Source organism: Anomalospiza imberbis, chromosome 26 (genome assembly GCF_031753505.1).
Source record: "Anomalospiza imberbis isolate Cuckoo-Finch-1a 21T00152 chromosome 26, ASM3175350v1, whole genome shotgun sequence".
Lineage (NCBI taxonomy): Eukaryota > Metazoa > Chordata > Aves > Passeriformes > Viduidae > Anomalospiza > Anomalospiza imberbis.
The window spans coordinates 4,455,934-4,572,406 of record NC_089706.1 but is presented as its reverse complement, the minus strand read 5'-3'; the positions used below and the strand labels follow the sequence as shown (position 1 = coordinate 4,572,406).

The following is a 116,473-nucleotide window of genomic DNA, read 5'->3' as shown; positions in this document are numbered from 1 at the left end:
ATGCCAGCTGTGGGTTGGGAGCAGCATTAAGGTATTCATCCCATCTCAGTCTGGAAACCACAACTTACCCTGAAGATTCACTTCCTGTAGAAATGCAGCATGGCTGGAAGGCAGGTGGAGCTGCCCCACTGCCCAAGGGCTCCCTTGCACCTGAATCCCAGATGGCTCCATTGGTTCAGTTGTGTGGTTTAGATTAAATCCCTCATGACCAACACGAGTGGTGGAGTTTCCTTTGCTTAATGGTTTCCAGGCAGGGACAAGGAGGTGGTGAAGCTGGAAGGACTGTGGGAAGGAGGGATGTGCTAGTGCTGCTGAGCTCAGTGTCTGGATTGATTTATTTTATTAACGACTTGGTGTTGGTTGGGCTGGGTCTTGAAGGTCTCTTCCAACCCCTCTGAGGTTCTGTTGATGAGTGCATGTTGCTGTGTCTCCCACCTCGCATCATAGAAATGCAGGGTGGCCGCAGGTGCTGTGAGAACCCGAACTGCCCCTGGAGCGGGACTCAGCGGTGAGCTGGGAATGCCCAGGCCCGTCCCCGGCTTTTGCGGGGCCCCGTTTCACCTGCAGAGGGTGAGGGAGCAGCGGGTGGAGCCGGCTCGGGCCCTGCAGTGCCGCCGGTACCCGGCAGAGGTCAGCGCGGCTCCTCCGGGCCGGGGCCGCTTTGCTCTCCAGACCTCCGGGCCGGGCGGTGGGGCCCGGGGGCTGCCCGGAGCCCCAGCCCGGATCCGGGCCGGGCGGCGGGGCCCGGGGCTGCCCGGAGCCCCAGCCCGGCTCCGGGCCAGGCAGCGGGGCCCGGGGGCTGCCCGGAGCCTCGCTTGGTTCCGTTCCTTTTCCCTACGTGCCTCTGGCAGTGTCAGATGTGCGTAAGGGTCACAGCTTGTGGTGACTCTGCCGGCACAGACGTTCTTCCTGTGGTTACCTGGGGGAACAAGGAGCCTGCAGTAGTTCAGCTACTGCAGAGAGAAAAATCTGAAGTGCCAGAGACACTGGGAAGCTGGTTGTGGTTTTCATACGCAGTAGTCTTGCAGAACTGGAAGCATTTCAGTTTCAGGTTTCTGACTCTTTTATTCACAGCTGAATGAAGAAGTTGCCCCTCAGATCAGAAGTAATCTGGTTTTATATAATCATGTTGAGGTTTGAAGGGGAACACAACGAACAGCTTCTAGAGAAAGATGGGAAATGTATAAATATGCATAAACACTGACTGGACAGCCCTTCCCACAGGGTATAGGTAATGAGCTATTTTTGATGTACCAGCACATTTGTGGATTTCAGGCATCTCCTTCCTGTCTGAGGGAGTGACCGGCCTGGGAGTATTGTGTTTACAGAGTTTGCTCTCAAATGAAACGTGCAAGGAAGTGTTGGTTTTCTAAGGCCAGGGACATCCCTTGCCTCTCCCCAAGATTCTCCTCTCCCCCAAGACAGCAGGAAGAGTCACTGAGCAGTTTGTCTCTGCCAAGGTAGGACAGAGGGACACTATCCAAGGCTCCTTGGCCCACAGCCCTGCTCTGGAGACCCCTGGAGTGATGGAGCAATTGCTGCTGCCTGACACCTTCCAAATTGTTTCAGGGCCTGGTTTCATGGTGCTGACAGTAATGATTTACACGGTGTTTCTAATCTGGGGAGGGGTTTAACTGCCCCTGCTTCAGGCAGAAGCATCCTGGGGTTAATCCTCAGAGGTCCTCAGCAGTGTCTGAGCACATCCCAGTTATTTTGTACAGTCTCCCTGGGGAGAGCATTGTGTGCAAATGGGTTTGCAAAAAAGAGGATCTTGGTTTTTTTGTTTTTTTTTTTTTTTTTTTTTCTTTTTGTGTACATGCTGGTCTTTGTTTATGACCAAAGATCATGTTAAGAATGTGCCTTGCACTTAGAAAGTGGAGAGGTTAAGGATGTCCTTGCTTTTGTTGGGATTTGTTTCACTGGCCTTCAGACAGGGTCATGCTTGGGTGAGGAGTTGTGATCATCCCAAGCACTGACAGTGCTTCTGGTTAGTCTGCTCCATGTGCAGGATGACATGTCCATATGCATATGCTAGTTAGGAAAACAACTAGAGAAAACGAAGGTTGACAGATAATGTTAGAAAAACAAGGAAAAAATCCCTTGAAAAACAGTTTTTGTCTGTTTCACTCAAATTCACCAGGTTTTAGGGTACCTTATCCTGTCAGAGCTGACCCTGTTCAGAAAGCTGAAGGGAGCCAGTATGGCTCATACCCAGTGTTGATTTCAAAGCTGAGCCTTGGGAAGGATTGCTGCTTCCCTATGCCAAATCCCTGTCCAGAGGTGTAGCCTGGCAGTTCCTGCTTTCTCCTCTATTAAACTGATTTGCTCCCCCTCCAAGAGCAGAAAAGAGCTGCAGAAGTCCAGAGCCAAACGCTGCTCTGTGAAAGAAGAGCTTTTTTACTCTTGGACAAACAGGTGTGCTGTGCTACCCCCCCATCATCCAAACCCAGTCTGATTCTGGAGCTTTGCTCTTCTATCCTCCAGCCACAGCTGGAACTGCAACGTGTTACTGATGGAAGGGCCTTGCATTTCATCCTCTGCCTTTGCATTTCCTTCTTTTTGAAACCAGAGAGACACCACACAATGCCCATGGATCTTCTGCAGCAGCCTTGGGCAGGTTATACCTTGCCCAGGAACCTCTCCTGCTTTGGTGGGGCTCTATCAGCAGAACCCACTGCTGGAAGGATTTTTTGCCCTATAGATGTTTTCAGGGTTTTGTGTTTATTAATAAAATCATGCAATCACTAAGGTTGGAAAAGCCCTCTAACTAATATTGAGTTCAGCCATTCCCCCAGCAGTGCCTGCGCACTTATGCATTTTTTTACTGCTGTTACCACCTCTTTTCAATTTCCAGTTTTACTTTCATTTGCCATGATCTCATCACCATGAGCTGTCTCAATGTCTCCTGATACACAGGTCCTCAAAGTGGCTGAATGTTGGACAAACGTATTTCTGCTGGATTTAATCCCTGTCCCTGTACCCCTGTTCAAATCCTGCCCCACAAATACTATCCCAAAGCCTGAGCTATAGTCCCCCCCACAGGTCTACCTGCTCTGGTGCTGTTGTAGTGCAGAAGCTCTTGGCTGAAAAAGAAAAAATACAAGTGGAAAAACTGGAGCATCAGCCCCTTTTGCAAACAAAAGGCTGGAGGGCAGGAGGGAAATTCCAGTTGCTCCGGTTGGACCTTAGCTCCTGCACGGGGCGATGGCACCGTGCCGTACCTGCCAGAAAGAGGCAGCTCTCCACTGCCCTGCTGCTGGAACGCAGCACAGCCTCAACCTGCCAGAAAGAGGCAGAATAAAGCCAATTTTTGTTTGGCCATGCTTTGCAGTCGGTCAGTCAGGGGCTTGCTGGAGCTGAAGCCTTATCCCAGGCTCTCACATGAGAAGCATTCTGGCTTCCTCCAAACGCCATCAGCTGTCTGGGGTTGGTCTTTCGTTTCTGCAGTTTCACTGGGGACGGCCACGAGTTCCTCTGTTAATGCTTTTCAAACAAACACGGCTGGGGACTAAAATAAACACGGGATCCAGACAAATATAAAAGAGACATGCAAGAGGAACGCTATGTTCGTTCCTAAGTGATTCATGTGGCTATTATTTAATAATTTAGTGGCTGACATAACTTGGAGTTGAACAAATCTTCACATTGATTTGGGTGGTGTTTCTGCTTGCTCCTCTAAGTCATTTTAGCCGTCAGATTTTCTGTGGGAGTGATCCCAGTCGGAAAAGGGAAGCACATGTCCTTCCCATCTGGATCCTGTCACCATGTCCAGCGCTGTCGCTCCACAACCTCCCTGACTGAGGAGTTTCCTCCTGCTACAGTCACATTGTTGTTCTTGGGTGTTTTGCTGGGTAACACAGAAGTTGTCATGTGCCTGATGCCACCCCCAAAACAGTCTGGGGTGTGTGACGGGCCCTGGGCAGCCCCAGCGCTCCGCCGGGACCGCGCTATCGGGGTGCAGCAGCGGTATCAGGGTGGGGCACTGTGTCACTTGGGCTGTCACTTGGGAAGATCGCCCCTGCCAGCTGTGAGAGAGGCATTATCTCCTCGTGGGCAGAGGCTGCTTAGAACATGAATATTCAAAAATATTCAGCAGGAAGTCCCGGCGCTGTCCCAGCCCTCCCTGCTGATGGAGGGTTTGCTGTCAGTGTTTTATACAAAGTGTTTGCAGTCAGTGTTTCACTGAGTCCCAGAATGGTTTGGGTTGGGAGGGACCTTAAAATTCATTTTGTTCCACCCCCTGCCATGGGCAGGAACACCTTCCACTAGTCCAGGTTGCTCCAAACCCCATCCAACCTGGCCTTGGACACTTCCAAGGCTGGGGCAGCCTCAGCTTCTCTGAGCAACCTGTGCCAGGGCCTCAGCCTCATTTCAGGGAAGGATTTCTGCCCAACACCAGTGTTATTACACTTTGTGCACTGGGTGCTGCTCTTCCTGGTGCTGGATTGATCAGCTTTTCATGCTCTTGTACTATAAACTTTGTGGGAGGAGGTTGCCCCAGCTGGGGAGATAAGCTCCAGGTGTGGTTTGCTGCCACTCCTGCCAAGTTGTCCTTGCAGCTGCCTGGCTGACACGTGCCGCTCAGAAACTCGTGGATGAAACTCCACCAGATTTGGAGTCAGGAGTTCCCCTGTGCAGGGAATGTTTGACAGGGATCCGTGGGGTATTTTTTGATCTACAGATATTTTCAGTGTTTCCTGTTTCATAGAATCATGAAATCATTTAGGTTGGAAAAGCCCTCTAAGATCATCAAGTCTAACTGTTCCCCCAAGCACTGCCAGGTCCAGCACTAACCCATCCACACTTTTTTTGAAATATGTCCAGGGATGGTGACTCTGCCACTGCTCTGGACAGCCTTGACAAGTGCTTGACAACCCTTCTGGTGAAGGAATTTTTGCTAATATCCAACCTAAACTTCTGGTGCAGCTTGAGGCTGTTTCCTCTCATTCTGTCCCTGTTCCCTGGCAGCAGAGCCCGATCCCTCTGTCTGTCCCCTCCTGTCTGGGAATTGTGCAGAGCCAGAAGGTCCCCCCTGAGCCTTCTTTTCTCCAGGCTGAGCCCCCACAGCTCCCTCAGCCACTCCTGGTGCTCCAGACCCTTCCCCAGCTCTGTTACATTCTTTGGACACGCTCCAGCCCCTCAATGTCTTTTTTGCTGTGAGGGGCCCAAAACTGACCCCAGGACTCAAGTTGTGGCCTTAGCAGTGCTCAGCACAGGGGCAGGGGCACTTCCCAGCTTTACAACATCCCTCTCTCTCCCTTTGCCTCCCTCCTGCTCCCGTTGTGGATTTACAATTGATAATCTATAAATCTCTCAGTGTTCTGCAAAGCCAAGGTTTGTGCAGAGGTGGGAAGGGCTCTGGTGCAGCATCGCTATGGTGGGTGAAGTACAGAACATTTTAAACCCTGTTTCCATCCTCTGTGGCACTGCTGACCACAGCTCCAAGTTCCAGCAATTTTTCTTTCTTTTCCTGAAACTGAAAGAGAAATTTTTATTTTGGCACCTGGAACTCCCCTACTTTAATCTCTGTGGAACTGGGCAGAGCCCCTCTAGTGTGTGAAGCATGTCCACCCCCATGGCCCAGCTCGAGGGGCCAGCGGGGTGAAATCCGCTCCTCCATCCCCATTCCTGGATATCCTGCTCTGCCTGACTGACATGTAGGAGGAAAAGTGCAATTGACCCTTACCCCGTGTCAGGGTGGTGGCTGCCATATCGTCACCCCTGCCTTTATTGCCATCTCAGCTGTCCCCTCCCATTACCTCTGCTCTGCTCTGGGCTGTGCACGAGTCACCGCGCAAGGCAGAGCTCTGTCTGTCTGTCTGTCTGTCTGGGTCCTGGTCCTGCCCTCCTACAGATCCCATTTCACAACATGTTCAGGGTCTGCCTGCCCCTGGCTGTGCCCCTTCCCTCCCTCTGCCCACGCCCAGCCTCACTCCTCGCCCCCCAGCACAAAGTGAATCACGAGGCAGTGCTGGACTGGGGCATTCCCGAAAGGTGTGACTGGAGATCCCAGGAGACGGTGACACACGCTGAGCCAGCGGGTGCTGGGATGGGCAAATGGGCCAGCGTGCACGTCCCAGAGCCCAGGTTTGTGTGGGACAACCCAAACTCCCAGCATTTGAGAGTGGAGACGCCCCATCCTGGTGTCTGGGTGCTCCAGGCAGAGGGTGCCCCATGGAATCGGGGTTGTTTCAGAGGTGACATCGTGAGCAAGTGCTTAGTCAGAGCTCCCCATCCTCACCTCCTTCTCGTGGCTATAAAGGGCCAGATCGAGCTGCCAGCGGATTTTGAACCATCCATGGCTTGGAGAGTAGCAAACTCCTCAGCAGCAGCACGGTGCCACACGTGCTGTGCATTGGGAAGAAGTTACACCCACTGACAGCTTCCAGGGGCTGGGCTGCACCGAGGGCTGGGCACCTGTGAGCTGCATGGACAGGAGCAGTCCTGCCCCACGCTCCCTCCACTTGCTTATCCTGCTGGGTAAGGTCCTGCTGTTCCTCCCCCTGCCCTCACTGAGATGCCCCTGAGGAACTGCTGGCTGTAAAATAGCCCCCAGTGAGCATTTTGGATGGACCTTATTCCCTGCAGGAAGCACTGCAAGAGGCTGGAGCCGCTCGCCCTGGTTCCCAGTGGGTGTCTGTGTCCCCTCCGGTGTCTGCCCCGTCCTGCCGTGCTCCGGGGCCGTGGGCAATGAGGTGGAGCAGCAAGGGAATAAAGGGGCAGCCGGGTGCAGGGTTTGGAGCCAGGTACTGCGGCCGCCCGGCCGTACTCCGAACAATGAGGCCTTTGCTGCCAGCAAAAAAAACCCCACAAAGCTTCCAAGCTGCTCATGGAAAGTCAGTGAAGCAATTACGTTAATGACTATGAATGGGGCTAAAAACAATCTTGGATGAAAATGAGTGAGGGGCCGAATGAAGCAACCGATTCATAGCCTGGCTCCCGCATCCAGGAATATTTCCAGTAAGCAAAGGCCTTGTTTTAGGACTGTCTCATCCCCTATTTGTGCTTGGTGGGACTCTATTTCCACTCTGCTGGGTCTGGTGTCTCATCAAAATGCCTTCATAAATGGGGCAAACAAGGGCTGGATATGGCAGGGGAACAGTCAATTAACACGATCCGAGTTCTTTTAGGGGCAGAGTTAATCAAGCATTCAGCGTTTTGTCATTCTTGTCTTTCTTTCCTGGGAAAATCCTATTAGTATAAAATCACTTAATAGGGCACTTCAAAGAGCTGATGGGAAAACAGGCTTCGCTGGGATATAAACGCCCTCCAGCTGAACACTGGGTTCATTTAGACTTCTGCTGGAGCGTGAGGGTTTCATTAAGAGCCTTCACTTTTCCCACTTAAAAGAAAAAAGCTTGTTAGCAGAGATAATAAAATAATAAAAAAAAAAAAAACAGAGAAAAAACTCTTGGTGATTTAAATCTTGCTGAAGAGGCTTTTTAGTGTCGGAATACTCGGGACTTTGTCACTGGCAATCTGCTGTCCTGAGTTGAGTAATTTCCACCTGCCTGAGATGTTCTGGCAAATAAAAGCTGTTTAAGGAGCGGAAAAAAATCACCCCTGTGCCCCATGGAGTGGGACACAGCCCTGGCTGGACATTTGGGGTGTAGGATGGTGCGTTCTGCAGGACTGAACCCCGGCCCCGTGTGCTTACCTCCCCTCTCTCTGTGCTGGGGCAGAGGTCCTGTATTAGTTCCCCCCATTTTCAGGGTGTTTCCCTGGGTAGAAATTCACCTTTTTGCAGAGTTTATGTTTATCTCACCTTGAGAAACGTGTGCCCTGATCTCTGCCATCTCCATTCCAAAAGACCTGAGGGATACTCATCTGCCCAAATCTTTGCTGTTTTCCCCTCTATGCTGGTTGATCTAACAGGAATATTACTTCCCCGCCCCAAAAAGTCCTCTTCACGTAGACCTTTGACCACTAAATCTCAAAACCGTGTCAAATCCCTACACGTGGGCATCTGTGTGCTTTTAAAACAGTCCTGATGAGCACGGGGTGGCCCTCAGAGTGTTATTCCTGTAAACACAGTTCCACGTTTCCCCGTTCTCCATCCTATCCAAGGCTGGAGCATTCCAACCCTGATTCCTCCAGCAGACCCAAGGCGTTCCCTGCTCCACGCTGGAACTGCCCCCCGTGTCCCCGTGGCTTTTGGGGGTGCTGCTTCCCGAGTGAGAGGAGGACACGGGACGGGGACGAGCCTCAGTGAGAAGCGATGTGCCCGGGCACGTTCCCTGACGGATCCCAGGCTGTGCGCGGATGGGCTGAGTCACACTCCGGCTCTGCCTGCCCTGAGTGATGCGTTTGCTTCCGTGTCTGCTCAGGCTTCCACCCCCTTCGGCTTCTGCAGGACCCACCTGGGGAGATCCCCTGGGAATGAAATGCTCCCGAGGGCTCCCTGGCTGAGGTAGCAGCTGCTGCTCAGTATTTGAGTGCCCCCGGTGCTGGGAAGGGGGTTCCTTTGAAGGCTGTGAAATATGCAGTCGTTTAATATATTCCTTTTGCTTCCAGGCATCGGGACGGGTTATTCAAGGAAATGATAAACATGGATTCTCCCACGACCGCACTCCTCCCCGGTGGGGGTTTGGGAGCCCTGGGGAGAGTGAGCCCGGGACAGGGGAGGTGACAGATCCCACACTGTGGCTATAAATGGTGAGAAGGAAATAGCCCATCAGCCCTCGGCGCTGATCCTGGTCCCCAGTCCTGTGTCTGCCCTCCTCCTCCTTCTCTTCCTCCTCCTCGGTGTTGTGGGATCAAACACCATGAATTACCTTTGGGATTTTCTATTTTTTTTTTTTTAAGTTCCTGTATTGCCTTCTTAATCACTCTTCCCCCGCCCCAACTCCCCTTTTTTTTTTCTCTGGTAATGCCACTGCAGACATGCCCATGGACTTCCTGACCCAGACCCTGACACCATCCCTCTCCCCACTTCCCATTTCCAATAACCCACTTGGCTGAGGTCTCCTCGGAAGCCGGCGTGGCTGGAGCTCCCCTCTCCCGGAGGAAGGGAAGTGAGAGTGGAGTTTGCAAGAGCCAGAAACCTGCCCATACCCCCATCCCGGGGTGTGGGGAGTGAACCCTCACCCCACCAAAAAATCACTGAGACTTACTTTCCTAAGGGAACATCTGTATTTGATTGATTTTCTCGCTGGTTTAGTCCTGGGATGAACCCCTGGTGTAACTCGGATGTTCCCAGCAGCCAGGCTGGTCGGCTTATCTCACTTTTTGAATCCCTCAGTCTTGCACCAATGGTTCTGGGGCCACTCTGGGTTGCACAAGCTCCTTCCTCTGCCACTTCAAAAAGCTGCTGGTTTGATGTTCCCATTTCCTTTTGTGCACTGCGGGGCAGGAGGGAGGGGGCCTTTTATGGAGAAAAAGGGATGTGTTTTAAGCAGAGAGCATCCTCTGGTAAATGCTGCTTCATCCCAGAGTCCCAGGTGGCACTGGAGCTGCACTGACCCGGGGGATGCCTGGGCTGGGGCGGTGCCAATTGCATCCCTCACATCCAGAGGGAGCAAACCCACACCTGCAGCTGGAGCAGAGCTGGAGCTTGGCAAGGAAATGATCCGCAAGCACCCAGCACCTCTGCATGAGGCTCTGAACGCTGTTCCTTGCACCCAGGAGCAGAAATCATTCCTAGGTGGAAAAACTAGTGACAACTTCCCTGTCCCAACTTGCCCCCTCCTCTCCCTGCCTATTGCAAACAGAAAGGATGAATTTTGGAGCCTTTAAGTCCAGACTGCATCTTTACAGGATGGGTTTTCAGCAGTGTAGCATGAATTTAAGATGATATCCCATTCCCCATCCTCCTTTCACCTTTCCTGTCCATCCAACTGTGCCTCTCTGGGGGATTGGACAGCCACCACTGAACCAAATTCCAGCACCTTGGCACAGCTCCACGGAGTGGGGACGAGTAATTGTGAAATCCTCCTGCAGCTTGTGGCAGCCTCCAGTCAAACATGCCCAGACATATTTTCCAGCTGCCCTGGCCAGTGGGAATCTGCTAGTCCAGCTGGAAAAAGCAGGAGTGGTCTGCACACCAAGGGTCCTCCTCAGCACCCCGGTACCTGCTGCCTGCAGGGGCTTTCGAGGAGACCTGGCATTCCCAAGGGATCACTTTAACATAGTCTTTGTCACTTGGAACTGTGCTGTCACCTCCTTGTGCCCACGGGAGCAGGGTGTGTTTGTCTCCATGTGCCCGAGCCGTGAGGTCTGGGCTGGCAGGACACAGCCCCTGTGCCCCGCGGGGCTGGCTCCGAGGGCATCCCTTCCCTTCTCGGGCTGCCAGGCAGGGATGGAGCCACCGGCCAGGTTCAGGGCAGCTCCCTCCAGGCCCGCAGAGTAACCCCAGCAGAAGCTGACCTGTCTTCACACCTTTCCTTGGATGCATTTTCCAGCTAAGCCCCAGATCCCCTCAAATCCTTGCCACAGGATCCTGCAGGACATGCACAGACTTGTTCCTCCTCCTCATCCCTGCCTGGACATCTGCAGGACTCAGAGCAGCAGATTCTACTCCAAACAATTTTTTCCACCCACAGCGGGTGCTGGGGTTCAGCTGGTGGAGCAGAGCCAGGCCTGGGGGAGACAATTCAGTTGGAGAGACTGGGGGCGGCCCGGGGATGGGTTGCGCAGTGCCTGGGGGCCAGGGGAGAATCATCACCGTGTGATTCTCAGGTTGGCACCCCCGAGGGGCTGAGCCACCCTTCCTTGATCCATTAATCTCCTTCCTACAGTGGCCCGGTGGGTGGGACAGCCTGGGTAGGACGGGACCCCTTCGAGCTGGCTGAACTCCTGCATCTCCCGGCTGGAATGTGGCACCCTGGCTGCATTGCCGGGGGCTCCTTGTACCCTCTGACAAGGAGGTCTCTGCATCCCTCACAGAGACATCTCCCTGTCTCCTGGCCCCTCTAGGAAGGGAGTCTGCATTTCCTCGTGTTGGGGGGGGGGTCCCTGTATTCCCTGATGGGAATACACCTCCCTGCACCTCCCAGGGAGGAGGGCCCTTATGTCCTGGCTGAGGTTTCCCTCTGATCCCTGATGCCGGGTCCCTGCACCCACCTAGGAAGGGGTTCCCCCTTCCCCCTGATGGGGGTCCCTCCATCTCCTGCTATAGGGGTGTCCCTGCACTCCCCAAGGAGGGGGGTCCCTGTATCCCCTGACACTGGTCCCCGCCGTCCCTAGCAAGGGTGTCCCGGTGCCCACGGTCCTGGTATGCCCGGGTCTCCCCTGGCACCGCGCACATTCCCGGGAACCGGGACGGGAGAGGAAGGAGCGGTGGGGGTGAGAGGGCACACGCAGGACGGGGGTGGCTGCCGTGGGGCCGGTCCGGGGCGGGGCGGGAGGGAAATCCCGGGCGACGCCGGGACCGGCTCCCGGCTCCGCCCCGCCCTCCCTATAAAGGCCGGGGACGCGCCGGGCACCGGCAGACGCGGGGAGACGGCGGTGAGTGCGGGCGGGACCGGGCGCGGCCGTGACTGGCGACTCCGGTCTTTCGCTGGCCAGGGAGGGAGGGCGAGCGCCGGTTTCCCCGGGAAGCGCCGGTTTCCCCGGGAAGCGCCGGTTTCCCCGGGAAGCGCCGGTGCCTGGAGCGGGGCAGACGCCGTAGCGGGGGTGGCTCCGCCTGGGGCCGCGTCCCCGGCGCTGGGAGAGAGCGGGGCCGCGCCCGGTGCCGGGGTGGCGGTGCCGGGGTGGCGGTGCCGGGGTGGCGGTGCGGAGCCCCCGGAGCCCCCCGGGGGATGCAGAGCCCCCGGGCCGGGCTGGGTCGCTCTCGCCCCGTGGTGCTGCGCGCTGCTGCGCGGTGCCGTGCGGGGCGCGGTGCTGTGCTGCGCGGTGCCGTGCGGTGCCGTGCGGTGCCGTGCGGAGCGCGGTGCGGGCGCGGTCCCGCCACCGAGCATCCTGCGGGTCCGGGCGGGGACCGGCCACCCCCGTGCCAGCCCCCCCGGGCCCATCGGTGTCATGAGCCGGGCGTTCTCTGCGCGCGATCAGCGGCTTCAGCCACTCCCGGACGCGGGTGCCCCCCGCCCCTCCTGCTCGCCCAGCCTTCCCCAAACTGGTGTGACTGGTCCTGGGTGTCGCAGGTGTCCGTGGAGCCCCGCTGGGTGTCCCCCAGGGGTGCTCTCATCACCCAGCTCGGCTGGAAGAGGTTTTAATGGGGCCGTGCACCTGCCGCTTCCTCGCCCAAATCTTGGGGTTCCTGCCGGCTGCCGGGAGCCTCGGGGCTCTTGCTGGGCAGAGGTCGCTGGAAGCGGCACCAGCCCCATGGGAGGGGACGATGACCCGGCCCCGGTCCCTCCCTCGTTGGTGGCTTTGGCAATCTGCAGACGTGAGTCAGGGCGAGGGTGTTATCTTGAGGCTCCAGGGTGGCACCTGAGTCGCGTCGCTGACCTGAGAATGGGGACATCGGCTCGTGACGCAGGCGGGGAGGGCTGGGGGGTGTGTGGCCAGGGTGACGGAACGTGTCCCCCTCCCACTACCTGCCCGGGCTTGCCTGGACATGCTGGGACTTGCCTGGCAGTGAGGTCACCCTTGTCTGTGTGCTCAGACTGCCCGGAGATAGGAAGCTGGATTTCTATTTTTACTCGGGGTGCTGAGTCTGAGCACAGGGTGCCCACGGAGGTGGCCACAGGGACTGAATGTGGCCCCCAGCCCCTGGGCTGGGCACTCCCCTGCTGCCCACTGGCACACTGGCTTGGTGACATGCCTGGTAATAGAATCACTGGATCATTAAGGCTGGAAAAGACCTCCAAGATCCTCGAGTCCAAAATCTGACCGATCCACACCTTGTCAAGTAAACCACAGTTCTGAGTGCCACATTCAGTCACTTCTTGCACACTTCAAGGGGTGGAATGTGGGGAAGACACTGTGGCACAGGCAATCCAGAGGGGCTGCAGGTACTGAGTTTGGGGAGAAATCTTCCCTGCAGGAGGCTGAGAACTCACTTCTTGGGGACGTTTGGGGCTGGGGAGGATCTTTTGTGGCCTGGCTTTGAGAGTCCCAGATTAGGTGGGAAATGGGTGCTATGAATCTCCCCTTTTAAAGCTGATTTAGTGAGTGTGGCTGTCAAAGCAGGGGCAAGCCTTAGCTCTGAAAACTCAAATCCCAGAGCAGTGCTGACTCTTATCAGCTGGACTCGATATTTTAGGTGTTTTCCAACCTTAACAATTCTGATTCTATGTCGAGGTTCCTCATAAGTGGGGTGTAGTGAGGGGTCCATTATCCCCACATGTGTGTCAGGGGGAGGACTGCTCGGATGGAAAGGCTTTGTCACTTACTAGGAAGGTCAAGGCTTTTGGCACCGATTTGAAAAAAAACAAACAAGGTCTTGTTTCTGGTTACCCAACAGCTCCTTGCAGATAAGGAGGGTGGTTAACAAAGTGGTCAAGCTTGTGGCATGTTCTTGCAGTTGCTTGAAGGTTTCCTTACCACCGGGTCTGAGTTCTTGAGATGAAGAAACTGGCCAGAAAAACATCCTGTTGCTTCACTGGCCCGTGTGCCAACTTGCCCTTGCCTGTATGGAAGTGGGAATGAGCAGGTTGGGCAGTGTCTGGGGACCAGGGGAGCATCATCCTGGTGTGGCTCTCAGGCTGGTGCCCCAAGGGGTGTTCTGGGTGGAGTCTGTGGCAGCAAGGTGCTGGATGCTCCAACCTGGCAGGGCTTTGCCTGCTGGAGGAGGAGTAGGGAATGTTGACACCTTCCCCACCCTCCTGTCTCGCACTGGGCTGTGTCTGACCTCAGCCGTGCTCAAGTCTTTGCTAAAATCTCCGAAGTCAGAGTCCAGATGTGTCAGTCCCCTCTGAACTGCCTCACTGCAGACCCAGCCCAGCTTGTCCCACCTTGGCTACCATGTGCTTTGCCCTGGTGGCCAGCACTCCCCTGTGTTTGCTCCCGTCATCCCAACCCCTGTAACTCGCTCTGGTTTCCCCGCAGCCGCCACGATGCCGCTGTCCCAGAGCAGGGCTGGGCAGACCCCATGCAGCAGCAAGGCCTGCAGGAACCTCTTTGGCCCCGTGGACCACGAGCAGCTCCAGCACGACTTTGAGGACAAGATGAAACAACAGCTGGAAGAAGCTCAGCAGCGCTGGAACTTCAACTTTGAGACAGAGACTCCCTTGGAAGGGCCGTTCAAGTGGGAGAGGATCCTGGTGGCTGAGCAGACGCCCCAGGAGGTTCACAGCCTGGTCAGGGCTGTCATCAGCAGTGACAGCAGGAGCTCCTTGGCCCACAGGGTCCCCCCCAAGGACCGTGTTGGCAGGATTTGCCCTGAGGAGGCTCAGCAGAGCTCGAAGGTTTACAAGGCTGGTTCCCTGCAGAGCTTGAAACGTGGGCAGACCACGATCAAAGGTGAGTCTGGGGGTAGGTGTCACTCCTTGGGGGCTTGGTGGCATTGATGTCATGGCAGGGACAGAGAGAGGGGACTTGGGTGCCAGAGCCCTGCCTGGCTCTTGGGTTTGGGGAGGGGTCCCACCCTCCCTGGATCTCTCCTAGGGAAGCAGAGCCCATCTTCCAAAGGGAAAAAGGCCACCAGCTTGGTGCCTTTTGGCTGCTGGGTTTGTGCAGGGGACTGGCATTGGGCCTGTGGGTTTTGTAGCTGAAGATGCCCCCAAATTCATCACCTTCATTTCCAATGGCCTGACCCAGTCATAGAATCACAGAATTTTAAGGGGTTGGAATAGACCTTAAAAATCATCTTTAAGGTCCCATGGGCGGGAACACCTCCCACTATGGTTGCTCAAGCCTTTATCCAACCTGGCTTTGAACACTTTCAGGGTTGGGGCACCCAGAACTGGGCAACCTGAGCCAGTGTCTCACCTCCCTCACAGTGAAAATGTCTTCCTATCCTCCATGGTCAGGGCCTGGAGTAGAACTGCAGATGAGACAAACAGCAGAGATGATGCAGACTCACAGCTCTGCTCTCCAGCAGCTTTGCATGGGGGCTTTAGGGTGAAAACCACCTGGCCTGGTTTTGGGGAGCCTCCCTGGGGACACCTCCCTCTTCCTGCTCTGCTGCTCCCAGCGGGCTGGAGACACTTTCCAACCCTTTCCTTCTTCCTTCCAGACTTCTACAGTGCCAAGCGGAGGATCGTCCCTGCCCGGCCCCGGCCGTGACTCGCTGGGGCAGCTGCCACCACCGGAGCGAGCGTGGCTCCCCCGCCCTGTGCTGTGCTCACCTGTAGCAATGTAGAGTCTGTAGTTCCCTATTTATGAGTAACTCTGGGGTCCTGAGGGACCTTCACTGTGTGCAATGTAGAGGAGGAGCCCCACGGTGGGGCTGGAGGAGGACTGAGATGGACCTGGTGGATCTAAGGCACTGCCCTGCCTGCAGAACAGCGTCCTCTGCCCTGTGCCTGTGCCTCCAAACAGCGTCCTTGTGCCATCCTGCTGTCCAGCCGTGGTCTGTCCCCTGCCCAGGGGCTGGTCCTTTGGGACACTTGTGTCCCAACCACCTGGTGGCACCAGATATCTTTAAGAAAAGTCATTGGTGTGGACTGTAGAGCCCCGGGACACCCCTGCTGCTGGCACATGGGGGTGGCCCTCTGTCCCAACAGGATGGACCCGAACACTTCTCTGTGTGTGGGAGCAGAGTGATGTGGAGGTTGCTCCTTCCCACGGCTCTGGGCAGAGGAAGCTGTTCCCTGGACAAACCTTCCTTGGGGTGACTCCCCGGAGCAGCCACCGGGGCACCAACACTGCCCCCGGGAGGCTTTGGGATCCCCTGCACTCTGCTGGCCCCACATCCCACTTTCTTACCTTGTTGTTGGCTTGTTGAGTGGTGCTGCTTGCCCCTGTGTCCCTGCCTCCCTCAACACTGACACCAGGCTGGGGAGCCCCTGCTCTGGCTCTGCTGGGCTCCTCTAGGAAGAAGTCCTGCTCGGCAGCAGGAATGATGCTGAAATAAGGAATTGTAGCTTGTTTTCCTGGACTTTTTCTCCTTTGGGGCTGGCAGGGAGAGGACCCTTACCTGGCTCTGCTCTGGGACCAAGGGGTGGCCTGGAGCAGAGGCTGCTCAGTTCCAGCACTGAAGGATGAGTCCCTGAGGGACTCGACACTGTCAAGTCTCAGCACTTTCATGGAGTTCATCTCCTGCTCTGCTGGATTTGGACTCTGGAAACTGGTGCAAGATGGTCCCAGGAAGAAAAGGGACAGGGTTGATCTCCCACCTTGCACCACGATGCACTTTGCTGTCGGTGAAGCTGCCAAGCTCCCAGCATTAAATGTTTATTTATATTTAAAATAATGCTATTAAGTGATGTGGGGAGAGGGGAAATACCTGTTTGTCTGTAAGTGTTAACTCTGAATAAACACCTGTGCAAAGGCATTCTGGGTTAATGTGGGCGACTGGGAGCAGGGCCTGGCTGGGGGAGGGGGGTGTTCCAAAGGCTGGGGATCCCTCAGGGGGTGCAGCCCTGAGCTGGGATCTGCCTTTGTGAGGGCTAAGAGGGATAAAACCTTGCCACATCCTCTGTGCTTGACCCCCTTCCCTGGGGACAGTGGTCTGGTGCTACCACCCTGTCCCCAGCAGAAGCCAGTGCTGTCTGTGTGGGATGTCCCTGGAGGCCCTTGTGGCTCCTCTGTTGCCCCCATCATTCCCCCTTCCCCACTGTGACCCTGTTCCCCCTTGCCCTCAGGACCCAGTCCCGTGGTGCAAGTGGCCATTAGCCACGGGCAAGCTGCTCCCCTCCCTTACCCCTTTAGAGGGATGCTGGCTGCCCAGGCCACAAGGGTGACCCACGCTGTGCGATGGGGACACAAGAGCATATGGTGGCACTGCTGGTGGAAATGTGCAGTGGCATTTCCCGGGTGACACCGAGATCCCAGGGGAGTCAGGGATGTCTCTACCACTGGCTGCTTCCTTGGAGGACTGAGCAAGGCTTGGATGCAGACTCAGGTTCTGGTTAATGTGAGAAATCACCTGATTTGCAGAGGATCCAGATGAAAAGAAAGCTGATGGCAAGGAACAGCCTCGTGTCATTGTTCAGCTGAGGATCCCTAAAGCCTCTGCCTGTCCCTGGAGTGAGGGGTGACATCCGTGCGGGCCCATGGCCCTTGACACACACGCAGCCTTTGAGCTGCTGCTCAGTCAAACCCTACAGATTTAGCCCCTGTAATCTTTCCCCTTATGTCAGTCCTTCCAAAGCCCCCTGGCTGCTGCCAGGAGCTCCCCCCTGCTGTCACCTCCCATTTACCAGGAGCAGTAGCAATGAAGGAAATGAGAAATAAATCAGTGAAACCCCCTTGTCCATGTTTGTGGCTCTGAGAAGAGCCAGGTTCTGGCTTTGCTGGGCACCAGGGATTGAGCTCTCAGTCCCCAGGACACTCCAGGACTGTGTCCCCCAGCTTTGGGACACAAAAGAGTGATGGGCTCCCAGCAGCTCCCACTTTCAGCCCAGGCTGTGTTTTACTGCTCCCACCCCAGCCTGGCCTCAGCACAAAGTAGGGTCAAACCCCCACAGGGGGAGGGGCAGGTGCTTCCCTTCCCTTGTCCACATTCAATCCTGTTTCACTGGCACCTTCCAGCATCTCCTCGGGGTTGGATCGTGCCCTCCCTCCCGGGCTGTGCCCTCTGGTGACCACTGCTAATCCACTGGAAACACAATGCCAGAGTCTTGCTGGGCAGAGGGCACAAATTAAGCTCTCCCACGGATATTTAGGGTTTTCCCTTCAAAAGGGAAAATCTTCTCCTCAAATCCTTGGGGAAAGCCAAAATCCAGCCTTCTCTGTGCAGCAACAAACATTGCAGAGGGTTGGAGGGTGAGGGGATGCGCTGAGCTCCCCAGCCTGACCGAGGGGATGCTTCAGTTTGGGGTAAGCAGCACCAGCTTTGCCCAGAGTGTGGAGAAGATCCAGCTGAGCTTTCGTTGGCCCTGATGGAGCGGATGGACCTGAGCTGGCTGCTGCTCCCTTAGGTTAAACAGCAAATGAGCAGGCTGTGGCTGGTTCCCAGTGAGGGATTTCACCTGTTTAGATGGGCAGAGAGAGCTGGGGCATCAGCTTCCACCCCACAGCTCCGGCCCTGGGAGCCTGGGCTCACATCTGCCGTGGGCCGGGGGATGTTTGTTTGAGTAATGCCCTAGAGATAACAGTGTTTCCTCCTGCCTGAGTTCTCTTCACGTTTTGCAGTTAAAGAGCAGGAAAAATGCTTGTGGTCCATCTGATCCCCCTGTCCCTCATGAAGCAGAGTGGCTGCAGCAGCCGGTGGGTTTGGTGCTCAGTTTAAAGCCAAGTTTATAATTCAGCCAGGAGCCTTAAAAAAAAAACATTAGAGAACAGCACAGGGGGGACATCTTCAAATGCTGGGGCCAAAGAGCCTCCACAGGGGGGATTTTCAGGTTGTTCTGTCTTTGGTAGGACGTTATAATATGTGGGCTATAGATAATCTTGTATTTTGGGTTATTTGGAGCTCTAAAATAACATTTGCTGTTTGTCTGCTGTTCTTCCCCCCACTCCAAACACCCCCCAGCCCCAGACCATTGCAAACCAGGAAGGGACAGGGACTTTGCTGCCCTTCCTGATGGCACTGGCAGTGCCTTTGCAGAGGTGCCTTGGGATGTGGGGACTTTGGGGACACCGTGAGCCTCTGGATGGGTCCTTCCTGCACCCCACTTGCGACGCAGAAAACAGGAAATGTGTGAGCACCGGCAGTTGGTGTCACCCCAGAACGGAAAGTGCCTTGAGTAAGAGAGATGAGAGCGGGGTGGGACCAGCATCCCTCTGACCTGGGGAGCCCCTCGGCCCCGTGTGCCCCACACTGAGCGTCCCTCGTGGGGAGGGTAAGTCCTGCTGCTCTGGGGATGGCTTGGGCACCACCTTAAGAAATAGAAAAGTGAGGGAAATAAGGGTTTTTTCTCGCTGTTGGTGATCCAAGGGGGCTTTTTCCTGCTGCCTGTGAGGGACTATGGCTGGGGACTCCTTTCTGAGGGCTGGGAGCAGCACAGGGTGCTGTGGAGAGAGGCAGGACACTGGGAGCTGGTGATGCCATGGCAGGACCTGCATGGCTGGGGGGGAGGGGCACAATTCCCATCCCATCCCATCCCATCCCGTCCCGTCCCGTCCCGTCCCGTCCCATCCCATCCCATCCCCCTGTCGTTCAGCTCCTCCATCATGCTGTGGGCTCAGCCCAGCTCAGCTGCCCTGGAGCTGGAACGGGAACCAGGGGCTTCTCCATGCCTTGAGCAACCCCCCTGCCCCCCAGAGCTCCCACTTCTGCTGGCTTTGAGCCTCAGACCACCACAAGGGTGTTTCTGGTCCTGTGGGAATCCAGCAACTCCACAAGACCCTCCTGCTTTAAGGGGTTGGGGCTGGTTTTGGGCCCTGTTCCCATTTCTGATGTACACTGGGGTGTAGCAGGATCTGTTTCTCATGGCAAAAGGAGGGGGCAGAGGGCTGGAGGAGCTGCTGTCCCCCCAGGCTGGGAGTGGAGAGCCGGGCTCAGCCAGACCGAGCACGGCCCTGGCTCTGCGTCACCGCTCCCCACGGCTGTGGTTTCCTTCCCTCGGAGTTTCGGCTTTGCCATGCAAAGAACAGCCCCTCTTGGGGATGGCGTGGTGGCTGTCGGTGACACGGCCACCCAGCCAGGCTGGGGACAGGGCACTGGGGGTCCCCAGCTCAGGCCGCACAAGCCCGGGCGAGCAGCAGCGTGACGGAAAGCCCCCGAGGCCTCCTGCCCTCTGCCCGGAGGTGACTCACAGCTGTGAAAACTGGGGGAGGAATTTTAAAACGTGCTGCTGAGCTCTGAGAAGGCAGGTGGAACCAGCACGTCCTGCTCAGACCTCCAGCATCACCTCGGCTGCTCCTTTGCTGGTGTCACCTCCTGGGTGGCCTGTGCTGGTGCTGGTGCCCTGTGCATCCTCCACAGCCAGGGAAGAGCGTGGGGAGATTTGGGATGGGTGCTTGGCTGGTGGCAGGAGGAGTGTTCAGCAGGTGGGAGCTGGGCTGGGAGCCCCTGGGATGGCTGGCAGGAGCAGCCGTGTCTGCTGCAGTTCCAAGGCTCCATTGGCGCCGTGCAATCAGAGATAAGGGCTTGTCTTCCCTTCCTGTTGCCAAACTCTTCTCAGCAATCAGGGTTTGGGCCCTTGAGAGCAGCAAAATGAACTTCCAGCTTGCTCCCTTTCTGCTGTCTCCTACCAGGCTGGAGCAAAGGTGTCCAGCGAGGGCAGGGCTGGCCGAGTGTCCCCACCAGGCCAGGCCAGGCCATGTCCGAGCGCCGGGCGGGCGCCAAGGGCCGGCGCTTGGGCTCCAGCCGGCGCAAGCAGCTGCAGGAGGGCCCCGGTGAGGAGCCACCATGGGCATCTGAAATCGTGCAGAGGGTGCAGCACCTGCTCAGCGACAGGGACACAGAGCAGGCAGGAGTTGTCACCCGCTCGGACATGCAGGTGAGGATGGGGCTGTCCCCTGGGCTCCAGCCCTGCTGGGGTCGCTGGAGATGGTGTGATGGGGGGGGTTTACCCTGATTTGCTTTGGTTTTAGAAGTTGCAGGAGGAAGGCTTGCCGTGCAGCAGGGAGGAGCTGGAGCTTGTGTTCGATGGGCTGGATGCCGCTGGCACCGGGCGCTTGGGCACAGAGGAGTTCACGGCTGGGCTCCGTAAGTGCAGCCTGGGCTGGTCCTGGACACGATCCCGGGACTCTCCTGGGGGATGTGAAGTGCTGCCTTTGCTGTGTGGCACAGGATGAATTGTCCCCATGACCAGCTCTCAGCCCTTGGCTCACCTGGTGCAGGGTCCTGCTGTGCTGAACCGCTTTGTTGAAGATGTGGAGGGGGGAGTGTTGGGCTTCGGGCTTTGCTGTTGCCCTGCCTGGGCACCGAGGATTTGGGGTATCTGTCAGCAGGGCAGTTCCTGAGCTCCCAAAAAGCTGCCAGGGAGCACCGACGGAGGAAGACGGCGTCCCGGAGGGTGCAGCTGGTGCTCCCCGCCCCGGCGCTGGAAGTGGGGGACAGCGAGGAGCGCAGACACTTCGCTGCCTTTATGGAGCAGCTGGGCACAGACAACCTCTCTGAAGAGTAAGTGCCCTGCTTGGCACCCATGGGTGTCCTGCAGGACGGATAGAGGGGGAAAGGCTTGGGGCAGGAGATCCCCACACAGGCAGGGAGCCCAGAAATGCCCTGGAGGTGCCTTTGGCCTGAGCACAGGAGTGGGGTCACAGCGACCCCAGAGCTCATCTGCCCTCACACACCTCAAAAAGTGTGAGTGAAGTGCCTCAGCCGGCCTGGCTTTGGGGCTTTGGGGCTTCTGGGGGAATGCTCACCCCAAAACACCCCTCTCCCTGCAGACAGGAGATCTGGCAGCTCTGGGTGAAGCTCCGGCAGGATGAGCCCCAGCTGCTGGACAACCTGGAGGACTTCCTGGCCAAGATGAGGCACCGCATCCAAGAAGCCAGGAGCGAGAAGGAGGCTTTGGAGCTGACTCTGAACAAGTGAGTCACCCCAGGACAGCGCACAGGGATGGGACAGGACGGATGGGGACAGGGACGGGGCCCTGGAGGGCCACCCCAGCCGTGCGGAGGAACCTGCGTGCCTTCAGCATATCCCCCAGCGGCCGGAGCAGAGGTTTTGCCAATGTTTGGGGTCGGGCTCCCTCTACAGTCACGAAGGGATGGCAAAAGGGCCGGACTCGGACTGCCGGACGCGTCCGTGCTGGGTGCCCTCCGGGCAAACCCAGCCGCAGCCTGAGGCTCCCGAGGGCAGTGTGGGGTCCCCGGGCCTGCACCCCCTGGAGCGGGGTCTCACCCCCCTGCCCGGGCCTGCTGTCGCCACAGGCGTGTGGCTGAGCACGACAAGGACGTGCGGCAGCTCTGCGAGCTCCTGGAGCAGCAGATCCAGCAGGAGCAGCTGCGGCTGCGGCAGCAGGTGGGTCCCCGGCTCCTCCTGCCCCCCTTGCTGTCCCTGCCGGGGGGACCCAGCACCCCAAACCCCCTCGGCAGCTGCCGATGGGTGAGAGGGTGCCAGTGTCCTTGCGCCACCCCAGAGCATGGCCCGGAGCCGCCAGCAGGGCGAGGAGCTGCAGCGAGTGCTGGACGCCAGCGAGAGGGAGGTGCAGCGCTTGGTCACGGCGCAGATGGAGGTGGGCTGGCCCCAAGCCCCCTTTGTGAGTCAGGGGTCTCTGGGCTGTGCTGTAACAACCCCGCGGTGCTGCACAGCCGATCCCGGTGTGTCCCCAGCAGCCCTTGCTGCAGGCTGCCACACAGGACCCTCTACACCACATTTGCCACCCCCATCCCCGCACTCCCCTCCATCCCTCGAGGACACAAGTTGAGTTTCCCACCCACGGGGGGGAGGTGTGTGAAATTCAGCCCCGGGTCTTGAGGAGGTGATTATGAATTATTTAGCGTGGGGATTTTTGGCTCTGAGTGTCCTGGTTGCCATCCCGCAGCTGGAGCGGCGCTGCCGCAGCCTCCACAGCTCCCAGCAAGTCACCAGCACGGAGAACCAGCAGCTGGAGGAGAGCAACCGGGCACTGCAGCAGCACCTGCAGCACCTGCACCAGCAGCTGCAGCAGACCCAGGGCCACCTGAGGACAATGAGGGCTACAGTGGCTTGGGAGCGCATGGGGGAGCCCGGGTGAGTAGCTGGGTGACGGTGTGGCATTGTGTGTCCCCACACTCGTCATTTCCTCCTGGATGGGGAAGGATTTGGATGGGCCTCAGCCATCACGGTGCTCCAGTGATGCCCATGGTGCAGGTTAATCGTGGTTTGACGTGCAAAGCATCAGAGGAAAAAGCAGGACTATCAGCACCAGGCACTGAATGTGTCCCTGGAGGGCAGTGCCGGAGAGATGAGGGTGTCCTTCACCCAGGAGGGCTCAATAGACCGATCCAAGGATCGTGGGTTTTGCTGACCTGCCCTATCACTACCCTGGCAGCTCTGGGGCTGGGGTGGATGTGGTGGAGAGGATGGAGCTCCCGTTTTGACCCTTGTGCTCTGTGTTTGCAGGGACAGAGTGGTGGCAGAGTTACCCATCGAGGTGCCAATGTCCCCACAGGTACTTCAGCTGGGTGTGTGGGGACAGGACAGGGGGCCCTGGGCCTTGTGCTGTTCCATTTGGGACTGCTGAGGAGCTCAAGAGCACAGGGTGCTCCTGCAGCACTGCCTCCCCTAAAATCTCTCTCAAACGGGGCTGGCACAGATGTTTGGGAAGGGAGGGGGTTGCACCACCTTACTTCTGGTACCCCCAAGATTTTGGGTGGGTACAGCTGGATACCTGCTGGAGAACTCCACATCATTTCAGGTGGATATTCTCCCTCACCAAGCATTTTTCTCTTTCCTCTTCCCACTGTTTCCTGCAGCTGAGTCCTGGGAAGAGCGAGAAGTTCCGCTCCGAGATGCGGATCAGGCTGGGATCCCAGAGCAGCGAGAGCAAAGCCAAGAGCACCCACCAAGTGTAAGGGGTCCTGCTGCTCCTGTGTGTGCCCCTGGGGTCTGCGAGCTGGGGCTGAGCCCCAGGCCCTCCCTCCACCCTCCCCAGGCAAACAATGATATTTGTCCTTTTAGCACTCCTCTCCCACCCACTCATCTCTCACCCTGGAGCTCACATCTCTTATCCCAGCTCATCACCCTCTTGGCTCAGGAACTGGCTGTAGGTGGCTGAGAGCTGTCTTTTCCTGTCTGACAATGTTAAGATGGGTACTGGGCAGAGGCCAGGGTGCAGCCCCGAGTCTGGCTGCCTGCATGTGCATTCCCCTTTCCCTTGCCCCCATTGCTGCCTGTGTGAACTCCAAGTGCAGTGAGGGGAAATAAAATCAGGTTTGGAGAGGGATGGGGTGAGGCTGTAGATCAGAAACCCTCTGGGCCTGACTGGGGATGGGAGGGAGCTGAAGCCTGACCTGGGAGCTGGTTCATTGCCCCCATTTTCTGCCCTTTCCAGGGTTTGGGAAATGCTGCCAGCAGAAATAAACCTTTCAGGAGCCCCGCGGAAAGCAAGTTCTGCAGAAGAGGACCCCTTCCCAGAAACTTTAAAAGAGGAAGGTGTCTATTTCCAAAGCTCTTTGCTAAGAGAGATGAATGATGCAATAGCAGATCTGAGCAAACATCTGAAGGCACAGGCACTGGGTGCACCCCTGGCAGACACTCCCTGTCACCCCTGGGACCATGCTGAGCCCCAAACGGGGCCAGAGGCAGCAACCGCCCATGAAACCACCCCTGGGGTCCTGCAGGAGACCCTCCCTGGCCACATCCATCATGAGCTGCTGGAAGGAGACCTGCAAGAGGGGCCAGCCTCAGCTGAGCTTCACGCTCCGGATGTGACACAGGCTGGTGCGTCCGCAGGAGCTGGGCACTGCACGGCTCAGGAGCCAGGGGCAGAGCAGGGAGAGAGCCCAGAGGAGGCAGAGAGGATGCTGTTCCTGCAAGGAAAGGGTGCTGGTGTGGAGGAGATGGTGCTGAATGTGGCTGAGCATCAGGGAGAGAGCATGGAGGCAGGAGAGCAGGTGCAGATGGAGGTGGAGAGAGCAGAGTGGCTGCAGGAAACAACAGCTTGGACAAAACCACAACTCCTGGGAGAAGCTGAGGAAGTGGAGATAAGCCAGAGAGAAAATTTGGAGGCAGGTCTGGGGCCACCTGAGGCTGGGCAGGAAGGCGTAGCAGTGGGACAGGGCCTTGCCATGGATGAGCAGCAGTCAGGCAGGGCTCTGGGTAAACGTGTGCAGGCCTCGGGCACAGCGCTGCAGGAACGGGCTGAGCCAGCACTGGGGCTCCCTGGGAAACTGGACACTGAGCTGGGAGAGCATTTGGAGCCAGAGCCACCATCCTGCGGTGATGCACAAGTGGGAGCAGCCCATGGGAGTGGTGTCCCTGAGGTGACGGTGGCTCCTGGCCCAGGAGCGCTGGACGAGGAGCGTGCCAGGACGGAGGTGCAGCCCTGGGGAGAGACCACAGACTCCAAAGTGCTGGAGGTGCTGCCAGCCCGAGCTGAGCGTGCAGGGAGCAGCAGAGCCAGGGGCGAGGAAGAGGAGGTGCAGGAAGCAGAGCCCAGGGAGACAGAGCAGCAGCTGCAGGGTGAGTGTGCCAGGGGAGGCGCAGGGTGGAGAGGAAGTGTGGGCACTCTGGAACCACTGGCAGTGGCTGTGCCACCCACCCACGAGCAGGGAGGAGTGGGAACAGATGTGGAACTGATGGAGGCCCAGAGCAGCACCAACATGGAACTGCTGGCAGAGGTGGAGGCAGATCTGCAGGTCTGGAATGAGGCTGGATCCCCAGGGACACAGCAGGGAGGGGGCATGGATCCAGGTGTGCAGCTGGAGAAGGGTGAACCAGAGGAAGGGCTGGGAGAAGAAATGGGGGCTGCTGCAGTGCACAGTGAGGGTCCTTCCCCTGCAGAAACACCTGTGGGCAGCCCAGGCTTGTGTGGGCTGTTCCCAGGTAAGTCTCAGGCACTGGAACTGGTGGAGGCAGATCTGCAGCTCTCTGGGGGTCTCAGCCCAGAAAACCCCCAGGGAGGGAAGGGGGAAAGAGCTGTTCAGCTCCAAGAGAATGACAAAGAGGATGGGGCAGAAGGACAGGGTGAGCACAGACTGCCACACGAGCCTGTGCCTCATCCCAGTGCAGTGACCTTGGGTCAGGGGGAGGGGGCTGGTGCAGGGCTACAACTAAGGGAGAATCCTGAAAGCCTGGACATTACTGAGGACCAGAGCACTGGTGCCAACGTGCAGCTGATTGCAGAGGGGGATGAGCTCAAATTAGCCTCAGGAGAAAGGCCAGAGGCTGATCTGCAGCCCTGGGGTGAGGCTGCATCCTCAGGGGCAGAGCAGGGAGGGAGTGTGGATCCTGAGGTGCAGCCCCTGGATCAGGGGGATAAAGAAGAGGTTTTGGAAAGGAAGGCAGAGGATGCCCAGGAAGATAGGATGTTCCATGAAGGTCCCAGCCCAGGGGCTCCATGGGGAGGGGAGGGTGAAAGAGCTGTTCAGCTGGAGGAGGTGGAGGAGGAGGATGGGGCACAAGGACAGAGAGAGCGTGGGCTGCCACACGAGCCTGTGCTTGATCTGCACGGATCAGCAACTGAGCACAGTGAAGGAGCTGGTGAAGACATGCAAGCACAGGAAGAGGCTGAAAGCCTGGACATTACTGAGGACCAGAGCACTGGTGCCAATGTGCCTCTGATTACAGAGGGGGATGAGCTCAAATTAGCCTCAGGAGAAAGGCCAGAGGCTGATCTGCAGCCCTGGGGTGAGGCTGCATCCTCAGGGGCAGAGCAGGGAGGGAGTGTGGATCCCGAGGTGCAGCCCCTGGATCAGGGGGATAAAGCAGAGTTAGTGGAAGGGGAGGCAGAGGATGCCCAGGCAGATCTGCAGCTGTCAGAGGGTCTCAGCTCAGGAGTCCCACGGGGAGGAGAAATTGGAACAAATGTTCAGATGGGGGAGAAGGATGATGAGGCACAAGGACAGAGAGAGCGTGGGCTGCCACACGAGCCTGTGCTTGATCTGCACGGATCAGCAACTGAGCACGGTGAAGGAGCTGGTGAAGACAGGCAAGCACAGGAAGAGGCTGAAAGCCTGGACACTACTGAGGACCAGAGCACTGGTGCCAATGTGCAGCTGATTGCAGAGGGGGATGAGCTCAAATTAGCCTCAGGAGAAAGACCAGAGGCTGATCTGCAGCCCTTAATCCAGACTGACTCCATGGGGACAGAGCAGGGAGGGAATGTGGCTCCAGATGTGCATCCCCTGGATCAGGAGGATAGAGCAGAGTTAGTGAAAATGGAGGCAGAGGACTCCTGGGCAGACACTCAGCTGAGTGTGGCTGCCAGCACAGAAACCCCCCAGGGAGGGGTGCACGGTGCACTTGTGCAGCCCAGGGATGGGGCTGGGGACTGGGGACAGGGACAGGGTGGGCGTGGGCAGATGCAGGAGCTGGTGCCTGACCTGTCTGGAGTGACCATCAGACAGAGAAGGGGGACAGATGCAGGTGTGCAGCCAGTGGAGGAGGCTCTAATCCTGGACACAGTGGAAGATCAAAGCACTGGTGCCAACGTGCAGCTGATTGCAGAGGGGGATGAGCTCAAATTAGCCTCAGGAGAAAGGCCAGAGGCTGATCTGCAGCCCTGGGGTGAGGCTGCATCCTCAGGGGCAGAGCAGGGAGGGAGTGTGGATCCTGAGGTGCAGCCCCTGGATCAGGGGGATAAAGCAGAGTTAGTGGAAGGGGAGGCAGAGGATGCCCAGGCAGATCTGCAGCTGTCAGAGGGTCTCAGCTCAGGGGCTCCATGGGGAAGGCTCTGGGGAAGAGCCCTTCACAATAAGGAGGATGAGGAAGGTGGGGCACAAGTGCAAGGTGAGAATGGGCTGCCTCAGGAGTCTGTGCTTTCTCCAGAAGGGGCAGGAGGCCGACAGGGAGAGGCGGCTGGTGCAGGAGCACAGCCACAGGAGGAGGCTGAAAGCCTGCACACACTGGAGACCCAGAGTGCTGATGCTGATGTGCAGCTGTTCACAGATCAGCAGATGCCCAAATCAGGCTCAGGAGGGAGCACAGAGGTAGATCTGACACCTCTGGGTGTAGCTGGGATGTGGGAAGGGGAGCAGGGCCTGACTCTAGGTTTGGAGGCAGTTCTGGGTCCATCTCCCACTGCAAACCCATGGGAAGGAGCTGCTGCTGCAGATGTGCCCCCTCCAACTGAGGCTGCTTTGTGTCCTGAGCCTGCCACTCCTGCAGAGGGCCCTGGTCTGGAAGCAAAACTGGGAGCATGCATTGGTCCTGAGGGGCAGAATCAGGAGGCACAGGAATTACTGCAGGGAGAGAGGGCTCCTGCAGAGGAGAAGCCTCTGGATGGAGCTCACGGTCTGGAAGTGTCACAGGGAGAGAGGCTAGAGGCAGAGGTGAGGAACGGAGTGAAAACTCAGAGTCTAGGACTAAACCAGGGCCATGATGATGCTGCGTTGGCCTCCCTGGTCTCTGAGGTGCTGTCACATCTCAGCCCCCTAAAGCTGGAAACGATGATGCAAGAGGATGTTCTCATTCCAGATGTGTGGCGGCTTTGTGCTCCGGGACAGGCAGCCCAAAGGGAGCTTCAGGAGCAGGTTTCAGCACAGGGACATGAGGGGAGGCTTCACACGGTGGCCCAACAGCCAGAGGGGGAGACACCACCCGCGATGGAAGCAGAGCACATGGCTGCTGGACCTGCTGAGCATGCGAAGCAGGAGGTGCCACCAGCATCAACACTGCACACAGCAGTGCGACCAGGAGATGCTGGGAGTGGTCAGCTGGGGGTGGTCCTCAGAGAAAACTCACTGGGGCAAAGGCAGCTCTTGGGAGAGCAGAGCAAAGACCTCAGTGTTGGTCAACGAGAGAAGATGCAAGAGTTTGGTCAGAAAATGAGCCAGGAAGGTGAGCCCAGCTCAGGAGAGCCAGGGGCTGTGACTGCAGGCGGGGCAGGAGCTGCCCCAAGGGGTTGTCCTAAAGCTGCCCTGGACCCAGACCACCTCTACAACGTGCTGTTCATTGGGGACTCCCACGTGGGCAAAACGTCGTTCCTGTACCGTTTGCACGCCGACGCCTTCAACCCCCACCTCACCGCCACAGTGGGTAGGTCTCCTCCAGCCCCTCTCCAAGCACTCGCTTGGATCACGGCTGCAATTCCCCTTCCTCCACCCCACAAGCTGCTGGAGGTCCCCACATGCCTGTTACAGCTCATGCCAAGCGTGTTGTACAACCAGTCCCCAGGGGCCAAGCAGAACCACCAAGTCCCCACGCCTGGGTGCTCATGGGCAGGAAATGCTGCTTCTCCTTGTCCTTAGCAACAGCGGCCCAGTGCTTTCCTCCCTGCTTTGCCTTTCAGCTCCATTCTCCTTTCTTCACCAGCCTGGTTTTATTCATCATGAGATGAGAGACCTTCCCAAAATCCAGTGATTAGACATCTAAAAGCCAGAGGTTCACTTGGGACCAGCCACTGGAGCTGCAGCTTCCGACCACCCGGCACCATGTTTCTTCTCTATCCAACTTCTGCTGCAGGGCAGAACTCTACAGTATCAAAATATCCTCTTTTGTGTCTTCCAGGACTGGATTACCAGATCAAAACCCTGGTTGTGGATAATGAGCGCTTTGCTCTCCGCCTGTGGGACTCAGCTGGTCAGGAAAGGTGAGGTGCTGTGCTGCTTAAGGACACAACCTGGGGTTTTTTTCCCTGCAGTTTAGGGGCAACTGATGTCCTTTGCTTTGCTAAGCAAAGGTGAGATTGCTCAAGGAGGGACTCTGTACAGTATGTGATCTGATAAAGCATAATAAAGGAAGTAATTAAGATAAAACTGGCACTCAGGCTGTTCTATGGCCCCTGCCATCAGGACAAGAGCCAAATCTGGGGGTTGCCTGTATTGTAGACCTGCATTCCCGCCTTGTCCGCTAGGATTTCACATCACTCCTAGGCAGAACCTCCTTAGACCATCCTGGTGATCACCCAAAATGCCCGCAGGTACCGCAGCATGACCAAGCAGTTCTTCCGGAAGGCGGACGGGGTGGTGCTGATGTACGACATCACCTCCGAGTACTCCTTCTCCGACGTGCGCTACTGGCTCAGCTGCATCCAGGTGGGGGCCGTCCCGAGCTCTTGGGACTCATAGAAAGCCCTTTGGAAAGGGTATTCTGCATTGCGTTCATTATAAAATAACTTTCTCCGTGGAGGATTTAAGTCAGATATAGATGATTTTCACACACTGGCAGTGTTTCCCGGGGTAATTCGTTGATAAAACCAGTAGGGTAATAATCAACTCTTAAACAATTAAAAACTAGTGCAAAGGAATGGAAAATGTTGCTTTTACATCAAGAATTGTCCACTTTGAGTCCTAGAGAATGGGAGGTTATTCAAGGCCTATTAAAAACTTATTTTCAGAGATTTCCACTTGATACAAAGCCAGTGTTTTAAAATGCTGAAACAAAATAGGATATTGCCTCGCTTGGTGTCTGTAAATCCCAGCCACAGCACCTTCAGACAGTGCTGCAGTTGAGCACAAAGTGAATTCATTACAAGTGTAACTCATCCAGTGCTCTGTCATGTTAACAGACACAGGCAGATGATTTAAGGGGAAAACAAATCTTAAATGCTGTTGAACTTATTCAATAATTTAAAGTTTTGTTATTAGCCCAAATCCATGGGTGTCAGTCATAGTGTTCCCGGGTATGTGTAGACAGTGTGGCCAGCTGGGATTCAAGGAAGATTTTGAAGCGGTTCTGATCTTCCCTTCTTTCTCACTCAGGAAGGAGCAGAGGATGGGGTTGCTGTTCTGCTCCTTGGGAACAAAACCGACTGTGCTGCCCAGAGACAGGTCCCTACAAAGGAGGGTGAATGCCTGGCCAAGGTAGGTGGTGAAGCACAGCCACCCAAGCGAGGCAGGGACAGCTCAAGGTCAACACCACCAACCTGAAGAGCTGGAGAAAGGGGAAAGCCTTTAATTTACCCCTCATGCGTCAGTGGTTGACAAAATGTTCTCTGAACCCATCTCTCACCCTTCCCGGCCTTGCTTTCCCTTTGCTACTTCAATTTTGCCTCAGCACCATCCCAGTAAATTGGTTTATGGAACTGGATTTGTAAATTAAAACATTTTAAGCTCTGCCTATCTTTGCTGTGAAGTGTTAAGTATCTTCCCAGCATTATAAAAATAATAAACCCACTGAGCACTATCCTGGTTTAAAGATACTGAAATGATCAAAGTTTGATTAATCTCTTCACATACAGATGGCTAAAAAAATTAGATGAGGAGAATGAGAAGAATCTCACCTTTACTGACTTAATTTTAAAGCTTATGGGATTTGGGCCAGAATCCATGGACCAGTTTTGCTAATGGTGATGAGGGATAGATGCTTATTTTCCCAAACTGGTAGGGAGCAAACGAGTTGGGAACATCTAGTTATGCCTGTCTCTGTGTTGCTCCCATAACCAGAAGGAATCACAAATTCTTCTGTCTACACAGTCATCCTTTTCCTTGGTATTAAAAGCTGGTGTCGTAGCAACCAGAAAATCTGGATTTCACCCTCATGTTCCAGTAAATAAGTTATTGAGTTATTTGTTTCCTTGATCCCCTCCTGTTTCCCCTTGACTGGGACTGTCCCATGGCTATTTATTCCCACATTGAACTATTCCAGTGCAGGAACATTACATTTCTACTTGGGGTCTGTGTCTTCCAGGAGCACCAGCTCATGTTTTACGAGTGCAGCGCTGCCTCGGGCCACAACGTCTTCGAGTCCATGGTCAGCTTCACAAGGTGAGCCATGTTCTTGGATTTTTCCAGCTGTCCTCAATTAAATGGGCTCCCTCCTTGCTTTTTTAAACTCCAAATACTGGATGTCACCATCACCAGAGACTCCATGCCCAAACGTCAGGGAAAACTCAGGGAAGCACCTGCTGGGATGAACATTTAGCACTGCCCTAACTTGTCTCCTGAACAACCAGCATTGCAAGGAGGTGAACTAAACCTTTTTGGGGATGCTGCTGATTTCTCCTCGGCTTGACTGAAGCAAATTCTCTCTGTGATTTGATTTAGGTTGGAATTTTTAGCAGCATCCACAGCTCTTGGATCACATGGAACTGGAAGGATCCTGACTCCTTTCAGCTGTGCTGAGCCTCTTGTACCAAGGCTTGTCAAAACAAACAGCACAGCAATACAAAACGGGGGAACTACCCAGCTAATTTGATTCCTTTTCTCCCAGGTTGCTCAAAGTTCGTGAAGATGAATTGAAAAATAAGGCAGAAGAGGTACCAAAGGCACCCCAGAAGAAAAAGGGCTGCTGCTGGTGATGGACAGACACCCCACACACTGATCTGAAACTGCACCAACAGCCAGAAAAGCATAAAAATAGTTCTTGGACACCTTCTCTTTTCCTGTGTGTCTTCCTTGCTTGATCTTCCTTGGATGCTGAGAGCAAAAGCTGCTGTGTGAGACCCCCTGCCATTCCCACAGAGCACACCAGCCCTCCAAAATACTTCTCAGGGAACTTTGCAGCTTTCTTTTGGAGACCAAAAACAGGCCAAGAAAAGGAACCCAGCTGAGTCTGAGATACTGCAATGATACTGGAAGCAGCAGGGAGTAAACCCAAGCCTTGGGACAGAAGAAATGAAAACCTGAAGCCATCCAAGTGTATAAAACAAGGGGGTTTAGTGCTGTTGGTGGTCTGGGCTGTGGGGACTTCTGCTCTGGCTTTGCAATCTGATTGGATTTGATCAGGAACAATGAGATATTCAATACATTCTAAATGCACTTAAATCTCCAATGACACAAGGTAAAGCTAATTTTTCCCTTCCGTGGTTTATCCCGTCAGTGAGCAGTGATGGGGCTTGTCAGAAACTAGTAAATATTTTGCATAAAATAAATTCAAAAGCCCCAAGAGCATATCCAAAATAAGAAGAAGATAAATGCTCGCAAGAGGTTTCTTTCATTGTGTTGTCCCCAGAGCAGAATTCTGAATTATTGCAGCAAATTTCAGGCTGGGCAGAGAAGAATGAGCTGCTGCATCCTGCCCTTCTGCTCTTTGTGAAGTACTGAATTGGTTTTAAATCCAGCTTGAAAAATCTAAATAAGCACATCACAATTTCGAGGGTTTTAAAATAATCTTTTTACAGCTTGATTGAACTATATTTTTGCAGAAAAAAAAGACATACAGACTAAATAAATAAGAATACAAGTGCTGTATTTTAGTATTTTATATGTTCCATGTAAATTCCCAGCAGTTCAACAGGTGTATTTAAAGACTCTGCTTATGTGCAGAGTTTGCAGAAATAATTCTGCCTAGTTGGGTTTACTTTTTGTTGCCATTATTATTTATATGTACATAATGGCAAAGCATTATAGTAGCCAGTTTGTGCTTTAGAAAAATAAAGTGACAACAGGAGTTGTGCTTCTAGCAACACTATATATTTTCATATATAATTATATATATTTTATATATATCAGCGTCACCAGCCAGGGTCCAACTTTGCAGTGACTCTGGAATTTCTGAGTCTTTTAGGGATGATTTATTTTTCCTTCACACCCTGATTTATCCCTACAGTACCTCTGTACCCTAAGTCTCCATCCCCTGTATCTCCCTCCAGCCTACCTCAAGTCATTCTCCTTCGGCCCCATCATTAAAACACTTAATTTTCTTAATGTAATATATTTAATGCTCCCATTCCCTGGCCATCGCTCTTTACCGTATTTCTTTATACAATATTTTTTGTGATGGAGCAGCTTCTCAGGAAGGATTTATGTGGTTCAGCTCAGAGCTGTGCCTGGGGGGTTTGATATTTGGGATATCTGGAATTGCTTTTTCTTATTGTTTGGGATCCTCTTCACTATTTCTTCTTTTATTTAAAAATAATATAAATCCAAATGTTCTTTGCAAATTTGATCCGTAATAAGAGAAACACCATTTCAGCCTGATCAACCCAAAAACTTTCTACTGGGTCTGTGTGGAGACCAGGTCTGTAACACTTCCCCATGTAAAGCCACCCGTCAGATCAGCTTTTCCTTTTGCCTAAATATGCTGGGAATGCATATGGAAGATGCTGCTTGGCCAAGTGGCAGCAGGATTGTGCAAGAAACGGTTTTATTTGATTCCAAAATGAAGAGTTGAGGCCGCGGAGGCTGAATTTTCCCATTAGATGGCAGCAGTTGCAGCAATTACTCTCCACTGCAATATTGCTGCTGCAGGGAAGGACCAGGGAGCTTGAACAGGGCCCAAAGTGGGAGCTGGAAAAAAAAAAAAAAGCCTTCCCAGAACAGCAGGCAGAAAGAAATGTCTATCTTATTCCCCTGGAAATCACCTCTAGGAAAAAGGATGGAGTTTGTGCCCAAAGCATGAGTTACTACACTCCAAACCTCCCTGTCAAACTTGGAAATGAATTTTTCATTGACAGGCTGGGAGAAACACCAGGCAGGCAATAAATCACATTGGAAAACATGGGCAGCGTGTTGCACTTGAAAGCACCTTTAATAATTCACATTCCAGCAAACATTCCCACTCCGGGATCAAAGGCACCGCTCCTTTGCAAGCCATTAAACGCCTGCACAGTATTTGGAGGAGGATCAAGGCCTGGGATATTAATAGCAAGAGGGAAATGCATACTTGTTTGGACCACAGGATGGTTTTTTTTTTAATCAGGTGGTTTCCTTTAAAGCTGTTTGAAATTCCTCAAGGCGCTCCACAAGAATTAGAGGAGCTGCCTCAGCCAAGCCAAGATTGGGAAGATCTCGGATCCCAGCCCAGAGTCAGCGGGTATTTACCATCATCCTGCTTGGATGAATCCACCTTGGAAGCTGAGAATCCACATGAGTTTCTGACAAGTTGGAACAAATCTTCAACCACAGCTTTCAGTGCCCCAGCCATGGGATTTGGGTTTCGCCCAGGAGTGTCTCCCAGAATTTCACCCCATTCCCATGGAAAGGCAGGAAAATCAAGATGAGGAGACAATCCCACTCCCTGGGCTGGGATTGACAGGGCAGGAAATCCAAACCTGAGTAGAGGAAGTCCTTTTTCTTGCAATGTTTAAGTCATCTGCAGAACTCAGTGCTGCAGGAAGTTGTTGAGGCCGAGAACTTAAACAAGGCTGAAATTTAAACAAGGTTGCTCTAAAGGGAGCTGGTCTACTGGAACAGGGGGAGTGGAATGAGATGATCTCTAAGGTTCTTCCAACACAAACCATTCCAGGATTCTATGAAAATGCATCAGAGAGATACCAAAACCACCCATCACACCCACAATCAAGAGCTGACTGAAAATATGTTTAATTGCAGTTAAGGACTGAAGCTCTTCTCTGACAGTAGGGTGAGGCTGAGACCCCTCGCTCCTGCATTCTCCCAAGCTTTTCATGCCAGGGGTGCCTCTAGGGACCTTCTCTTGCCCCATCTCCAGCCCTTTACCCCTCGAAGCCCTTCCCACAATTTTTAGGGCTTTCCCACATTTTTTAGAGGGTGTTAACCGTGTCCTCAGTGCTTATCAATTGACCTGTGGCAATGAGCATGTGTCCCCCATGGGGCTGGGGATAAGTGGGGGTCAAGGGGGCATTGTGAGGGTCTCCCAGCGGGTGCTGGAGGATCTGGGGGGGCTGCAGGGTGATACTGAGGACTAATGGGGTGCTGGGGGGTGGAGTGAGGTGTTAGGGATGCTGTGAGATGTGGCTGTGAAAGATTTTGGGGGTTCTGGACAGTGTTGGGTGTGCTGTGGGCTCAGGAAGATGCTGAGGGTTCATGTGGGTGCTGTGGGGGATGTCTCAAGGTGTTGGTGGGGGCCTGGGGGCTCGGACATTTCTTGGGGGGTCTGCGAATGACGGGGGATCAGGCAGGTGCTGGAGTGTGGTCTCAAGGTGTTTATGGGCTCAGGTAGATACTGGTGGGGTGTCTGTGTGTGATGACAGGGTCAGGTAGTTGTTGGGGGTGGTCTCAATGTATTTATGGGTTCAGATGGGTGCTGGGAAGGGTCTTAGGGGTCCTTAGAAGCTCTGATGATCCAGGGAAGGCTCAGGCTGGTCTGGGTTTGGGATAATCATGGACTGAGATAATCATGGGGATAATCATGGGTGCTGGAAAAGGGGGTCTCCATATTCTGGACTGAAACGTGTGCAGGGAGTCTCAGGGGGACATTGGGGGTGCCAGCAGGGAGGGATGTGGGTGCTGGGGGCTGTTGGGAGGTACTGGGGTGATTGAGGGTCCTGAGGGATGTTTGTGGCACTGCGAGGCCCTGGGGCCAGTGCAGGCGTTGGGGGTCACAGGACAGTGTTGGTGGTCCCAGGGCGGTGTTGGGGGGACCTGAGGGGTGCTTGGGACAGCAGAGAGACAGGTGTTGGTGAGGTCCTGGGGAATGTTGAGGCTTTGGGCCAAGCAGGGTGTTGAGGGCCCCGGGTGGTGTGGGGGGTCCAGGGCAGGGCTGGGTTCCCCGGGGCGGTGTTGTTTCCCCGGGCAGTGTTGGGAGACCCGAGGAGTGTTGGTGTTCCCCGGGCGGTGTTCCCTGGGCGATGTGGCGGTCCCGGGGCAGTGTTGGTTCCCCGGGGCAGTGCTGGTTCCCCGGGCAGTGCTGGCGTTCCCCGGGCAGTGCTGGTTCCCCGGGGCAGTGCTGTTTCCCCGGGCAGTGTTGGGGCTCCCCGGGGCAGTGTTGGGGCTCCCCGGGGCAGTGTTGGGGCTCCCCGGGGCAGTGCTGTTTCCCCGGGCAGTGCTGGTTCCCCGGGCAGTGTTGGGGCTCCCCAGGCAGTGCTGGTTCCCCGGGGCGGTGCTGGTTCCCCGGGCAGTGCTGTTTCCCCGGGGCAGTGCTGGCTCCCCGGGCAGTGCTGGCGTTCCCCGGGGCAGTGCTGGCTCCCCGGGCAGTGCTGTTTCCCCGGGGCAGTGTTGGGGCTCCCGGGGCAGTGCTGGTTCCCCGGGGCAGTGTTGGGGCTCCCCGGGCAGTGCTGGTTCCCCGGGCAGTGTTGGGGCTCCCCGGGCGGTGCTGGTTCCCCGGGCGGTGCCGGTTCCCCTGGCGGTGCTGGTTCCCCGAGCGGTGCGCAGGCCCCGAGCCGTGCCGTGCCTTGCCGGGCCGGGCCGTGCCGGAAGCCGGAAGCGGGGCCGCGCCCGCCCCGCCGCGGGAGGAGCCGGGGCCGGGGCTGGAGCCGGAGCCGGAGCGGAGCGGAGCGGAGCGGGGCGGGCGGGGCCGCAGCCGGAGCGGGAGGAGCCGCCGGGCGGGACGCGAGCGGGGTGAGGCCGCGGGCGCGGGCGGGGGTCGCGGGGGGGGGCTGGGATTGCGGCCTCTCGCTGCGGGCTCGGCCTGGGGGGCTCCCCGGTTTGTGGAGGCTGGAGCCGGGTGTGGGGGTGTCCTGCTTGCTTTATTGATTTATTTTTAAGAATACCCCCTGGCCGGGGCTCCCCTGCCTCAGAGGAGCACGGGCGAGGCCGTGGGGCTGTGGCCGGGTGAGGGTCCCTCCGGAGGGGCTTCAGCGCGAGGCTGGGACCTGATCCCCTGGCAGGGCCAGGGAGGCGGCATCAAGCAGATGGGAATATATTTTTATATCTGTATCTCTATATATGTACAGCATTGTAGGTTCACCCGCAAGGTGAGCGAGCTTTCCCTTTTAAAGACTCCCCCAGCACCGTTTCTGTCTAAAGCTTTTCATTCTAAAGCCTTGGACTCACCACCCTGGGGTCTGCGGGCAGAACTGGGCGCTGGGGTGCAAACCCTGCAAGCTAAGTGCCATCACTGTTTCTGTTCGTGGAGAGAGCTCCTGATTCCTCCCAGGGTGGTGGAGTTCATAAAAAACCAGAATAACATATGGGTTCCTCGTTCAAAGGCCTCTCTCTAAAGGGTTTGCAAGGGATGAGCGCTGCTCAGTGTGTGTGCTGGCAAAGAGGGTACAGTAGCCTGTTGTTATTATTTTGTCGGTTGTATCGTAGGGATAGGAAGGGAAATAATGGGTTCTTATTTGTTTTTTAAGGCTTCATCTGTTCTCCCAACAATGTGGTAGCATAATGCCTTATTTCCTAGCTTGAGGATTGAGTTTGTCAAGGAGCTGGATTGGGTTTTTAGTGTCTGTGATTTACAGGGGTTGTCTACAAAGGTGTTTGTTCAAGAGTGGAATGTAAATGGAGAGGGGTGGGAACTGGGATATAGCTCAGTGTTGTATTTTAGCACGATTTTTCTGTTTGGAAAAGGGGTAACCGCAGTGTTTGACAGCATTTCTGTGGGGATGTTTGTTGTAAGTGGTTCCAGGCAGATCCTGCAAGCAGGAGAAGCTTGTTGAATCTGCTGGAATTCTGCACGGGGCAACTTCAGTGGGGAAAGCTTTGGCACTCGAGAGCCAGAGGACACTAGATAATCTTTTAGACCACTTAGCACACCACTTACAGTGTCCAGGCAACTGGAGTAACCAGAAAAGCTGGAGGAAAAAAAAAAAAAAAGGCCTTTAATATCCTGCAGATGTGCTGGCTTCTGCTTGTTCCATGAATCAGGGTATTGCATGAATGAAAGAGTTGGTAAAGCAATGGCTTGTTTTTATTGTCACGTGTGTGGCAGGTGCTTTACAGATGAGGAAAAAAGTCCTTGTCTTGGAGAGGTTAATATGAGATATTATTGACCCAACCTGCTTTGCTTGCCCATGGGGCTGCTCAGGTGGCAAGATCTGGGACAAATATTTGCATAGAATGCAGGGAATTTCAGTAGAAGAGGAGCTAATTAACCTGGCAATGCAGTGCAGTATGTTCTCGGGCTTGGGTTTTAATTTGGCATTTTTATCTTTTTGGTGTTTCTGTGGCTGTGGCTAGAAATTTGACACTGATGTCAATATAACATCTGACATTAACTGCTGGAGTTGAATGCTTAGGCAGCTGCTGACCAAACAAACTGGGGTTATTTTTCAGCCAGATAATTTTCCTGATCTGATGCTCCACATGACCACATAAACAAATGTGCAAGGGCAGAACAGGGGTGATCTTGTGGGGAGAGGAGCAATCGCTGAAGCTGTGAAACCTGGGGGGTTTGAAAATACATCCCAGTGTTGCATTAAAAAGAAGATATTAACATCACCCTTGCTTGAGTTGTGACTTTTAGGTGGTTAGGGGGAGAGCTGTCAGCCAGTTCTTTAAAGGCAAATCCGAGTTCAAATCTGAACTTTATCATGTCTCTAGTTCTATCCATACATAAAATTATGGTTGCTTTGTACTGTGGGAGCAGCCAGAACAAATTACAGCTGAGCAAATCTAAGTTTTGGTGGCTTGTTACTCAGGGCTGGTCAGTGTGTGCTCAGGTGAGCAGAGCAGGTCTGTGCTTTCCCAGGCAGGCTGTGCTGGCAGCTGTGTGCAGAGCCCTGTGAATAGTTACAGTTCTCACAGTGCAGGGACAGAATTTGGGGAGCAGGGTGGTGAGTTGGGTGAGGTAGATTCATGAGCTGTTTCCTGGGGCCAGGAAACTGTAGAGCAAAACGGGGACAGGGGCATGATTTCAGTTTTCAGCTGTGATTATCCATCGTGCTTCTTGTGTTTTTATGTGATGATCCTCAGGCTGTGCTCTCAGGGCAGAGCATTGCTCAACTCTCTCTCAGCTGGCCCAGTTTGATCAGGTTAGTGTTACCCACATCAGAAACAAGAGGCAAAACAAAACTCTGCAGATGCTGCCTTTCCCCCAGGCAGTGCCAGTGTTTATCCCAGGCAATGGGAAAAATTTTTACAGTGTGATTCTCACATTGGCAGCTTGTACCTTGTCCAGCAATTTCTTTACCTCTTTTCTTGAGCCAATCAGCTGCTCTCAAAGAGGCCTTTGTGGCAGAGTGCAAGTGGTAGAGGAATATACTTTTTTTTTTTGCAACTTAATGTTGATCTCTCATGGGTGTGTTCCTGTAAGTGAGAAATAATTTGCTGTCAAATGCCATTTTGTCACCCAGCACAATGGAGTTCTTGCTGAGATAGTTCTGTGGCATCTCTGACCTGCAGGCAAACTTGGAGAGGAAGGTGGGGGGCTTTGTTGCCTGCAGAGTAGCTGCTCTCACTTGCTGTTACTCAATAATCAGTTGGCTTTGACATTAGGTTGCGAAAATTTAAACAAATTGTAAACTGCCAAACTTTGCCCGACACATTGTGCTTGTTTCTCTGTCCTGTCCCATTGCTGACGGGGGATTTAATGAAAACAAATCTGGGTTAAAATAAGCGACTGAAATTGTAGCGCGGGAGGGCTTAGCAGGGCTGCTGCCTGCGATGATCAGCTTTGTATTGTTGGCTTTTGTACTTGGTGAGCAATTGCTTTATGGGATGGATTCATTTGGAGGAGATGAATAAATGGAGTTTCATGGATTTCTGGGAAGCTTTGTTCATTTACATAAGCTGCGAATCTCGGCCGGTTCTGCTCTTGTCAGGAAATTTCACGGCTTCTTTGAGTCGGTGGGAGATCTTGAAGCAGCAGAGACTATTAGGAGAGCAGCTCAGTGTTGTGCTGTTGGCTGGGAGCAGGTTTGCTCCAGAGGAGCCTTCCTTCTTTCCTGGGCACTGCCACATTCCTGGGATGGCTGTGCACGCGCTGCTGTTGGGTTGTGTGGCTGCAGTCGATTCCTGTTAACGCACCCCATCTCTCCTCAGGGATTTCTCCTCAGAAGCCATGGAGCTTTCAGCCAACGAGCTCAGCATCTATGACAAGCTCTCTGAGACCATTGATCTGGTGAGGCAGACTGGCCACCAGTGTGGCATGTCCGAAAAAGCCATTGAGAAGTTCATCAAGCAACTCTTGGAGAGAAACGAACCCCAGAGGGGCCCTCCACGGTACCCTGTCTTAGCGGCTCTCTACAAGGTAAGACAACTTTTGTGCATGAACACAGCATTTGAGGGTCAGGGTTCTCCTTTGCACCCGAGCTTTTTATTTCCCGTTGCATTTTCTTGATGAATTTCCCAGGATCTTTATTTAAAAAGCTGTGAAGTGTAGCTTCCTTCCTTCATGCCATGAGCTGCTTTGGGGACAGGAGATAGCTGCCCAAGATTTGGAATTGCTCATGTGTGCTGTAAATTTACGTGGTCCACATCTTCCTCTCCCATAAATTATTAAATAATGAGATTTGGATTGATTTTTCAGACTAAGATTCCTAGTGTTGGCATCCTGAATGGAAATGTGAGGAAGGAAAGAGATTCTTGAAGTTCAGGGTTGAGTAATGAAGTAAACATGGCTCTGTTTCTGACCCTGCCACAAACTTCTACATGTCTTTATTCTCCTTCTGGTCTATGAAATAAAGCTATTATCATCATGCTTGATGGTAGAAAAATGCTTTAAAAGCCTTAGCTAAAAGATTCTATAAAAACTCTTGCAAAGTGATGCTACTGTTAATAGGTTTAAGACCATTCAATCCCAGACTGGTTTGAGTAGGAAGAGATCTTAAAGATCATTTAGTTCCAAGTCCCTTCAATGGGCAGGACAGCTTCCACTAGACCAGATGTTTGCCTCGAGTCTGAAAAGCTTCCCACTGACATAATATTCAGTAATACTTTAGTGTCATCTCTACAAATCCATTGCAATGGATTTTATTTGGAAAAAAATTCAAGCTCTCTTCCTCGTGTCCTATAAAAAGCTGTAAAATGAGGCAGGAGAACAGGAAACTGCAAATTTGAACTTTCAGCTTCTGTTCTTGTTTTTGCTGTTAATTCAGTTTGACTTTGGCCAGGGGGAGAAATGCGTCATGTCATCTCTTTAAGGCTTATTTGGGATTCTGGTATGGAGGAGGGAGCTGGTGCCAACTCTGCCAAAGTGTTTCGAGGCTTGACGGATGTTTGCAAGAGCCACGGGGTTTTCCTTGTGTAAGAGGCATGGCAGGAGTGCAAGTTTTTATTTGATTAGGTAGGGAGGAAAAGGAACTATCTGTAGATAATCCTGATTGATCTCATGCTGGATTATTTGCAGTGCTAAAATACAGGAACAAAGCTGTTTGTGTGGCTTGGGTTTGATGGCTGCTTAATTTCATCCGTGGACAGCCCTAATAATAAAACTGGCTGACAACTCTGTGTACATAAATAGCATTGCAGCTGAACAAGGAGACACAGCAAAAATAAGAGTCTTTGTGTTGTGGTGCACAGCCACAGCCCTTTGATACCAGCAGAAGGTGTGTCCTGGTGTGAGGACCCCTCAGCTCCCTGCAGTGTCATTAACTCCGTGCCTGTTTTCCCCTTGCAGGGACTGCTCACCCTGGGCTTGGTGTTGCTGACTGTTTACTTGGTGATCCAGCCCTACAACCCGCTGCCACCCGAAGCGCCGCTCTCCAGAGCCCAGGCCTGGGGCTCTCTCGTCGGGCACATCCGGCTGCTGTCCCTGCCCATTGCCAAGAAGTACATGTTGGAGAGTAAGGAAATGTTTTCCCTGCTGTAACATAAGCCTAGCAAGAAATACCAACTTAAATACCAGCCACAAGAGTCACTCGAACATCTCCAGGGCACCACAAATGTGTTGCTGGCTTGGCATCATGGTTTTCTCTTTTCCTACCACTGTACTTAAAAATAGCATCCTGAGTTCTAGCTTCACTGGGACTGAAGCATATTTTATCTCTAACTTGATAATTTTCTTCTTGCACATTCTCTTTTCCTTGCTTTTAACACCTCGGGTCTTTCTTCCACAAGAGTTCCGTTTTCTCTAGAAATCTCTGCACTTCTGAGAACCAGAACTGAGATAGCTCAGTTAGGCAAATGTCACCTTTTCTTGTTTTTTCTGAGTAAGGTAAAACCAGTTTCTCAACCAAATCTTGATATCTTTGAGCAAAGGGTAAAAACCTCAACTTGTGGCTTCGTTTAAGGAAAAGGAGTTTTTGCCAAGTGATATATTGGGAAAGGCCTGGGGGATTGAGTGCTGTCATGTTTACGTGACATTAAGGGCAGTGTGTGTGTATGAGGAAGTCAGATAAGGGTTCCCTGTGAGGTGATCCCATCACAGGAGAGCAACGTCCTAGATTTTCCTAGAATGCCATAATAGAAATGGAAAAGTTTGGCTAGTTCTCATTTTGGTTAATCGTTTCACTGACTTAGCCTGGCAGGTGGGTGCAAGCCTGGACTCTGCCTCTGCTGGAACACAAAGACTGTCAGAGATGATAAAGCTGTGAATTATTTTAAGCAGGGATGTGGCACAATGTTGATGGTCTGGTGGCTCACTGTAAAAACCAACTCCTGTAGCTGTGCCCTTGTCAGGTTTATATTTAGCTTGGGCACCTCATTGTGTTGGAGTTGTCTGTGTTGGCTCTGACCTTCCTGCCAGAGCTAAAAAGAGCTCCCTGAAATGCCAGCACCATTCTGCATTCTCTCCCTCCCTCTTTTCCGATGACGCTAACGTGGGATTTCTGTTGATTCCAATTCATATGGGTGGGACAGGGTATCCCCCATTGTTCCTCTTATTCCTTATAGATTGGGATATCTCTGGGAGTGAAAAACAAAGGTGAGAAGATGGCTCTGATAAGCACTTGACATTAAGAGCCTGCTTATCTACTGTATTCCAGCTTTTCCATGGGTGAACACTCCCCTGCTCCTGTATTGAGATGGAATCCAGTGGGAATTTTAATGCTCATTTCACTTTTCATAAGGGCCAGGAGTGACAGGACAAGGGGGATGGCCTAAATTTGAAGGCAGGTTGGATGTTAGGAAGAAATTCTTTCCTATGAGGGTGGGGAGGCCCTGGCACAGGTTGCTCAGAGAAGCTGTGACTGCCCCATCTCTGGAAGCTTTCAAGGCCAGCTTGGACAGGGCTTGGAGCAACCTGGGATAGTGGAAGGTGTCTCTGCCCATGGCACAGGGGGAAGCAAGGTGAATTTTAAGGCCCCTTCCAACTCAAACCATTCTGTGGTTCTATTGTGTTTGTTCAATCAGTTTTTGTTCAGAAAGTTGACAGGTTCTTCCTTCAGCTACCACACGGTCCCTTTGGATGAGAAGAGCCCAAGGAGGTTTCTTGGCAGACCTAAAGGCTTGTAGGACAAGGGCTGCCTGAAACCATGAGGATCTCCTTGTAAAGATAAAGAAGAGCAGGAGCAGTTCTGGCCTACCTTTGGAAAAACCAGCTGAATGATGAGGAGATGGAGAAACATCCATAGGAACAGAGGAAAAGGGAGGGAAGGATGGATGGAGAGGAAGGATGCAGTGTTGTTATTTAAATGCACATAAAATCCCTCATGCCTCTGTGAATCCTGTAAGTCTTCAGAAGCGATGAGCAATAGGGTGAGCAGCAATACAGTTCTGGGAAAAAGAGGAGAGGGGAGAGGCAGTTCCTGCTCTCTTTTCCACTGAATTAGATTGTGGTAGAAGCCACAGCATGTCCCAATTAACAGATTGACTGGGGTTGGCTGGAGTGACTTTGATCCTGCCTCGGCAAAAGGAACCAGACAAGACCCTGGCTATTTAAATGGGAGAGTGCAGCACCCAGCCTGAACCTTGGCTGGGTTCCTGTGGGAATCCCTCATGTCCTGGCTTCCCAGCAGGCAGCTGCAGCCACTGACACTGTCCCAGTGACACTGGTGTCACCATCACAGCTTGCTGCCCAGAGGACACTGGTGAAACCATCCAGCAGGGATCTGGAAGAGGGAGTTCCATGGCTTGGGGCTGAGTGCTCTCCCAAGCTCTTTCAGCCCTGCTTTGTGTGTGTTGTACTATTTTGCCCCTAATTTTGGCCTTGTGGTCTGCTGAAGGGAAGGGCTAAAGCTGCATTTTGTGTCTTGTTTGTTGATGAGAGTTTAAGTCCAGGAGGTCTTACAGGCAGGTCTGGTGTTCTCTCATCACAGAATGCCAGAATAGTTTGGGTTGGAAGGGACCTTTGAAGGTCACCCAGTCCAACCCCACTGCCAAGGCAGGGTCACCTGGAACGGGTGGGTTTGGAATGGGTACAGAGAGGGGGACATGACCTCTCTGGCAGCTGTTCCAGTGCTCTGCCACTCTCCATGGAAAGAAGTTCTTCCTCTGGTTGAGGTGGAGCTTCTTGTGTTTTAGTTTGTGGCCATTACTACTTGTCCTCTTGCTGGGCACCATGGATAGGTCTGGCACATCCTCTTGGCATCCCTTGGAGATATTTATATGTCTTAATGACATCCCCTCTGAGTCTCTAGAAGGGAGATGTTTGCACTGTGCCCGAGCAGCAGAGAAAGCCACTAATGAAGGGACTTGACGTACAGACTCCTCTTCCTTTCCCTACGTAGGTTCTGGGAAGAAAATTTTGAGGGGGCTGAGGATGGAGCTTGGAGCTTTCTGTGCTTGGGCACCAGTTCAAAGCCAGCTCGGGCTGTTCCTGTTGAAAGCCACCTGTTGTCAGCTGGAGGCTGCCGTGGCCCACCGGCAGTGCTGGCACACGTTACCGTGGTGTGGATACGGGTGGTCTGGCTCCTTCCTCTGTGCCTGGGCAGGCAGGGGCAGCCTGGGCTGTGCTGTCCCCCCTGAGCTTTGGGGCAGCTTTCCTGTGTCCGGGGTTGAGGTTGGAGCCCGGTCTGCTGGGAGGTGTGGGCTGAGCAGCCAGGTTTGTGTTGCAGAACAAGGGCAGCTCAGTTGCTGGGCTTCCCCTGAGAGCCAAGAGCTCCAGTCAGAAGAGTGGTGAGGCTTTGGGAGGTGCAGGATGTGCTCCCCTCTCCCTCCTGCTCATGGTGACCTGCCCTCAATCCTTGTCCCTTCCACCCAAGAGCTGTGCTGTGGGTGACAAGGGATGCCTGTCTGTCAGTGGCTGTGGGTGGACCTTTGAGCAGCCGAGGTGAGGAGCAGCATCCACAAAACTCTCTTGCACTGTTTATAGGATTGAGTCCAAAGTAAATTTCCTTTTTTCCTGTCTTTGTGCTCTCTTTCTTGCTGACTTTTTCCCCCAGATCAATTCCCATATTAAACCTTATGTTCCCACCCTTTGTTCCTTGATAGCTGACTCTTAGACCCTTGGGTCTGTGCCTCTCTTCCAGCTGTTTTCCCAGGGCAAGGTCCCTGTGGCTGGGGAAAGGGTCTGTGGAAATGTGGTTTGCATTTACTCTTCCTGAGCTGGTGTTTATGCAGAGCTTGTGAAAGCCCTGGTGCTGGGTCACGTTGGCTGCTCTGGGCCTGCAGCTCTTGGCACATCAGCTGTTCATTTATAGCCCCAGAGAGGCAGTGGGCTGTCAGACCTCTGGGTCTGCCTGCCATAAGGAACACGGTGTATTTTGATGGGCACATGGGTTAACTCATGGCTATCTAATGCTATTCCAGGAAAATGTAGGACCTATGCATTCTGGATTAATTTCTCACATAGGCTGGGATGGACAATTTCCTCTGTTTTCAGTTCTCTGGTGCAAAATAGGGGTACAAGTGCTCCTCTCTCCCCTGCAAGCATTAGGAATACATAAGCTCTCAAAGTCTGCAGTAAAGCCAAATGAAAAGGGGTTTTCTATTCTTTTAACAGAAGTTTTAAAACTGCACTGGTGGTCACTCTACCTGATTTTTCTTTCCTTCACAACTGTCATCCCTATAGCTTTGTTAATATCTAAATATGATTTTTGATGTGAGCTGGATCTAACTGTTCTCTGCCAGCCATGCAATGATGTGATAAGCAGAGCATTAAGCTGCTCCCACATTAACTTGTGTGTCTGCCCATGCTAAGTTCAGTCCCTGCAGCTCAAAAACTTCAGCAGAGCAGGTCTCTCAGTAGGGAACAGGCTGTGGTCCAACGTGACAATTTGCACTGGTTGCAGAGGTTGTACTGGTTGTACTGGTAGCAGAGGTTGTAATGACCTCAAGGAAAATTCAGCTTTGCTTTTAATAATGACTTGGTCCTGGGCACACTCATCCTGCACAGCCCAGAGTCAGCTGGGTCAGTAACTGCTCAGCACACCTAAAATCAGACAAAAGCACACATGGATCTCAGTGCTGGAAAAGAGATCCTGTGCAAGTTATCCCCAGCTTGGAGAAGAAGTGTTAAATACCCCTTTCTGCCTAGACCAGTAGGGCTAAAATCATGTTTACGGCTTTGTGTGTAATTATTGTAGAGAAAGGAGCCCAGCTGGAGGAGCAGTGTTTAGCAACACCTTGTAAATGGCCTGTCAGTGTGTTACTAAAGCCTGCTGGGTGCCAGAGCTATTTGTGGGGATGGGTCACAGCAGGCTGGGTTACTGGGGGAGGGCAGCAGCTGGTTACTGGGAGAGGGCAGCGGCCTCTGCTTCTTGGCTGGCCCACCTTGGGTTTAGCTGGAGACTTGCCTTGGCACTTGGCCAGCCCCTGTCTCTTCCCTGATCTTAACCCTTTGCAGGCAAAACACTTTTCCCTATGCTTCTCTCACTCCAGCCTTGAAGTGTTTTTTTATCTTTGGCACAGCTTTGTGCAGAAGGGGAGCATCCAGCATGCCTGCCTTGCATGGAGACTTGCTGCTTCTTGAGAGCAGCGTGGGCACCCAGGTGTTCATCCAGCCTTTACCTGTGAGCTGAGCACCCAGGTGTTCATCCAGCTTTTCCCTGTGAGCTGAGCACCCCGATGTTCATCCAGCTTTTCCCTGTCAGCTGAGCACCCCGATGTTCATCCAGCTTTTCCCTGTCAGCTGAGCACCCAGGTGTTCATCCAGCCTTTCCCTGTGAGCTGAGCACCCAGGGGTTCATCCAGCCTTTCCCTGTCAGCTGAGCACCCAGGTGTTCATCCAGCCTTTCCCTGTGAGCTGAGCACCCAGGGGTTCATCCAGCCTTTCCCTGTCAGCTGAGCACCCAGGTGTTCATCCAGCTTTTCCCTGTGAGCTGAGCACCCCGATGTTCATCCAGCTTTTCCCTGTCAGCTGAGCACCCAGGTGTTCATCCAGCTTTTCCCTGTCAGCTGAGCACCCAGGTGTTCATCCAGCCTTTCCCTGTGAGCTGAGCACCCCGATGTTCATCCAGCTTTTCCCTGTGAGCTGAGCACCCAGGTGTTCATCCAGCTTTTCCCTGTGAGCTGAGCACCCCAATGTTCATCCAGCCTTTCCCTGTCAGCTGAGCACCCAGGTGTTCATCCAGCTTTTCCCTGTGAGCTGAGCACCCAGGTGTTCATCCAGCTTTTCCCTGTGAGCTGAGCACCCAGGTGTTCATCCAGCTTTTCCCTGTCAGCTGAGCACCCCGATGTTCATCCACCTTTGCCCATGGGCTTTGCAGCCCATGCTCTGTCTCAGGGATTCCTGAGCCCAAGGAGCATAGGCCTGCTCTGAATGAAGGGTTGAGCAATAATGCTGCTTGGGAGGTAAGTCAGGATCTGATTTCTAACTTGTTGCCTCTCCTCTTGCTCTCAAAGGATGTTATTTTTTTTTTCCTCAGCAAAGTTGAGCTGGTTTTTGCTCTTGTTTTCGTGCGTGCTTTCATGCACCCGCTTTGTGGGCTGAAGCATTTGGAGGTGGTTGTGGGTCACAGCATGTGCAGGGCTCCCTCTCATCACTGCACAGCTGCCAGTTTATCTGATCTTTTGTGTGTGTAAACAACCCTTTTATGATATAACCTGAGAGCAACCAGCAGACGTGTGTTGGCTCGTTCAAAGGGGGAAAAAAACGGCTGACTTTGCAGGGCAGAGTGGTGCCAAGCTGTTCATACTCTGTTACTTTGGCCTTTGTTCAGCCAGTGAGCTGTTTATTTGGGTTTGCTGGCAGTAAACTAAGCCCAAACCATTGTGGTGCTGTGGAACACTAAATACTCTTCCTTTTACTTCTGTGTTGTGAAGCCTCCAAAATTTCTTGTTTCCTCATTTGTGGAGTGAATCCTTACTTTGGATTCACTTCCCTGTGATGAGCGTTTGCCATAGGTGTCCTCTTGCAGAGGCATTTAGCAGCCTGGCAGAGCCCTCTGTGCACTTGTGACACAGACACGTCAAACCTTTTACAGGCTGAGGCCACCATCAGGCAGGTGACAGCAGCTGGGAGGGATTTGTTTCCAAAGCTGTTCCTCTGAGGCAGATTACTCATCAGCACAAGCTGTCGCTGGGGCAGGTAACCAGAGGTGCAGCTGGAGTGGACTTTGGATGCTTTCCTGACAGCTTGGCCCCTGCCTTCCATTCTTGAGACTGGTAGGTGCAGATTTCTCCTGGAAATAATGCTCTTTTGCCCCAGTGGGCTGTGAATTCCTCTTGGGCCCGGCTCAGCAGACTTGATTTCACAATGTCTGGTTGGATCAAAATCATTTTCGTGCTTTGCTCAAGGTTGACTAATGATCCCTGTGCTGGTGGAGCAGCCGTTACCCATTAGTGAGCTGAACGAGCAGTTCTTCAAGCTGTTGACTTCTACCCAGAACAACAATAAAGGGGTTCTTGATAATGGGGTTTTTTTAGTTGTTATTTTGTTCCTAGCTGTTCCTAAAAATGTTGTGAACCAAACTGGGAGGTACTTTCTTCTCATGGCATAAATATGTTCAGTATACCCAGAGCTACAATAAAAGTTCAATATGAGGGAGGGGTGAGGATCTTGTGCTGAACAGGGACACTCTTTGTAGTATATATTTAAAACCCCACTTTGATGCAGTTCTTAATCAGGACTTGCAGGCTGTAATTAATAATCCTTGTTTCCTGCCTGACTTACTTAAGAGCCCATTAGTTTAGCCTGACTTTGACATGACATTATAAATGATCAAATTAATTTTTAGCCTAGTTAAGAATTTGCAGCAAGATGGAAACATTGCTTGTGCAACAAGGTGTTCTAAATGCCTCTTCCAAACTGTGCCACCTGGTAACTGCAGAGCTTGGAATTCCTACATCTGTAAAGTAAGAATGAGGGATTTACCTGTGTCATGGATTGTGATCATGAATTGGTGCCTAAATTGTTCCACTATCCCAGGTTGCTCCAAGCCCTGTCAAGCCTGGCCTTGAACACTGCCAGAGATGGGGCAGCCACAGTTTCCCTGGGCACCCTGTGCCAGGGCCTCCCCACCCTCATAGGAAGAATTTCTTTCCAATATCCCATCTATCCCTGCCCTCTGGCAGTGGAAGCCATCGCCCTCATCCTGACGCTCCAGGCCTTGTCCCAGGTCTCCCTCCAGCTCTCTGGGATCTCCTTTAGGCACTGGAACAGGATCTAAGGTTTCCCCAGAGCCTTTTCCTCTCCAGATGGACAGCCCCAGCTCTTCCAGCCTGGTTCCAGAGCAGAGGGGCTCCAGCCCTCAGAGCATTTCTGTGGATTCCTTGAGACTCCAGCAGCTCCACGTGTTGTTTTGGGGTCCCAGAGTGGAGGCAGCTCTGCAGGTGGGGTCTCACCTGAGCGGGGCAGAGGGGCAGAATCCCCTTTTAATGAAACACCCAGGTTTGTACAATGGTCCTACAAGAAAGGACAGAGAAATGTCTGGGGAATATTCAGTGCACAGCCATTCTTGGGAGCCCTGAGTTCATCTAATGCTTGCTGAAGTTACTTGAATATTCCAAGGATTGGCCCCGCTGAAGTATGTGTTTGGTCTGGGGAATGAATAGTCTCATCCTCAGAAAGCGGACTCTGGGATTTGGAACCAGCCTTTGCAGGTTGTGGAGCTGCTCAGTACATCAGCCAGTCCTCTGGGGAGCTTCCTTTCAGTTACTGTGGGTGATGGCAGCAACAGCCCCTATGGGCACAACACCTGGGGGGGCTGTGAGGTCCTGGGGGGTCTTCTCTGGGACCAGACTTCTCTGTGCAGACCTGGCTGGTGCTTGCCTGGTGGAGATTGCTTCAGCCTTGCAGCCCTGAGTGCTAGGGAGCAAACCAGCTTGGTGGGGAGGCAGCAAACTGCCTTAACACCTGCAGTGCTACAAGCAGGAGGTTTTGTGTTTTGAACACTTTGTTAGGGTCAGGAGCAGCCCTTGGCTCTGTATCCTGCAGGAACAAAAGTTCTCCCTGGTAGAGACTTCCCTTTGAACCTTCTGCACTGGCAGAATTATCCTGCGGCCTCTATATGGTCCCTAAAGAGAGCAGGGCTTGCTGAGATCCTGCTCTCACAACCGTGTGGGCAAGTTCCATGAGTTAATTTGCTTTGCTGCACCAGGCAGAAGCAGGGCCAGGTCTTCTCAGGAGCCTTGAGTTTACAATCTGTTCATCCACACCCAGCATCTCTGGAGCTGTGCACACACACCCCTCTCTTGCTGTGGGCAGCCAAAAATTTGGGAGATCCTCTGTGAAAACAGCCAAGAAGGGCGGGGTACTCATTTTAAATTGAGGGTGACTTGAAAATTATTTTTCTGCATAGTGGAAAGTAGAGTCATAAACTCCTTGAAGTATTAATCATAGATGTGTTTTAAGGGAAGATTGTTATCTCTTGGTCTGTGCTGTGTTAGCAGCTGAAAGTCACAGCCCTGGCTCTGCTAGGAGCTCTCCTGACATGGGGGAGAAGGCAGCTCTTGTTCTGGAGAAATAATAACACATAAAAGGAAATATTAGGTGGTTATGGCCGATGGGGAACTGAAGCTCTGTTGAACAAACTGAAGGCTGCCCCTCAAAAAGGGGTGAGAAAGCCGAGAGACGCTGGCCACACTTCTGTCGTGTAATGGATAGTTGGATGTGTCACTGCTACAGCTGCTCTCCTGCACTCCAGCTCCACAGGGATAATTGCCCACACCCAGCACTTCAGCGAGTGGATGGGACCATGGTGTGAGGGTTGTGCTGGGATGAAAAGAGCAACTTCCATTTGCATCCCCGAGCAGGAGCAGCCGTGTGTGTGCACAGACAGTGCGCTCCACCAGAACAATCCCCAGGGTGTCTGGGCAGGCAGGGTGATAATGTAAAAGGAATGCAGGGAGGGTAAGGAGAGAAAATCAGCATCCTGGGTAAAATCCTGCCCTGGTCCCCAGTGGCAGTTGGCTCCTCTGTGCATCATCTCCTCCCGCCCTCCCTGGGAAGGGCAGGCGCTGCCTGTACTTGTCATGCCAGTCACACACGTGCTGGTGCACAGACTAACACCCTCCACAATAAATCAAAAAGATTAATTACTAGGAAAAAAAAAAATCCCACAACCCCACTTGCAGCATTTGAAATGCGTCTCAACCAGTGCTCTGCTCTAGTTATTCATGGGGAAAAGAAATCACCTCCTGAATCGAGCAATTGAGAATGCAAATATCCCAGCCTGGCTCAAAAGAGGAATCAAGCTCTGTACTGTCAAGCTGATTAGCATCCTGTTCCGTGGGGTACTGCCCTGAGCCTAGAGGGAAAATTTAGGGACAACTGTGCTTAATGCTTAGGGATGAGGTTTCTGAGTTTTGCCCGGAGAGGAATTACAGTCTTGCTACGCCCCGTCTGATGACAGACCATAGAGATGTTTTCGTGTTCTCTTCACAGCGACTGCCCTTTCTCTGCTGAGATCTTTCAGCCTTTTGTTTCCTGTCACTGACCAGCTGTTTTTTGTGATTAGAGTTTTTTTGTTGTTGTAAAACTGAAGCTTTCTACAGGCAGGGGAACAAAGATTTTCTTTTTTCTCTTGTGAGCAGGGAGGGAAAGTACTTTGGAGCAGTTTCTCATGGGACTGGGACTTCTGCTTGCAAGAAGGATTTTACACTTTGTTTTGCCTTTTTCCCCTTTCCCTGAAAGCAGTGTAGATGTGTCTTCCAGAAAGACTAGGAATTATATCCTGATCCCTTTCAGTCCATATCCCAGCAGTAGGGTGGGAAATGCAGCATTTGGGAGGTGAAAATACTCAGCAAGAAAGAAGTAAAATGAATCCCAGTCTGCTTCTTGTTGTTATGTCCCAATGAACGTAAATCCTCTGTAGCATTCCTCGTGGTCTGTTGCAGATGTCAGAGAGGAAAATAAAACAAGAGCTTCCCTATGAAGTGCTGTTCATCCCTTCTTAACCCTGTGCAGAAGCATGAGTGTGGCTGGAAATTGTAGTGGCAGTGACAGGCAGCTTGTGCATGGTCTTTTCTGCCCCAAAAAGCTGCTGTGCATCCTTGTTTCCCAACTTGATTTTTCAGCCAGGCTCCACTCCTCTTTCTTTCTCCCTTTGCCATCCCCTCTGTTTTCCGAGTTTGCCTGCAGCAATGTCCAGGAGACTTTGGAGCAGTTTTGACATGTGCTGGCAGGGTGGGCCTGTTGGTGAGGACAGATCCCTGGATATTTCACGTGAGATGCGTCCCAGGCCTTGGGTTTTTCCTGACCCACCCTGACAGATCAGGCCTGGGATGGGTTTGCTGCCACTGCCCAAGTTAAGCCTCTCCCGTTGGATTAAGGCTGCAGAACAAGGGCTGTCACTGCCATAAAATCTGTGTTTGAAGTGGAATTTCCATTAAGCTCTCCCATTTCTCAGAACCTGCTGCTGTATCTCCAAATATAAAACTTATGTTGAGGGCCTTTAGACTGGATATCAGGGAAAGGTTCTTCCCCCAGAGGGTGCTGGGCACTGCCCAGGTTCTCCAAGGAATGGGCACAGCCCTGAGGCTGCCAGAGCTCCAGGAGTGTTTGGACAGTGCTCTCAGACACAGGGAGGGATTTTGGGATGTCTCTGTGCAGGGCCAGGAGCTGGAATTTGATCTTCTTGTGGTTCTGTAAATTAGAGCCACACCCTTTCAGAGTGGTGGCTGCTCTGCACATCTTTTACATAGAAATGCATGGGGTGTTCAGCATTGTCCTGCTCATTCCCTGCTGCAACAAGTCCCTTCTCTTAAGTTTTCTTTGATTTTTTGGGAGAGCTTTTAATTAGAGGAGGGAGGCTGGATATAGGCATCAAGTTGTGTTTTCATGTACAAATTAAATTTTTGAAGATGTAAACATATGCAGTATTCACTGTAGGCCAGTTCAGCTGACTGTGGTGTAACAACAATTTTTGGAATTTAAAATGAATGTGGCTGTGGTCCAGTGGTTGCTGGGACTTTTATTCCAATTTCATCTTCAAGTCAATGCACGGGATGAATGAAACAGCAGCAGCATGTCTTGGTGAAATCTGACATTTCCCCAGCATCTTCTGCACATCAGAGATTGGGCAACCATTGCTTGGGACAAAGTATTTCTAAGTTAACACAGTGGTAAAGGGGAGGGTGATGATTTCAGGTGTGTCCTAACAGGGTTCATGACACCAGTGCTAACGATGTGGGAGTTACTCTTTCCACCCTGAATCTTTTTTTGTTTACTGGGCCTTATCTCCTTGATAACACTTTTCTTTTTTGCTTATGGACTTGTTTCAGATTAATTACACTACATATGATGGTTGCCATCCCTCTGTTGCTCATGGTAGGGTAGCTGAGCCTGTGTGTATCATGTACAGACAAGTGGAATTTCCATAAGCTCTCCCATTGCTCACAACCTTCAGCTGTGTCTCCAAAATGTGCTGGAAACATTCTCTCCAGTTCCCTGCCTGGTGAAGCTGCTTCTTTTTGAGTTACAGCCACCAAAAACTATAAGAAATCTCAGTGTTTCATGTTAGAGATAATGAGTTTATCATCGAATTTGTCTCCTTTCCCTTCCATTTTTGGTCTTGCTAAAGAGGTTTTCCTTGTTTCCTCCCCAGAATGCCAAGACTGGTGGGCAGCAGGTTGCAGACAGAACACTTCTGCACTTCCTGCAAACTGCACAGTCTGTTCTGCTGTGAAAAGCCTGCACATAGTGACAGACTTCAGAGAGCTATCAGAAAAGCTCCAGAGGCACCAGCCTTTTCTAATCAAGGTAATGCAGGGATTTGTGAGGCTGGGTGATGAGTCCCAACTCTTGAACAGCACGAGCCCAGAACCCCTGCCAGTATTTTCACCCATGAACTCAAACTGCTCATTCTGCTCATTCAGGACATGTGTCTAAGAAGACATCTCACACCAGTGTAAAGATGTGGGAGGAGAGAGCTCCCTGCATTGTTCCTCTGACTAATGATCATTGTATTTGGACACTTAGCAATCCACGTGGCTGTTGCTCTTGGATGTTTTCTAGTGGGAGGGACTGTGGGCACAGCTTTTATCTTTTTTTCATGTTCTTTAAGACAGGGCAGCATCTCTCCTATGAAGAACTGAAGCATTTTCAGTCCCAGGATCCAGAACTGGCAGAGGTTATAATAGAAGAAAATTCAGCTGAATTATGGAGCTGCCCATTTTTCTTTCCCTGGTGAGTCAGACAAAACATGTGATGGATGGACACATCCTTTCTGTAGGGGTGCTCAGGCTCTGCCTGTTTGAACCACCAGTGCCTGCAAGTTGCAGTTTAACTGGAGGGAATGTGTACAGGAGCGGGTTACAGGCTGCTTCTGCTTGCTGGCACTGATTTGTTCTGAGGACGAGACTACTGCACTAAAAATGGAGAGTTGGTGCTTGGTCTCCAGCTATTGCTCCCCTTATAAGATAAAATTGTCCAGGGACTGCCTGGTCCTGTTCTTCAGGCTGTAAATCATCTGGGCTGTGATCTCATCACCTGAGGCAACTGGTTCACATTTCTATCACCTCTGTCTACTCAGAGGAAATCCTCCACCCCTGGTGCTGACTGAGAAGAGATGCCATGACTTCTGCAAACGCTGAGAAGTAGTGGAATGTCAAAGAATCCTGCAATTAGTGTTTGGTCTTGTGCAGAAAATATGACCAACTCTAATCCTGCCCCTGTTAACCAAAAGCTCTTTGCCCCATAAAGGCCAAAGCCTTTAATGTGAACAAGACATTTGAGAAACTCGTAACTCTCTTGAGGTGTCAGAGTAAGCATTGGTAGAGGGATGGTCAGGGTACAGAAGAATTAATCATATCAGTCCCCTAGACAGGGATGTAAAGATAACAAGCCCCACCTGGCCTTTTCCAGTTACATTTCCTGGTCTAGAGAACAGCCTTGGATTCCCCCTGCCTCACCATGTGGGTTCAGTTATGGTTGTGTATGATGCCACCTCTCTGCATCTTTTGTAATTAATGGATCTGGTCAGTGACTTGGATGATTTTAAGGGAAAAGGAGAGGGAAATGAAGTTCAGGTATCCATAAGGATCTGTTTGTTCCCTCTTTACTTGGTCCCAGTGCAGGAGCCCAGAGGAAAGTGGGAAGGAGCACAGGTTTGGAGGCTGAGGTTGAATTGTGCTCCTGACTCCCAGGGCTAGTCTGTCATGCTGTTTATCAAGCATGAATGTTTGGCAATAATTTTATCTGGAAAGTAGCTTGTAAATGCAAACCTTATAATTGTATGATGATTCTTTAATATGGGCTGGTTTGTTTAGGAACAAGTCTGTGAATAGATCCCGGATTCTCCAGGAATTTTTCCCTGCTTCCTCTTTGCTGTCCTTCCCCAAGACAGTGTCCCTGGAGAGCTGCTTCCTCATCCGTCACCCAGATTTGGGGAATAAGGTGAGAAATTAATTCCAAAGGCATTCTCCTCCTGTCTGTGAGTTGTCTCCCAGCAGCTCTGAGTTTTTGTGGGATTTGCAGGATATTTTTAGCTGATACAGTCCTGAAAAGGAGCATTTGGGGTTGTATCAGTTCTGTCCATCCCTGTGTAAAGTGGCATATCAAGGTGGCTTTGCCTCCAAGCACTTGTGTCTAGTTTGGGGCAGGAGATACCTTGTGCCCATCTCCCTTGGCAGCTGGAAATGTCACAGAAACAGAGGAACTTTAAAGATCATCTTGTTCCAACACCCCTTGCCTGCTCCGTTCATGTGTGTGGCCTTGCTCTATAGCTGGGTGAGGTCTTTCTGTGCACAGTTGGGCAGGATTGTTTTAAGAGTTGCATTTTGGGAACTCTTCCTGGCAGTGAGTCTCACTCATTCTGAGACACTTCAGGCTTCTGGCCTGATCTCCTCCTCTGTGTTTTCCTGAGTTGTGGGGATGTGCAGGCCCTGCCTTGCCTTGGAGGAGAGGAGAACCCTTGCATGCAGCTGACCTCAGCTAAGATTCTGTGATCCACTGGTAACTGGTGGAGCAGCAAACGTGTTGTTTGCTCCGTCTCACCTGCCTGCAGGACAGTGACTTGTCCCTGCTTTGGGCAGACAGAGCCAAGGAAAGCTGTCCAGGCTTTTGAAATCCTCTCCTCCTGTCCTAGAGCTACAGTCTGCACAGCCTCTTCGCTGTTGGGAGTGGGCAGCTCACCCTGACTGTTGCACCTCTGGACACGTGCAGAGGACACTGTGAGGTGTTCAAGGTGGAGCTGGAAGCTGGGGATTTAGGTGAGTACCAGAGCTGTGGCGTGCAGGGACTGGGAGTGGAATCAGGAGACTGCTTCCAGCTGGGTCTTTTCTGACACCTGGGATAGTGTTTTGTGCCATTGTCACCTCCAGACTGGTGTGTGCCAGCTTGTCACTGCACAGGGAGTGATCCCTCCTGGACTGGGAGTTTGTGGCCTGGAACATCAACACTGGAGATGCTCAAAGCTGAGCAGTGTGGGTACACAATGAGTATTACAAGCCCAGTGCCCACTGAGGGAAGTGTCTTTCCAAAGAGCTCCAGCAGGACCACATCCCTTCGTGGGAAATGGGAGCCCTCATTAAGGATGGGCTCATCTAACAGAGCCTCTCCATTGCCTCTTCCCAAGGTTATGCCAGCACAGATCACTGGACAATGAGCTTCATGGCCAGAGGGACAGAGCCAGTGGTGATTTGTGATGGAGCTGCCAGCTAAGGATGCTGGGGTGGGAAAACAGAACTGTTCCCAGAACAAGGAGACTTTCAGCTTTGAAGCCAAGGCAACGTCTTGAGAGGAGCGAGCCGGGGCAACTGGGGCAGGCAGCTTTGCCACCCTGCATGTTTACAGTGTTTAAAAAGGACTATTTTCCTGACCCTTGAGGTAATCCTTTGCCTTTCCTCAAATGTATTTTGGGAGAAACTCAAGCTATTTATGACCCTCCCTGTCCCCTCAGGTAAGCCCTGGGTTTGCAAAGGGTTTTTTTTTCCAGGAGCAGCAGATGGATTTCTCAGGATGAGATTCACCTTATGTTCTTTGTGGATTATGGCACTTCTGAAACTTCCTGGGGGGTTTGGGAGTGGATGGGGTGTGTGACATTTCTGTGTACATTCCTCCTGAGGAGGAAGCTTTGAGCCTGTGTAGTCAGGCCAGTTCTATAAAGGGAATGAATTGGTGATGTGTCCCAGCTCCCTCACATCTGCAGCTGTGTGAGCCCTGCAGAGCTGATCTTGGCTCAAGCTCCCAGGCTGGGGAGAGCCTTCAGCCTGAGGGCAGAAACTCTCACTCACTGCGTCCTTCTTGTACCAAAAGAATCCCTTCAGGCCTCTCTGTGTTGTGATCACCCTTCTGCAGCTCTCTGTCAGCAGGTTGTGAGTGAGTCAAATGGTAATTGTGCTTTTCTTCACCTCCACTTCCTTTCCTGCAAAAACACCGACACACGACACACACACGTGTTAGTGGTGCTGGCAGTGCAGGAGTTCTGGATGGAGCTGGGGCTGGGAGAAAGCAGCTCTGTCCAGCTTTCACCTCAGACACCAAGGGCTGCACAGCCGTTCTCAGCTGCTCCTTGTTTTTGGAGGCACTGCCTGCGTTCCCAGCCCACGGTACCTCTGGGAGCACCTGAAACCTCCCTCTTCCCTGGCATATTTTTGCATTGACTCCTTCCAGACCTGGAACTCTGTCTTCAGAATGAACGTTGGTTTTTCCTGGGTCCTTTCCAAGCTGCCTTTGTGTGTTTCCTGCTGCTGGAGCAGTGCTGTCTCCAGTGCCCTGAGAGAGGCTCGGGTTTGGTGTTTGCAGACTGCGGATGCTCCGGTCCCTTCCAAGTCTGATCCTTTGGGTCTGATCCCGCTGCTGAAGATCATTTACAGATGTGTAAGGCTGAACTCATAGGCCAGGGCTGGAGTTCAGGACATACTCTCACACTTGTTAATATGGAGTTGGGAGGGGTTTTGGTTGACAGCTAATTAACTCTGTTCTCAGGAGCAAGAGCCTTTTTCTCTGTAAATGTTTTAGGTATATGTAAAATGACAGATTGGGAAAATGTCTGTCCAGCCTTTGTTTTTGAGGAGAATGGGAGCAAACATTGTGCTAATCTGATTAGGAGCTGACAAAAGCTGCCAAGTGGGATGACCATGTCTGGCTCCTGTACAAGAATAAGGCAGAGGACAGTTCCTGCTCCAAAGAATTTAGTCTGAGGCCTTGACACTACAAACATTTCTATGCATAACCCTTGTTTTTCTCCTGTCAAAACAATGAGAACAAGCCCAGCACCTGTGTCAGTCCTTGCGTGGCCCTTGGTGCTGGACACACACCAGATCTAGTAGAACCAAAAGGGGAGAGTCTGGCTCTCTCAGGTTAGAAAAGGACTAATATAATTTGTAACCAAGTATTAAAGGGAATTGGACTAATATAAGTCCCATTAGTATTCTCATTGCTTGGAGTCTATTTCACACTCATGACACTACATTCAATCTTGTACATGCCAAGACACACACACACACACACCACCCCTCTCCCTCCTCTTAAAGCCTGGGTCTTAGTTAATGGAAATTTGGGAGTTCAGTGATGGCAGAATTAGGGCCTCATTAGTGACTGTTGCTATTTACACTTTGGCAGCTTCTCAAATCAAATTCGAAGGCTGACCAGGTTACTTCACCTCTTAACTGGTTTTGTATCTGACCCATTTTTGTAAAGCATTTGCTCAAAGATGCTGCTGGAGCCATTCTTGCTGAGATTGCTGCGGTTTGGTGACACTGTCACTGCTAAGTGTCCTTGACTGTAACTTGTAAAAGAGCTGCAGAGACAATTCCCAAGTGTCTGTGAAATGCCTGGATTTTGAGAGTCACACTTAAGCCGTTGTGGCTGTCTGGCTCTGTCGGGAAGAAGCAGAGAAAATGGATCTATTTACAGTTGCTGTTTGGACTGGGGGGAGGAGGGGGAGGAAGGGGCAGGTTTGTGCCTATTTAGCAGAAATGTTCTCACTTAGTGCTTCTCCCTTCCTTGAAGAGTTGCAGCCTTCCTCGAAGAGTTGCAGCTGGTTGGACAGGAGCTGGTGAGTCTGGCCTGTTTGCAGAGCAGCCTTCCAAGTGCACTTTATGGGCTCTGCATAAGTTTCCAGCTCTGTCTCAGCGATACATTGCATATGTCCCAACCTCGCTCCCTTCGGAGCTTACATCATTTGTTTTTAAACTCTCTGGTATATTTTCTCTTCCTCTTCCAAAAGCTGTAAGGAATTAGCTGCTAAACTAAAACAGGAGGGCAGTTCTCCTGCTGATAAAGAGTCGATTTTGGCCGAAGTGCAGAGCCCCAGTCTGCAGCACAGCTTCCAGAGCAGCTCCTGTCTCCAGCTGCCAGAGGAGTGGTGCTCACACCTTCCACATCCCAGGGCAGGCAAGCAGCCATGGTGGGAAACCTGGAGGTGAGGCCACAATGGCAGAACTGGGATGGCCAAAGGGAGGTTTTGATGCCTTTATTGCAAGTAAGCCCTGGTTGTCTTCCACATCCAGAGCTCCAGCTTCACAGAGTCCCTGGAAAAGCTGCAGGACTTCCCTAGAGAGGCTGGTGGTCCTGGTGGCCTGCTGAGGTGGAACTGGGGGGAACAGGGCTGTTCCTGCAGCTATTGAGGTTTCACAGCCATGATCACATGAGTCACAGAGGGGGTGTCCCACCATGGTCTCCCTCACCTCAGCTCCCCTTTTGCACTCTCTGTGCTGGTTTGGACAATCTCCCATTCTCCCTCTCCCCAGCTCACACAAGTTCCCAGTTAACACATTTTAAAATCCCTTTGTGTGCTTCAAAACTGGTCACCTGTGAGCTGAGAGATGGATTCCTCCTCACCCCACATCCCAAAGGCTGCAAAGCTGCTCTGAAATCACACCAGAAATTGGTACTACCCACGAGCCCCGTGGGCAGAGGTGAGGAGGGGTCACCTCTGCATTTGCCAGGCTGGAAGGACAGGCTGTCCCCATCAGCTGGGCAGGGGGATCGTGGTTTAAAGCTGCTCCCCAAAGCAGGGGTCACTGACCGGTGCTGTCAGTCAGTCCTGAACTCAGGGTAACTGAAAGGAGGAGAAAGGATTATTATGATTTACTTCAGTACCAGGAATCAGCGGCCCCCACGGGAGCCAACCTGGCAGTTTCTATTGATTCGGTTTTTTTTGCTTTCTTTGTTCTGTTTCATTTTTTCCCTGCCCACTGTTTTTGCACACATTGATTCCCCCGAGGGGTCTCTTTGCAAGGCCCTGGAGAGCTTTGAGTCAGATTTCCCATGAGTCTCCAGACTGCAGCTCTCCCACCAAGCCTGTTTTTGCAATGTTCTGGAGGAGAAGCTGGTTTGTCTGGGCTGGATCAAAGCACCTCCCTTCCCTCATGGCCTCCTGGGCTCCAGCAGCAGCAGGAGGAGGTGGGGAGCAGGAGAGCATCTCATGGTAGAGATGTGAGCTATATAAACACCAGTGTCTCAGAAAAGGGGATCCTTCTGCCTTGAAACCCTCTTGTTCCCTCCCTCCAGGAGGGAAGTTTCCACACGCCCCAATCCCAGGTCCTCGTTCAGCCCCGTGGCCCCCAGGAGAATTGAACACTTCCTGGGGTGAGGCCATTTCAGTGGGTGCACAAAGAGCTTCCTGGAAACCAAACTTTCTCCTCTTGGTAAATTTTATAGGTAGAACTCGATATCCTCCTCTTCAGGAACCTCCTTGTAAAGGGCAGATTTAGTGTCCTGCTGAGTTAGACAAAGGAGATGCTGGACTTCCCTTTGCTTTGGAGATTCAAACAAATGGCAGGTGATTTATTTTTAACATTATCTCCTTGTCTTGGGGAGGGGAGCCACATTCTAAAGGCTCAGAGGTGCTGGGAAGTAAAGCTATATATGCATAAAGACTGTTTCAATGCTGAACACTAAGCTTAGTGATGGATTAAAAAAAAAAAAAAGAATGTGAATATGCACTTAATGCAGAATTTTATGGATGGTCCTAATTTAATATATTGCAAACTTTGTAAATACTTGGGAAAAGCCTGTAAAGTATGTAAATAAATGAGATTTGTATGTAAGAAGAATAAAAAAGTTTTTAATTTTTGCAATTAAATACAAGTGTTAATGACCCCTTTCCCTTTTCCTGATTTTTATTTTCGTGTTGCATGTCAGCTATTGAGGGGTTATTTAACCTTTTTTGGGGCACTTTTTCTAAGGGAAGTGTAATTTTAAATGAAAAGTCAGAACACTTTTGTTAGGAAAATGTCATAAGAAATACTTTGTGAAAAAGCAGCAGTTTGGGAAATGTTCTGTGGGTTTTAGCCTGATTCTCTGAACAAAGCTGATGCCAAAGCTCTGCCTGTCTCTCCTTTCTTTTCTTCCCAGTAACAATCTCCATCTTTCCTTCACAATTCAGTTTGTTTTAGCCAAACTTTGAGGCGTGGAAGACGATAAACTCCTCCAGAGCTCATAAATCCGGGCGAGTAGGGAGAAAAGAGATCCTGTTACTCCCACACCCGTGCAGGAGCCCTGTTAGACACCAGCCAGCCCCGCTGGAGACCCTCGAGACGTGAGTCAGAAGAAGCCCAGGCTTGGTCACTCCTGTGCTGCAGAGTGGGGCCTCTCTGGAGCCAGCAGGCTGGAGCAGAGCCTGTCAGGTGTCGGTGTGTGGCTCCTGTCCCCGTGCAGTGGCTGCTGCTCCCCGGGGTGTGGGGATGGGCTATTCCTTGGGCAAGCAGAAGGAAAGCTGCCATCCACATATCCTGTCCAAGCAGAGCCAATGGTTTGGTTATTGCAGCCAGCCCTGAGGGCAGCCACAGACTCCCAACTCTCCTGTTGGGGGCAATTTCAGCTCTGTACCCTGTTCTTCCTCCCCTGCTCCCCCCTCTCCTGATGGTTCAGGGAAGAGGCATCAGCCCTCTGCTTGCCCCTGTTCCCAGCAGGCTGGGCAGCCCAGGGGCTGTTCCTCAGCTGCCAAATGCTGTCCCCCCAGCACCGACACGGGGCTGGCCGAGGTGGCCCTGACTCTGGGGAGTTGCTGTGCTGCAAACTGCTCTCAGCAATTGCATCTTGCTGCCTTTGTTTCTAACGCAGCTGCATTCCAGGCACAGGGGAAGACCCGTGTGAAAACAGGGCTGTGTCAATTGCTGTGGGATTATTGTTACAGATTGTGGGTGACACTGTGGTGGGGATTTACTACAGGGCACCTGTGAGGAGGAGGAACCTGATGAGGTTTTCTGTGGGCAGCTGGAAGTAGCCTCGTGGTCAAAGGTCCTGATTCTCCTGGAGAACTTCAGTCATTGTGATATTTATTGGAGAGACAGCACAGCTCTGCACAGACTGGAAGTCCAGGAAGTTCCTGCAGGTCATTGAAAACAACTTTTTGATACAAGTGGTGGAGGAGCCAAGGAGGAGAAGTGTGTTTCTGTTTTGTACTACCAAACCAGGAGGGACTGGTTGAGGATGGGAAGGTTGGGGAAAGCCTTGCGTGTAGTGACCCATGTTATGGTGAAACTCAGGATCCTGTGTGGGAAGCAAAGCAGTAGCAGGGCTAGAACTCTGATTTTCCAGAGAGCCAGTTCAACCTTTCCAAAGACCTACTTACGGGAATCCCATGGAATAGGGCTCTAGAAGGGAAGGGGGCCCAGGAAAGCTGGTCAATATTCAAGCATCCAAACTCAAGACCAGTGTATCCCCCTGATCCAGAAATCAAGCAAAAATGGCAGGAGACCTGCATGGAAGAGCAGTGAGGTTCTAGCAATTCTCAAATGGAAGAAAGAAATTTATGGGATGTTGAAAAAGGGACAGGCACATGAGAGATCTATAGGAACATCTTTGGGACATGCGGGGATGCAACGAGGAAGGGCGCAGTCCACTTGGAATTGAGTCTGGCAAGGGATATCAAGAACAAGAAGGACTTCTCCAAGTGCATAAGCAGCAAAAGGAAGATTAGGGAAAATGTGGGACTGCTGCTGAATCCAGTAGGTGTCCTGGGCACAAAAGACACAGAGAAGGTGAAATTACTCAACATCTTCTTTTGCCTCAGGCTGTATTGCTGAGAGCAGCCCTCAGGCATCCCAGACATTGGAAGTAAAAGATGAAGGATGGAGAAAGGAAAACTTCCCCTTGGTCACAGAAAGTTGAGAGAGATCAGCGAGGCAGGCTTGACACCCATAAATCCTTGGTGGGATGCACCCACAGGTGCTGAGGGAGCTGGCAGAGGTTGTTGCTTAGCCACTCTTCATCATCTTTAAAAAACCTTGGAGAATGAGAGAGGTGCCCAATGATTGGAGAAAAGTAAGAGTTAAGTCCAGTCTTCAGAAAGGGCCAGAAGGAGGATCTGGGAAACTCCCAGCCAGTCAGCCTTCATCTCTGGAAATGTGATGGAACAGCTCATTGTGAAGATCATCACCAAGCACCTGAAAGTAAAGAAGGTTATTGGGAGTGGTCAGCATGGATTCACCAAGAGGAAATCCTGCTTGACCAATCTGGTGCCCTCTGTGATGGCACAGCAGGATGGGTTGATGAGAGGAGAGCAGTGGGTGGTGTCTACCTTGACTTCAGCAAGGTTTTTGACACTGTGTCCTGTAACATCTTCATGGATAAGCTCAGGAAATGTGAGTTGGATGAATGGACAATGAGGTGGATCAAGAACTGGCTGAATGGCTGAGCTCAGAGGGTCATGAGCAGAGCAGAATGTAGCTGGAGGCCTGTAGTTGGTGGCATTCCCCAGTGATCAGTACTGGGTCCAGTCTTATCCAAGTTCTTTATTAACAGCCTGGATGAAGGGATGGGATGGACCCTGAGCAGGTTTGGTGATGATACAGAACTGGGGGAGTGGCTGATCCACCTGAAGGCTGTGCTGCCATTCAGAGGGACCTGGACAGGCTGCAGAGTTGGATGGAGAGAAACCTAATGAGGTTCAACAGGAGCAAGTGCAGGTCCTGCACCTGGGGAGGGATAACCCCAGGTACCAGGACAGGCTGGGGGTGATCTACTGGAGAGCAGCTCTGCAGAGAAGGACCAGGGGGTCCATGAGTTGACCACGAGCCAGTAGTGTGCCCTGGGGCCAGGAGGGACAACAGAATCCTGGGGAGCATTGGGAAGAGTGTGGTGAGCAGGTCAGGGAGGTGATCCTTACCCTCTGCTCTGCCCTGGGGAGGCCTAATCTGTGTTCAGTTCTGGTCTCCAAGTTCAAGAAAGACAGGAGTTACTGGAGAGAGTCCAATGGAGGCCATAAGATTAAGGGACTGGAGCATCCCTCTGATGAGAAGAGACTGCTGGAGCTGGGCCTGGTTGGTCTGGAGAGGAGAAGACTGAGAGGGGATCTCATCAATCCATATAAATATATCCAGGAGGTGTCACACTCTTTAGTGGTGCTCAGCAACAGGACAAGGAGCAATGGTCATAAGCTCAAAATAAAAGAAGTTCCACTTCAAGACAAGAAAAAAAACTTCATTCCATGGAGGGTGGCAGAGCACTGGAAGAGGTGCCCAGGGATTTATGGAGTCTGTCACTCTATGACATCCCAAACCCACCATGATGTGCTCCTGTGTCACCTGTTCCAGGTAATCTTGCAGAGGGGTTGGTCTGGATGATTTCCAGAGGGCACTTCCAACCCCAGCTATTCTGGGATTCTGTGATTTTGAGAAAAGGGACAGGAGGTAAGCGAGGGGACCATAACTGAGGGCTCAGGGGATGGCTGAGGTTTCACACAGCAGAGGCTTGGGTGAAGAGTGCCAATCCAGGGATGGGGATTTAGGCATGGGGAGTGACCATGCATGTTTGTTGGCACCAGCCCCAGTGCAGCCTCTCCATCAAGGCCGATATGTGACATGGGTGTGTTCCACGTGGCTTCAAAACTCTAATAAATATATTTCCTCCCCAGTCTTCAAGCTGTTGGGTGTTCCTGGCTCTTGGGAGGTGCTTTAAATCTGACTGCCAGAGCCGTGGGCTGCTGAGAGCAGAAGCTGCCTGCACGATGCTGAGCTCAGGTCTTCCTGCCGTTCTCCTGGTGCTCTCAGTGCTGGAGCTGAGCTGGTCCCTGAGTGATGAAGAAAAGAAGATCATCTTGGATGAGCATAATAAATATCGCTCCCAGGTCTCTCCTCCTGCCAAGGCTATGGTGAAGATGGTAAGTGGCTTTTATTACAGATGAATATTGGGGTGTTTGTGTGGTCCAAGGCTCGATCTTAATGTGAGGAGGGGTCAGGGTGTTCCTTAGGGGAGGCAGAGCAATTCTCCTGTAGGGTTACAAGTAGGTGTTAATGGAGGGGTTCCCTAAACTGCCTCTCAAGAGAAGAGTTTCCTTTACCTTTGGAGTTGTCTTTGATCATGTTCTAGAAGTTCCTAAGTGTGATGTGAGTCCCCAGATGCTCTTCCATGAGACTGATGCAGCTCTCACTCACATGAGTGCCTGCTGGAGCTCCCTGTGATGCAGGAAGGGCAGGTGAGACCCTGCCATGAGCAGGTGCCATGACCTGGAGACTTTGCCATGGTCACTGCCAAGAGGTGGTGGGGGAATCTCGCTGTGTGGGACATCACACAGTGCTCTGTACGTGCTTCAACCTCAAACGTGTCGGCCACGTCTGTCAGTTATTTGGGCCCATCACGCTCCTACTCCTCCTCATGCTTTGTGCAGGGCTGCCTTGGATGTGAGGGATCCCCTGTTTTGCTTGAGGAAATCAAGCCAGGTCCCACACCTTATGTGGCTGCAGCAGGAGCAAAACTGAGCTCTAGAGCTGGTGCTTTTTGTCCTGCTCAGACTCTTGATTTGATTAGAACTTGGCTATGAAGTTTTATTTTGCACCACATGTGATTTTTCCTCATTGTTTGCAAATTATGGGGAGGAGGAGAACAACTGTTTATCCTGGAAAGTTGGAGCCCTTTCCTTCTTGGGTCACAGTGTGCATGGAGGATACCTCCCTGCCTGGCCCAGAAGTTGCCCAGAATGAGTAAAACCTTTTTGAGCTGGTAAATGGGAGCTTAACAATTAGAGGAAGCAAAAAGTTAAACTCAGGGAGAGAAGGCCTGACCAGTGACTGCAGAATCAAAGGGGATAGAGCCAGAACCCTCAGCACTGTGATGGTTTCTCCACGCTGAGTTGAGGATGCTCCATGATGGTGTTAGATGAGCTCCAGGAGAGGTTGTGAGAGTTGAGCTGGTGCCCTGATCTTCCCCTGTTTGACCCCCAAACCAAGGCTTGTGCTGGGTTGGACCATGGAGCTCCCCTCTCCTGAGGACCATGTTGGGTAGGGGTTTGAATTTTCCTCATGAATGGGGAAACTGCAGCCAGACAGTGCAGGGGTCCTTGGTGAGTGCCTTGTTGCTGTTGGAGAGCCCAGTGTCCCTCTCTGTGCGCTGACTCCGAGCTCCTTTCAGACCTGGGACTTGGACCTGGGGGTTGATGCTCAAGAGCATGCAGAGAAGTGCAGCTGGACCCAGAACGGGGAACTAGGCAGGTTAAACCTCTTTGCTACAGCTTCAACCCTGGATGTAGAACTGGCCATTGAAGAATGGAACGGGGAGAGGAAATTCTACAACTTGACAACATCCACGTGTGTCCCCAGGCAGACGTGTGACAACTACACCCAGGTACCGGCTGCTGGGGTGGAGGGGCTGTTGGGACAGGAGCTGTACCACTGCCCCAGTTCCTCCCAAAATCTTTGCAAAAGGACAGGGAACCAGGTGGGATTCACAATGATAGAGGCAGACCTGGGCATGGTGTCAGTCATGAACGGCCTTTTGGGGAAGACCTTTTTTGAAACAAGCTCTGCAGCCCTTTTTTTGGCTGCTCAGCAGTGCCAGCTCAGTGCCAGCTTGTCTTGTGTAGAAGGATGAGGTCTGAGTGTTCCTTCACAGCTTGGGTGGGAGCAAGGAGGAGAAGCAAGGATGGTGATAAGTGGGTGGATGGATGGATGGATGGATGGATGGATGGATGGATGGATGGATGGATGGATGGATGGTTCAAGACCAAAGCAGAGGTGCTCTGCCTGGGTAGACTATATGGTAGGAAAGCTGTGGCACTGGAATATATGACCTTGGGAAGTTGGTCCAGACGGGGGCAAAGGAGAAGATCCTGAATGCCAAAGCAACATGGGGATGGGGATCTGGGGTACATGCTGGAAAATGAGGAAGATACTGGATCAGCCTTTAAGGCCAGGCAAGAGACTGCCTTCACCCAGTCCCCTCACCTTCAACCCTGGTCTTTGCATTAGGTGGTTTGGGCAGAAACAACTCACATTGGCTGTGGGAGCAGTTTTTGTAAGAAGATCCATGGAATTGAAACAGAGAACGCACATCTGCTTGTTTGCAGCTATTATCCTCTGTAAGTTCCAGGCCCCAGTATCCATCCCCTGCTCTGTTCTGAGAAAGGTAACTCTGCTCCACAGAGTTAGCTACCTTGGGGTCAGGCTGGTGAGTAAATGGCCCTGACAGGCTGTGGCAGGAGACCAAGACCTGTTTTCTACATTAATCCCAAGTTCTGCCTTGGCTGGGATATGCCAGCTGAATCAGCCCCCTCTCTGGGATGGGTGTTTCCCCTTTCCTCACGCCTTCTTTATCTTGGCCTTTTCTGCTTCCAGGGGTAACATGAAAGGCAAAAAGCCCTACCAGGAAGGACCCTCATGTGAAATGTGCCCCATGGACACAGTCTGTGTGAACAACCTGTGTGGTGAGTGAGCAGAGCCACAGAGCCCCTGGCAAGGCTGTTGGGACTGAGACCTCGGGCTGGGTCTGAGCTCTGAACCCTCATGGAGCTGTCAGGAAGCCCTTGAACTGCAGTTCCAGGGCTGGACCATGAGACATCAGGAGCAATTGCTGCTCCTAACAGAGGTCAACTGGCTCAAGATGAGGAGGATTGGACAAGGGCCTTGTACCCCATTAGACAGTGTTACTTGCCCCTTGTGGGGCAGGAGGTTGTGAGGGACATGAGATGTCTCCAGGTTGGGAGCCCCAGAGTGGGGGATGGCCCAGAGTGACCTGAGAGGGGTTGGCTGCTGTTTCAGCCCCTTGTTGGTTTCTGCTGGTCCTGCTCAGTGCAAGGATCTGCTGAGATGAGCCAGCCCTAACCCATGGCACTTTTCATCTCTGCATCTCTTTCATTCACCATAACAGCCCTGCCGAAACACACAGCCACAGCCAAACCAGAACGCACAGCATCAGAGGCCATCATAACCACAGCCAAGCCACCATCCAAAAACTCACTTCCAAGCAGAATCTCAGCCAAGCCACCACCCACAGCCACACTGCCAAGCACAGCCAAGCCCAAACCCCCAACACTCTCACCCATCACAAGAGCCAAACCAAAACCTGCCACCAATCTCGCAACAACAACCCCAGCCAGGCCAAAACCCACAACACCAAAGCTCATCACAGCTCTGGCTAAGCCAAAACCCACTGCAACTCTGGCTAAGCCAGTATCTGCTGCTGCAACACCAGCATCTGCCACAACAACAAAGACACGACTGAAAACTGCCACAACCACCAAGCCAGAGCACAAAGACCTGACCCTGTTGAGGCAACCGGGATCACTCTTTCCTTTGAGCTCATGTTAGACTCATGTCCAGAGGTTGAGGCAGGCAATGGAGAGTCTCTTAGCTCCTTCACTAAAGAGGATCTTCTACTCTAACTTCATCTTTTCTTCTTTTCCTTCCATATCTGCCCTGGACATGGAAGAACTGGAGACAAACTCGGACCAGACAAGCGTGGATCCACCCAAAGGAGGAGTCCCCAGTACCTGCTTGGGCCTTTCGCTCTTCCTCCTCCCCAGTGCCATCCTGGTGGTCCTTCTGCTCTGAAGGGTCTTCCTCAGCTGTCCCTGCACCCCTCACCAAGGCTTTTGTCAGTGCTGGTTGTTCCACAGCCCTGGTAGGCTCAGGAGACTCCTTGGACAATTCACACGCTCCCTCCTTATGCTGCCTTCTCTGCTGCAGCCCCGGCGAGCCAAGGGCAGCCAACAGTGCTGGGGGAACTTTGTCCCCTTCCTGAGGAGACCTGAGGGCAGGAGGGTGTTTGCCATAATGCTGGTGACCTTGGACGCTTCTCCTTTTTCCCGGCTTCTGTTCCATTTCCAGGCTGGAAGTGTTGAGCTCTCCCACCCATCTGCCCATGTGGCCAGCAGGCCCCACCACAGCCTGACCTCGGGGACAGCAGGGTGACTTGGGGACAGTGAGACATGGTGGTTGGCTTTGGTGTTTGTAGATGGGACATGGTGGTTGGCTTTGGTGTTTGCCAGGAGGAGTTTCCCACAGAAATGCTCTTTTCCCTACAAATGTGTTTCTTTCAGTTTTGGACATATTTATCTCTTTCCCTTCTTGTCCAAATAGAGTGGGTATTTGGGGATTTCTGTTTCCTCCTGGTTCTGGTGGAGCTCTGGCCAGTACTGCCCAGCTGTTCACCCCTCTCCTCCTCACAGTCTGCAGCGCTTGCTGCCTCCCTCTCTCCTCCTCCCTCTCTTTTGCTGGCACATGCCTCATTCCTCAGTCACTCCAATGCCACAGATTTATTTTATGCATGTGCCTGCACCTGTGTGCACGCACAGAAACGAAACCTTCAGAGCTGAGAGAAGCCACGAGTCCATTTATGTAGCTTTTCCCTGCATGGTTCCATTCTTTGCATAATTTCAGTGTATCTGAGTTTAAATACAGATCCTGCTTGATGTGTAACTTGTGTGTGTGTGGTCAGAGAGGGCAAATCCCCATATGTGTTGGTGGAATCTGAGCACCAGAGATACAGGTGATGCTGTTACAGGTCACTCTGATGCCCAGCAGCACCAGCTGTCCTGCAGGAGCCCAGCTGCGTGCGGGCTGCTCTGAGGTCCCTGGCCAGTCCAGCCCAGCCAGGAGGTGACCAGCAGATGGCACTGGGAGAGGCACCGCTGAGAACTGGGCAGCTCAGCCCTGCCCGCAGTTCTGAGCTTTATTTCATTGCCAGCTTCAGATGTAGTTAAGAATCAGATTTAAAATCACCTCGCGCCCAGGTGCTGTGGCTGCTGCACGCTCTGGGAGCAGGCTGAGCTCCTGCTGCCGAGCTGCCTTTGGGGGAGAAATCCCTCCCTGCCTTACGGACAGATGAAAAAAATACAGCCCCAGAGGCTGCTCCTCAGCCGTGTGAGGGGAGAGGGCTCGGAGCTGGGAGAGCATTTCAGGACCTCATCTGCTTTTGCATCTGTGTGAAGGACAGTGAGGCATCCCCTAAAAGTTCCCTAGAAACACTACCAAGAGCAGAAAAACGTTTCTCCTCCCAGCAAGATCATGGCACTCAGGCAAACGCTGATTTTTTGCAGTGGGATCCCCCACCCTGCAGAGAGCCATCGAGGCACAGCGGTGCTGCTGATTATCAGCCACCAACAGAATTCCAGGACTGAAGTGTTTTATCACTGGTGTGGGGCTGTGACCCTTGTGAAAACTCTTGGGTTTTGTTTTCCTGAAGGTTTTGACTTGTGGGGACAGGCTGTTGTGCAAGGACCTATTTATAGAGATCCTTGCAGCAGAAAACTCCAACCCAGAAGGAAATCCGCTTTCCTCTTGCCCTGCTCCCGGGGACAGCGGGGCTGAGCCTGCCCCCACAGCCATTTGGGGGGCTTGGCTTAATCCTGACTTTGGGGCTTTAGGCAAGGGCAGGGTTTGGTGTGGTGCACAGGGGAGTGCACACAAACATTCCAGGCAGACTTTTGCAGCATTTCCACTCCCTTTGGGGCCTGGCATAAAGGGGGCTCTGGCACTGGGGTGACCCTGGCAATGATTCTGCCAGGTTCTTACAGCCCCGTGGCCCTGTGTGCTGGGAGGAGGAGAAGGCACTACCCATCAGCTGGGCTGACTTGGGTCAAATGCTGGGATTTGGGGTGTTTATGAGGCCTGGCTTCTTTATGAACCTCACCTGCTGGGTTCCCTCCATCCCTGGGCCTGTTCCCAGCGGGGACAGGGAGGTGTTTGCTGCTGGTTGAGTGAGAGAAGGTTCCTTTGCTTCAGCTCCTGAATCTCCCGTGGATGCAGTGGGTCAGAAAGGTTGGGGTGAGCACCTACACCCTGCTGGGTATTTGCATTTGGGGTTATGCTGCTGGCAGTTCCATCCAGCTTCCAAATATTCCCTCAGAGTGTTTGGGCTGAAAGTGATCTTGTCCCTCAGTGTATTGAGGGGGTCTGGGGAGGACCCACCTTTCTTGATCTTGCTTCCTGGCTGCTTTTTGCTAAAAGGTGTTGCCCTTCAAGGCCATTGAAACCATCTGCAAAACTAAAACAGGAGCACAGTTCTTCTGGTGGTAAGGAATCTATTTTGGCCAAATCTGCCAAGCCCCAGTCTGCAACACAGCTTCCAGAGTAGCTCCTGTCTTCAGCTGCCAGAGGGAAGTGGTGCTCACACCTTCTGCATTGTCAGGGTGGGAAACCCACAATGGCAGAACTGGGATGACCAAGGGGAGGTTTCGATACCTTGTCCAATGAACTGCAAGTAAGCCCTGGTCATTTTCCTCATCTTGAGCTCCAGTTTCACAGATCCTCGGAAAGGCTACAGGAGGCTGGGACCTCCCTAGAGAGTCTGGTGTTCCTAGTGACCTGCTGAAGTGGCATTGGGTGGGAATGGGGCTGTTCCTGCAGCTGTTGAGGCATTGTGGTGACAGGCACAATCAGATGAGTCACAGGTAGGGTGTCTAACTGTGGCCTCCCTCGCCTCAGCTCTCCTTGGCACTCACTGTACTGGTTTGGACAATACCCCACTCTCACCCTGCCCAGCTCAGAGGGATTCCCAGTCAACACTTGTGTCCCAGCATTTTTAAATAATAGAATGGATAAATGAATAGTGTGGAAGACAATAAACTCCTCCAGAGCTCATAAATCCGGATGGGCAGGGAGAAAAGAGATCCTGTTACTCCCACACCCGTGCAGGAGCCCTGTTAGACACCAGCCAGCCCCGCTGGAGACCCTCGAGACGTGAGTCAGAAGAAGCCCAGGCTTGGTCACTCCTGTGCTGCAGAGTGGGGCCTCTCTGGAGCCAGCAGGCTGGAGCAGAGCCTGTCAGGTGTCGGTGTGTGGCTCCTGTCCCCGTGCAGTGGCTGCTGCTCCCCGGGGTGTGGGGATGGGCTATTCCTTGAGAGAGCAGAAGAAAAGCTGCATTCCACACACGCTTACCTAATGCCGGCTGGACACGAGTGTCAGCTCCAGGGTGGGGCTTGGACCTTGCACTGCTAATCTTGATGCTTTAGACATTGGCTCCAGAAGGAGCCGTCAGAGCAGGTTGGGAGTTGAGAAATGGCCCTGCACCCCTTTGGCAGCCACCCTGCACTTGCCAAAGGCATCAGCTCTTACTCACATTTCCCCATCAGCTACATGCCCTGGTGATGACTCCTCCAGGGATGTTTGCTCTTCCCCACAAGCTCTGTGCATCCCATTTTCCTTCATCATTGCTGCCACACTATCTCCTGCAGGGCTCAGCCAGGGTGCTGTAGTGCCAGGGGCTATGGGGAGCTTGGCCCTTCATCTGTACATCACCTTTGGAGAGACCAGCACCTGTACTGGTCTAGTGGAAGGTGTCCCTGCTCATGGCAGAGGGGTTGGAATGAGATGAGCTCTCAAGTTCTTCCCAACCCAAACCATTCCATGGTTCTAAAATTCTCAGCACTGCCTTGTTCCATGTAAGCCAGGCCATGGTGAGCTGGCCTGTAGGAGCTGGAGCCCGCGTTGATGTTTTCTAGATGTTTCTCCAGGTCTCCAGAGATCCAACAGCACATGTGTTGAGGTGTCTCCATCAAAAGATAGATTTACCTTAGCAATACGTGGGAATCTCTGGTTTGACCATCTGAGTTGAAGACCTGGTGAGATCTTGGCCTCAGACCCCACCTGCAAGAATTGTTGGACAATTGAGGGCATGGCTGACCCCAGAGCTAGTGAAGGACAAGGTAATACACAGAGCTAAGAGATCTGGGGGGCAGTAGGAGAGCTGTTGTGGTGAGAGAAGTGATCCGTGTGGTCCAAGACCAAAGGAAAACCGACAAAGCATTGCCTGGGGAGTGGGGAAGGAAAGGGGGGAGGCAAAGCCGGCAGCGTGTGATTAACTTGGCTCCGCTCTCCAGAGCTGCCCACCCGCTGATCCTCTCTAACAGGCTGCGATCCCAGCGGAGCTCCTGGAGCCGGGCCGGGCGGTTGCACAATCGCAGATGGGGAGCCGAGGCTGGAGCAGCCCGGGGGGCTCGGCCAGACCGGCTCCGGCGCGGGGGCTGCGGGATACGGCTGTTGAGCCCTCCAGGTGTCTGCGGGGAGGGAGCACAGCCTGTCCAAGCAGAGCCGATGGTTTGGTTATTGCAGCCAGCCCTGAGGGCAGCCACAGACTCCCAACTCTCCTGTTGGGGGCAATTTCAGCTCTGTACCCTGTTCTTCCTCCCCTGCTCCCCCCTCTCCTGATGGTTCAGGGAAGAGGCATCAGCCCTCTGCTTGCCCCTGTTCCCAGCAGGCTGGGCAGCCCAGGGGCTGTTCCTCAGCTGCCAAATGCTGTCCCCCCAGCACCGACACGGGGCTGGCCGAGGTGGCCCTGACTCTGGGGAGTTGCTGTGCTGCAAACTGCTCTCAGCAATTGCATCTTGCTGCCTTTGTTTCTAACGCAGCTGCATTCCAGGCACAGGGGAAGACCCGTGTGAAAACACGGCTGTGTCAATTGCTGTGGGATTATTGTTATAGATTAGAAGAAATGGAACAGGAGGTAGAAGAGAGGACCGGTAACTGAGGGCTCAGGGGATGGCTGAGGTTTGGAGCAGCAGAGGCGTGGATGAAGAATGCCAATCCAGGGATTGGGATTCGGGCACAGGGTCTGTCCCAGGGAGAGGACCCTGCGTGTTTGTTGGCACTGCTGCCTCTCCATCAAGGCCGATATGTGAGATGGGTGTGTTCTGCATGGCTTCAAAACTCTAATAAATATATTTCCTCCCCAGTCTTCAAGCTGTTGGGTGTTCCTTGCTTTTGGGAGGTGCTTTAAATCTGACTGCCAGAGCCGTGGGCTGCTGAGAGCAGAAGCTGCCTGCACGATGCTGAGCTCAGGTCTTCCTGCCGTTCTCCTGGTGCTCTCAGTGCTGGAGCTGAGCTGGTCCCTGAGTGATGAAGAAAAGAAGATCATCTTGGATGAGCATAATAAATATCGCTCCCAGGTCTCTCCTCCTGCCAAGGCTATGATGAAGATGGTAAGTGGCTTTTATTACAGATGAATATTGGGGTGTTTGTGTGGTCCAAGGCTCGATCTTAATGTGAGGAGGGGTCAGGGTGTTCCTTAGGGGAGGCAGAGCAATTCTCGTGTAGGGTTACAAGTAGGTGTTAATGGAGGGGTTCCCAAAACTGCCTCTCAAGAGAAGAGTTTCCTTTACCTTTGGAGTTGTCTTTGATCATGTTCTAGAAGTTCCTAAGTGTGATGTGAGTCCCCAGATGCTCTTCCATGAGACTGATGCAGCTCTCATTCACATGAGTGCCTGCTGGAGCTCCCTGTGATGCAGGAAGGGCAGGTGAGACCCTGCCATGAGCAGGTGCCATGACCTGGAGACTTTGCCGTGGTCACTGCCAAGAGGTGGTGGGGGAATCTCGCTGTGTGGGACATCACACAGTGCTCTGTACCTGCTTCAACCTCAAACGTGTCGGCCACGTCTGTCAGTTATTTGGGCCCATCACGCTCCTACTCCTCCTCATGCTTTGTGCAGGGCTGCCTTGGATGTGAGGGATCCTCTGTTTTGCTTGAGGGAATCAAACCAGGTCCCACACCTTATGTGGCTGCAGCAGGAGCAAAACTGAGCTCTAGAGCTGGTACTTTTTGTCCTGCTCAGACTCTTGATTTGATTAGAACTTGGCTATGAAGTTTTATTTTGCACCACATGTGATTTTTCCTCATTGTTTGCAAATTTTGGGGAGGAGGAGAACAACTGTTTATCCTGGAAAGCTTGAGCCCTTTCCTTCTTGGGTCAGTGTGCATGGAGGATACCTCCCTGCCTGGCCCAGAAGTTGCCCAGAATGAGTAAAACCTTTTTGGGCTGGTAAATGGGAGCTTAACAATTAGAGGAAGCAAAAAGTTAAACTCAGGGAGAGAAGGCCTGACCAGTGACTGCAGAATCAAAGGGGACAGAGCCAGAACCCTCAGCACCATGATCCCATCAATCCCATCAAGTCCCAGCAAACTCAGAGTATCAGGGCTTTGGAGCCAAGGTCTTAAGAGAAAGCCTGAGGGAAATGATCTCTCAGGGTACTTAAGTCCATTCCAAACCTGTGGGGGCTGCTCCTGGCTGAATCTTTGATTGCAGCCCCTGTGCTTTGAGATGCTCCTTCTGCAGCTTCTGTTCCTGCTTGAACACACAGGACCAGCTCGTGGTCTGGGGACAAAGGCTTTTTCAATTTGTAGCCCAGCAAATGTTTAGCTCACAGCAGCCCTGACAATTCCTCAGTAGAGGTTTTCCATGAGAACACCGTCCTCGTCTCCCTCCTGGGACCTTTGCTTGGGCTGAGTTTGCCTCTGGGTTCACCTGCTGCCGTGGCACTGTGCCTGGCTGAGGTCACTCTGTGCTTCCTTTTGGGACATGGGGCTGGTTGCTTTGGAAATATTTAGTTGAAGGGGAGGAATCTGTATCCTAAAGCCACTTTACTAATGAGGCAAATCTGCAGGTGTTAGTCCCCCATTTATGGAGCCCAGCTCCGTGTCAGAGGGAGAGGGGTGTGTGCTCCCCAAATTAGGTCTCCAGCCATCTCTGTCAGCGTGGCTTGGGGCCATGGTGGGAGGTGAACCAACACCCTGTGTCCCGTCCAGGTGGGTCCTCCCCACAGTGCCTTCAGGCCTGTCCTCATCCCCTCAACACCCCAATGGTGACATGCCCTCCTGTCTGTCACCTTTTGGATCCAGCCCTGGCTCTGTCCAGGAAGGTCCCTGGACAGAGGGACTGTCCTGGACTGTCCTGGACTGTCCTTCCAGAGCCAAGCTGCTGTCTCCATCAAGGATGGTCCAAACAGCTGCAGTGCAGAATATGCATGCCTGCGAGAAAAGCTCTCCACCTTCTCCTCTTCCTCCTCCTCCTCGTTCTCCTCCTGCACATCCCTGTGGCCGGGGGCTCAGCTGGTGGCGGGGCCACTGCCGCTCCAGAAGGGGCTCCTGGCTGGCAGCCAGGCGGCCACGTCTCGGTTCCAGGCGAACAGATGATGTTTCCCAGGAGCCTGTGCTCCCAGGCTTTGTTCAGCTGCCAGGAGAGATTTGTCCCATTCCCCTCCTATCCCCACCCTGGGTGAGGAGGGATGGCCCCAGAACCTTCTGGCGTGACCCACAGTGGGTTTCTTTCTTCCTCCATGACTTCATGGTTTCTCCACGCTGAGTTGAGGATGCTCCATGATGGTGTTAGATGAGCTCCAGGAGAGGTTGTGAGAGTTGAGCTGGTGCCCTGACCTTCCCCTGTTTGACCCATAAACCAAGGTTTGTGCTGGGACTGACCATGGAGCTCCCCTCTCCTGAGGACCATGTTGGGTAGGGGTTTGAATTTTCCTCATGAATGTGGAAACTGCAGCCAGGCAGTGCAGGGGTCCTTGGTGAGTGCCTTGTTGCTGTTGGAGAGCCCAGTGTCCCTCTCTGTGCGCTGACTCCGAGCTCCTTTCAGACCTGGGACAAGGAGCTGGAGGCCCTTGCTCAATCCTATGCAGAGAAGTGCATCTGGGACCACAACAAGGAGAGGGGCCGACGGGGAGAAAACCTCTTTGCCATGGCCCCAACCCTGGAACTAGAATTCGCCGTGGAAGACTGGAATGGGGAGGAGAAATTCTACAACTTGACAACATCCACGTGTGTCCCCGGGCAGATGTGTGGCCACTACACCCAGGTACCAGCTGCTGGGGTGGAGGGGTGGCTGCTCAGCAGAGCTGGATGCCAGTTTTTCTCAGACAGAGAGATGAAATCTGAGTGTTTCTTCGCAGCTTGGGTAGGAGCAGAGATGGTGGTGGATGCCAAAGCAACATGGGGATGTGGGATTTGGGGCACATTCTGTGGGATGAGGATGTCTTTGGAGCAGCCTTTAAGGCCAGGGGACAAGTTGCTTTCACTCAATCCCCTCACCTCCACCCTGGTTTTTTGCCTTAGGTGGTCTGGTCAAGCACATATCAGATTGGCTGCGGGGCACATTTTTGTGAGAAGATTGATGGAATCGAAACAGAGAACATGCACCTGCTTGTTTGCAACTATTATCCCCCGTAAGTCCCAGGCCCTGCATGGATTGGTGCATCTCAGTGGGGTTTCTGTGCTGGAAATACCCTGGCTTCAGCCCTTATGTCACAGCAGGGTTTGTCCTTGGTCAGAAATAGAAGTTCCAAATAATGCTTCTGTTATCTTGGGTTGGTCCCAGACTAAGGAAGGGTTGTCTGGAGATCCTGGCCTATGATTGTGACTGCTGAGTGCTGGTTCAGCTCCTGGAACACAGCCAGGGAGGGACCTTCTTCCCCGAGAGCTGCTCAAGGCTGAGGTGGCAGTAGCTGAGGGTACAAACACCTCCCTGCCCTGGGCCTTGTTCTTCCCTGATGGCAGCAGCTATCGCCTGGGGTGGAGAAGCCATTTTGAGCGGCAGGAAGGGTTGGATGTGGGAGGAGAGCTGGGTACTTCCTTCCCAGCCCTGGGACCAGCCTTGGCACCACTTGCTTGGAGCTGCTGAGAGCACCAAGAGCGGCCAGTGGCTGCAGACCTTCCTGGGGTCTGGAGCAGAAGTGAGACAGACAAGTATTCCCCATCCCAATATCCATCCCCTGCTGTGCTCTGAGGGAGGTGAGGGATCGACTCCATGGAGTTGTCTGCCCTGGCTTTAGCTACCTTGGGGTCAGGCTGGTGAGTAAATGGCCCTGACAGGCTATGGCAGGAGACCAAGACCTGTTTTCTACATTAATCCCAAGTTCTGCCTTGGCTGGGATATGCCAGCTGAATCAGCCCCCTCTCTGGGATGGGTGTTTCCCCTTTCCTCACGCCTTCTTTATCTTGGCCTTTTCTGCTTCCAGGGGTAACATGAAAGGCAAAAAGCCCTACCAGGAAGGACCCTCATGTGAAATGTGCCCCATGGACACAGTCTGTGTGAACAACCTGTGTGGTGAGTGAGCAGAGCCACAGAGCCCCTGGCAAGGCTGTTGGGACTGAGACCTCGGGCTGGGTCTGAGCTCTGAACCCTCATGGAGCTGTCAGGAAGCCCTTGAACTGCAGTTCCAGGGCTGGACCATGAGACAGGACAACTGCCTTAAGATAAGGAGGGTCTTGTACCCCATTAGACAGTGTTACTTGCCCCTTGTGGGGCAGGAGGTTGTGAGGGACATGAGATGTCTCCAGGTTGGGAGCCCCAGAGTGGGGGATGGCCCAGAGTGACCTGAGAGGGGTTGGCTGCTGTTTCAGCCCCTTGTTGGTTTCTGCTGGTCCTGCTCAGTGCAGGGGATCCACTGAGGTCAGCTGAGCCAGCCCTAACCCACGGCACTTTTCATCTCTCACCAGAACTCGTTGTAGAAGAGACCACTCCGGCCTCTGTGACAACAAAGGCAAGGCCATCCACCCCAGCCACAGCCAAACCAGAGCCCACAGCCAAACCAGAGCCCACAGCCAAACCTGAACCCACAGCCAAACCTGAACCCACAGCCAAACCAGAGCCCACAGTCACAGCCAAACCAGAACCCATACCACCAGTGTCCACCACAGCTGAACCAGAGCCCACACCAGTGTCCACCAGAGCCAAACCAGCACCAACAACACCAGTACATACAGCAAAACCTGAACCCACACCAGCGTCTACCACAGGCAAATCTGAGCCCACAAAACCAGTGTCTACCACAGCCAAGCCAAAACCTACAACCACACTTCCAACCACAACCACAGCCAAGCCACCACTCACAGCCACACTCCCAACCACAGCCAAGCCCAAAGCCCCAGCACAGGCACCCTTCAGCACAGCCAAGCCAAAACCTGCCAGCACGCTCCCAACAACCCCAGCCAGGCCAAAACCCACAACACCAGCAGCCACCACAGCCATGGCCAAGCCAAAACCCACCATGCCAGCAGCCACCAGCACTGCAGCCAAGCCAAAGCCCACCACAACTGTGGCCAAGCCAACACCCACCACAACAAAACCCACCCTAACAACCACCACCACTAAGCCAACAACCAGCACTACCACCAAGACAACACCCAGCCCCCTGAAACCCAACACAGCCACCACCACCACCAAACCAACAGCCTCCACACCAGACCCCACCACAACCACCACCACCACCAAACCAACACCCACCACACCAAAACCCATCACATCCACCACCAAACCAAACCCCACCACAGCCACCACCACCACCAAACCAAGCCCTACTACAACCACCACCACCACCAAACCAACACCCACCACACCAAACCCCACCACAACCACCTCTACAGCCAAACCAAAGCCAACCACAACTATGGCCAAGCCAACACCCACCACACCAAAATCCACCCCAACTGTAGCTAAGCCAAAACTTGCTACAGCCACAGCCAAACCAACACCCACCACACCAACATCTACCACCACTACAGCCAAGCCAACACCTGCTGCTACAACACTAGCACCTGCCACAACAGCAAAGACACAACTGAAAACTGCCACAACCACAAAGCCAGAACCAGAAAGACCTGATCCTACTGAGGCAACCAGGATCACTCTTTCCTTTGAACCCACCTTAGACCCAGATTATAAAGTATCTCCAGAGGCAGACACTGGAGAGCCTCTTAGCTCCTTCACTACAGAGGATCCAGCTCTATTAGAAAGCATGGGCACAGCCTTCAGCCCCAGATCAGTCCCAGAAATAAAGAAAGGTGTCAAAGAGCATGGGAAAGAGAAATCAGCCTTTCCCAGTCTGTCTCCATCCCTCAGCCAAGCTGTTCCAGAGATGAAGCTAGGTTTCAATAGAGCTGAGCTCATAACCCCCTCCAAGTCAGTGGTCCTCAGCCCTGAAGAGCCCACGTTCTTGCACTTAACATCATCCTCCAAAGACAAAAAAGGGCCGAGCCCCCATTTCCAGACCTCCCTCTCAGGTAAGGCAACCGTGGAGTTTGTCCTGGCATGGACACTTGCACATTCAGGGATCCCCAAGCAGCATGGAGAGGGCTTGGGAGGAGCAGTGTCAGACTGGTCCTTTGGATCCTCCTCTTGTATGTGGCACCAAGCCTTTTCCTCACTCTTTGCTCTAACCCTGAGGGGCTGGTTGGATGTCTCATCTCTGAAGCATGGTCCTGTTCACAGCCTGCTCCCACTAACGCACAGCTTCCCTGGACCAGAGCTCTGCTGCCTCACGGAGCCTCGGGGCACGTCATCGCACACCTGCATGAGTGGGAGCTTCTCTTCTGCCAGATCTTCCCCTCTAATTCCATATTTTCCTCTCTTATTCCAGCAGGTGCCCTGGACACGGAAGAACTGGAGACAAACTCGGACCAGACAAGCGTGGATCCACCCAAAGGAGGAACCCCCAGTACCTGCTTGGGCCTTTCGCTCTTCCTCCTCCCCAGTGCCATCCTGGTGGTCCTTCTGCTCTGAAGGGTCTTCCTCAGCTGTCCCTGCACCCCTCACCAAGGCTTTTGTCAGTGCTGGTTGTTCCACAGCCCTGGTAGGCTCAGGAGACTCCTTGGACAATTCACACGCTCCCTCCTTACGCTGCCTTCTCTGCTGCAGCCCCGGCGAGCCAAGGGCAGCCAACAGTGCTGGGGGAACTTTGTCCCCTTCCTGAGGAGACCTGAGGGCAGGAGGGTGTTTGCCATAATGCTGGTGACCTTGGACGCTTCTCCTTTTTCCCGGCTTCTGTTCCATTTCCAGGCTGGAAGTGTTGAGCTCTCCCACCCATCTGCCCATGTGGCCAGCAGGCCCCACCACAGCCTGACCTCGGGGACAGCAGGGTGACTTGGGGACAGTGAGACATGGTGGTTGGCTTTGGTGTTTGTAGATGAGACATAGTGACTGGCTTTGGTGGTTTTTTCCAGCAGAAATGCTCTTTTTCTTCCCAATGTGTCCGTCTTAATTTTGGACAAGTTTTACCTCTTTCCCTTCTTGTCCAAACAGAGTGGCTGTTTTGAGGATTTTGGTTTCCTCCTGGTTCTGGTGGAGCTCTGGCCAGTTCTGCCCAGATGTACTGCCCCTCTCCTCCTCACACTCTGGAGCCCTTGCCTCCTCCCAAGCGACAGATTTTACGCGTGTGCCTGCACCTGTGTGCACGCACAGAAGAGAAACCTTCAGAGCTGAGAGAGGCCACCAGCTCCTCCATGTAGCTTTTCTCTGCATGGCTTCATTCTTTGCATAATTTCAGTGTATTTGAATTTAGATACAGATTCCTCTTGACGTGTAACTTGTGTATGTGTGGTCAAGGAGAACAAGTCCCCACATGTGTTGGTACAATCTGAGCTCCAGGGATACAAGTGACATTGTTAGAGGTTTTTGGTGGCTCCTGGGCCTGTTGCAGGACCACTGGCATTGTCTGGGCCACAGTGTTTTGTTACCCCTCATCTCTCCTCCCTTCACCCGAGGATTCCCAGTCAGGTGTGTTAAATATGTGACAAGCTTTGCAAACAGTTGGAAGGAAGATAACAGGGAGATACAGCCCCTTCTGTGGTCATTGCAACCTTTTATTTCTACAGATGAGGTGGAGGATGACCTGAAGGCCATTATTCAGATCCTCCACTGCTGCTCTGTCCTGTGCATCCCCAGAGCATGCACGGAACAAATCCTATTGTGAAAGTATGTTCACTCTCTCTGGGGGATCTGGACACCTGGGAGCTACTTATTATACCTGTAAAATGCTCTTAATTATGTGCTTACATAGAATTGCTAACAGACAACATGACTTCTGTGGGTCCTGAAGGGGTTTTTTGTCTTTCCAAAAGCATGCATGTGCTGCTATTTGTAAGGGTGTAACTTAATGTTTTTAAACCTGTGTAAAAGCAACAGGAGGCCATGGGGATTGAGGATGACGCAGGGAATTTTTCTTGAGCATCCAGCTGAGTGTAAAGTAAAAATGTGTCCCCACCAGGAATTCTTGGACAAGTAAAGCAAGGGAAAAAGAGCTCAGAGCAAAAAAAAAGAAGAAATAAAAACTATGGCTGGAGCACATCTGGTTCTCTGTTTTAGGAAGCCCAGCACAGGCCTATCACACACAAATTCATCTCTGCGGCACAGAAAAAAGTTAAATACAAGTATATGTCCCCAGATTCTGGTTTTTTGCAGCACTTTCGCCTCAGAACATCCATCTGGGAGCAGCATCAGGGGAAAGGGCCTCAAGAGGCAGAATCAGCACTGGAGTGATTCTGATACCTGACTTTGCCTTTTGCTTTTCTCCATCCTCCTGCCCCTGCTTTTCCAAGTAAAGCTGCCCTGCAGCTCCACATTCCCCTTCTCCCGAGCCATTGCTGCAGGAGCCCGGCAGCACCAGCTGTCCTGCAGGAGCCCAGCTGCGTGCGGGCTGCTCTGAGGTCCCTGGCCAGTCCAGCCCAGCCAGGAGGTGACCAGCAGATGGCACTGGGAGAGGCACCGCTGAGAACTGGGCAGCTCAGCCCTGCCCGCAGTTCTGAGCTTTATTTCATTGCCAGCTTCAGATGTAGTTAAGAATCAGATTTAAAATCACCTCGTGCCCAGGTGCTGTGGCTGCTGCACGCTCTGGGAGCAGGCTGAGCTCCTGCTGCCGAGCTGCCTTTGGGGGAGAAATCCCTCCCTGCCTTACGGACAGATGAAAAAAATACAGCCCCAGAGGCTGCTCCTCAGCCGTGTGAGGGGAGAGGGCTCGGAGCTGGGAGAGCATTTCAGGACCTCGTCTGCTTTTGCATCTGTGTGAAGGACAGTGAGGCATCCCCTAAAAGTTCCCTAGAAACACTACCAAGAGCAGAAAAACATTTCTCCTCCCAGCAAGATCATGGCACTCAGGCAAACGCTGATTTTTTGCAGTGGGATCCCCCACCCTGCTGAGAGCCATCGAGGCACAGCGGTGCTGCTGATTATCAGCCACCAACAGAATTCCAGGACTGAAGTGTTTTATCACTGGTGTGGGGCTGTGACCCTTGTGAAAACTCTTGGGTTTTGTTTTCCTGAAGGTTTTGACTTGTGGGGACAGGCTGTTGTGCAAGGACCTATTTATAGAGATTCTCGCAGCAGAAAACTCCAACCCAGAAGGAAATCCGCTTTCCTCTTGCCCTGCTCCCGGGGACAGCGGGGCTGAGCCTGCCCCCACAGCCATTTGGGGGGCTTGGCTTAATCCTGACTTTGGGGCTTTAGGCAAGGGCAGGGTTTGGTGTGGTGCACAGGGGAGTGCACACAAACATTCCAGGCAGACTTTTGCAGCATTTCCACTCCCTTTGGGGGCTGGCATAAAGGGGGCTCTGGCACTGGGGTGACCCTGGCAATGATTCTGCCAGGTTCTTACAGCCCCGTGGCCCTGTGTGCTGGGAGGAGGAGAAGGCATTACCCATCAGCTGGGCTGACTTGGGTCAAATGCTGGGATTTGGGGTGTTTATGAGGCCTGGCTTCTTTATGAACCTCACCTGCTGGGTTCCCTCCATCCCTGGGCCTGTTCCCAGCGGGGACAGGGAGGTGTTTGCTGCTGGTTGAGTGAGAGAAGGTTCCTTTGCTTCAGCTCCTGAATCTCCCGTGAATGCAGTGGGTCAGAAAGGTTGGGGTGAGCACCTACACCCTGCTGGGTATTTGCATTTGGGGTTATGCTGCTGGCAGTTCCATCCAGCTTCCAAATATTCCCTCAGAGTGTTTGGGCTGAAAATGCTCTCGTTCCACGATGTCCTGTGAGGGTCTGGGGAGGAGCCACCTTTCTTGATCTTGCTTCCTGACTGCTTTTTGCTAAAAGGAAGTGCCTATTCCTCCCTGCCATTGTGGTCAGGGATGATGTGGCTGCCCCAGTGCCATGTGCTGTGGATCCTGGCCGGTGAGTCAGGTGGGTGTCCCACATATCCATTGGTGGAAGCTCAGCCAGGTTGGTCACCCTCCTCCTGGGCAAAGCTGCCCTTTCCTTTGTGCCAGGATCCATTGGAGCAATTCAATGTTACCTGGGCTGGTTTCTTAGCCCTTGATGGGATTTATTTGGGTTAGTGGACCCTGTGTTCTCTTCTTGCTGGTATACACATTATAAACATGTTCATAGCAAGGACTCTCCAAGGCAGAAGGAAGCCCCACCTGCAGCCCTTGAGCTGACTGAGGCTGAGGAAGCAGGTCAGGCTTTGTGTAGGAGTTGTGCAGAAAATTTGTGTCAGGAAAGCACGTGCTGACAGCCAATACACATGGTCTAAGCAGCTTGGCCAAATCAGTCTGCCCCACATCCTCATCTTGTGGCTTCCCTTTCACACCCAGGATTTTGTTCGGTCAGGAACAGTGACCACCCCTCAAGAGGTCCCAGTTCACCAGCCAAGCTCACCTCAGGGCAATAAAAAGACTCTGTTTTTAAAAAGTCAAACTAAGTTTATTTTCACAAGGGAATATCTCCAGCAATATTTTATTCATGGCTTCCAGCTCACACAATTCCACTGTTTGAGATTCTCTGCATAAGTATCAATGCCATGCAGGAGGACTGAACAGATTCCATCTGAGACACGTGGGATTAGCTCTTTTCCAGGGGACACCTCTCCAGATGAAGTGGATATGCCGCCCTGTTCCCATGCTTGTGCTGCTATTTTGGTACCCTCCAAGCAATCTGCGGGCAGAAGCCCTGCCCCTGAGCAAGCAGCTGGAGGATAATAATGCAGCTCAGAGGACCAAGCTGTAGTTTTGCACAGCAAGTCGCCAGGACTGCTGAAAAGCCAGATTTATGGAGAAAGGGCTGCATTCCTTCGCCGCTTGGAACTGCAGCATCCCCACCCACCAGCTGTGTCCCAGCCTCGCTGCAGCTACACCCAGTCCCAGCAGAGGGGCCTGAAATGAGCTGCTTCATTCTGGGGACTCCCACGGCCCCGGCAGCCAGGTCTGGCTCTCCCTGTGCCTTTGCTCAGGGTGAAATTTGAGGCCTCCAATTTCTCTTTGCTCTCTCCCTCCCACTTCATCTGAGAAGGTGTCCTCTGCTTGCCCTCGCTCCCCAGTGTCTCGGATCTCACAGTCTCCCTGGCAGTAAGATGGTAGTGATAATGGCCTGAAATGTCCTTCCTGATGCAGCCCTGATCGTGTTACAGCTCCACTCGTGGTCTCAATCCTACTTACTCTGGAAAATGGCAGAGGGATGGTCCCATCTGCTCCTAAGAAACAGAAGAATCAACAGTTCCCTGTCCCTTGCCGAGGGCCAGAGCTCTGAAGCGTGTTGGCTTCTCGCGTGTCTGTTGTCAGGTGACTGCCTGGGAGAACCCAGAAGGATTAGAACTTGCTCCTTTTGGCTCATGTCTCTTCCTTACCTGTCTCCACTTTAAGACAAGATTTTAGTTGGAATCATTGGTTCATCCTATGTAAATAACAAAGAGCCCCAAACTTCCCTGACAGGGTTTGCATGTGAGGGAGTTCAGCTGATAAGGGATTATCAGATCAGAAAGAACCACCCTCTAACTCTGTTCCATGGGACAGGCTGGGAACTTGTCCAAAACAAAATGCACTTCCTGAGCAGGGGCCAACCAGCCAAATCTGATCAGCTCCCAGGGCTCTGAGTCCACAGGGTAAGCTTGCCCCTGGGTCTGGTTCTGACCCGAACTTCAGAACTGGGCACAGCAAAATTAAATCATGAGCTCAGATCTGTCCCATTTATAGAAAAGTATCTGCTCCCCTCCAGACCTGAGAACAGACCAGAAAAGATCAACACATTTAAACACTTTACAACTTGAGCCCATCTCCTGGGAAAAAAAGAATAGAATTGAACACTGGGAGCGGCTGTGCAAACTCATTTCCCTCGAATCTTAAAGAGAGGTGGGTTCCCTGCAAGCAGGTGGCTCCATGCTCCAGTGCCTGAGGCATGAAGCAATTCCTGGAAGAATGCAATTCTGGATGCTGTAAGAGAAACACCCACTGAGTTGATGAACAATGCCATGCTGAGTTTTTGGATCCTCAACAAAAGAAGCGATGCCTTGGGAGCTGCTCCTCCGGTGGTTTTACTGCTCTTTAAGGAAGGCAATAGACTGTATAGTTATCACCTGAAATGGGATCAAATCCCTCCCACCAAACTATACAACCTACTACCTCACCTCCACAGAGCAGAACAGACGGGTCACGGGCACGGATTTGCTTTACTTGCACCACCTGCCCCCACACCTGGAGTAGAAGTGGATGTGCAGACCTGAAGACCTGACTGTCTCCTTAGGAAAGACAGTAGATTGTATAGTTAGCTCAGAGGGAGGACCGGACTCCACAACTATTCAATCTACTACCTCAGCCTCAAGGACAGCTTGGGACCGTGGCAGCCTAAGGCACTGGGACGATCCTTATCCAGGCACTGGGACAATCCTTATCCAGGCACTGAGACGATCCTTATCCAGGAACTGGGACGATCCTTATCCAGGCACTGGGAAGAGCCTTATCCAGGAACTGGGACAATCCTTATCCAGGCACTGGGACGATCCTTATCCAGGCATTGGCTGCTCTGCAGGTCCTGCAAAGAGGAATGCATGAAAAATCAGTATTCTTGATGGCAGGGGAGAGGAGTTATACCCAACCTTGTCCTGGAGCTCCTTCTCCTTCATCAAACCTCCTTCAGCCCACTTGGACTATACCTTGTGCTTGGCAATTACACTGGCTGCAGATTTCATGCACCCAAGGGTGCACAAAAGCAGCAGCCCTGCCCTTGGAACCCGGGGCTACACATGGAGATAGCAGAGCTCTCAGGAAGCTGCAGCAGCGCCAAGCACACCCAGCCAGGCTGACCTCACCTCCTGAACACACAGCGTATCTAGAACAAACCTGCCAGACCAGATAAGAGAATCCATCAATTTAGCTGCTGTGCACTCCAGGGAATTGAGCAGATTAGAAATAACTAAGTACAAGGAAGCTTTTAGGCTGCAAATGTAATGGTATCGAGTACATCAAGGCAGATCTTATTTCCTAAACAAATGAGTGCAACATGCAGCCGTGCTGTCCCTCTAATGCTCCAGCCCAGCCAAGCAGTATTAGCATGGATCCGAGACAGACTGGCTTTCCCCCAAGCCCTTGGCTCACTTTCTGAGGCTTCTTCACTCTCTGCACACCCAAATATAGAGGCGAGGTATTAATCTGGTAGTTTGAAAGAAACGTGTGAGGCTCTTTTGCAAGGAGAAGAAAGAATTCCCCTTGGAGATCAAAGAAGCCCTAATGATCAGCCACGCCAAGCAGGCTGCATGTGCAGCCCAGCACAGTCCCAAAGGATAACTTCCCATGGGAGCTCAGCAGGAGATGTCCCCAGCCTCCACAAGCATCTGCTGAATGCTGTGGTGGGAGAGGAGGGCGCTCATGCAGAATTCTCCAAAGGGATAAAAGCTGCCTAATACTTTGTGCTTCCACAGCTACCAGGCAACAGCCTAAATAATCCCAAAGCTTTGGTCAACTACTGTAGCTGGAATCCTTGTGAGAGTTTAGGATGGCCTCAGGTGCAAGGGTATCTCTGCAGCAAGGTTTGGAAGTGCCCTCTTCCAGAGCTCTCCACAGGCTCTCCTCACTGGCATTCTCCAGCAATGCCAGGTAATTCTCTTAATTTCCTTTGACAAACTGGTCCTTGACAGGGAATGACCCACTGTGCTGGGCCATCTGGCCCAGGCCTCTCCTGGTGTAAGAGGGTATGAACAACGTCAAAATCCCAACGTGGCGGAACTGGTTCCTACAGCACTGGAGTGCCCGGCCCATCCCAGGTGCCAAGTGCATCCCAAACAGCCTCCTGATGGGAAATGCTGTTTATCCTGTTTTTATCAGCATAGAAAGTGATGCACAGGGGTTGCACATCCCTCCTCAGCACATACAACACCAGCCAGAGCTTCGGTGAGGTGACAGCCAGGCTTCAGGGTCCATCAGGTCAGTCACTGCTCAGCTCCTTGGGGACAGAAGGGTTAGTTTAAACTAAAATGTTTCAGCTTCCCAAAAATTAAGCTGCTGCCACAAGCATCAAGCAGAAGGGTGGCAAGAAAGCCACCAGATGCTGCACTGGTCAGGGACTGGGAGGGTGGGTGGTCTACATGGTTTCTGGGTGATGTATAGAGGCAGAGGATGTTAGTCTTCTCCAAAGAGACTTTTAGCAACTGACCTGGAGAAACAATTTTTCCTGGTTCCCAATCTGGTGGTTTCTATTACTTTAAGCACATAAGCCAGATGTATCAGGCAGGCATTTCAAAGGTCACTTCTGATACCTTTGCAGACAACAGGCATTTGGGCCAATCTCAAACTGTTGGTGGGAAATTACATTAAATAAATCTGAGCTCACATAGATGTAATTATACATGGAGAGAGGGAAAAAAAATCCCTTCTGACTTCTATAAGTAAACCTGAAAACAGAAGACTTAATTATAATAATTGTCTTAATGAGTATAGGTTTTGGGAATACCCAGCTGCTGACTCTGGAATCCTGATTTTAGCAGGATCTGTGAAGAAAGGAGTCAAACAGGAGGATTTATGGATCAAACAGGGGGATTTTTTTATGCCCAGTAAGGATGACTAAGAGCATCCTACCCTTAGTATTGCTGTCACACTTGTTTGTCCTACACAAATTGCAATGACAGGAATTCCCTCTCCTCATGGCCCGAGGTCTAAACCATCAAGACAAAAGACAGGGAAGGAAGGAGATGTGCCCAAATTTGCCTGGATGTGATGCAGCTATGCAAAATTCTGGATAAAACAGCCAACAGGGTCTGTAGCAGTCAGAGACCCACACCCAAAACTACTCACTGCCTTCTGAGATTAAACTTAGTTTTGAAAGATTTTTGGATAGTCGATTGCCAAGAACCTCTTCAAAAAACACCACTTTCTGTGCAGGCCTTAAGGCAGTGGCCCTTTAATTTCCGCTTTCCAGATTCATATGGATCCTTCAAAATTTATCAAATCTGATTTCTGTGAAAACACTTCATTGGTTTCTGCAAGCCACTGCACAAAGGTCCCTGTGCACAGAGTGTATCACTACATGGTCCCATTGTCTACAGGTGCTTGGAGGGGTGAGGAAAATTGAGAGGCAAAAGAGTGTTTTTTTCACAGCAAGATCCTCCAGGCTGCAATAAAAATAGCATTGCCAGTCCAGCTTTCAGACTTGTTTTTGGGAATAAAGAAGTGACCTAAACTGCTCCTCATTTATCAGGGCTCAGGGTGGCTTGTGATGACCCCAGCCGAAAACCCAAGATGATGCCCCCTAAATTTTGAAAAATTTTTGCACCAGAGATTCCTGAGCACAGCCAAGTGTCTCCATTTAAAAGAAGCCCACCTCGGAGAGGAGCTGGAAAGGCTCCGAAGCCTTGAGGAGCTGATCTGGTTCATTAAGGAGCACTGAATGAAATGGAGGAGGGGGGAGGAGGAAACCAGAAAACAACAAAGTCTCTGCTTTAAAAGCTGACACCACTTTCAGCCTTTGTGTCGGTGCCGAAATGTGCCAGGGACAGGGAGCGCTTCTCAGTGGGAAATCAGGACCCTGAGCCTCCAAGAGGATTTTCAGCCTCCTGGAGCTGGGGCAGAACCAGCCCCGGCTCCCTGGAACGGCGGCATTGGCACAAAATGGCCGAGTGTGGCCATTTTGTTCCCTTGGCTTCATGTCCTCCCAACCTGGCTGGAAAAATAAAAAAAACCAAACATACGGGAAAAAAAAAGTAAAAATCAAACCAAAAATAAGCCAAGAGAAGGGTGGAAGGTTTTCAGTAACTCCCCAGCATTGTGGGGACCCACAGCGCCAATTGGAGCTGCTGATCCGGCTGGCAGCGAGGAACCCGCTCACACGAAAAGCAGAAAACAAACCAAAAACCCATCTTGGACACACCCTGTGCCACGGGAAAGCAATAAAAAATGACATTTGCCAAACTAGCCATGAAGACAAGTTGTTTATAACTTCTCCCAGGCCAGGCAAACCTCTCAGCAAAGCAAGGCCAAGCAACTTTGCAAACACCCTATGCTAAAGTCAATATTAAATATCACACTTTGAAACAATTAATCAAAGACACCATGAATAGGGAAAGAAAATGGAAGTAAAAATATTTACAGTTCAATGCTGCAACAGCCCATGTCTCTCAGCAATGCTTTTACTCCACACACTTTTAATGACACAGGGAATATTTCACATCAACTTTGTCATCGCATTTATTATTAAACAATTAGCAGGTATCTTTATAAACAGCTGCTCGTCTCTTAGGGGTTGTCTTGGGTCCTATCAGATGTTTCTAAGCATCTGGATCATTATTAATGAATCTGATATTGTTATCTATAATGCAGGCATCAGTAACCTGCTTGTTATATGACTTATCTTTTATTAACCCTTCCTAAATGCATTATTAAAGGTGGACATAAAGGTAATGCTTTTTCTAAATGTTTGTGCATTTTCCTTGTAAATTTGTATATACCTCATCGTCTCGTGAAGCAAAAAAAAGTCACAGAATTTTTGTCATAAAAGATAGGTGCTACTGATATTTCACAGTGTAATTTCATTAAATAAGAGAAAAAAATCCTTCAGGCTAATTTTTACCTGTTCTGCACTCAATTCTATAGGTTAACTCAAAAGTCGAAAGAAAAATTTTTTTTTCCTGCAATACTCTATAAAACTGTTTTATTAATACTGTTAACCTTCTCAACGTTGAGTTCATAAGCTGCTCATGAAAGGTGTGCAGGTAACGTCCACCTTTAATGTAGATTTGGACCAGAACATTACATTTGCACCATGAAGGACCCACCCTGCGCCCGCCCGTGCAGCCCCAGCTCCAGGACCACCGTGGCCCTGCCATTCTCTCTATTGTCTGTTTGCAAACAAGCCAAGGGGACATGGAGGCAAATCAAATACCTTTCTGTGCAAGGAAAGCCATTTCACCTCTTCCTGCTCTCCTTCCCAGCTCCGCTCTGGAAGTGTCTGCTTCTCTCCACATGTCTGGAAAGCCACTCAAGGAACAGCAGGATGATCATTCCAGCACCTTATCAGAGCCTGATCCCCGCCGTGGCACAGGGCAGGGATCTGCTCCTCAGAGTGTCCACAAAGTGACGTGGCTACTAACGCCAAGACATCCAGGCTACTGAAGGAAATGCAGAATCACTTTAAAAAAAAAAATCACTTTTATCTGGCTCATGTTCTGGTGTTTTTGCCCTGCTTCTGCGCAAAATTTTATGGTAACGCCACCAAGTTGCTTTAAACTTTCAAGGCGTGTTCCTGTTGATGGTGTTTCTGTTGTGTATCACACCTTAACGTGTGCAGGATACACACAGAGTGCAGTAAACAGCTTGTGAGCACAGTACAGCTCCAGCCTTGGGAGAAAAGCAAGGGCTTAAAAAGCCAAGAACAGCTATTGCTTTAAATATTTAAATTAAGATGTTTTTATTCCTGAGATGAAAACTTTCAAGGCAAGAAGGCAATAAACAAAAAAAAATCTCTAAAAAAATATCCTCCGGATTACATCAGCTAAATCCAGGCAGTGCCAGCTCGGTGGAAAGGTCAGATCCCGTATGCACCAAAAAGAAGAGGACACACAACAGGTTAAAACGCTACCGTCCGGCAATGACCAGCTCTGGTCATACCAAGCCGATGTGTAAAACCATCCGCCCGTCCAAAAACAAATTAAGACAACAGTGCTCTCTGGTACTTTATAAATCCAGAAGAAAGGAGGGCTGTTTTATTGAATATAGCGAACAAACCTTTCCGTCCGGCTATTCCGTGCAGCCCCGCGGCTCTGCGTGCACCGAGTAGCCTTTACGCTGCTCATACAAAAGCTCAGTTTGGCAATTCCAGGCATTTTCAGTGCTCAACATACGCCAAAACTACCCACTCTCTGCCTCTGCCTTTGGTCTCATTCCAAAATGTCCTTTTTTTTTTCTCTCTCTTTTTTTTCCCTTTCTCTCTCTTGCTACAGCCGGTGCCACGTAGAGACGGGAGAGTTGGGCTCGGACATGGCCGCAGCCTCCAAAAAAGAGCCAAGTCCCAGCGTCCCGGCTTCCCCCTTCCAGACGGGAAACAAAATGGCCATGGAGCAGCCATTTTGTTTGCTGCGGGATGGGAGGGAGAAGGGAAGGGAGGGGAGACGCAGGCCAGGCGGGAAGGATGAGGGGGGAGAGGGGAGGGCGTCAATTCGGCAGGAACCCAAAAGCTCTGCAGCCATGCCCGGGCGCGTCCTCCTTCCTCCTGCCGGCCCCGTCCAGTCCCACAGCGGGACTGAGCCGGAGGGATGGACACAGGGCTGGTTTTCCGTCCCTCCCAAGCCGGTTGAGCCTGAGTTGTCCGGCCTGACATGGGTGACACTCCCCTCCCTGGGCCAGGCTGGCACCTCCATCCCGCCCGCGGGGTCCAGCCCGGCTGCTGCCGGGTTCTGCGAGAGCTCCCAAAGGGAGCTAGGCAGGAGAGCGGAAACCAACCCAGTAACGTCAAACTCCTGAACTTCCCTGGGCAGGAAATGGTGTAAATAACACCCGCAGAGAGGGGGAGAGGAACCCGGCCTTGGGGACAGCGTGGCTTCTACAGCCCGGATCCCAACGGCACCCGCGGGAACAGCAATCCGAGCTTTCCTTGTTCGCTCTCCGTCCCGCCAGGACGTGCCTGCCTCGAAAACAGAGGCTCTCTCCAGCAGGACCTTGTGCCCACAAAAAGCCTCGTGAGCTCCACGACTTTTATCTTGCTGCCCTTCCACGGAGCAGTACCACAGCTGCCCATCCGGGCAACACACCCATGGCTTGAGGAACCAGAGACGCCTCTCACTGGACCCTCTTCTCCCAAAAGCGCAGGGCTGAAGTCCCAGTTAGCATCCAACAAGACACACAGATGAATCTCACCCTCCACCACAGGCATTATGCTCCTCCAAATGCTCACCAAAACCAATGACAGGTTTTTAGAGCAAGGCAAACACCTCACAAACCTGTCTGGGTGTACCCAGCATTGGAAGACCCTTAGGATGACACAAATCAAACACACCTGGGCTTTCTGCTTCTGTAGATGGGACAAGCTGTGAAAATCAGGAGTATTCCCAGGATTTAGGACTGGTAAGATCTCTGCATTAGAAGTCCTATCCCTTGAGGATGCAGGGAACTGGAAATGCCAAAACCCAGCACAGCTTTGAAGCTGTTACAGGACCTGGAGGAAAATCCCGTAAGGAAGGTTGTCAATGGGATGAGGCACTTTGTGCCATATTCACATGGGATAAATTTAAGCACAAGAGGCAGGACCTGCTCAGCTTTCTCAAATCAGTGGGGAAAGTAATTTCTCTGCAAAGTAATTCAGAGCAGAAGCATAATGGCAACATCTTGAATTATCCTGTGAAAAGAGTTAAATCTTTAGGTCTTTTTAAAAAAACCACTATTCCTCATTGCAATTTCTGGCAAAGTAACCAAAAATCTCCAGGTGCAAAATGTTATGGATTTATTAGTAATTTGTTGTGATCAATTAGGCTTATTAAAATGTCCCTAAAAATAAGCATCACCTGTAACAAACTCCACTGAGAGCCTGCTCAGGATATCCTGATTTCTGGTATGGGTTTGATGTGGAGCCATGTGACCCCACAAGTAGGTTTATGCACTTTGTATTAACCTCAAAGTCTGGTAATTTTGAAGGTATTTGAGAGATCCAAGTCTGGTTTATTTTATTAGGCTTTGAGAAGACCAGGCTTGCTTGAAAACACCTGTGCATGGAGAGAATAGTGCATTTCTTGTGTAATACTCTTCTAGGAAAACCAGCAAGACAGGTTGGAGAATGATGACCAAAGGGCTGTGGATGTGTATAGGAACAGATCAGGGATGGCCACACGCAGCATGTCAGGCTGAAGCTAAAAATGAAAACCAATTTCAGCTGCTCTGGCACCCCCAACAACCTGAGGAACTCTGTTTTTACCCTTATTCTGAGTGAAAATGAACAGAGCAGGATGAGACACATTTACAAGACACATTTGGGTGTTTTGCCTTTCCCAACAACAGGGCCCCTACATCAGCAGCACCTTCCTGGTGGTCCTGAGATGGAGAAATATGGAACTGGGGACATGCATGGAGCTGGGGTTGCTCAGTCTATCAACAGCACACCCAGAGCTGCAGGTAGCCCCTCAACACTAGCTGGTTATTCAACAAATCTTAGTCAAATGAGGGTGCAGGGGGGGAAAGATGGGAATACAGAGAATAAGAAACAGGGACGTTTGGGAAGCTGATGGAGGGGAGAGTGTCTGACGTATAAGCAAGAGAATGAGACCAGGAAAGCACAGGTTTCGTGGACCTGAGAGGGAGCTGAGATGGTTTGTGTCAGGAGAGGGAGGTGTGAACATGATTAAAATGCTGGAGCTTCACAAAGGACAAGGGAGGAGTTGCTGAACAGGGATATTTTTGTAGCCTCCAATCTGGGCTGCTGTGGGCTCAGCAAACTGGTGGTGCATTAAGCTGTGGTCATGAAAGGAGTCCCTTCTACAGGACAGCCACTTGCTTTGCTGCCTTCTGCTTCTGTGACCTCACCAGGTCCCTCATTCCGGGCACTCCCTTGACATTCCAGTGCTGAGCAGGGCTGTGGCTGCCTGGGCTGGTTGGAAGCCAGCAGACTGATAAGGCACGTGGCCCCATAATTAAACCGCGTGAGATTCTCCTTCTCAGGGAGGGATCCCTGCATGCAGGAGTTGGTTCTCATTCCTCTGCACACACATCCTTGCAGCTGAGAATTGTCATTTGAAAGGAGGCAAAGCACAAAGCGCCTTCAGGTCAGAGCTGGGTGGAGAGAACAAGTTTCTCCTTTCTGTTTGGGATCAGGGCTCGTGAGAAAGGGTCTGTGGTCTTGTCATGGGTCTGGCAAGCCAAAGAACTCTTCCCTTGTGCTTCAGCTCAGGGTTTTTTTCCAACCATGCTGCAAAGCTGTGTAAATCAGCTGCTCATCATGTGTTGGGATCGAAGGACTTCTTCAGTATCAAAGTTTACCCTCTGGCTGTTTGTCTGAATCTCTCCAGGTCTTATCCCTCTGGTCTGATCCCATCCCAGTGAACCTGTACAAACACAGCCCCACTGCCATCCCTTGTGTGCTCTCTCCTCCCCACACTGGCCATTTGCTCATGAAATTTAGAGTAGATGAAGATGTGAGTGAAAAACCAAGGTGGTGAGAAAAACTTTCCTTGAAAATGAGAAGTGGTTTTGTTTTTATTCCTTAGTTGGTGCATGCGGGTGAAGCAAATTGCCTCCTCTGAGTATTTGGATGGATTCAGTTCTTCTCAGGTTTGTCCAGGGGTACCTTTCCTCACTGGGCCTGAGCAGTCTCTTGGGAGTTTTTAGGACTCCTCCATTTCTGTCTCAGGGAAATTATGTGCATAAGGCAGCAGCAGTCACACAAAATCATTTGGGACAGAAAAACCCAGACTTAACAGCTGCATTGCTAAGCTTCTGCATCCAGTCTTAGTGAGTCACTTTGCTTGTTTCCTAATCTGGGAGACAGATATTCCCTACCTGGGATGCTGAGAAGGTTATTAGTTAATGTACTAATTAAGCAAATGTGCTTTGAACAATGGAATTGCTTGAGGCAGTGGATCTCATGAAGGTCTAAGTCTAACACTGGCTTTAACAAGATTGGGCTCCCAGTTCCTATCAGCTGGGACACCTCGCCCTCGGCCAGGGAGAGAAGAATTGAGCTCCTATACATTATTCATACTGTTGGCACTCCTGAAGCACAAAGGCCGGAGTCCATCCAAGCTCTTTCCTGCTCCCACCATGGATGAAGATGGAGCTGCCACATCTCAGACCAAGCTCCAGACCCACAAAACACAGAAAAACCCCAAGCCAGGGTTTTTGACAACATTGCTGATCTTTCTAGTACATGCCCAGCAGTCTGTGACCCACATCTCACCCTGCTCTGGAGCTCTGCTCGCACCCAGGGCAGCTTCTCCTCTCTCTTCCAGAAGCTGGATGTTGGCAGAGAACTCTCTGAAGTGAGAGATGGCTTCTCTATCCATATCACTGGGACCCATCCCAGGCTGGATTTGGAGCTGCAGCTGCCACAAATCCTGCAAGCCAAACCAGTTTAGACTGTGGCCAGTCCTGAGCTCATCCAAAAGCCATTTTGTGCATCTTCAGGCACCTTATGTGTCTGCTGAGGCAACTGAGCAGGGAAGTCAAAACCCCTAGTGGAGATTTTAACCTACTGAAAGGTTCCATTAGAGATGTAACCACTGGAGCTGATGAAGGTTGCTTGCCTTGAATTCAGGTTTGGTATGAATACAACAATCCTGCTCAATCCTGCAGTGCCTCAGGGTGCCAAAGTTACCCCTTAAGAGTGACACTGTCCCCAGGCCTGGGGGTGCTGGAGGAAGAGAGATTGTGACAGTTTAGATTACTCAGGGAACTGAGTTTGTTTCCCAAATGTGAAACTAAATTCTCCTTCCACAGCAGCTCTGCAAGCTCTGAAACCCTGCAGGCTTAGCTGGTTCCTCCCCAGCTGGAACAGAAAACGCCAGGCAATGTCACAGCTATTTCTTCTGTGTCACATTTATACAATGCAAAGACCGAATTGAAAGAAGCTGAAAATCATAATTAGGCAAGCAAGAACCTACAGTCTGAAAAATTCATCCCTCTTTAGTCTAGTCTGAGGCATGTATTGCATGAGACTCTTAAGAGCTGAGTTTTCGGAGCTGCATTTTCAGAACTGAACTGCTTCCGAAAGCAGGGCCCCTAAAATAAGCAAGATTAGCAAATGTTCCCACCTCCAGCAGTTCTGACGATGACACCAACAGACAGATTTTCATCACCCTTTTGGCTGAGCCCTTCTGGAACTGTGGACATATTTTCTACAGGCAGAATCCTTTCTAAAACTCCCCCTTTGCAACATAGAAACTGTACAGATTCCTAACTGCAGCCAAGTTTGACCACAGATCCAGCTCTTGGCCCTCTTTGTGGATGCAAAAATGCTTTGGAGAAACAATATCAATATGGCTTTGCTAATTGATGGTCTTGTGCTGGCTTTGACCCATCAGTTGACTGACCATCCTCAACTGTCATTTCCTAAACCCATTTTTCTTCTGCTTGTTTATCTTCCCCAGCCTTGTTTGCACACAGCCACCACTCAAAAAACCTCTGTCCAGGGATTGGGATTTGTCACTCCTATTTCAGTAGCAGCAGAGCACAGAACAATGTAGGGCCTATGCAAACAAGTACTGCTGTTTTCTTTTGATTTTCATTTATTCCTTATGGTAAATCAGTGCATTCCAAGCCATAAAAAATCAGAAGATTCAGGAGCCAAAGAGCAGCCCAGAGCAATATAACAGGGGCTGAGGACAGGTTGCATTTAGAAAGGAAGCAACAAGTAGCCCTTGAAAGCAAATGAAATGTTTAACCTGTGCTGCATTCCTGAGATTGTTCCTGGCTGTAATGACACTTTGGCAGGAGCTCAGGTGCCTGGATCCCTGAACACCACACATGGGGGAGGACTGGGCTGCACATGTAAACTCCCCCGGGTAGGGACCACCTTCATCTTCACATGGACAGCACTTGGTGCGACAGATCCCCAGGACACTCCAGTGACCACCAGCAAGAGCTATTTCAGTGGAGACTGACACTGTTTGGGAATACAGGACACCAGGACTGGGAATTGTAACCCTGAGTTTTGTCCCAACTCTGTCACCAAGCTGGACCTTTCAGAAGACCCTAAAGGACCATGCAAACTTGAGAGACTGCACTACAAAAAACAACCCATTGATCCACACACCAGCTCCTCTTTTGATTTCATTTCAGCCCAGGCCGGCGCATTACCTGACATTTGTAACCCACTGCAGGGCTGTCGTGTTTTTTGCATAGCCAAGGAAAAGAAGCTGAAATGGATATTCAAGATCCTGCACAGCACCTATCAACTTTCCCAGTGTTCTTACAGAGCAGGACTGAGAGCTCAGTCCCTCCCCTGACCATGAGGGGCCCATGTGTCCTGTGCTCAGCATCCCATGGCATGAACAAGGCTTTGAACCCAGGTGGCCAAACATAATCCATCTTTACCTGCTTGTGGCAAAGCTGAGCTGGGATGAGCAGGCAGAGTCTGGAAAGCTGAGCTTATCTGTGTGTCACAGCGATCTCTCTGAACTGCTCCAAGCCCTTTGGAGGAGCCACCATCCCTCCCGCCAGAACAGCGGCTTTTTCTGGATGCCAGGCTCCATCCGAACGAGACACCCAAGACCAACAGAGGCTGGCACAAGGGCGAGCTGGCAGGAATTCCTACAATGGGAGCCGCGCATCTGCGGGACGAGCCTGCCGCCTCCCAAAAAATCAACCTCCGACACCACTCGCTCCGGAAAGTTGCCCCACGAGGCAAACGCCCCATGAGGCTCAAGCACATGGTGAAAAAAAAGTATAAAAGGAAGGTAAAAAGCGCTGGGTCCTGCTGTTTGGGATCGTGGCCGTGTTGGCTGCAGCTCCCCCAGGGCTGCCCCAGCCCGGCCCGGCTGCGAGCCCGGCGGGGAGCGGAGCAGGCGCTGCCAGGGCTCAGAGCGAGCCTTGTTCTCATCCCGCCCGGAGCGGCCGTGGCAGACAGGGATGAAAAGAGTGCCCGAGAGGCATCTGCCTGCAGTGGGGCGTGCACGGCTGATGCGCAAGGATGAACAGATGGGTTGATTACACAGGGAGAAATGGACACTAATCGCATCCAGATTCACCAGCTGCAGGATTTCCTCCTGAGCCCTAAAGTACAGGAAGCCCATACCTGCTTCGTTATCCTGTCTCTGTTCATTAGCCCCTCCCGCGCCCTGGGAACCGCGGCTCCGCTAATCCCCTGGGCAGGGGAGGGCCTGGACTGCAAAGCTGAGATCCAGATGGGAACTCCTGCCGAGCTCAGGCACGGCTGGATCCAGCCCCGGCTCAGGGGCAGATCCTGGCTGCCAGCCCCAGCACATCCAGGCTCCATCAGCTCAGCTCTCCCTACTTCCAGAGTTGGTTGCCAGGCTTCTCTTTTGCTGCTGCCTCTCTGAAAAGCCCGAAAGATTTCAGGGTTAGCAAGGTCAACAACAAAGACTGTTGGGCTTGACACATCGTTCACTGTGTGTCTCCTCATCTCTGCTGAGATGCAGCCGCTCTTAGGGTGGAGTTTGGTGTGTGTTCACAGCACGTGGTTGCTGGGGACAGGGAGAGAAGGTAGTTTTGTGGATTGAAAACAGCAGAAGGAATTCCCCACCACGCTGTAGGATGAGTGGCCAGACTGAATTGGGAGGTGATGTTGGAAGCCTCATCTGTATTATATCTGGGACACTGAAACATGCCAAGTGCTTTGGTTTCATCACCTGCTTGGATTTTCTGCAGTGCCACCTCGGAGGAAGAAGCAAAGCCCTCCTTTTATCCATGTCCCTCTGCATTCATCCCAGCTCTCTTCAGAGGCAGCAATGTGCTCCCAACACACAGCAGCTGGAGGGATGGTCCCAGGCATCCTCCCTGTGGGGCTGCTCAGCTCCAAGGGTCTTAGCCCAATCCTCATCCCACAAACTGGAGCTCTGGGAGCAGATGTGCAGACACTAAAGCTGTGAATCACACTGGCATCAGCAGCTGCCCTGACTTTTGGTGGAGGTACTGTGAGGAGTTTCCTGCTTGGAAAACTCTGTAACCCAACTTGTTGCTCTGAGTTGGGATTTTGGGATCTTCTCTCCTTGCATGCCCAGGGTGCCTCCACTACCAGCCTGAACTCACGTTTCTGTTGTCAAAATTGATGCAAGGAAATTAGGCTGCTCCCATGCTTGTGCCTGCTCCCACCTTGTGCCTGCTGCCACCCTGCTGCCTGCTCCCCACCCAGATTGACTCTGGCTCATGTGCCAGGATGCCACGTTCTGCCCCACAACCTCCCTTTCCCTCATCAGAGCTGATGCCCAGCACCGAGCAAACCCAGACTGAAGGATGGGAGAACCTGAACTCTTGGTGTTACTCCCAGAAGCTCCCAGGCCTTGCAAAGCTGCTTCAGGTCTCCACATCTGGCAATAAAACATCAGCATGGACCATCCCATGAGTCCAAACTGGACCTGAGATTGAGATAAAGATGGCTGTGGCTGCCCTGCAAAGCCCTCAAGCTGGGGGGAAGAGGAAGAGGAGAAAGGAGGAGGAGGAGGAAGCACAGTGTTTGTTGTGGTCTTGCAGATGAGGAGAAACCTCCTGCCCAGTCCTGCAGGAGCCAGGGATGCACGGCCACCTCCCTTGGGCACGGCCTCCCAAGCCCAGCAGGACGGTGATGCTGGCAGCAACCACAGAGGAGAAAAGCCCTGGTGTGGGAATGAGCAGGAGAGGTTCACCTGATGCCACCCCTCCCAGAACAGGGTGATATTTGGGTGCCATCACCTCTGACTGCACAGACCTCCCCTCACGCAGCGTGTTGGTTGTGTCCTTTGCTGGGCTACTTCTCTTACATTTCCTGTGGCCAGGACTATCTGGAGAGCAGCCTAAGCATGCCAAACCCTGCATGTCTCATGGGCTTTCCAGCTGCAGAGCCAGACAGCACAGCTCAGTGCCCATGAGCAGCCCTACAATAACAAACTGGTCACCTCCTGTGTCTTCCCAGACCTCACCTTTCACAGCAGCCAATTATCACCAAAGTTAAACAGTAGCTATGAGCAACTCTGACATAAAAACCCAGTACCACGGAAGAATCTAGAGAGAAATTAGGAGCTGAGAGAGGTGGCAGAGAGAGAAAAACACTGCAGGGAGAAAAAGAAATGGTATTGATTCTTCTGAGGCCCAGCTGTGGGGTGGTACAGAGGGTGAGTCCGATCAGGCTGTGCTTGGACACCATGTTCCCATGGAGCCTGCCAGTGTCAGCTCTCCCTTGGATGGGTCCTACAAGGATCTCATGAAACTTGTACCCCCAGATCCCTTGGAACAATTAGTGGAAAGGCTGAGGGTGGAGCCCACAGAAATAAAATTAGTCTCATTGCCTTTTACCCTTTCTTTCCCCACCAGAAGTGGTTCCTGGAGTGGTGAAGCTGCTTACATGGATGGTCCAGCATGGGGGAACCATTCCCCCTCAGGTCTGGCCTGTGGAGACACAGAGCTCAGCATTTTCTGCAGCTGAAAATCAGGCAATTCTCACCAATATAAATTTTGCTGTGAGTTGTAGGGGATTACAGAAAAAAAAAAAAAAAAAAAAAAGAGGAAAAAGAAAAAAGGAAATCACAATTCAAACTCTGCCTTGGCCAAACTTGGTCCTTTTAAGGAAAGGAAATTACCCAGAGCCACCCTCGAAAAACCTGGGGGCCTGATCCTACTGTGAGGAATGTCTGTGCAAATCCAGAGTGGCTCTGCTGCTCTGCTGCCTGCTGGGGGTTACAGCAGCTCCAGCCTCAGAGCAAAGTTCCTGGTCTCCTGCCAGGAGATGGAGCAGAACTCACACCAGAGCAGCCTGAGAGCAAACTGGGGATTCAGAGGCAATAAACAGCAGAAAGATCTGACTCCCCCTTTCAAGAATTCACCCTTTCTGCTGAGCCATGTTCTGGAAGCACAAGCCCTGTTTTGCTGTGAGCTGTGGAATAAAACAGCTGTGTCCCTTGGCTGGATGGCTCTTCCAGGGGTGCCAGATGTTTTGCTTAAGACACGTCAGAAGAGCCTTGCTTGAGCTCAGACTTTTTTTCCTCTCAGACTGCTTGCAGGAGCTTCAGTGGGTTTTGGGGGTTTTAGTATTTTTTTCTCCCCCAGATTTTCACAGGAAAGCAATACGGATTGGGAGCAAATTGGGAAAGGTCTGGTTTCACCCCAGCCCCTCTTTGTATAAATAATCTGCAAGGGAAAAGCTGGAATGATGAGTAAAACACTTGTGCTGCCTCTTCACTGGAATTAAGGGTCTGGATGTAACCCACTGTGTCCACGCACTCTGCTGAAGATACCATCCTGGCACATTTTGAGGGTCAGACCCCACAAATGCCTGACTGCCCCCAGCTCCCACAACGTGGGAATTTCATCTGGCAAACCAGCCGTGGGGCGTTGTGGGAACAGCACAACAGGCAAGGTCCAGGACTGGACCCCAGCGTCCCGGTCACCAAACCAGGGTGCACGAGGCCACAGAGCTCCCTGAGGGGTCAGGAAGATGTGAAATGGCTAGGACACCATCTCTGGGAGGCTGCCACCATCCTGGCGGGTAAGGCAGTTTTGGGAATGTCCCCAGAGCAGGGCTGATACAGCCAGTGCAGGATGCTGGGTCACGGAGGCAGAGAAGGGCCGCAGCATTTGGGTGCTTTGTGGCCAGTTCGAAGGTTTTACTGTAGGGCCATACGTCGCTCACTGAAAAAGGGGTTTTTTTTCAGAGAAAGGAGGAGGAGCGAGGAGGCTGGGCAGCGGGGAAGAGGAGGAAAAATTTGGTGAAGGAGGAGGGGTGGCTTTCATGGCTCCGAGCGCCTGCGGAGTGCGCGGCAGCCGGGAAGGAGGACCCTGCCCTGCAAACAAGCTGCTTTTGTTGTGTCCCAGCCAGGCCTAAATTAAGTTTGACAGAAAGAGGGCATATTCCCCCACGCTGGGGCAAGCCCTGGGCTCGGGTAGGGCCGGGCCACCCTGCGGAGCCTCGGTCGTGCCAAACCTCGCCCCGGTGCGAGGCGCGAACCTGCACGAGGCCGGAGGAGCCGCACGGCCCGGGAACATCCCGAGCCTTCCTTCGCAGGGCTTCCTCCAGCAGCAGCCGGCCCAGCCCCGAGGCTGCCGTGGCTCCAGGAAAAGCCACCTCCGGAGTGCCCTGTCCCGCCCCGCTGCCGGGCATCTCCCAGCCCCGCGCCCGCCCGGGCATGCCGTGCCAGCGTGGGGAACCAGCCAGCTTCTAAACAGTTAATGCTGACAAAACCAGGCGGCTTGAGTTCCCTCCTTCCCAGACCGCTCCTGGTGGAACTCACACCCTTCAAATGAAATGAAATAAAATTATCCTCCTGCTCTGACCTCACCCTGGTGTCCTCCCCGCTGTCCTCTCGTCCTCCCTGTCCGTGCATCCGCTCTTGCCGTGCCCCCACCCTGCGCTGGCGCTGCCGGGAGTGCCCGTGCCCAGCGTCTCCCACCACGTTTGCGCCGGCTGCCATGTTGAATTGCAAATCCGACATGATTCGACACATTCTCCCCCGTCGGTGGTGCCCGGTGGGGAACTAAAGAGGCAGCCGGGCGACAACGCCCAGCTCCGGGTGGCTCCTGGGGACGTCCCGGGTGGTGCGGCGAGGGCAGGGAGAGAAATCACCCTCCAGTTCTGCTCCAGATGCTGCACGTAGGGACCTGCCTATCTGCTATACATCCCTCTCTAGGAGACCGATTAAAGTCGGGTGTTTTAGCACCAAGGGCCAGAGGACTCGGCGGGAAGGGATTTCGGGGAGAAGGCAGGTTACAGCAACAACAAAGCAACGGAGCAACTGGAGGAACAAAACATTATTTCAAATCAAAGGCAAAAAACCCCAACCGCACGGACAAAAAAAAAAAAAAAAAAAAAAAAAAACAACCAAAATTAAGAGTGAGGTTTGATTTCGTACCAAGGCAGCAAGAGAGACGCACCGTGGAAGAGAGTGGTTTTGTTGTTGAGTAGTGGCTGGATTTAGCTCCGCTTATCCGGACAATCATCGGGGAAGGATCCTTTTCCGAGAAAGGCCAGTTTGAGTGAGACAGCTTTTTTTTTTCCCTTCTCTCGCTCGCTCTCTCCCCTTTCCTTCTCCTCGCAGCTCAATGCCAAGAAATGGGCGGTGCCTGGATGCCAGGCTCCATCCGAACGAGACACCCAAGGCCAACGGAGGCTGGCACAAAGGCAAGCTGGCAGGAATTCCTGCACTGGGAGCTGCGCGCCTGCGGGACGAGCCCGCCGCCTCCCAAAAAATCAACCTCCGACACCGCCCGCTCCGGAAAGTTGCCCTATGAGGCTCGAAAACGCCCCATGAGGCTCAAGCACATGGTGAAAAAAAAGGACAAGGGGAGGAAAAAAAACCCCAAGACCCCTCTTTGCATCGATGCAGGTTAAACAAAAGGCCTGGGGAGGTGGATTACTTATTTTCCCCCCTCCCCATGCTCCTTTTCCCGCCTTCCCATCCCTCTCCTCCCTCCTCTTGTCCTCCATCGTTGTCTCCCTCGCATGCCGCCCCGGCGTCCAGGCAGAAATGAGCCCTTGGCTCCCTCCTTCCTGGTTTTAGCACGACAGGAGGTGACGGGTCCTTGAATAGGAACACATACACCCAACGCGAGAGGGACTCGATGGGGGCAGAAAAAAAAGAGGATAACAAATATATATACATACATACAAACAACAACCCACCCGCCATGGAGAACGGTTGGGAGCAGTTGCTGCCCAGGGTGGCAGATTGGGGGTGGTTTGGGTGCCAGGGGGTATTTTTGGCCTTATTTTGTTGCTGCCCGAGCACCTGGGTCGTGCCGATTGTAAAAGGGAGTCACAGCGGGTTGGGGAAGGGAGTGGAGGGGGGGCAGCTGGGGTTGGTAGCACTGCTGGGGAGATGCCAAAAAACCAAAACAAAACACGTTTTCATTTTGTCTGCACCAGCCTGGGCGCAGGCGAGAGCAGGAGAGAGGGAGGGAGAAGGAGGCGCACGCCAACAGAAAGCCGCCGTGCTCAGACGCGGGCCTGCGGCCACGTCCCTCCGCAGCCGCCCCAGCAGCCGTTCCCGCTCCCTCGTCCCCCTCTCCCTGCCCACCCGGCTTCGCCTGCCAAGTCCGAGTTGGCACGGCTCCCCCGGCTGCGCCGAACAAAGCCGTCACCCATCCCCGAGCCGGCGCTGACAGTAAGCAAAGTGACAGGCGCATCTTCCGCATGTTAATCCAAACGGCAAGAAGGCGAGCGAGCGGCAGAGGCCCCCCCGTGCCAGGCACACACACCCCCCCTGCCACCGAGCCACCCACCCCACCCTTGGCACCCGACAGCCCCAGTGGCCTCGTGCAGGGATGGCGAGGCCCCCACCGGCGGGAGCACCGAAGGCTCCTCGTCGGCGAGGCTTAAATCGAGCCGAAGCCCTGCTCGGCGGGCAAACGAGGCCACTCGGCATCTGCTGTACCTGTTCCCGCTGCCTTCATCTCGCCTTGGAACCGTGACAAGAGCGCACTCGCCTCTGGTGGGCTCTCAAAGCCGCGGGTCTGTAACCCTTTGCAGGAAGTTGGCACCGATCCCAGGTAGGACTTTACTCCCCGGCTCTCGCTCTCTCCCCCCACCTCCGCCTCCTGCTCCCTCCCCTCCTCTCCCCCACCCATCCTGTCCCTTGGGCCCCTCTTGCGTCCCCCCAAAACACCACCCGGCCCCCGTTCCCCCTGCGCTGCTCACCCGCCTCGTTGGCCAGGGGTAGCGTGGGGGGCGGCCGACGGCTGCTGGGCGCCCACCGAGCCCTCGTGCCCACCGCCCTTGCACACATACCCTGGAAGGATGACCTGGGCAAGACAGAGAACAACAACTTCCTGCTCCGGCTCCCTAAAATGCCTGTTTCCACGCAGGGGTTAGGCAGCGCGGCGAGACGGGGGGAGCTGGGAGGAGGTTTGGGGGTTTGTCGTCATTGAACCAGGCTTTTTTTCTTTTCCTCTTTTTTTTTTTTTTGGCTTTTTTCTTCTCCTTTTCCCTATTTTTTTTTTTAGTCTTTTTTCTATTTTTTCCTGCCTTTTTCCCTTTTTTTTAATGCCTTTTTTTTTTTTTAACATATATTTTTGCCCTGCAGTCCAAACCCAACGTGAAGGGAAAGGAGGGGAAGAGAAATCAAATGGGAAAAGAATAGCTCCAAGTCGGCAGGACAATGCACGGGAAACGGGGAGATTAGCGTAGCTCTCGAAATCCATCACGCCCGCCCCGTTTCTGAACCGTTCGCCCCCGCGCCTCGTCTTTTTTAATTCTCCCAGCTCCTGAATTATTCCAGTCCACGAGCAGGAGGGGAGCGCACAGTCCGGAGTCCCTCAGAGCTGCCAAGAGCATTGCAACAGGAAAGAAAGGAAGCGGGAGAGGGAGAGCCAGGCAGAACCCTCACAATCGAGCAGCGAGAAGAGCAAGGAAAAATTAACATCCAATTAGTGCCATGTTTAACGAGGGAGACAGAGGCGGCTGTTGTTTTATTGCCCTGTTCTTTTCAGGCGCATCTGACAGGCAGCAGGGAAGGCACCCCTGCTCCGAGTGACGTCATCATATTTTATTTTTTAATTATTTCCCCCCCCTCTCCTGTCTTTCCTCCCCTAAGTTTCGCACAGACAACCTTGGCAACTCGGCCAGGGAAATTTGGGACTTTCTCGCATTCAAGCCACCAGCTCCCCCCTCCACCTCCAGCCTCCCCCCGTCCACCGACAGCAACCCCGGAAAAACAACAGCGCCAACCCACCCCAAAGTCTTTGTTCTTCCAAAAACAAAAGAAAAAAAAAAGAGGAAAAAAAAAATCAGCATTGGGATGAGAGCTGGAGGCAGCCTGGAGGAGGTTTCTCCGCGTGCGCGTCCGAGTGTGTGCGTGCGGCGGTCGGTCCCTCTCCCGTCCCTCTCCCCAGACGCTCGCTCGCCTTGTAAAACTTTGCTGCATGTGACGCTGCTCCGGCCTCCTCTGGCAGCCTGACAAGAGCCGCCCGGCTTGCAGAGCGCAGGCGGCTTTTCAGGGAGAAACTCCATTCCGAGGGATGGGAGCATTCACATGTCTGCGGCGAGGGTCAGCGCCTCGAGCCAGGGCCGCAGCCGCGGCGATGCCGACCCTCGCCACGCCAGCCCGGCCTGGGGTCACAGCACGGGGAGAGGGGCTGAGTTTAAAGCTGGGGAGACTTTGCCCCTCCTGTTTCTCCCCTGGGATGGGGGGATCCAGCACGGTGTGAGTGCCAAGGCAGGTGTGCAGGGGTCTCGGTGGCTGCAGGGAAAGGAGTCTGACCTTGTGCTGACCTTGTGCTGCCACCTCTTCCCCAAAAACCCAGATCCCCTCAGGGTGGGATGAAATACCACCGGCTCCCCCTGAGAGCACTGCCCAGGAGGGAACACAGCAGCTTAGTTTAGGGGGATTTGAGGGAGTTTATCCTAAAAAAAAGCCTGCAGCAGGCAAGCAGGAGCATGGAAAGCAGCTTCCCCACATCCTTCCCATCCTCTTACCAGCCGTGAGTGATGGACAGAGCTGTCACTGGCAGGTCAGGCCGCTGTGCCGAGCTTTGCCCCTGTGCTCTTTGTGGCCTCTTCTCCTTGTTTCCAGATGGGATTTCCCTTATCCAGGGGGAAATCCATGAAGACCTGGCTCCTCTGTAATCCCCCATTTCGAGTGAAGGCCATCCCAGGGGATGGGGCTGTGTGAAGACAGGGACAGGTCCAGGGCCACCGCGCTGCTGCTGCCTGGGTCCAGTCCAAGTCCCCACCCTGAACATTTCCTGGCACCAGCCGGCCCCGCCACCCCGGCAGCAGAATCTCCTCTATGAGGGTTATTATTTTTTACTTTTTTTTTTTTTTTAAGGAATTATTTGCCTACGTGGAGCTCAGCGCTGCAGGAGAACAGAGCAAACAGCCTTATCGAGGGCAGCTGTGCCACAGGGCACTTCCTCATGCGTGGCTGCAAGATGGGGCCCTCCACGGCTGCGGGGGAGGGCTGGCAGCCCCTGGCCTTCCCACTGACCAGACACCAGGGAGACACCAGGCACCATCCAGGCATCGAGAGAGCTCTCTGGGATGCTTCCCTCCCGGTTCCATGGCAGGAGACTGGCATGGCCAAGAGGGGGTTTGGACTGAACTGAAGGGTCTTCAGCAGGACGGCTCTGCAGGGGAAAGGAGAGGATGAAACATTGGCTCTGAGCTCAGCTGCACTTCCCTGGGCACAAAGGCTCATCTTGCTGCTTTCCAGATCCTGCCAGACTCAAGCATCCATGCCCAGTGGAGAGACAGACCAGCCTTGACCTGAGATTCCCTCTCCTGGCTGCTGTCGCTGCCTCCTTTCTCCCCCGGGCAGCTGGGAGCAGATGAGGCCAAAGTCCCGGCAATCTCAGTTCTCCACTGGAGGCTGATAAACGGCACAGGCACAGAACGGCAGCGATCCCCACCCAGCCTGGCTTTGTGCAGGAGAGTCAATATTTAAACCGGAGTTTGTTTCCTGGGCAGACAGGGGAGCGCCAGTGGGAGAAACCCCGGCTCCATCCCAGGCGCCAGACCCAAACCTCCTCCTCCACCCCTTCATTTGTTCTCCCGACCCCATGTTCCACCCTGGATCCCCTCTCCTGTGGGAATGGGGCCCCATCCCCTTCAGCTGGGATACCTGAGCACCAGCTGCAGGGCCAAGCACTGACTAATGGGTAGCAATTTAAGAGAGAGGAATGCCCAAGCAGGATTTGGGTTGTCTCCCTGCCTGCTCCTGGTGTAGAGATTTGTCCTTGTGGTGGGACCCCTTAAAATGAAGAATGGGACAAAAATCAGGAGGTGAGAAAATAGTCAATCATCCTAAGAATGGCAGCCCCTTGCCTCAAAGTAAGGCAGTGCACTGAAAGCCTTGAAACCTGGTTTTCATTTAAATTGAGCAAAAACGACAGTCAACTGTTGGGTTTTCAGCCAAGTTTGTGGGCCCCGATGAACTGGGCAGAAATTACTGGCAGGATGCATCCACTGGTGCAGCTTTAGGTAAATCCCTTAGGTAAATTCCTTAGGCAAATTCCTCAAAGGACAGGAAATAGCACTTTTCCCTGCAGTGGCTGCAGGCAGGCTGTGCAGAGGCTGCAGGAAGTTTGACAGGCCTGGGAGCAGCAGAAGGTGGCTTTAATTTGGAGGGCAAAGGCACTTGTTCCTGAGCTGGTGTTGTGTGACTTGACAGGTGCAATGCCCTGTGCTGGAGCAGGTCATAAAACAAGGTGATTAAAGGCCAGTGGAGAAGGATGGAGCTCTGAGGGGGAAGATGGAATGGCTGAGCCCACCTCACCAGTCTGAGAGCAGCAAAGGGTCTCCATCAGCCCTTCCAGAAGATGTCAGGGTCAATTTTAACTCCAAAAACGTAATTCCACATATATTATTTCAAGCACCCAAGCCCTCTGCTGCCTCCACCCTCACTCCAGGTGCACCCACTGCAGTTTACTCAGCCTAAATATGCCCACCTTCCATGGAGGTGAGGAAAATCAGGAGGAATCAGAGTTTTAAACAGTTGTTTTAGCCCCTGATTTGGAGAAAAGACCAAAGGAAGTGCCTGTCTTAAAATGAAACCTTCCCTGAGGGAGCACATTATGCAGGGGGAAAAAATCACCAAAAAAAAGCAACCCCAAAAAACCAAACCACACAATAGCTGTTTTATAACTGTATTTTGGAGCATAATTAAATCCTCTTTGAAATCATCTCTGGTGTTAGGGAACAGGTCCATGCATTATTTAACTGTAACACAAACTGGGAGTGAGGGAGGACAGACAGGACCAACTTCACGACACTGAAGGGAGCTGGGTGGGGGCATCCAGTCCCAGCACACACCACCACTGTCCTGCAAGCCCTGCCTGGGGGTGTGCATCGACCCTGCCTGCTGGAGAAAAAAAACCCTGTGATGGCAGGTCCCCAGAGGACCAGGATGAGATGTGACCCCAGCTGCTGCTGCTGCAGCACATGGGAACCTGCTCAAGGAATGCTAAACCTCTTCCCGGGGAGTGCAGCATCACCTCTGTGCAAAAGACTGCTTCGTGGGGAACTGGAACAGGGGAAATCTGCCTGGCTGCCATCACAGCACAGACTGGTGCAAAGGAATTCTTATCTCGGGAGCTGAGCATCAATCCTGCCCTGGTGCCACTGGTGAGCTCTGCTACACACAGAGCTCCACTGAGCACCAGAAGCCTTCGACCCTGATGCCTCACCAGCCTTTGGGCAGCTCAAGGTGTATCCCTTCATTGCAGACAGCCCCGGACAGGCTGCAGGCTGCCCCTGCTGCAGGAGAGGCCTTTGTGTGCAGCTCTCAGATCCCAGCAGCTGCGTTTCCATCAGCGACAGGAGCAGGAGCCCAGCAGGGCTCGTGGTGCTGCTGGCTGGGAGATGCCCCTTGGTGCAGCCAGGCCAGTCCAACCCAGCATCTGCCTCCCCCCGAGTGTGTGCAAGCTGCCTGCACAGCCCACAGCTCTGCTGGGTGTGTCCTAAACACAGCCCATTCCATGACTGAAATGCTGCCCAAAGCAGCACCACTGGCAGCACACGTCCCTTCCCAAGGGCTCTCTCCATGTCCACATCCCATTGCTGCCCTGAGCTGGGCTGGACCCCATCTCTTTGGGACTCTTCTGTTCTTTGCAGTAGGACTCAGTTTCCCTTCCCTGTTTTGATCCTGTAATTTCTTTTTCCTGCCCATGGGAGGTGGGATGCTCCTGGGTGTTCAGGTACCTTCAAACCTTAAATATGGATGCCAGGTTGATCTTGTCCAGGATGAGCTACCTGCCAGGCAAAGGTGCTCTCTCCAGAAAGGATGAGGCAGGAGGCTGTCACCTGGCATAACCTTCCCAGGGAGGTGACCTTGGATCTCCTGCTGCTTTTCAGCTCAGGCAGAACAAAGCAGTCTTTTGTCCCTGCAGCTCATGGCTGGCTCCTTTAGTACCTGGGCATTTTCTGGATTCCTGGACTTCCCCAGCAACTCCAGAGCTACAGCCCGGACCAAAGAGACAACAGCTTTCTGCTCTCTCTGATATACATCTCAGTCGAAACAGCCATGAGGATGGAGCTTTGGTCCAGCTGGAGCCTGAGCCAGATGTCCAGAAGTCTGTTCCTGGTCTTGCTGGAGAAGAGGTGTCACTTCTGGCACCATGGACTTTGGATCAGAAAATAGAAATATACAGATATCGAAACAAGCTTGGGGTTTCTTGAGGAGTCCACGTTGATGAGCTGTCCCTGCCGAGGCGTCAGTCGATGGGGAAGGAGGCGGCTGGGATGGGCGCCCTGCGGAACAGCAGGCTGGAGCCACGGAACAGCTGCCCCTGAGGAGGAGAGCCCGGGGTCAGGGCAGCCTGAGACCTGGCAGGGAACTGCAGCTGTTTTAGCAAGGCCTGACTCCATGGCCATGGCAAGGCTGCAAGGCCTGGGCACCCTGGGCTGCTCTGCAGGACAAAGTGAGGTTCCAGCCCCGTGGGTGCTGGAGATGAGCATTTCCCCCTGGGGTGACGGATGCAGAGGGGAACTGCAGACTCTGATGTGTGTAATGCATGGGATAAAAGCTTGCAGGCTGCAAGCTCGGGGTGTGCAATGGGCAGAGCAGCACTGCCACGCTGGTACCAGTGCCAGAACTGGAGGGATAGAAGCAGGCTACAGAGCATGGCAAGGATGCAGCACAGACACTTTTGGGGAATGCTGGAGATTAGGGAAAGGAGCAGAGGGAGCCCAAAGCCCCGTGTGTGCCCCGCTCCCTCACCTGAGCACTGAGGTACCTCCAGCAGTGGATCCAGGATGCAAAGGCGGGAGCGTAGGGAGGGAGGCCTGCCCGCAACCTGCACGGCAACAGGGAACAGCTGAGGTGGATGTGTCACCTTACCCACACCGGTAACAAAAGAGCAGCAGGAAGTGTGAATGAGGACACGGGGACAGCGTCTGCACCGGGCTGGCGGCCAAGTGACAGCTCGTTATTTACAATGCAGCAGATCTGTAATTTAATTACCCCTGGAGTGCACAAACAAGGAGGGTTACCTGGAGACTTTGAGAGTCCAGGACCGTATCTACACCTTCAAAAGCCAGCAGATACTGAGAAAACAAGGCACCAGACTTGGATCCCGTTCCCATGAACAAAAATGCAGATTTGCAGCAGTTCGATTGGGAAGGCAAGCTTGGTCCTGCTCCTGTCTGCTCCCATCGCTGCAGTAAGAGCTGTGCTTCCCTCGTGCTGCTCCCTGGAGCCAGCACTGTCCCCTTGATCCCTGTGCCTCCAGCTCAGCTCAGATTGGACCACACCACCACAACTCTCCCGATTTCTCACCACCTGAGCTTTTCTGCTGCTCGTGTCTGTACCCTCTGATCTAAAATTATAAGCAACCTGGGACAGGAAAGGAGCCAGCTCTTCGAAGTGCCACAGAGTTTACGGGGCTGTAGGAAAGCTTTACGGTCGTTAGCAGCCCATTCAGACAACAAGGGGCTGCAAGAAAGGAAGGGAAAGCTTTAGATCTCAGTGTGAAGGACATACCCACAGTTGTTCACTGCCATGAGATCTCCCACGAGAAGGAACGGGTAGGTCAGCATGCTCACAGCGATCTGAAAGCACAGAGAACCAGCAGCCTCTCTAATGCTCCCCATGTCAAAAACGCTATTTCCAGCTTTTGCATGTTAGCAGAGTTATCCTTGGATAAGGGATGTCAAGTACAGACCAGCCTTAGTCCCCAGAGCATGAGCTCTCAGCCCAGAGGCGGCAGGAGGAGGGGGAAGGACACGGCAGCTGCCTACATACCCCCATCACAAACTTGGTGTAGCTCCGGATCACTGATGCCTGGCTGAACTGCAGAGAGAAACCAAAGGCGTTGTGGAGCAAGGGGATGACACCAGGCTGGCACTGTCATTATGTGACACTCCTCGAGCCTGAGGTGAAGGGCAAGGGGCAGGGGGCGAGGCAGAAAGCAAGGGAGAGCAGCTGCATTCCAGCTGAGAGTCTGGGAAGGCATTTGGGGAACTGTGATGCCCCGAAGTGCAGGTGAAGCACAGCCCTGAGCAGACATAGCTCCTCCAGCACTCTCACAGGGATGTCCCCAAAGCCTGGGGTCTGTATTAAATCAGCCCCTGCTCCCCAGTAACTCCTTTCCACTGCAGGTGCTTGGTCCAGACCCCAAGCCCTCCCTCAGGCACCTCCACTCACGTTGTCATCCACAGCGTAGGTGTTGATGAAGTGAGCCAGGAGGTTGCAGCACCAGAGGAAGATGACATCCCCCAGGATGTGAGGGACTAACCCCCTGCAAGGGCAAAAAGAGTGGTGTGAGGTGCAGGAGGGTCCCAGTGCCACCTCCTGAGATGCCCAGCCTTCTTCCCTCCACAAGCTCAGAGGAACTCCACTCCCCCAGAATGAAAATTTTACTTTGGGAGGAACTGAGAAGGGAGATTTGAGGGAAGAGCTCTCAGCCTTCAAACTTGGTACTACAGTGCTCCTCTGGCTGAATTTTTTTGGGGATCTGTTTTTTGGGCATGACTCAATTCCCCTTGTTCCATCCCAAATACCTTCTTGGTCCAACTCCTGCTGAGAAACCCAAGTGAGACACAGATGAAGTAGTTTCCATTTCTGAAGATGCTCTTTTGGATGCAGAATGAGAAGTTCAACTCTTTCTGGAATCTCCCTTCTTTTAGAAATCAAAATGAGAGGGGTTGTTCCTGCACAAACTGCTCCACTGAGAAGTGGGAGTAACTGGGGGAACACTGATTTTTCCCAGTCCCTGCTGCCCCCAGGAGCACAGTTCTTTGGTTAATGCCTCCCACTGACACACTAGAGCTCCCAGCAGCACCAGCACTGCTAGCTTTTGCAGATAATAGCACTAAAACTTTAACAAAATATTCCAGAGGGTTTCTCCAGTTTGTTGGTGCTTCTACAGCATCTGCTGCAGCAGTGCAGGGTTTCCTGCTTTTGCAGGGGTTGTTCCACTGCAAAAAGATCCAGGTGTGTGTCAAACGTGTGTTTCACCAGCAGATGTGGTCAGTTCTGAAAAGGAGCCTGTCAAGAGCCACACGAGTGTTTGCTGAGCTGGAAAGAGCCACCTCCTGGCACATTAATCTGAGCCTTTTGTTTTCTTCTGCCTCCTCAGAGCAAGGGACCAGTTTGTTTCCTGCTGTGGTTGCTGCAGCAGCAGAGCAACAACTGAGACTGGTTTTGGGAACAACCTGTGCATTGTTAAGGCCCCAGCAGCCCTGGGGATGCAGCTGAGGTCTCAGGGACCAGGCACAGCAGAAACCTTCAACAGAAGATTCACTGGCTTCAAAGACGTGACACGTGAGAGCAGCAGACAGGACAAGGAAATCAAAGCTCTCTGGCCCCAAAGAGATGTTCTGCTTTGTGTTTGGCTTTGAGCCTTTGTAAAAACCATCCTTTTCCTAACTCAAAGTTAAGTCTGAAGCTCCTGAGCTGCTGCAGATACAACAGAACCTAATAAAGTCCAGAAGCAAAGGGCTGGGCCAGGGCAGCCCCATAAGGAAAACCTCACCCAACTGTTGATAGGGAATCAGACTGTTTATTCCACTTCCAATAAGGATCCCATCCCTTTCTCCCCTCCAAAGTAATGACAACTGCTGGCCCTGAGCTGGATGACTGGAAACCAGGAGTCTGAGAGCTGCAGAAAGGAACTAAAAAAAGCCAACAAGCCAAAGGCATCAGGCCTGAAAACGCCTCCTGGAATTCCAGTGCTGCCTTTACACAGCTTTACTACTATTGACATAAAAAAGTGAGTGCTGCAATTCTCACACCTGCTGAGATGTCCAAGATCTGAACTGGGAATACTTTTGGAAGATGAGGAAAAGCTGGAATAGCAGCAGGCAGAGGAGGAAGCCTCAATGATGTACAGTAATGTGACCCAACAGCAGAAACCCCAGTGCAAGGGACCTGGGACAAGCCACCCCTGAGCTGACCATGCCCAGCAGCTTTGGAGCTCAGGGAACACCTTCCTGGGCTGGCAGGAGCCTGTTGCAGATGTGGGGGGAAGGGAGATAAATCCATCCTTGAAAAGTCTTTATCTCTAGCCAGGCACACACCCAGAGAGTGTGTGCCACTGTTATTGCTGGGGGTGGTTATAAGGCCATGAGAAACAATTGCACTGCCATGATTTTAGGCAGTGGATGTGCTGGGATTGCACCAGGGCTGAGAGGAGAAAACCAGCAGTTTGGTCCTTCAGATGCAGTTTGTCTCCCCTCACAGCAGTGGGATTTCCTAACAGGGTTATAGAGCATGTAGAGCCCTCCTGAGACAATTTGGGTTGTGTTAAAGCTTTTCCTGAGAACCATTAAGTTTCATTAGGCTACCAGCAGTGTTTATTTGATGTGGATGGAAGGGAACATGGCAGCTTCTTTCAGAATCACTTCCCTGGGAGGTGGTGGGCTGTGAGCAGCCTGCTCCAGCCATGCCCCACTCACAGGGACCATCCCAGAGGATCCTATATTTAGTGGAGCAGATTTGGAGCTGCACGGTTCAGCTGAGAAGCGGTGGGCTGCCAAAGGAAGAAGCAGTGACACTCAAGGGATGGGGTCTCTGCACATCCCTGGCCATTTCCCCTTGGGGAAGGACAGGGTGAGACCCCCCTGTGATTGCTTCCCTCTTCCTGATGCATTCAGGTTTCATCTGGAGGTCCATGTTTTGTGACTGCAGAGCCAAAGGCATCCTGAAAACCCCTACTGAAATTCCAGAGCTGCCTTTACTATTATTGACATAATAAAGTGAGTTATCTCCCCACCATGAGCAGAGACAGCAGGTGGTTCTGCTTTTATAAAGATGTGAAAAAGAAAGGCAGGAAGCATTAATTGAGAGTTCAAGCAAAAAGGTGTCCACTAAACTTCCATTTCAGTGATGCACCAACTTGCCACGCTCTGTAAGCAGCTGGAGACACCTTTCAGCTCCTCCTGGTCCAGGCACCACCACACTCCAAGCACACAGGTAAACCTGCTCATTACCAGCACCCACGGTGCTCTGCAGAGGAATATGATGCTTATCCAGACCCTGGCTTTCATTTCAACAAGGGTACTTATTGTTACACTTGATCTGGGTGCCTGTTGCATAAACAAATGCTTTAAATGGCCCTTCACTGAAACACAAAGAAGCACCAAGGGAAAACGAAAGATAAGAAAAAATACAGCTTCCTCTGGGCTCTGAAGGTTTGATTAAAGATAAGATCTGGGGCAAACTTAATGGTCAAACTGGAGTGCTGTCAAAGGCACAGATTTAATCGTGGGAGTGATGTGGGATTCCCTTGGTCAGACAAGGCTTCAGCTCAGTGTGACTCCAGCTGGGGTTGGCAGAGCTGCCGGGAGAGCCATCAGTGCCTTCAGGCTACGGGAGAAAGTATTTAAACGGCAACTCACGTACACAAAGAATCCCAGGATCCCTTCTTCCTTAAATATCCTGCCAATGGCACTGAACACACCGCTGCCAAGAAAGGAAAAGAGCTGTGGTAGTGCAGAGTCCTTCCACCTCTGCCCTGTGCAGCTTCACACGCATCCTGCAGCCCCCAGCCATGGCAGTGCCTCCTCAGCCATCATTCCAGCAGAAGGCAGCTTGTTCTGCTTATTCTCCTCAGACCAGGCAGGTTTGAGGGAAGGAAGGTCATGTCTGTACTCTGCCAGTCTGCAGTGACACCCGGGAGAACACCCAACCTGCACACAACTGCTCAATGCTGAAGGTACAAGAGCTCTGAGGTATTTGAGTGGCTACAGATGTTGTGTGATATGGTTTGATTTGGCTGATTCTAAGCCCAAGAACCCCGTCCTGCCTTTGGGAACTTGAGCTGGCTGTCGTGGGCTGGCTGCAATCCTGTCTAGTGTGCCTCCACGCCGCTCCACAGGCAGTTTTGTCCTGCAGAGAGGCAGCTGGTACTGCAAAAGACTTGGAAAAATTTTACAGACTAAGCAGGAC

General features: G+C 52.5%; 6 protein-coding genes and 2 long non-coding RNA genes across 17 annotated transcripts in view; 6 read left to right on the top strand and 2 right to left on the bottom strand.

Moving 5' to 3' along the window:
- The first annotated feature begins 13,929 nt into the window (after positions 1-13,929).
- CDKN1A (cyclin dependent kinase inhibitor 1A) lies at positions 13,930-16,318 on the top strand. Its single transcript, XM_068173382.1, has 2 exons — positions 13,930-14,343; positions 15,059-16,318. The coding sequence occupies exons 1-2, from the start codon at positions 13,938-13,940 to the stop codon at positions 15,106-15,108; spliced, it is 456 nt and encodes a 151-aa protein (XP_068029483.1). The 5' UTR covers positions 13,930-13,937; the 3' UTR covers positions 15,109-16,318.
- A 1,440-nt stretch (positions 16,319-17,758) lies between these two features.
- On the top strand, positions 17,759-32,501 carry RAB44 (RAB44, member RAS oncogene family). Of its 4 annotated transcripts, none has more exons than XM_068173378.1 (17): positions 17,761-18,770; positions 20,128-20,372; positions 20,467-20,581; positions 20,827-20,998; positions 21,268-21,411; positions 21,754-21,844; positions 21,963-22,058; positions 22,368-22,555; positions 22,928-22,976; positions 23,281-23,375; positions 23,859-24,988; positions 27,944-28,504; positions 28,976-29,057; positions 29,388-29,502; positions 30,169-30,270; positions 31,097-31,173; positions 31,619-32,501. In XM_068173378.1, the coding sequence occupies exons 2-17, from the start codon at positions 20,193-20,195 to the stop codon at positions 31,704-31,706; spliced, it is 3,285 nt and encodes a 1,094-aa protein (XP_068029479.1). In that variant the 5' UTR covers positions 17,761-18,770; positions 20,128-20,192; the 3' UTR covers positions 31,707-32,501. The 4 variants fall into 4 exon arrangements, with proteins under 4 accessions (XP_068029481.1, XP_068029479.1, XP_068029482.1 ...); XM_068173381.1 differs by having other exon boundaries at positions 18,353-18,770; positions 23,859-24,247; XM_068173380.1 differs by lacking the exon at positions 27,944-28,504 and having other exon boundaries at positions 17,759-18,770.
- A 3,992-nt stretch (positions 32,502-36,493) lies between these two features.
- On the top strand, positions 36,494-61,172 carry C26H6orf89 (chromosome 26 C6orf89 homolog). 3 transcript variants are annotated; one of them, XM_068173584.1, is made up of 8 exons: positions 36,494-36,606; positions 39,970-40,177; positions 41,546-41,711; positions 53,733-53,887; positions 54,192-54,313; positions 55,396-55,522; positions 56,214-56,337; positions 56,703-61,172. In XM_068173584.1, the coding sequence occupies exons 2-8, from the start codon at positions 39,989-39,991 to the stop codon at positions 56,786-56,788; spliced, it is 969 nt and encodes a 322-aa protein (XP_068029685.1). In that variant the 5' UTR covers positions 36,494-36,606; positions 39,970-39,988; the 3' UTR covers positions 56,789-61,172. The 3 variants fall into 3 exon arrangements, with proteins under 3 accessions (XP_068029685.1, XP_068029687.1, XP_068029686.1); XM_068173586.1 differs by lacking the exon at positions 36,494-36,606 and adding an exon at positions 38,848-38,960 and having other exon boundaries at positions 56,703-56,945; XM_068173585.1 differs by lacking the exon at positions 36,494-36,606 and adding an exon at positions 39,390-39,625 and having other exon boundaries at positions 56,703-56,945.
- Positions 60,742-85,842, top strand: LOC137462814 (peptidase inhibitor 16-like). Of its 3 annotated transcripts, none has more exons than XM_068173578.1 (9): positions 60,742-60,854; positions 61,430-61,613; positions 62,291-62,460; positions 73,962-74,207; positions 76,644-76,862; positions 77,120-77,229; positions 78,022-78,110; positions 78,503-80,065; positions 80,422-85,842. In XM_068173578.1, the coding sequence occupies exons 4-9, from the start codon at positions 74,055-74,057 to the stop codon at positions 80,562-80,564; spliced, it is 2,277 nt and encodes a 758-aa protein (XP_068029679.1). In that variant the 5' UTR covers positions 60,742-60,854; positions 61,430-61,613; positions 62,291-62,460; positions 73,962-74,054; the 3' UTR covers positions 80,565-85,842. The 3 variants fall into 3 exon arrangements, with proteins under 3 accessions (XP_068029679.1, XP_068029680.1, XP_068029681.1); XM_068173579.1 differs by having other exon boundaries at positions 61,430-61,638; positions 62,261-62,460; XM_068173580.1 differs by lacking the exons at positions 60,742-60,854; positions 61,430-61,613; positions 62,291-62,460; ... (1 more) ...; positions 76,644-76,862; positions 77,120-77,229 and adding an exon at positions 77,581-77,854.
- On the top strand, positions 65,025-67,632 carry LOC137462859 (peptidase inhibitor 16-like). The gene is made up of 3 exons (XM_068173662.1): positions 65,025-65,177; positions 66,425-66,637; positions 67,627-67,632. Exons 1-3 carry the CDS (start codon positions 65,025-65,027, stop codon positions 67,630-67,632), a joined length of 372 nt encoding a protein of 123 aa, XP_068029763.1.
- LOC137462819 (uncharacterized) lies at positions 84,453-93,395 on the bottom strand. Its single transcript, XR_010993790.1, has 2 exons — positions 90,913-93,395; positions 84,453-86,574 (listed from the first exon to the last, which is right to left on the bottom strand). It is a non-coding gene; the product is annotated as an uncharacterized lncRNA (long non-coding RNA).
- A 141-nt stretch (positions 93,396-93,536) lies between these two features.
- LOC137462818 (uncharacterized) lies at positions 93,537-109,162 on the top strand. 2 transcript variants are annotated; one of them, XR_010993788.1, is made up of 3 exons: positions 93,537-93,612; positions 93,701-105,140; positions 107,417-109,162. It is a non-coding gene; the product is annotated as an uncharacterized lncRNA (long non-coding RNA). The 2 variants fall into 2 exon arrangements; XR_010993789.1 differs by having other exon boundaries at positions 93,540-93,608; positions 93,693-105,140.
- A 1,498-nt stretch (positions 109,163-110,660) lies between these two features.
- MTCH1 (mitochondrial carrier 1) overlaps positions 110,661-116,473 on the bottom strand; it is a 10,532-nt gene continuing 4,719 nt past the window's right edge. For both annotated transcript variants that reach the window (XM_068173582.1, XM_068173583.1), the window contains exons 7-12: positions 115,928-115,987; positions 112,730-112,823; positions 112,328-112,375; positions 112,067-112,134; positions 111,305-111,380; positions 110,661-110,873 (exon numbers count right to left, since the gene is read on the bottom strand). In XM_068173582.1, coding sequence (XP_068029683.1) covers positions 110,799-110,873; positions 111,305-111,380; positions 112,067-112,134; positions 112,328-112,375; positions 112,730-112,823; positions 115,928-115,987 — 421 coding nt within the window. In that variant the 3' untranslated portion in view covers positions 110,661-110,798. The remainder of the gene's footprint in view (positions 110,874-111,304; positions 111,381-112,066; positions 112,135-112,327; positions 112,376-112,729; positions 112,824-115,927; positions 115,988-116,473) is intronic.

What these genes read in the sequence shown, in the direction of transcription:
- CDKN1A (XM_068173382.1), top strand. Translation starts at nt 13,938, where the DNA reads ATGCCGCTGTCCCAGAGCAGGGCTGGGCAGACCCCATGCAGCAGCAAG. An exon ending in TGGGCAGACCACGATCAAAG is followed by an intron (nt 14,344 to 15,058) that starts GTGAGTCTGGGG and finishes TCTTCCTTCCAG; the next exon opens with ACTTCTACAGTGCCAAGCGG.
- RAB44 (XM_068173378.1), top strand. Translation starts at nt 20,193, where the DNA reads ATGTCCGAGCGCCGGGCGGGCGCCAAGGGCCGGCGCTTGGGCTCCAGC. An exon ending in TTGGAGCTGACTCTGAACAA is followed by an intron (nt 21,412 to 21,753) that starts GTGAGTCACCCC and finishes CTGTCGCCACAG; the next exon opens with GCGTGTGGCTGAGCACGACA. An exon ending in AGGGTGAATGCCTGGCCAAG is followed by an intron (nt 30,271 to 31,096) that starts GTAGGTGGTGAA and finishes TGTGTCTTCCAG; the next exon opens with GAGCACCAGCTCATGTTTTA.
- C26H6orf89 (XM_068173584.1), top strand. Translation starts at nt 39,989, where the DNA reads ATGGAGCTTTCAGCCAACGAGCTCAGCATCTATGACAAGCTCTCTGAG. An exon ending in ACCCAGATTTGGGGAATAAG is followed by an intron (nt 55,523 to 56,213) that starts GTGAGAAATTAA and finishes CTCCTGTCCTAG; the next exon opens with AGCTACAGTCTGCACAGCCT. An exon ending in GCTGGAAGCTGGGGATTTAG is followed by an intron (nt 56,338 to 56,702) that starts GTGAGTACCAGA and finishes CCTCTTCCCAAG; the next exon opens with GTTATGCCAGCACAGATCAC.
- LOC137462859 (XM_068173662.1), top strand. Translation starts at nt 65,025, where the DNA reads ATGCTGAGCTCAGGTCTTCCTGCCGTTCTCCTGGTGCTCTCAGTGCTG. An exon ending in CCAAGGCTATGGTGAAGATG is followed by an intron (nt 65,178 to 66,424) that starts GTAAGTGGCTTT and finishes AGCTCCTTTCAG; the next exon opens with ACCTGGGACTTGGACCTGGG.
- LOC137462814 (XM_068173578.1), top strand. Translation starts at nt 74,055, where the DNA reads ATGCTGAGCTCAGGTCTTCCTGCCGTTCTCCTGGTGCTCTCAGTGCTG. An exon ending in CCAAGGCTATGATGAAGATG is followed by an intron (nt 74,208 to 76,643) that starts GTAAGTGGCTTT and finishes AGCTCCTTTCAG; the next exon opens with ACCTGGGACAAGGAGCTGGA. An exon ending in TTTCCAGACCTCCCTCTCAG is followed by an intron (nt 80,066 to 80,421) that starts GTAAGGCAACCG and finishes CTCTTATTCCAG; the next exon opens with CAGGTGCCCTGGACACGGAA.